Source organism: Caloenas nicobarica, chromosome 26 (genome assembly GCF_036013445.1).
Source record: "Caloenas nicobarica isolate bCalNic1 chromosome 26, bCalNic1.hap1, whole genome shotgun sequence".
Classification (NCBI taxonomy): domain Eukaryota; kingdom Metazoa; phylum Chordata; class Aves; order Columbiformes; family Columbidae; genus Caloenas; species Caloenas nicobarica.
In genome coordinates, this window is record NC_088270.1 from 3,010,685 (window position 1) to 3,154,299 (window position 143,615).

General features: G+C 44.0%; 3 protein-coding genes across 6 annotated transcripts in view; 2 read left to right on the forward strand and 1 right to left on the reverse strand.

Annotated features, from left to right (window-relative positions):
* Nucleotides 1-30,010: 30,010 nt before the first annotated feature.
* On the forward strand, nucleotides 30,011-101,143 carry FLI1 (Fli-1 proto-oncogene, ETS transcription factor). Of its 4 annotated transcripts, none has more exons than XM_065652083.1 (9): nucleotides 30,011-30,420; nucleotides 32,330-32,438; nucleotides 70,288-70,499; nucleotides 77,391-77,545; nucleotides 80,812-81,015; nucleotides 86,246-86,314; nucleotides 96,616-96,678; nucleotides 97,583-97,630; nucleotides 98,576-101,143. In XM_065652083.1, the coding sequence occupies exons 2-9, from the start codon at nucleotides 32,373-32,375 to the stop codon at nucleotides 99,103-99,105; spliced, it is 1,347 nt and encodes a 448-aa protein (XP_065508155.1). In that variant the 5' UTR covers nucleotides 30,011-30,420; nucleotides 32,330-32,372; the 3' UTR covers nucleotides 99,106-101,143. The 4 variants fall into 4 exon arrangements, with proteins under 4 accessions (XP_065508155.1, XP_065508156.1, XP_065508158.1 ...); XM_065652084.1 differs by having other exon boundaries at nucleotides 32,330-32,411; XM_065652086.1 differs by lacking the exons at nucleotides 30,011-30,420; nucleotides 32,330-32,438 and adding an exon at nucleotides 40,241-40,410.
* Nucleotides 101,144-110,384: 9,241 nt separating this feature from the next.
* Nucleotides 110,385-111,500, reverse strand: KCNJ1 (potassium inwardly rectifying channel subfamily J member 1). The gene has a single exon (XM_065652148.1). The coding sequence runs from the start codon at nucleotides 111,498-111,500 to the stop codon at nucleotides 110,385-110,387; it is 1,116 nt and encodes a 371-aa protein (XP_065508220.1).
* A 20,359-nt stretch (nucleotides 111,501-131,859) lies between these two features.
* KCNJ5 (potassium inwardly rectifying channel subfamily J member 5) overlaps nucleotides 131,860-143,615 on the forward strand; it is a 16,472-nt gene continuing 4,716 nt past the window's right edge. The window contains exons 1-2 of the mRNA XM_065651972.1: nucleotides 131,860-132,020; nucleotides 138,600-139,546. Of these exons, the coding sequence (XP_065508044.1) occupies nucleotides 138,607-139,546 (940 nt within the window). The 5' untranslated portion in view covers nucleotides 131,860-132,020; nucleotides 138,600-138,606. The remainder of the gene's footprint in view (nucleotides 132,021-138,599; nucleotides 139,547-143,615) is intronic.

Genomic DNA, 143,615 nt, shown 5'->3' on the forward strand with positions numbered 1-143,615 from the left:
CAGCGGAAACAGCCCCTTTCCCAATAACCTAAGAAATCGTTCTGACCATTTTGCAGTTAGACATACAGATGGAAAATAAGAGCAGCATCATGCTGAAGGTGCAGACTTGGTCCTGCTTGAGGATCAGAAGCCACTAAGCGTGAGAAGCTTCATGTAATAAACTTCCACATCCCTTTATGGATCTCTAAGTATTATAATTTCCACATTAAGCTGGAAAAACAGAGCAGAAACTGCTAAAATGACCCTGAGCAGCTGAGTCTAGCTTTTCTCAGTTGATGTTAGGTGGTGACCCCGGTACAAGGGAACAGAAAAAGGGGATTTTGGAGGGTTACCTTCTGTTTGCCCCGGGAGAAGGTGATCCAGGAGATGATGGAGCTGCCCATGGCAGGTTTGCCCAGGCTGCAGCAGCCTTCCCTCCTGCCTCTCCTCAAAATCAAGGCCATGACACACAGCCTGTGCCCCAGATGCTGCAGCCGTGGTCCACCAAGAGCTGTGCAACATCTGCTTTCCAGCTGTTGAAGCTTCCCATCATTTGCTGGCCTCAAAAGCAACCTAGATGCAGCACTCATCCCTTCTGGGGACAAACACCCCATGAGTTGCCTTCTTGTATGGAGCCCAAGGATGCTCCATCCAAATCAAGGGGAAATATCCGTCCCCAAAAAGTAGAAGAATTGGGTTTTTCCATCCTTGGGTCGGGCAGGAGCTCAGATCCATCACCTCGGATACGATGCAATGGATCCAGCTTATACACTAAAAGAGAAGCAGTTCAGGGTGTACGGCAGCATCCTGAATGCTTAAAACAGGTCCAGACGTGACTTTTGCCAGGCTATATTAGGTTAGAAGCTGCTGCAGCTAAATCTCCTTCATATGGCTTGAGTTAATTGCCATAAACGTGCTCAGACGTGGTTTATCTCTTCTATGAGGGGTACGAGAACTGTGCAGAAATGAGCTTTAAATGATGTTGGCGTCTGAAGATGTTAGAGTGGCTTGGGTGTGAGACAACGTGCAGAAAAATCCCTTCCTTCAACTTCGAGTTCTCCTTTTTAGTCTATAAATGCGCCTGTAAATACATATACCTGCGTATATAAGATAAAACCCAAAATAACACCCAGACCCATCCGTATTTTCATGCTGGAAGAGGAAGAAAGAAATTTCCACTCAGCTCTAACTCTGGTGTTAAGCAACATCTCTAGGGAAGTTGTAGCCATAATATTGCCCATCTGAGCCCTTCAGATGCAAATTTGTGCATTTTGCTTTGTAAGCAAAAAGAATAACCTCTTTTCTAAAAACCAACGTATATATTATCATTATAATCTCCTTTCTGCAGGTGCCTGCTCTGCTCACACCATTAACAATGCCGGGGAAGGATGCGTGGCAACTCCTGTCATAAAAAGGTAAATTAATTATCCTTTATGAAAATGTTAACTGGAAAATCAGTCATCATGTACCAGTTCTCTCATTTTGAGAAAAATTAAACCTGTTGATTGGGAGGGGGATCTTTCATTAGACTATCTGATATACTCAGAAAAAAAAAAAAGAAAAAAAAAATAATTTCATCACACATACCCTCTTCAAGTCTGTAAATTAAAATCCTTATACAAAGTCATTTAATCGAGGACCATAAAGGCAGATTTCAGAAGTGCTCTTTTCCCAGGCAAGTATATAAATAAAGATCAGATTTACAAAAATGCTCTCAACTAACAATTCCTGCTCGAACACATCTGGCCAGATTTCAAAATGAATTCAGCAGCCAGTTAATCACTTGCTCTTTATTACTTAACTTACTATTAGCATGGGGGTAAAAAAAGAGAGATATTTTTATTTTCTTTTATCTGTTAAAATATTCTGCGCATCTTGCTGTAGTGAAATTCAAAACGCTGATAAAAATGTTGACATTCTTAAAAAGTCAACTGCTTCTCAAGCCAATATAAAAATACAGAAAATGAACTGAAATCATTTAACTGCTTCCTTTTGCATCTTTTTAAAAAAATAAGATTAGCACTGCAGGGAAAATGTCATATAAAACCATTCTCAAAATAATAAGCTCTGTCCCTATGGATGCTCAGCAGGGCTGAAGCAGCTGAGAATCATAGAATCATTTTGTTTGGAAAAGACCCTCAAGATCATGAAATCCAACCATCCAACTTCATCTGGAGAAGGTGCTGCAAAGGCAGAGCCCACAATTTCCGTTTTTCTCCACTCCAGATGGTCCTGCAGACCTCAGGAGGTCTGTTTTCCCCCAAAAGAGAGGGTCACCTGGGCAGCACTGCCCAGTAGAGCAGCTCAGCTGCATCCATAAATCAGGTTGTGGTCCCCATGCGTGATCCCAATCTGGAGAAAGGAGCGGTTGGCTTTCCATCACCACTGTTTCGTGGCTCATCACTTGACTCCAACCCAACACAACACGTCCTTTGAAGTCGCTGGGCTTCTCCTTTCGTGGCTCACAGCTTTGCAGTGCCAGAAATGCCACTGCACTGGGGGTGAGGAGGAGAAAAAACTCGGATGATGTACGAATGAAGAGATTTTATTGCGTTTGAGTTATATGACTAACCGATAAACTTGGGAAAGTCATTTTTTCTTCAGGCCTTTTCCCAATATCAAACAGACCTTTTTGTTCTCCATCAGCTGACAGACATGCAACAGAGGACAACAAGGGTTCGGTGGTTTTAATAATGATCTCAGGAGGCCTGAGCTGAAATCTGTGCCCTCCTGGGTACCACCGTCCAGCCAGAAACATGAGTTACATGCTCAGAAAAGAAAATATTATTATTCTCCTGTGTTTCTGTATGAAGAACCATAGAGCAGGGAAATTGTGTGATGTGCCTGGTGGCTGAATGTAGACTGGAGATATTTCAGCATGAAGCTCATCTAAACCAATGCAAAAATATGTGTATCTTGCAAAATACTTTTTGTTATAAGAGCAAGCAGGAGGTGGAAAAAAAATACAGTAGCAGAAATGTGAGGCTTGATTTCGTGGAAATGAGTTATGAACATGTCCTTTACCTCTCTGTTTATTTTCCACACGGTTCCAGGTCAAGGGAAGTTTGTCTGTGACAAAGATTAGGCTTTCAGAACAGCTGTGTCTTTTCATATTTAATTCCTGAGCTCCACTGAGCACATTTGGACAGATTGTCTTTTGTCCCCTCCATTAATTATCAGGGGAGCTCAGGCGCGATTACAGGACACAGGTGACATCCCCCAAGAGGTGTGATGTTCCCCTCTGTGAAAGAGGGGAAAAAAAAGGAGAAAAATAATGTTTGTAGCAGCAGGTTGAACACAGGCTGTCATCAGGCCTGCCCAGCGATGGAGATTTATTTCTGACCAGGCTGGGGCTCACAGTGCTGGGTCCCACATGTGAAGTGAAAGTGGAAGTGTGTGGGTGGGAGGGGAAGCAGCAGCATCTCATTTATCAGGATTCCACCCGGCCCCAGGCTGCGCTAAAGGAGCGTTTCACATCTCCCGTGCAGAAAAACACGTCCCCAAGGGCATCACCACCTCCTCTGCAGACAGTTGAGGCAGGGACACCAACTCAGGAGAGGAGAGACCCTCACCGATGTCCTACAACCTTCTCTAGGTCCTTCATGGACCTGCCCGTCCTTATTGCAGCTCCCCAAAACCAATGTCCCATCCTGCCTTTACCCCTCCCAGCCCTTGCAAAAGTCTGCGGGAGCTGGCATGGGTTTTAAGCAGAGCAAAGAGGGGCTGGAGGGGCGGGGGGTCACGGTGGGGTTAGCTGATGAATGGCAAACAATCCTAATTTATCCAAAAAAGCAGTCTGGAAAAAATGACATTCCTGCTTGTCTGCATATATAATCTAGAAAAACCCTAAATAAAGGAGCCAAAGATACTTCTATGAATTAGACCTTTATCCTTCCAGCATCCCAGAGCTCAGCCCATGAATTTGGGTGAGTTTGCCTTCTTAATTGCTCTGTCTTTCTAATGCAGGCTATTTCAAAACCACGCATATAATGCCCTATTGGAAATCAAACAGATCACTTGGGCTACAGCTTTTATCTGGTTTTTTCCACCATCTTAGACAACAAACAAGCCATTAATGTCTGGAAACGAAACACAGCTTTGATTTTGAGCTTGAAACCACTGCCCAGATCGCTGCCAGTGATGTCCAGTGTCACATTTAAGGCCAGCCCATGTCCCAGCGCTGATTAATTCCTCCCTGCCCTTATACCTGGGTGCCCACATGCAAGTCCCATCTCTGTGGAGATGCTCTGGGTTTGCAGCCCTGGAAATAAAACCACAGCACAGCTTTTCTTTTAATAAAACCTTGCAATAGTAAGCAAGTATGTGTTTATTTTTGTTCGGAAATTCAGCTCTCCATTAGGATCAGGAGGTTTGCAAAGGATTTCTGGTCTAGTTGCTGGAGCAGCTATATCTTCATTAACATCTTCTATGCACTTGAACAACTCCTGGCTTCTTCTGCTGATAATTCTCCATCTTTATTATCTGCAGGGTTTCTGCACAGTCTTGTCCTGCTGCAGATGCTCCTTAGGAGACCCAGCACAAAGTCCTGGTATCGCCACCCTTCGTAAGCTGCAAACACGTGGGTTTCCAGCACAAAATCCAGAAGAAACTGCATCCCAAAGGTACCTCTGAGCCTCTTGGTTTTCCTCCCATCACTGGGTACCCAAATGCGTGAGATGCCATCCTTGCCCAGCCTTTCCCAGACTCACAAATGGCAGCTTTTTAATTTTTATTTCCCACCCCCAATATAATCTCATGGTGCAAAGATGAGGTTTTCTGCTGTTGCTTGTGGCTGAGGGAGGAACACACACGGCCGGCAATGTTAACCCTTGTCCTCCTCCGGAAGATCTCACTCAGCTGGTACCGAGTCCTCAGGTTTTTGAAGTCAGCAGGAGTCTGGCCTGGGGAAGGTTTATGGGATGAGTTTTGGCTGTTCTGATTGAAGCTGTTTCCAAAAACCCGTGAATGCCAATTTCAGCGCATCGCAAGGAACCGAGGCTCACAGCATTGGATCATTCAGTGCCTGTAAATCTCCCTCTGAGACTTTATAAATCTCAGCCGGGAGTTTCATTTTATTTTGGCCACCCTGAGCACAAGCCATGAGCATGGACACAGCCTTACTTCTCCTAATGCAAATAGGATGAGAAATTATTATTTTTTCAATTCCTCCCTGAGCATCTGTGGGCTGAAAGGGACCTTGCTGAAACACAGAGCAAGCTGAATTTACCTCCTCCCTGAATGAGCTTCATTAGCTTGTGCAGTCAGCTCTGGATTTTAATGCATGCAGCAAATGGGAGAAATAAAATAAATACTACAATCAAAGTGCTTAAACCTATGCCTCGTCTATGCCAACACAAACCCTGAATCGGAGGAAGCATTAGGCTAAATATAGATCCTCAAGCAAAATCGGAGAGCTTTTATTTTTTTTTTTCTTTTTTATTTCTAGGTCCATACTGTAAAACATCTGCTGAACAGTTTCCTATAACTGTTTTTGGCTTTTAAATCAAAGAAAGAAGAAACAATGTCCCATTTTTGTAGAGAGAAAAGGAGGGGGGAAGAATAGACCTTCCTCTCAAAGCAAGATGACAATGAGGATAGAAATAGAAAGGGGAGAGCTTTGAAACATCTTGAGGCCAGACAAGAATTGCGTGGATGGCAGGTTCAGGTATCTCAACTCCCATTTTGAGAGAAAACTGGCAAAACTGCTGCCAGCCCGAAGGGAAAACCCACAGGCAGAGCTGGATTGTGCCTGGCAGCCGCACAAAAAGGGGGTGCAATGGTGCTGGTAGTTTGCTGGGAGGAAAAAAAATGATTTTTAGCAGGAGAATGAAGGGGAGGAGCTGTGCTGCAGTTGTAAATGGCTTTTTCCCTAGTCTGGAAGAAAATCCTCTGCTCCTTTCAGTATCTCATAGCCACGTCCGAGCTCCCCTTGGCACAGCTATCACATTGCAGGCAATCCACCGCCGAAGCCACCCGCTCTTCCCCGTCACTGAGGCCACTGAGCCCTTTCCCCAGGAGGGACACACAGGGGGGGACGTGCAGCCCCCGCTGTCACACCTCTTGGGCTTCTTGGCAGCGCGAAAGCTTTTCCTGCCAAGTCACAGGATGCGATGACGGTGCGGCTGGGAAAAACTTCAAAACGGCCCAAACAATCTGGGATTGTCTGTGGAGAGCAGGCTCTAAAATTGGCTCCTTGGATAAGCAGCAGGCTCACCCCTGGGGCTTTGTCAGGAGAGCTGGGCTCAGCAGCGATGACGGAGAAGGACTTAATCTCGCTTCCTATCTGTGGTACGGGTTGAATTTAGCCTGGCTTTGCCGGCTCCTCTCGTCCCTCCGTGACCTGCTGGCATCCAGGCACCCAGACAGAAACAGCCATGGTGACGGGACCGACTTCCTGCTGTCAGAAACACTGTAGCGCCTATAGGATCTATGCGACTCAGGAGTCTGCAACCCTTTTTTATTTATTTCCCTTATTTATTTATTCCTGTATTGCTTAGCAACCCACATCACCTCCACAGCCCAATTCTTGTGCAGCTCTGGAGGGTGGCGGTACAAGAATTATTATTTTTTACATCTGTAGCTTGCATTGGGCTGGTTTTACTCTTTTTAGGTAAATTCTAGTTATGCAGAGGTAGAGACCTTCCTGTTTGTAGGGGTATCTTAGTACTTTCAGTCCTTCCCCAAGGGCCGTGGAGACTCTTTTCTCCCTGCCGCATACAGCAGCATCCCTCCAGCATCCCTCTCCCAGCCCAACCCCTCGGAGGAAACCTCAGACAAAAGAAATTGGGAACAAAATCCAGGAGCAGGGAAGTGGCAGGCGAGGGCCTGTGTCAGATCAGCCAGATCCCCGGGAGGAAATAATTGAAACAAGGCTCCGGCACGTGCCGGGAGATGGGATGTGTCGGGGAGATGGGTCCCTGCCGGCCCTCTCTGGGTGCTATGGGGAAAGGAACCAGCTGCTCGCCAGCCCAACCCTGCGTGTTTGGTGCTGCCGGCTGAGATGGTGATGGAGGGGAGACATCAAAAAATGGCATTTGGGTAGGAAAAAACCTCCCTGAAATTGAATTCATGCAGTTTGCAGGAGAGAGGCTTTGCCTTCCACAGGAGGTTCCCCTCAGTCCTGCCAAAGCCAGAGAGAAAATGATGTTGCAAGCGTTTCTCAAGCACCCAGACCCGCTTCTTATAATCCTGCTCTGGAATGTACCTTCTACCCAGGGCAGAGAGGGTCTCCTGACCTTAAAAACCAACTTTAAGGCAAATTTATCCACCCTGGCTTTGCAGGAGGGGAGCTGTAGAGGATGGGGGACGGGGAGCATCCTCTCCCCTGCCCTGTGCCAAGGGGGCTGTGGGTGAAACCTCAGCACTGTGACAAATGTATAGAACATATTTCAGCTCCAAGGGGCTGTTTGGGATATGAGAGGGCTACAGTGGGGGCAAAATAATTTGTCTTTTTGGGAGAATGAGCTCTCATGTGCACGCAGGTGCTGGGGGCTCGGAGAAGGGGAAGGCAGCAACTCACAGCAACAGGGTCATTAAAAAATACCCTGGAAAATACTGGAGAAACAGGGTCTGGGGGCAAGGTCAGCAGGATACCCACCTTTGCGGATGATGCTATGGCACAGGTGGCATAGGGGGAGTCCCCATGATGTCCCGCGAGGGACACAGCCGCTCCGGAGCGGGTCGTCCTGTCCCCTGGCTCCCAGGAGGTGATGCCAGGAGGGCAACTGGCAAAGCCAAATTCACAGGCTGGGTTTATATTCTAGCAAGCCTGCCCTTGCCAGAGCGTCGATTGCAAGCAAAGGCTCGCAGCTTGGAAACTTGGAAGGGCCGGGCTCTTTTCACTCTCTCTCTCCCAGGCTCTTTCATTCATGCTTCCTCTCTCTTTTCCCCTGTGCATTTCTCACTCACGCTCTCATTCATGCTCGCTCGCTCATTCTCATTTTTCCTGGCTGTATTTTTAGCTCCCTCGCCGTTCAGAGGATGTGAACATTATCCCTGAGTCATGACTTTGTGAGGAAACAGGCAGCCAGGGCTCCCATTACAACTCATGAGGGCTCTTATCAGCTGCAGCCCAGGCTGGCTGGGGAGGGGGTTTTATCTCCCCCATCCTCCCCTCTTCCTTTTGCTCCAGCCGCTGCAGCCCCAGCTCCTCCGCTGAGGCCAGGAGGCTCATCCCTGCCGGCCGTGTCGTGACGCAGAGCCTAACGAGTTAAATGAAGATTGGCAGTCAGGAAATAGGAGCAAAGCGTCAGGGCCAAAGAGCATCCTCGGTGCTGGGGTGGCTGCTGCAAGAATGACATCAAGCCCAGAGGTGTCTGGCAGGGCTTTGACACCAAACGCTGCCGGGGTTATTCCCAGCCCGTGCAAACAAACATGAGGTAATGGCACCTGGGGGCTTAGTCGTAAGCTTGTTCTGAATTTGGAAAACGCAAAGTGTGGTGTCCTTCCCCCGCCCTGGAGTATTTCAGTCTGGCTCAGGATGAGGTTGAAGCAGCAGCAAAGTGTTACACCGGCTCTGTTCCCACACGTGGACGGGCCATTGAAATAAAAACCACCTCGAGTAGAAATTACCTGGGCTTCGTTCCCAAATGCCAATGCCATATCGCACGCTACAAAATAGCCGACTGTCTTCTGTGAGACAAGACAAAAAAAAAAATAACGCCAGAACGGAGGAGGCAGCGCCGCTGCCCTGCACGCTGCCCACGCGTGACAAGACATGACGGATGGTTTCCAAGTGACCCCCTGGCTCGGTGCCGGGGGGAGGAGGATGCAGGGGGTCAGTTTTCGGTGTATCTCGACTCAGCCTTGTGCATCATGACACATCTTTGCTAATCTGGGTGTTGTGTGCCGCGTCGTGAGGCTTGGCTTCACCTTTTGGTGACATTTGGGCTGTTTTCGGCTTGCTTCCTCCTGACTTTCCTCTTTTAACCTTTCTGTTATCTCCTTAATTGTCTCTCCTCCCTTTTCCACCCATCTGCTTATTTTAGCTGCCTCTTCCTGCCTGCACGTGTGGCTCCCTGGCAGAAAAGGGGTCACTCCCCTGCCCTCGGCTTAGTTTTGCCCCATTTTTATGCTTTCCAAACAATGGAGACCCTACAGCCTTTTGCTCTGGCAGGGACTGGTTTGTGGTCATTCCTCACCATTTAAAAAAAACCAAATTCTGCAATGAGCTGCTTGTGCATCCCAGACATCTGTGCTGGTGCTCAGCATCGGGGTGAGCTTTCCACATGATTAAAATTGATACTCGGGGTCTTTTGTCCCTGCAAGTCCCTTCAGGGAGATGGTCCCAGTCCTGCATCTCCTGCATCTGCAGAGATGCTGTGCCAGGAGCCATCCCACGTTTGTCCATCACAGGAGGACACCGAAACAGCTGCTTGTCTCACCCAGTGCCCTTGGGTGTATGTGGTGGGCAGGAGGGGACCAGCAGGATCTTGGGGACGGACGTGTTTGTCCAAGAAACGAGGCCATTTGTGGTTCCAGACTCAAAACACTCCAAGAGTGGAAGCCAGGACTTCCTGGGCTGAGCCCCATTGCTAAAGAAAAGACAAAAGAAAGAGTCATTAGATGCCATTAATTGTTGTGAAAAGGATTTTTGCTGGCGGCCAGCACTCCTCTTGGGAGGACACAGCCCTGGCTGCAATAACACTCATGTGCAGATTGGGTTTATTTTAAGCAGCCCCGTTCCCCCTTTATTCCCAGCCCCAGTGACTGCAAACCCAAAGGGTTAGTACACTAAAAGGATCCTCTGCCCCTGCCATTTACCTACGCTCTGGCTTCTGTGCTTTCCCATTAGAGCTTATTAATTATGATGGCTATTATTTTGCTGTATGATGAACACAGCCCTTTCAGCAGGCCTTGGGACATTGCCTAGAATTACAAGCAATTTAATAACAAGGAGCTGAACGTCGAGGCCCTGCTTTCACTCCTGGTGAAAAACCCCACCGGCTTTTCATCAAGAGGAGAATCTCAACAAGCAACCGCATCCTCCCCGGCTTCATCTGGGTGTTTTTACAGTGATCCTGCTCAGAAACATCACAGTTTTGCAAGCCTTGAGCAGGGAGCAAGCACTGCTGGAGCCAGTTCCCAAGTGGTTGCAAAGATTTCTTCTCCCTGGGGGAAGAAATAAAGGATTTGGAGCCCAGACTTTATTTTTCTCTGAATTATTTTTATTTTTCCTGCTCAGAAACTCCCAATTCCATCTCCCTTGTCTCAGAACACTGTATTTCTTCTCCTCTGGAGGTCATGGCGCAGGTTAGAACAGAGCAGCAACTTCTGAGGCACACAAGAAATGACTCAGAGCTTTGGGAAACCATCCCGCATGGGAAGAGGAGATGACCACAGCCTCAACCCCAATGAGAAAGGAACACTCTTTTTGGGACACCTTCCCATGTAATTGGGGTTTGGAGTATCTCCACGTCTTACAGGCAACAAGCTCCGCTCTTCTTCAATGCAATTATTTGTATAATAACACTGAAGCCCATAGTTTGCACCCATTCCCATCCTAGAAGTTGTTTCTTCTTCTTCAAAACCCCAAACCTTTGTAGTTCACCATTAAAAGCACTATTTATTTATTTTTTTTTAATTCACAGCGGTAGCGGGCAGCACCTTCCCAGAAAGCCACATCTCCTGCAGCAAAGACTCTGTGTTTTCGAGACTTGGTTTGCTACAAACAGGAGGGATCGCATCTCTGCTTCGCTTCTCCCTTCTAAGCCTAAGAAAGCACAAGAACGCCTCCTGAAGGCAATTCTCACCCTGGGGTCCCCCCCCGGACTCCACGAGCTCCCCAAGAGGTAAAACAAGGGAATCCACAGTCCTCTGAGAAAAGAGGGTTATTATGTACAAGCAAATCCTTGCTTTGGCAAAAATCTCTGTGCTGAGATGAGGCAAGCGTAAAGAAAAAAATGACGTTTGCGCTCATGAGGAGCACTCAGGCAGGGGTTTATTCTGCTTTTCTGGGTTATTCCTGCTGCTGGTTGCCCCCAGCACAGCATCTGGAGAAGCTCAAAGTCGTGAGGCTGTTTATCTTTGCTGCACATCTATAGGGCAGGGAAGTGCTGTCCCCCTGCGCCCAGAGGAAAGGAGTGGATTTACTTTTGAAACGCTCGGGAGCTGAACTACAGCGAGAGGTCAAGTGACTTGGCGGAGCAACATCGGAGCATCGCAGGACATCAGGGGATTTACTAACTTGGTAAAGTCCACACATAGCACCCGTAGAACGTATGTCCGTGGGGGCTATGTGGCCTCATTTTTTGCTGCAGTGCTCGTCCTCAGCACATTTCAGTGCTCCTTACAGAGGAGGAAAAATTAATTATCCTCATTGTACAACTGGAAAGTGAAGCACAAGGAAAAGGAGGATTTGCTGAGTCCCCCAGGCTCAACATGCCTCCCCTTGGCTCAGTGCAATGGGCTTCTGGTGCCTCCACTTCAGCAAACACATACCTATTGCTGATACTTCTTATAGTTGCATTAAAAGCACATTTTCCAACTCAAAGCAGGAGCAAAGAAAATCCTCACTGGTGTTACAGCGAAGTCTTTCCATTCCTACAACTAAAAAATTATAATGCAGAAGCTGATAAGTTGCCTGTCTTTCTTTCTGTCCTTCTTTCTCTCTTTCTTTCTGCTTGGGTAATGAAAAAAAAAAAGTTTTTGCCAGTTTCACTTCCCTTTACTCTCAGCAGCAAGACAATGCCACTTGTTAGTTCTCGTCTATTAGCACAAGTGTTTGGGTTGCAACATTATAATGGTTTGGTTTAAATGAAAAACAGGAGGAAACGTAGAGGCATTTCTTCAGTAATGAAGAAACTTGTTTTTAAGGTTAAGGTGGAGCTGAACTCTTTAAGACAGTTTCTAAACTGTCAACTTCACTTAAAAGATTTATGACTACATGAAAAAAGCCTCTGAGCTGCAGCAAAAGTTGAAGGTGCATCTCACCTCTGAAGACTTGCACACATTTCCTGGCACCTCGCATTATTTTTTTTTGAGTTTTATGGCCTGTTTATTTTTTGTTTATTTGCTTGCTTGCTTTTCATTTGGGTTTTGGTTTTGCGGCTTTGGTTTGGGTTTTTCTCAGGACTACATGTATGCATAAACTTTACATTTTGCATTTCTCTGCAGTGATACTCAGCTTCCCTGTGTTTCCGGAATTATTTGAACCTTGCAGCGAGCTGTGGCCTGAAAAGCATAATCTGGAGCCGCCTGCCGCCGTCCAGCCAGCACTGCAAGCCCTGGGCTAGAGCCAAAAACACCCCGAGAAGGGTCAGAGCTGAGCGAGCCCCAGCCAAGTGTTGCACAAACTCGCCTTCCTCTGCACTCAGGTCACAAAATCTGGCAGGTGCAGACAGGCTCTGAGCTGAAGAAAGACTTTTTCTGTCCCCTTTCCTCCTTTGGGGAGGCAAAAGTCAGAGGTAACACGCTCTTTTCTTATTAGATCAGTTGGAAAATGTGCACGAGGGTTATAAACTCATAAACTCGTCTTTGGCCTCTGTATTTTTCTGTTCACCTTTGTGAGATCTGAAGCGCGACATCGCTGTTAACAGTTCTGGATTGTGCTTTTCTTCTGAATTTTGCGCCCAGTGGATTCATTCACTACTGGCTTTTCTGGCTTGATTTCCACATTCATCTCCCGAGTACTGAAAAGAGGAGATGGAGCCAAAAAACTGTTCTCGGAGCTGCTCAGCTCACGGAGCCAGGGAGTTTACACCAGCTGAAAAAATGGTGAGATGAGTTTACTTGGGATGAGAGTGCAAAAAAGGGGCCTCCCCAAATGTTGAAAAATTGGGAGAGGGATGGATGGTGGACAAGATGCATTTGCAATCATGATTTGAGCGCCAGCCGCCAAAAGCCGCGATCGTTTGGAGTTTTTTTTGGCGGGTAGCATGAAAGGAACCACCACAACCACCACCTGGCCTGAAGTGGCAGGTGTGGGGCAACGAAAGCCGCAGGGAGGGGGGCCCTAGGGGTTGAAATGACACCCCACACACATAGTGACCTGACTGCACAGATAGAACCTGAGCGTGACAGAAGTCGATGCTCGGGGTGATGCTCAAATTTTACTCTCCATGGGGTTATCTTGTAGCTGGGTATCCAAACTCAGCAGCCTGGACCAGCATTTCTTCATGCTGGCATCTCTGTGTGGTACATGATAACATGGTCCAGAGGTGATATGGTCCCTCCAGCAGCACTTATCCCCCCAACTAGGGGTGCACCCCAAGTCCCACGGTGTCCTGCTGGCCCCCAGGTCCCCATCTGGCCCTTTGAGCTCTTCTCCCCATCTAAAGCCTTGGGAAGAGATAATTTACTGGGAAATACCATTGCTTCAGGTACCAGCGGAAATAAATCTGTAGGTACTGGTAGCTTTTCAAGTCGTTTAGATGCTTTCCCATACCCCAGGGTTCTTTTATTTTAAAGACACATGAAGAGTCCCACACTTTGGCTGCAGATCTGAACTTTAATAGATCTTAAAGCCAGAAAGGACCATAGATTATCCAGGCTGACTTCCTGTCTAACGCAGGCCAGATGAGTCCATCCCCTGATTCCTACACTGAGCCCAATAATTTCTCTTTGGCAATACATCTCTTCCAAAAAGGCATCCGGTCTTGATTTAAAGACTTCAAGAGATGGAGAATCCATCACTTCCCATGGCAGCTTGTGCCAGTGGTTATTTCTAATAAAGGAGGAAGCTATTTAAAGCTGGGCTTACATGTAAGAAGCCTCTTTGGGTAAAGAAACGCTCACAAGCTGTCTCATCAGTAAAAGAAAAACACAAAGCAGTCACTGAAGAAAGATCTTGCCCCTAAAAGTGTGTCTATTCTTTCCCACTGGGGCAGTTGATCTGGATCTAAATCTAAAGTTGGGTTTTTCTCTAGAAGTGCCATCTTCTGTAGCCGTTGGCCATGGACCAGCTGGCTAAGCCTCAACCCAGCCAGGACGGTCACCATGGGGAAGCAGGAGGAAGGATTTGGGAGAGCAGATGACAAGTAGGACTGTGCCTTGGAGGCAGGACAGATGTTACTGACTTGGACTCATCCTTAAACCCAGATTCCCATCGTAACTGACATGGGTCTTGTTCTTGGGCAGATTGGGATGACCAAAGCACGACACTGCTGACAGCCAAAAGTGTTTTTTTGTGGTCAAAAACTGTGAGTTCTCTCTCAGTTTCTCTCCCAGGGCCATCAGACTCGCTGGGAGTGTGCAAAACCAGATGTTCTTGCAACCCGTTGTTACTGAGTTATTTATATCCATGTAATATTTGACGTTTCCTGTTCTATTAAAGGGCTCCAGGTCCCCAAGACGGTTGCAAAGCAGCAAAGTAGGAGCTCCTGGAGCATCTCGGACGGCATCTCCACAGCAGGAGTGACATGCATGGAAAAGCAGCGTAGGAGCAGGAGAGAGGGATGTGAGTTTCTTTGCAGTATCTTGGCAATTTAATTCACCGAGATAAACATTTGTGCTTCTATAAGAGGGCTGTCCAGGCTCTTCATGAAGAGATGTGGCACCTGCTGAGCACCTAGATGAATCAATCTTCAGCTGCATCTGTGGGAACTCACTTGTTCATATGGTTTAAATAACTCTTCCTTTGCCAGATAAGGGTTGCAGATGAGCTCGGCTGACAGTCCATCTGGCAAAAAAAGAGTTGGACCAGATCTAAGCCAAACCCACAGATATTTTTTACCCCCACAATACATCTAGAGCTGCAGGTCAGTGGGGACAGAACTGCCATCAACTCCCAGGTCTCTTAGATATTCCAAAATCAGATGAGAGAGATCGCCAGGATGAGAGAAAAGGTCTCAGATGTGGTCTCAGTTCCTCAGCTGATTGACACAGACTCCCAGCCCAGATCCCACAGGGAGAGCAAAATGTGTCATGGAGGAAGAATCCGCATCAAAATGCAGCTGGGAAGTTTGTTGTTTGAAAGATCACATCCTAAGAAAGGCTCGTACAGCTGGGGCAGGGCTGGGATAAATAGGAATTCCCCATTCTTTTTTGGCAGCTTCGTCCCTTCTCCCACCAAAAATGTGCCCAGTTTCTCTCTCTGCTGATCAGAATTTCCTCCCCATCCCATCGGATCTGAAATAGATTTGGCAGAACAGGTTTGGCCTCGGTTTAAAGTGTTGTTTTTCCAAACTGCCACAAGGTGCCAGCATTTCAGAGCCTTACTGTGCTGGGAGCCAGGAGATGGGGAGCAGCTCACCTGGGGGAGGACCTGCAGCATGGGTTGAACCCCACCATCTCCCCTTGGGCCCCACTAGCTCCCCCTGAACCCCACCAGCTCCCCCAGAACCCCACCAGCTCCCCTTGAATCCCACCAACTCCCCTCCAGCCCCACCAGCTCCCCTTGAGCCCCACCAGATCCCCTCAAACCCCACCAGCTCCCCTCGAACCCCACCAGCTCCCCTCGAACCCCACCAGCCCCACCAGCTCCCCCCCTACCTCCCCATGGGTTACATTTGGTAGAGGGCAAAGATGGGGAGGATGGAAGAAAGCATCTTCATGGGGAGATGACTTTTGGTTCCCCAGCTTTGGGGCTGCATAGCAGTGATGAACCCATCGCTAACCTGTTACGAGGCACATCGTGATGTTCACTGATGCAAAAAAGAGCGGCCTGTGCCCATGAGGACACTTCCCCAGCTGGGCTGCTGCCTCTTTCCACCCTGGAAGGAAATATCATCCTTCTCCAGGACTGTGCAAATGCTGCTGCTGGACCTTCAGCAGCATCTGCAGGCAAGAGATTTCCCTCTCACTTCCCCAAACTGAGAGAGAGGAAGATGAAGCAGTTCCCCATTTTCTCGTCTCAGTTATCACTGCTGCCGGGGGATGTTCCCCAGGCCAGCCCTGGGGAGCTCACACCCCTCTTTCAGTTCTGTTTGTGCCCCATCTGAGCGACCACCCTCCACCCTGTGCCCTCCACTAGGTCCCAGCACAAGAACATCTTTGTGGACTCCATTCTCCTTCAGAAGTCACTGCCCTGGGGCACAGGGAGCCTCTTTCATGTCCCCTAAATCTTACATTCTCATCTAAGATGAGACGCAGGAACCTGCAATGGCAGCTGAAATCCTTGCTGGGTCCATGTTTCTTCTATAACTCCTTAAAAGCATCATCCACGGTGGCTGATGACCCATAAAACATCCCCTCGGTGTCCCTCAAAAGCTCTCTCTAAAATTAGATCCAGCAGTTCTGATTCACAGTCCCCCATCTCAAATCACTCCTCTGGAAAAAGGAAGATGGGAGAATTAGCGCATTTGTTTCTATAAAAATGTTTTTTTTTTTTCCCTTCTGGCTCATTTCATGGATCTTCTTTCCCACACAGAGGGGAAAGATAATTGTAGTTGATAGATAATATGGTAAAAACACAAATCTCCTTTTGGTTTCAGGTAAGACAGAGCAGGCAGCTGGTTTGGAGCTTTATTATTAAGACCACAAAACGGGAGGACAATTTTGCGTGGGAATATGCCTTTGCAATCATGAAATTCCTCACCTCGCTGCAGCAAATCTGTATTGATGTCAGCAGAGCAGCCTCAATTTTCACAACCCAAAGCCCAGGCCAAGCTCTTTTGTACCTTGAAATAATTTTTACGCTTTCCAGTCTTCCAAGCGTCCTGCTTTCCACAGAGGTGTTGGATAAATTTCCTGTTTCACTTCTGGAGCAGCAAGCCACAGCTTTATCAGTGAATATTTAGCAAGACAGACTCTGCTTCCAGACAATACTGTCTCCATAAAAGAGAGCTGTGAAAATGGCATTAGAGAGTAATTACTTTCCTGCTCACCGCAAGCCGACAGTTCAAAACCACAGCTGGAGAGCTGACAGCGTGTGCTCTCTTGCGACAGGCGAGGGATGCTCAGAAATGGAGCTTGTCCAGAACGCGTGCACGGCTTTTTTTTTTTCCCCACACACATATAAAATGGACTTCTCAGCTCAAAAGTGGAAAAACAAATGTTTTACCTTATGCCCCCAATTTTTTTTTGTTAAAGAACAGATTCTCTCTTTAAATAGAGAAAAAGTATTGATTTGTAGTTTCCCAATAATATTTCCGTTCTGCAGGTGAGGCAAGTCTGTGAAATCTTTTCGCTTAGAAAATAAAACAGTATTCTGTCATTACCTTTCTGCAGGGAGAACTTCCAGCCAGGACTTTGCATGTGACTTACTACCCAGCACTTAAACTTAGATCACAAAGCAGAACCCTACCAAAGCCAAACCTCAGACTTAGCCTCATTGATTATTCTGTACTATGCCGCAAAACCAGGCTTTCTGGCACTGGGAAATACTGGAGGTTGCCCAGTTTAACTGGGCCATGGTGGGAGAGCCAGGGGACAGCGTGTTGCCATTCACCCCCCAGCCACAGGGCAGCAGCAGCAAAGATGCTGAAACAAAATCGATGTGCCAGAGCCATTCCTGCTCCTTCCTCTGCTGCTATGTCACTAACGTAAGGCAGAAGAGCCTAAAAAATAAACATGCTGTCACCAGATGTTTAGAACATCTGGTCAGACCAATAAAGCAAAAAACAATGACAAAAAATAACTGTGAAAAAAGAAAAAAAAAAAAAAAAAGGAAAGAAGATGTACTCATGAAGCCTGCAGGTTGCAGGGATGGGATTTTCCATGAAAGCCTCACGTCATGTCAACAGCGCAGATGTGAGCAACATCCCTGCTCCTGGAGAAAAGCTCTCGCATCCCAGGTCACTGCACCGTGAAAGTCAGGAGGGTTTGGACACTCACCTCCCAAGGACAACCCCGTGGACATCTGCAACCCTCCTGCCATCTAGGTGTCTCTGACGGACATTTATGGCCTGTTTCATCTGCACATGACATAATCTTTAGTGTATTTATAGCGTTCCTGGGTGAGAAGGAAGTGTTCTCATTCTGCAAACTCATCCCAAAGTGCAAACAGGCAGCGCGAAAGGCTGTGGTCAGGTCTCCAGTCCTTGCTCGCATGTTCTTCACTTGATGGTCTGAGCATAATCCGATGTCGTTGGGTGTCCTTACATCTGCAGACATCTGGAAACGCTGCCGCTTTAGGTACCAAAAAAGGACAAACGCCCATTTCAGAGGGTGAGAGGACACATCCTGGCAGAAAGGGAAGCTCGTTGGGTTACACCGGTGCCCCTGGGCTGGTGCAATTCTGCATGGGGACATTCTGAGCTGCTTTTCTGCTCTGCTTAACCTCAGCTGTACTGAAGTGGGACCTGTTCTCAGCTTACACCCCCTTCTGCATTGCTTTAATGTCATTGATTTAAGCTCAAACACTGAGCCCTCTGGGTATAAATCCATGCAAAACCACCCATCTTTTCCCTAGCCTGACTTTGCAAGGCAATGACAAGCCCAAGGACATTAGACCCCAACCTGGCCCACGCCTCCAAGTGCTCACAGCAGCCCTGGCCACCCAACGAGCCTGATTCTGCACCCAATATTCACGTCAGGGTGTGTAGTTTCTTAAAGAAAGCCCAGTAATCAGAGCTGGAAGTTTGGGACGGGGTCTGGGTCACCTCACGTGACATTCGTACCTCGGTCGAGCTTTCGGATCTGCGCCACAGGTTGTCTTGCTTGGTCTGAGCTTTGCTGCAGCGGGGATATGAACTCAGTCCCACAAACCTGCTCAATCAGCTGCCTCCTGTTGTGTCCCACGAGAAGTGTGACCCCATCGCGCTCCTCCTGGTTGGGGACAGGGGACATCATGCCACAAGAGGGCACTTTCACCTCCCAGACACGGCTGCGGTAGGTTTGACATTTGTAAATACATATATACGTGTGTGTATATATATATATATATATATAAAGCCTGAAGGCAGGATGAATGGATCATTTGGCAGAGGTGGAGCTCTGGTTTGGTGAGAGGCGCTGGCTTGCGAGCAGGTCTCCCAGTGAGACCGGGAACCGGCATTGCAAAGAAAAACACCTCGAGGGTGGCCGGCTGGCAGGTGGAGAAGCCGGTGGGTTTGGGTGGCACATCGGGAGCCAGCGAGCACGACGGGCTGTGGCAGTGACCTCAGTAGGCAAGAGAAATGCAATAGCAGGGCTGCTTCCAAGTTAAATAAAGACAAATATTGCACTCGGTGCCTTTCAAGCGGCCTTTCTGGAGCCTGCTTCTGTTCATTCCTCTGCAGTCATTTAAAAAAAGCCGAGGCAGAAATGCAGAGAGATTTCTCTACAGCAGCAAACCTGATTTACTTGCCACTCTGCCCAGGTCGGAGCTCTGCTCTCTGCATCATTTAATTCCCCTGGAGCGTGAGGTTAAGTCAAATAAATAAGGAAAATAAGAGCTCTAAAGCTCAGGGAGCAGGAACTGTCTTTTTGGACATATTTCTTTTTCCACCTCCAGCCTCCAGCCAGCATGGGAAGCTTCAGCATCCTTCTCTTTGTCTGCCAAGGTTCTTCACCTCCATCGGGTCCATCTCATGGTCCCCAGCCCAGAAGAAGCAGGCAGAGCTCTGATGTGACACCCTCTAATCAGCACCAGCCCAGCCCCGGCCCTGTCTTCGCCTGTCAGAGAGGACACAGCAGGAGGAATGTGATGGCTTCAGGGACAAGGAACACCAGCCCACAGGAAACCAGGCTTTATTAGTTTTTCTGTCCTGAGAACATCTTGTAACAGAGAAAGGAGAAAAAAAAATAGCACTTGCCATGCAATGCTGGTTTATCCCTTCTCCAGGACACTTCTTGCACCCTCCACTGAAGAATTTGCTGGGTGCTGGGGTGGATGAGGGCCAGGACAAGGATGCAGCCACAATCTGGACTCCTCGGGTGTCTCTTTGATCCTCTCTCCCCCATCCCAGTCCTCTGCACTCGCTTATGTTTCTGTTTATTTGTCCTCAACGGTGTCATTGTCTCAACCAGCAACTTGGAAAGCTTGCTGGCTTGTGTTGCTTTGCCATCTGGCGGCTAGCTAACAATTACAGTAGCAAACAAAACCCAAACGTTTGAAAATAGGCCTGATGAAAGTTCATTTTTATGAAGAGGATAATGGGAAAAGAAATGGGAAAGAAACGTGTCTGAATCCCTGTCTCCTCCCAAGATGACGAGGAACTGTCACCAGGACTTCTTAAACAGGGAGCTGTCACCAGAGCTTTCAAACAAGTAAAGATGCCCAAAAGTCCCCGATTAACAGGGATTGGGGAAACTGAGGCACAGGGTCATTTAGCATGTCTGTGGCAGAGCTACATGTCCTGATTCCCAGGAAACATCTGCATTGTGCAGAGGGGGAACCAGCCAAAGAAATGTGGCTCTGAGGACAAAGAATCTTCTTCCCGATCATTTAGATCTTGAATCCACTGAAGCCAGCATCATCTCACCTAGAGGGATCATACTTGCGAGAACTGGCCGGTGAAAAATGGATTCTGGCTTAAATGAAGCGACCTTATCTTTGGCCTCTTTTCCTCCCCCTGCGGGAGAAATGAATGACCGTGGCTGCCTGGCTTAACTTCCATTTCCCTGGGTGGTTACGGGTGGTTGGGTCCTATGAATCAAAGTGTCACAGCAGGAGCCAGGAAATGGGTAAGGATGGAGAACAGGAGCTGAAACCACACTAGCATGAAGGGTCCGGGCAAGGGAAAGCCCAAAAGACCACACCTGACTTCAGCCACGGACTGGGAGGTGGTATTTTAGCAGTTCCCCAGGCTTTCAGATTTTTCACTCCATAATTTTGAGGCCATTTTTCGAGGGCACGGCCATAAAAACTGGGGGTTTGCCGCTGCCATCTGCTTTCATCACCCTTCTACTTCAGTGGCAACGCATAAACATGAGCAAGAGGAAGGAATTTGCTGAGGGAGGTCAGAGAAAGTGAGGTGATGTGATGGAGCAGAGAATCCGCATGGATTGAGACTGCTCTTCCTTCCTAAAATAAACCGATCTGATACCTCAGCTGCTTCCTGAGACCTGCTCACGGTTTCTCTGGGAAAGGACCACTGAAGGGAGGCTCTGCTGGTTTGCTCCATCTTTTCCCAGGAAAAGTTCCACACTTGACACAAGCCAGCTCCCTGGCCTTAGCATCCCTTGCTATCTTCAATATTACACAGCCCTTGTTGCCATAGCGTCTGAGCATTGTTATCTCCGCCATGACTTTGTGTAATAGAGCCATGCTATTATCTCTATTTTGCAGATGGGGAACCAAATCACAGAAAAAAAAAATGAAGGACAGGTCTGCAAAGTAGATTCTTAAAACTGAATGAGACAAAGCACATTAGTACTTAATTCCCACTGCCATTTCCTGGGGCCAGAGAGTTTTTAAGTCCCACTAGGACCCATTTACATCTACAGGTACAGATACTATTTGCAGTTAACTTGTCGAGGAGCTGCCTCCGTGGAGCACTTGGTCACCAGCCGTATCAGCAGCTCATCCTCCTCTTTCAGCTCCTGGAGCTTCATCAGAGCCTCTCTGATCCTGGGAAATGAGTTTTCCAAATGAGATGCGCCTGGTTCATTGATAACGAAGGCACCAATGGCCAGTCCAATTATTTCTTTTCTTTCTTATGCCTCGTAATTTCTCCCTGTTTCCAATATGTTTGTTCCCAAAGGTAATTCTTAAGAGGTAGCTGATCTGAAAGCTGTTGTAAAAACGTGGGTGCTTCCTGCACATGCACCTTAAAGCTGCCTGGATCTTCAAGTGTGCAAAGAGAGGGGGACAAGCCCCCCATATTTCCCTGTGTTGGTTGTATCCCTGCCGCATCCCAGCTTCTCAAGGGATCCATACCAAGGATTCCAAATTTATTACAAAACAAGGTCTGAATCCTGCAGCAAGCAGAGTCAGCAGCGGATTTTATTGACTTCAGCACCACCAGGAGATCTATTCATAAATTTACATAGTGCTTTCCGTGCAGAGATCACACACTTTATCATTCCCTTCAGACCTGGGCTGCCTCAGGCCCTTGAGTCATTATCTGATCTGTGGATATCTCGGTACCTCAAAGATCAAAAGGAAATTTCGCATGGTTCAGAAACAACCGTTTTGGGGCTACTGGATGTGTTGACTTTAAGCTGATTTCTCTTCCTGTAGGAATCAGTGACAGCTTTGTCACCATGATAAAAATCTGTGTTTTGCTGCATTAACCAGTGATACAGCAAAACGGAGCATCCCTGTCTTGTACAGAAACAGTCGCATAAAAGCGTTTATAGCCATGGAGCTCCAGAGTTTTCCTTCACCCTGAACATTTTACCAGCACAGGAGCATTCATGTACCCCACGATCGAAGCAGCTCCCGCTACGCATTGTAGCTGTGCAATAAAAATACCACGTGAGCCAAGTCAGCTGCACCTGTAAAAGTACATTTTTTGTCACCATAACCAGTCCAGCACCGCAATGCTGTCAGCACAGCATTGTCAGGCAGGAATCACGCTGGTCCGCAGGCATCAACAGAGCTGCGCTTAGCAAAGCCTGCAGTTAGGCCTGGCCTCCTCTTGATCTGGGAAGAGAAATAAGTTTCTGCTGGTGTGAGCAGTAGCTGAGCTGGACAAGTGACAATATGTCATCCAGCACTGCTGGGACATGAAATATATAACATTCTTCATGCATGCAGGGGAGAGGAGATAGAGATTTCCTACCATTAAGTCCTTCCACTTTGAGCACTGGGTATAAGTGGAATTTTTTACCAATTTAGTGATTAAGCCACATCATTAGTATGATAGAACTTCTCTGGTGTGGACACAGCCTGGAAACCTTCCCTATGGCTTGAGCAAGTTCTTCCTGGGTGTCACAGCAGCAAAGTTTGGCTGATGTTTAGGAACAGGACAGGATAACAGGAGCTGAGGGTTTACAAGTGCCTGTTGCACCAGGACCTTCACTGAACCTCCTCCATCAATCTCCATCAATCCTCCCTTTCGTACAACACGATTTGGTCTCTAAACCAAAACCATCTCTCTTCTTCTTTTTCCCTCCCCTCTCCCGCTGCCCCCCAGCACACACATGCACATTTCCTTTTCCTTCAGCAAACAATTTTCAGATTTGAAAGCGAATTCTTGGCACAGTCTGGGGAAAAAGAAAAAAAAAAAAAAAGACAATGTGGCCTCACTCCTTATCTCCTGCTATCTGCTGCTGCTTGTACTCGCAACAAGCTGCGAGCCCAGATTGGGTTTACAGTAGATTTTGAGTGTTTATGAGCTGCAGGAGGGAGAGAGAGGAGGGGAAATCTGGTCGGTGAGATAAGTCCAGGAAATAGGGCCGGTGGCTGGAGCAGAGTCAACAAGTTGAGGGAGCAACCGGACACCTCTAAAGACTCAGTGTGTGTGACTCAGTGTCACGACTTCAGTCCCCACAGCAAACAGGAGTGTTTAGAGGGGATTTGTGTGTAATTCTTCAAGGAGGGTGTTGTGGCTGGGATGGAAGAAGGAAACATCTTGATCTCTTTACAGACTTGGAATATTTTCCAATTAGGAGCCCGAATTTAAGCTCCTCAATCCATAGGCAGGCTCCTAAAATAAACGGCTCAATTTGCAACGCACACGCAGCAGCTCGCAGGTCAGTCGATCACACGACGGGGTTTTATAGTGTGTTGTGTAAATCTAGAAGCTCTCTGTGGCCCGGAGCATCATCTGGTCTTTGTTCATGTGCCACCTAGAGCAATGTGGCTTCGTACCAACAGGACGACGTAGTAACTGTTCACATGGTCACTAGGATATTTTTATAATCACCTTTTATCCCCATGCGGACGAGGCTTGTGATAGTAACTGGAAAAGTGTGTAGGCTTCATCTGTAATGTATTTCAAAGACAAAAATATCTGGGCTAGTTATATCAGAGAACAGTAATTCACATTGTCCTAGACAGTTAAAAAACCCCTGTCTCTAAGCATGGCTGTGGAATGAAAAAGTGAAGTTGTGTACTTTTTCTCTGAAAGCCCAACTAGAAGTAGTCTTCACACTCTGAGGGTTGTTTCTAAACTGGAAAAAATTTGCAAACCGTGTCCTTCAGGAGACATGGTCTGGTTTTACCTTAAAATCTGTGATTTATGACATACCTTTCATATCTTAGCTACTGAATGGAAAGAGACCCATATGGAGACCATAGTGACATTGATTTCCAACAGCCATCAGCTGCAGAAGACTGGACAACCACAGGTTTTGTATTGGTTTAGCTGAGTTAACAGTAGGCTAATTTATTTATTTGGGGTTTTTTTTCTCGTGTACCGATACGGCCTTTCATTTGGAAGCAGCTATTCTGTAGTTAACTTGCTACAGCATCTTCAGCTGAGCCCTGACATTGAGCCATTTCATGATACAGCAAACGCTCCCAGCAAGCAATTCATAATATTAACCAGAGAGATTTCCCAAATCATCGCTCCTTTCCAGATGGGAATAGTTATTCTCACATAAAGCACCTTTATACTGAAAAGGCTGGGGAGGAGTGGGCACTGAAATGCTTTAATTTGACTGGTATAGTCCAAGCTGTCTGATGATAGTGCGTAGACAAGACCCAAGGTATAAGAGCTCTTCAAGGGAAAGCTTTTTGTGGAAAAGGCTGTAAAACACCATTTTACAGTGTTGTTCTGAATTTCCTTTTTATTTTATGGTTCATCTAATTTGAAGAGAAACCTTCTCTGCAGAGACGTGGAATGTGAAACATGCTTCCACGTCAAAACACTTGGAATCACATCAAGCTCCTGTTTTAGCCATTTATTTTTCTTTAATTCACCTCAGGATTGCTTTTTTCTTGTTTTCCTTTTCATGCCTTCAGCTGTTTATGTCACCTTTTTGTGGAGCCAGCTTCCCTCTTGCTCTCTTCCCTCCTGCTCACCTTCACCATCCCCACCGGCTCAAACACAAGGTGAGATGTTTTCAAGAAATTAACCTCTGGAAAGGACAAATTTGATGTGTTTAGTTGCTTGTTTATTTTTCTACACACACCAGAGCAGCTGGAGCTCCTTTAGAGCCCCAGATGTGTCTTCAGAGCTGTCTGGTCTCTCCCAAAAAGCAGCTACTCCAGGAGCTCAAGATCAAAATGGCTGGGGAGGGTCTAAGGTAGCCGCAGATTCCCATCAGAACAGTGCAAGAATTTAGCTTTTTGCTTAAAGAAAGCAAAGAAAAAAACCCCAGAGCAAGCAGGTGCAAAGCCATGGAGCTGGGCTGTACAAGGAGGGGGAGCTGTGCATCCTGGGGTTTATATTTCCAAAAAAGATTTTGATCTTCTCTTCTCCTAGAAGAGTTGCTTTGTGTAAAATCGATGATGAAAAAGCCAAGTAACAGCGAATCTTGCAGCAAACTTGGGGTCACCGCTACTTCTCTTTTCTTCACAGGCAAAACTCTGCCGGAGGAAGAGGCTTGCTTTTAATTTCTTTTACTTTTTACTTCTATTTTTTCTAGTTAGCGTCAGCTGGGCAGGTGTTTATGCTGATGTGTGAAAGTGGAACGGAGTGGTAGGGGCTCATTTGGGATGACAAATGTTTGGATTATTTACTTAAAGGGAGTGCAGTAGATGTATAGGGCAAAAAAGGGTGTGGAAGAGGGACTCTCTTCTGAAAAAGGGGGAAAAAGACAGGAAGTGGGAGCACAGGTTTTTGGGGAGGAACGTGCTGAGTGCCAAGGCCACCATGGCAGCCAAGGGGGGCAACATGGCGGCCATTTCACTGCCTCTGTGCAGAGGTGTGAGGTTCCCCTCGCTTCCCATTGGCTGCCCATGGCCCTGGACCCGCCCCCTGGGAGAGAACAGCCAATCGCAGGGCTGAGGCTGACAGGGCAGGGTACTCCTCACGACACAACCCGCCATTTTGTCTGTGCTCCCCGCCATGTTCCTTCGCCCTTCTCCCCACCAAGGGCTGCAGGGTCCCCCAGAGCACAGACCCTTGTCCACCCAAGGGCTGTAGCCACCCCAGCAGGTCCCCTGTCCCCTCAGCAACCTCAAAGACCCACCAAGGGCGTGAAGAAAAGAAGGTGCAGGCACCACCCAAGGGTGAGGGATTCACTTTGCAGTGTTTTCTGTCCCACTTGTGCCACCAAGATGCCCTCATGGGATCTAAGGACTCACCAACCTGTCCTTAAACTTGTCCTTTTGCTCCTTAAACTGTATTTGGGTGAGGAAATATCTTTCATTGTAACATTTATATTCTGCCTAATGCAACCTGCAGGTGGGTCTCTCTAAAGTATGGCAAGAAAACTGAAGAAAAACAGAAAACACAAACTGAGAAATATATGAGTCCAGTCACAAACCAAAATTGGTTTAACAGGAGAGTTTACGGACAGCAAATGATTTCCTCTAATGTTTATAAACAACCGGGAGTGGAAACTCCAATGTTTTGTAAATGATCATGTCTTTACAAACAAAAACAAACCCCTACACTTTCTCTAACTTTCTCTAGCAATAAACACTAGTCAAAATAAATAGTCTTAATAGTAATGTCCTCAGATCAAGACAGTTCAGTAAAAGTGCAAGATTCTTGCTCACATTAAGCAAAATTTTTAATTCCTGGGAGATACATGGACATTCGCCTAATGTTCCTTTTTCAATAGTAATATGGAATCTAACAATTATGGCAATTCCTTTTTTCCTATCCTCTCATATTGTCTCTCTAACTAAAGCTTTTCTTTTGTTGCGATGATTTTATGAATAATTTATTATTATTTATTTTAACATGCCAATCACGTTCATCATCAATATTAGACCAGGGTGAAACATATTCTATTTCAAAGGTGTTTTTCATAGTAAAGAGTGATTTAGCAAAGCTGAAATGTTTCATCATAAAAGTATTTGTAGTGGTTTTGCTGATTTTCAGTGAAATTTGTCAAAGTGCTTTTAGTTACATTGACCAGTGAAAATGAAACAGCCTCTCTGCTCTGAAATGGGTCTTTCTGATTTCTCCGAGTGAAACCTTTCTGAGATGATCACTTCAGTTTTCCTTGAAGTAAATATTGCAGCAATTTCTTTTCATGCTAAAATTGTAAATTTGCCCTTCTTGTTGATTGTAAATTTTAACAGGTAGGAATTTCCTATAGAATTAGTATTTTAATTTCAGCAATATGGTACTGTTATGACTAATGATAACTAAATTCAACTGTTCCTTGGAGTTCCAGCCATGCACAAGTACCTATTGTATTAAATGTTGCTTTAAAATAGCAAAGGGAAAGAAAAAATTGCAGCCATGGAGGTTCTAGCCCAAAAACTCCCCAGCAGTCCACTAGATAAAAAAATCAGATGAACATCTCTCCATGGGAGTTCTCTGTTTCACCCTTTCTTTCTTGATGGGGAAATGGTGAGGTTATTTTTATTCAATCTCTTGGATGCAAGATACATTTGTACCAGCTAAAGCCAGTTCAAAGACACGGTCCCTGCTTTGGGAATGGAAAATGGGAAGGTGTGTTGAAGTCCTTCATACCCCACCTCGGTCACAGGTGAGTTTTCAACCTCTGTCCCTCCTGAAAAACACAGATTTGGCTGTTCTGGTGTTGATTTCACTGGGACACTCGGACAGAATCATCACCCCAGGCTTTGGTTGGTGTGCTTGATATTTTGGGCCCAGACTCCAAATTTTGGACCAAGAGCATGAGAGAAGTCGGGGGAGATGGGGGGAAGTTGTCATTATTTTCCCATAGCATATGGAAATGATGATGGCCAGTTAAAAATCATCACATTTTCCTCTTAGGAAAGAGAAATCAAAGCACAGAAGTGTGGCGGGGGGGGAGTGAACTGCTTTTCACTTCACATACTTTCCCCTTATTTCTAATTAACATGTTGAGGAATTTTAAAATGTAATAAACATTATTTCTAAACAACCAGAAAGCAAAGCTTGCTTCTTTCTGGTTTGATGTAAACATTTATAGCGCAGCTCCATCCTTAAACAGTTAATCTTATAGTGACCTATTAAAATAAAATGAATTGTGTTATAATTCATCCTAAAGCAACCTCGGGGTTAGTGTATCAGGTAACTCCTGCTTTTGCAGCCCTCATGACGTTTTTAATCAAATTCAGCTGTAATTGCTGGAGCACACACATGCCTCTTTTAATACTCTGCCTACATTTGGGACTCATATGAGTCTGTTTTCTCTTAACATATCTAATAAATAGAAAACATGAAAAGAGCACATTTTGCAGGACTTGGAGCTTTTCCACCAGTTTCATTTGTTGTAGCAATTGTCCGACAGGCTTATGAGAACCGAGCACTTGTCAGGTTTCCCCCCCCCCCAAGTTAGATAAAATTCTTTGGGGGGTTTTAAGCCCCTGTTTGTGTTGCTGGCACCCTGTTAAAGGGGGACACAAGCAGGAGCGACCTGAGTGCGAGCAGGGGAGATTTCAGAGGCACCTTTAAAAAATCACCACCGCTGATGGATGCTGAAATGTTGCTTACACATAAGTCACCTCTGGTTTGTTGGGGAAAACTTGAAATGTCCTGTCTGCTCAGGAGCTATTTGTGTAAACAAAACTTCTGTAACTTTCTCTGCTCTGGAGTGTGTGTAGAGAGGGTGATTTTTTTTATTTTCTTCTCCTACAGCTGTTTCCAATTTGCCAGCAATTTTCTTTCGGACTAGTAAAGCTCCCAAGATGAGTGCAACTGGCCACATGGGTTTCTCGACTGGACTCTGTGGGGTTTGGTTACAAGGGGTAGCAAACCCAGCTCAGGATCCAGGGTAAGCATTTCCTCTGAATTTTTAAGTGCTCTACATCCTAAGGTTTTTTCGTTAACGCCAACCTTTAAAGTTTATTTCATTAGGTGCGTGTGCTCAGTGGTCCCTGTCAGAGCCAGGCTGAGATTTTGGGGCAGGTTTGCTTAAAAAATAAAGGAAAAACGCACAGGAGGGACAGATGCAAATGCCTGTTAGGTGCGCCTCAAGGAAAATAAGAGGAAGAGGGGTTTGTTAACACAATGGCAAACCCTCGGGGTTCCTCTTCAGCTACGTGTTTTGTGTAATTCACACGTGGAAACGTGAGAAAAGAATGAAAAATGACTTTGAAATGTGATCTGATTGGGTCACTAGCTGGTGAGTGTGTAGAAAGAATAGTTCACATCCCCACAGAATAATGAGATTAAGGCGTTTTTAACCACGATGCACGCGATTTTTTTTTTCAAAAGCCATTTACAAATGACAACGCTGATTATTTTTTTTCGCGGTCCTTTTTTTTTCTCCTACACACTTCGCAAGTCCCTCCTATCGCTTTGATATTTTTTCTTCCTCCCATCGCATCCGAGATCTTCCTCCTAAAATCGCTGTCGCTTTACCTTAGGGAACTCTTAACACAAACAACAACAATAATAACGAAGAATCCCAAGAATTTCTATATTAAAAAGCGGCTCTGGAGAGGTCCCTGGTCGCTGGGTGCAGGTCTGAGTCTGTTTTCCTTGGAAATTGGGAGGAATGCTAAACGCCTCGTCTACCAGCGAGTAAATTGTGTGCGGAGCTCTAGGCACGGCTCCCAAGTTGCCCTTTCACCCCTTCACTTTATATGTTCCTCTTGTTAAGGAGAAAAATGTTTCAATATGTTGGAATTTGGGGCAAAGCCGGGAAGGAGAGAAAGAGAATGGAGAATGGAAGGGCATTTTCCAAATAGTTTCGGTAACCCATCTGGGGGTTACGTTTAAAATTGATGTTGTACTAAAATCCCTGGAAGTTTCTTCCCCAGGTTAGTGCAAAATATCATCTGCCATCACTTCGGAGATGACAAAATGCACCAGAAACGTGACGCCGTGGGGAGGGGGGAAACATTCCTGAACTGAAGATGTTTCTTTTCCCTCCCTAAATGCGTTACGATTTGATGGGGTATCATTCAATACCTAAAAGGATCTGGAGGTTTCGGCTTGCAGAGAGAAAACTGAATTCTTGATCCAATAGAAAGAATAGTTTCGAGACGATTTAATTTCGTTTTTTTCCAGCCGTGTGCATCTGCAGCTTCGTCTGTAATATTTTCAGTTCTGCTTCAGGGGGAAATGGGTTAACTGTTTGCAAGGTAAGAGTCCGGGGAAAAAAAGCTCAAAGTAAGGAACGACGATTTAAAAACGGATATTTGAAACTTCCTTATTTAAAAGGGGGATTGAAAGTAGCACTTGAGCTCCACTCAGCGTCTCTTTTCGGCTTGACTCCTCAGCAATATTTTTTTAAGAGAGTTGTGATTTTTTTTTTTTTTTCCTAGGTTCTTTAAAGTTGCGAGGAGCGCCAGGCGGACTCTTTGGGCGAAGATGCCACACAGCCGCGATTAATCTGAAGGAGCAGCCGAAATATTGATGGGGGAGTGAGGGGGGTGAAACGGAAACCAAATGAAAAGTAGAGGGCACAGAAGAGAGGGAAAGGAAAGCACAGCACGTCCCGGAGCTGCGAGCATTACAGAAGCCCCCTGAGGAAATGCCTGGTTGATGCAGCCTGTCTGGATGGGCTGGGAATTTTAACTTTGGATCTAGCAAGTTTAATCTCTTTGCAAAAGAAAAACCTGCAGCGGCAGGGTAGTGATCCAGAAACTGCTGGGGGAGTTTGACTTTTTTGGGGGTCTCAACCTGGATCTTTACAAACTGCTCTGCCACTGGTTGAGGGGAAAGGGTATAAAAGGTGAGTCAATTAAATAATAGTAATAAGAATAAGGCGAATCGAAAAGTTTTTAAGAGGCCCTTTTATGTTGCAGCTGATGCTGGCAGGGCAATACGATTGATAAAAAATCCACAGCAGACTTCTTAAGACTTGCTCCAAATATGCAGATGTATTTATTTATATGAACGTGCGTAATTATAAAAGGGGGGTAATCGCGGGGGGGGGGGGAAAGCGCTAATGAGGCGTAAAGAGGGGAGCAGGGGAAACTGAGATGGGAATCCTTGACCCTAGAAAATTTACTGGCAAAGCAAAATTACCTTGTCCCTCAACTCTGTCTGCCCCCCACCCCCCAGTACAAGTTCAGAAGCAAAAGAAACTGGAATGTGTTAGGAGGGAGGACGACAGGAAAAAAAATAAAAAAATTTAAAAATATATACTTATCAGAAACACATTGTCGATTTTATAATCGGTTGCCCTTGTGTGCCATCTGGCCGCGTAATAAAAGCTTTAAAATCAATAAAAGGGGGGGGTTACGTGCAGAGGGCGAACTTTTATTTTCCAGAGTTGTTGGGCTGGGGGTTGTTTTTGCTTGCTTTCTCTCTCTCTCTCTCTCTCTCTCTATATATATATATATTTAGGATCAGCAGATGTTTCAAAGCAAGCCAGGTTTGGGGGGCACGGAGAGGGTTCCCCGGCAGATTTAGGGAGCAGGGATTCTCCATTAATCAAACGAGAGAGATTTCGTGATTAACCAGCGCTGGCTGGCTTGTATTAGACCTGGACTAACTGCAAATTTAGGCACCCACAGCTTTTCCTGAAGAGGCTGCAAAAAAATAAAAATATTGAGCGCTTGTGCGCAGCTCTTTATGCATATTTCTGATTCTGTAGTATAATTTTTTCTGTAGTAAATTCTGGGTAAATTTCTGCCTTTTCCCTTCCCATCCCGGGAAAACGGGACTGTCAGAATAGCAGCACTCAGGAGCTGCACGTTAAGGGATGAAGGGTAATGCTTCTTAACGATGCACTAATTACAGCCAGCTAATTGCTTTCTGGCGCTTTCCGAGGGGACTAAAGATCCTGAGAGGAGCGGGTAGAAAAAATAGTTGTCGGATACTTTAATGACTGCAGATTTATTTTCTCACACATCGTGATATTATTTCTCGATCGTTGTTAATCTCTGCATCTCCGTCGTGATGACTTGGAGGGGGGGGAAAGGCAAAAAAACCACCCAAAATTGTTCATCAGGAGATCATCAGGTCTTAAAGTGCAGAAAAACAGATGCAAGCCTGAGACAGAGCACCGCTAAGTCGGGCTTAGTAACAGCACTATCCGAAACAGAAGGGCTGAGACTGACAACCCTGGGGGGGTTTATTGCTATTTGGAATGATACTTCCGTTCGCTATTTTTTTAAATTTATTGTTTAATTATTATTAGTGAGAAAGGTTCTTTAAATCAACAGAGACCGGCAGGCTAATGGCTCGGGATGGTTTCAATGAGTCGGGAAAGGCAACTGCCCTTCATTTAGCCAAGCGAAACCCTTGGATACAAGTCAATAGGGTTAACTAGTCTCGACATGAAAACATGAGTATTTCAGCTGGCTTTTAATTGTTGGCTAAGAAATTCGGTTAATCAAATGTCAAACATTCCCCCTCTGCTCTGGTCAAAAGTGAAGAAGTTTCTTTTCCTAAGGAGTGAAGGAGGAATCCAAAAGCAAAATCAAACTGTTGTTAAAGCATAGAAATAAAACCCGGCTTTACAAAGTCCTGTCTATTATTTGACTTTTAGTTGCAGCGGTGGACGTTTTTCTGTGTCATTTAAAGGGTACAATTAATTGCTTAATCACTTCTTTTTAAATATTATTACTAATCTTACATTTTAAACAATGCTTTGTTTCTTTTCTATATAAATACTTTTTTTGTTGTTTTTTTAGGTCGATTTCGGGACCTTTAAATATATCTATTAAACAAGTAAGGATGTTTCAGACTGTACCAGACACTTCGTCTTACGTCAAGGTAAGACATGACAGCATCTTTAAACAGGTAATGTCAAAAATTACAATCCTCCAAAATTCACAGTCACTTGTATTAGTTGAAAATCTCATTCCTATCGTCATTGAATTTAGCAGGAAAATTCCCTCTAACTTTGGTTTAGAGTCTCAACTATTGCAGTTATCGTTCTGGAAATAAGAAGAGTTGAGTCAAAAGTCATATCATCAGGGACCAACAATATGTTAAAGTGGTCTGGTCTTTTCTAATGCATTGATGCTTGGTTTGGTGGGTTATATTATAACCAGTATTATAGTGAGCATGCTGAATTACATTATAGTAGCGGTTGTTTGCTCTGAAACCAACATGGTAGTGGTGATGTGCTCCTGATCTTATATCATAGTGGTTTCTTAAATTGGCTTCCAATTTTCTGATTTCCTAGATACCGTTTAGTCTTGAACCAGAGCTAAATTTCATTTAATATCCTTCTACTTCTCTGCTGCGTCAGCTGCTGAATTCAATATGCAAGATGATATGTGAAGTTATGTTTTCTGAAAGGTACATTTCAAAAGGGATTTAGAGGGGAAAAAATATTTAATGAGTTAAACCAAAACATCTCTTTCAGTTACTGAAGAAATGGATTGTCACACCAGGCAGCACTATGTAATACTAGGATTTATTTCACAATGTTACTTATGGTTTTCCTTGGGCAATGCTTCCGTGCAATTCAGTAAGCAAACTGGCTTTGTTTGGTTTTATTGACAGTGGCTAATGCCAGATACTACAAGATATTGCACTTTAAATAGTTGTTCGTATATTTTTTTCTTTTTAAGAAAAAGGTTGGATCTTAGAATGTAGTTTGATAGGCCACTTCAGGCTCTCTAACAAGATTAAAACAAATACCAAAGAACGGTTGGCACAGCCTTGTCCCTTTATAACTCAATTGAGTACTATATTATATTTGACATCATATAGTTTTTTTTCCACAACAGTTCCCAAGAATGTAAATAAACCAAGCCTGGGACATCTGGGTTACACGTTTAAGGCAAACCCTGCATGCAACAGCACTTAGTGAAAATCTAAAACACAAGCCTCTTCTCTCCCAGGCTGAAGAAACACAGAAGGGTGTTAACTAGAGCTGAGTAGATAATTTGTAATGAATAATTTATTACAGGAATTTTGTCTTTTTTTTTTTTCTCCCTGTAGTCAATGATCCATGTGCCAATCATTATTTTCATTGACATACATGTTATTGAAAGTGATTCACTGAATGATTTCTGTATATAATCCCCAGACTGTGGCTTGTTTTGTCAGGAGTGTTAGTATTTGAAATGCAGGGTTGGTGGGGTGACTCCCAGGTCATGTAACATCACTTGTATTCCCTGATTGGGTGAACCTGTGCTGCTCTCTGGACCAGGTTTCTAGAGCAAATCTGTCGAGAAATGGTCAAAACTCCATGTTCAGTTGATATACCCAAAATCACATTTGTAGCTTAGTGTTTCATGGAATGCCAGTGATTTAATTTGCTTATTACATTCGTATAGCTTTGGACCAGAGTCTGGAAGAATAGAAATTCTGTGGAAAACAAATTAAATTCAAGTCTCTCTCAAAGATCAAGTAAAGAAGCATTAAGCGGTCTGTGCCCAGTTTTAGCATTAATTTCTCTTTGGAGTTCCTGGATGTGGGAAATGATCTTAGACGTGTTCTGTTTACAATGAAGAGATGAAGGCCCTTTGACATCCTATATTACGGTATCATTGCCTTTTGTTGTGAGGCAGGATTCAACTGCTGCTCCAGTTAGTGGCAAAATTCCTTTTGAATTAAGTAGAACCAAGATCCAGGCCTAAATAATTTAACATTCCAGCAGGATTGAATGAGTCTGTCCATACAATAAGTATAATCCTGCAGGCAAAGTGGTTGGGCAAAGTTCTCTTCACATAAGTATGTGTTTTATCCAGCAGGAAGAACTCCTCAGGCTGGACTTATGTCCAGTGTTCCAGCAGTGGAGGTATAACTGAGCTGTGTGATGCTGATCTCACCACCTTTTATTACAACCCTTCATCCTCAGCTGCTGTTATTTTGGGCAAGGAACCTTGTGTTTGGTATTTTGTCTGTTAAGCTTCACTCATGACAGTGTCATTGGGGAAATGACTTGTTCCTGTACTTAAAAAACCCAACATGATTTCGACATAAGTCTCCAAGGGCTGATCCAAAGACAAAGGAAATATCTCCCATTGACTTTTTTAAGTTGGGCAGCTCAGTACCAAGGGTGCAGAGGTACTTGGGCAGCTCATCCAGATCAGTGGGGCTGTTCTTAAAAGTAGGAATGTGCTTAAATTCAGGAGAATCTGAGCCTTAAACACAGAGGTTGGATCAGACTGTGGCCCCTCTGAGTTTGGTGACAATTTCTACTGACTCAAACGCACCCTTGGCAAACAGGGAGATTCTGACAGTGACTGGTTTATTTGTAGAAGAGGTGGGAAACATGGATATGAATCTAAGTCCTATTGGGGTGGGGTTTGTGCTCCTGAGCAAGACATTTCAACTCTCTGTTCCTCCATTTCTCCATCTCTTAAAGGTGGATGAAAGTGCCATGTAGAACAAGGTGATGTTCACCTGCTTTCTCTTTCCTGCTTCCCCACATTGATCTTTGAGAACTTCTGAAGTTGTGGCAAGTAAGAAGTTTGCAAAGCAAGAGGTTGAGCTTTCATTCCTCTCTCTCTTCCCAGGTCTTTTTCATAATTATAAATCCTAAATATAAAAAATCACTTTGATCCTTCTACATCACTGATAAAATATTTCTATTCCTTATATCATCATGTGACTTACTGATCTGCAAGTACTTAATAATTTACAGTATATCAGAGGGTGCTAATCTCATCTAAACAGGAGTATTTGACTTTAGAGAATGAAGCGTAATATAATTGGGAAATTAAATTTTAAAAGACAGGACTGGAATCTTGACTGTAGGGATATGGAAAGAATTAGGGCTATAAGCAAAGCAACATGACCTCTGAGTACTGAATTTTTAATTACTACCATTGCCACAAGCTACTCCAGGCCACAGAAGTGTTCACTCCCCTTCTGCACTGCTGGTTTGTGTTTTAATATGTGTGTAAAGAAGGTGCAAGGATAATTTGGGAGGTATGTTATCCACCAGCACTTTTCTTATGCCTGTATTTTGGGGAACAACCACAAAGCAGCTTTGCGAGCTGATGCGGAAAATGTTATCCAGCCCAGACCACTGAAGGGCCACAAAGATGGACTTTTCTCCAGGGAGGAGCCACCGTGCAAGAGCGGGACTTCTGGCTTTAAAAATGGATTTCACGCAGTCATAATGTTTGTGGTGCCGCACAAAGAAGCATATTCATGGAGGCAAAATAGTCTGGGTGGCTGGAAACAATATTTGGTCTGTTCTTGCTTGCACTCTCCCTGGAAAGTTTACAGAAGCCCTAAAGAGAGAAGGGTTTTAATTTTTCATTTTTTTAGGGACAAAACAGTGAGATTTTCTTTGGAGTGGGTAACACAAAGGTAAACTCTGACACAGATGTGTTATCTTTCCTGCTGAAGACTAGCAGCCAGAGGCCGCTTGGGGACAGGTTACAAGGCAAGAATATCCCCGTTTGGGGTTTTTGTTTGTTTGGGTGTTTTCCCAACAAAAAATTCTCGCAGCAGAGGTGGTGCATGACGAATGAACTGAGAAAAGGTGCTGCAGAGGGACCTGTGCACGGCTCATCCCGCAGGTGTTCAGGGATGCGTGGATGCTGCCCAAACCTGCACTACTTTCTTAAGAACAGCTAGAGAGCCTTAGCCTGGCAGAAAAGGGAAAATCAAAGCCTGCATGGAGTGTTTTCTCCCCAGTTCAGAAGCTGCCGTCAGCTCTGACGTCATTCTCACACTTGGTGATGATTAATTACGTACATACCGCACCGTTCTCCTTTCTCTGCCCATTTCTCGAGGCAGGAACGCTGCAAAGTTGTTGGATTTTAGCAAGTCGCCGATTGACGCCTTATGACAACTTAGTGCTTAAGGATTTAGTTCTTGTTTGCACCTACCTCTCTATTTTAAATAGAAAAAAATCCCTTTCCATTGCCCAGCAAATCCCGCTTTTTTTTTTTTTTTTTTATTTTATTTTTTCCCATGCTCAACCCCAGCGCTGCGTGGGTTTTTTCCCCTCTTTACGTTCAAGACACGGGGTTCAAATTTAGGTCGAGAAGGTGGGAGAATCGTTGCTTCTCTCCTGGAAATGCAGCATGTGGGAGCTTTCTAGAATAAGCCAGGCTCTGGGGCATAAGGGACAAACTTTTACAGTGACTCCCGCCTTTAGACAGGAGCATGGAAATCACCAACCCCCCTCCCCAACTCTGTGAACTTCTAGTGGCTCCAACTCTTTCACATTTTGCAGAAAAACGCCCCTCACCAATATGATGCATCCAGGGAATTTTGTATTCCAGCTTTTCCTATGCTCTCCCAGCCCTATGTTTAGAAAGAGAGGAGGTGTGGAAGGAGAGGGCAGCAAAAAGGGAAGAAAAAGAAAACGAACGCTAAGGGGAAAAAATGCTTTAAATCTTTCCTGTAAATCTCCAAATATATGAAGTCTGAGGAACAAATTCAAAGCAGGCACGGACGCCTGAAGAGAAGTTAGAGAGAAATATTCTGTTCCATTCAAGCGCATCAAGGGTCTAGCTGAAGTCTTGTTTGGCTAAGGTCAGACGAGACTGGGTTCTCCAATAAAAATAAATCTCAAATTAATTATGGCCTCAAGCGAGGGGCCAGACGTTTGGAGCTAGTGCACTGCAGTCTGTTTTTTTGGCCTTCAGTATTTTTGTGTGGTTTTTGTGCCTTAGCTTTTCAATAATTGCAGAATGGGGGAGGAAGGGCGGGCGGGGCTGTTTTATTGGGACATGAAGCTCAGATAAAACTACCCAGGACACTGCACACACCACTCCTCCCCTAATTGCGATGCAGCTTCAAAGCTGCTGCATCTTCTCCCCACCACTTTTAAGACATTAGGTTTTACTTAGTACCGATTAGCAGTGAATAACTTTCCGGCTTCGAGTTCCCAAATCCCATGGGCTGTTCCTGGAGAGGTAGGAGGGACCCGATCCTTCAGTTGTGCTGCTGGAAAACCACTGATTCATTTTTTTTTTTAATTACTGTAGCCGAAAAGCAGAAATTTGGCCAATTAGTTTAGTTTAGAATTGGGATTCATTCCTGGGGATCAAATCCCAGGGCTGTAGTTTGGGCTTTTTTGCTTGTAAGAATGTGGGTTTAGAAAATAAACAAAACACGTTGCGTTTTTCATTCTGCAACGGAGTCGGTGCCAGAAGGAGCTCAGACCCGGAAATTTTAAACATTCATTGAGGTTGGTGGAGATTTTCCCTCTAGGAAAGATTGGAGGAGAATAGAGCCCGGCCTTTTGAAAATACAACTCCGGGCAAAGAATAATGGTAAATATTGTAAGTACTCTTACAGAGGGTAGAATATATAGGAAGTTATATGTATATAATGCATACACACAATATACCTGGCGCAAGGTATGTGAATATATGTCTAGAGAAAGCTAGGGAAAAAGAAAAAAGAGGACATTTGGTCACAGTTAGTGGGGTTTTAGTGGGAAATTATCCGCTTTCTAGACAAAAAGCCAGGGCGTGGCTGCTGGTTTCTGGGGCTCCCCTCCCCTATTTACGGCGTTAGTGCAAAGTGACAGTCCTAGGCTGGGCTTAACGAGAGCTCAGCTGATGTTGTTCGGGTAAGAGAGGGTGAAATAAGCCAAAGCCCTTTCCCACCATCGGAAAAGAATATTTCTAACCTGCAACCGAGGACCGGGAAGGTTTTGATTATGTTATTCCTATAGAATAACTAGACGGTTTTAATTATGAAGTGATGACCACTAATCCCGCGTGAATTACAAACAGAAAATCCAGATCTCGGAGGTTATGTAGTCTCGCAAAGGGCTGGCATTGAACTAGACCGAGGGGTTAACTCCTTTGATACTGGACGTGAAATAGTCTGGGGCCAAGTTCCCCTCAGCGTGTCCTTATTAATTTCAGTCGGATCCCACCAAACCCGGCGTTTTCACCTTCTCTGTGTGAGGCTGCAGCCGCTATAACCCAATTATAAGAACGAAGAGAGGAGGTGGGGACATGTCAAGCGCTTGAGAGCGATTTTGAACTAATTAAAAACTTGGCTCGAGAATTTCGTTTCATTCATAAGCGGAGTGAAAAATAAAATAATAATTGAGGAGTAACCGATTTCTACCAGCCTGTCCCAATGGAAGCATTTGAAATCTTCCGTGGTTGCCAAGATGAAATGATTTTTCCAGATGTCTGGTGGTAACCACATGAAACAGATCACGATTCCTTTACTGGATATACATATGCATCCAAAAGTCGAGCATCGGATTGAAAATCGAGCACATGGACCAGCACTGTGCCCGGTGATGGCTTTGCCTTCCGCTCCCTTCCAAGATTTAAATACTCAAAGTCACTGAACAATCACCTGGGATGATTCAGAGCTTGGCGCAAGGAGTTTCTGAATATTCCAGCCTTTTCCAAAAAGCTGGAGATAACTTCAAGGGTGGCTTGCGGGTCTTTAGGAGGCGAGAAAGAAAAAGAAAAGACGAAACAAAGATTCTATTGTTACATGATTTGGCAGGTAAATAGATCGTTCTGTTTCTCTGTTATAATGTTTAACGCCTTCGCTCATTACCTTATCTCTTTTCGCAAATCTTATTTTAGAGCAAACGCAAGAGGTAAAGCAGGGAACGTCCCTGAAGGACCCGATCTAACAAGTGACCCGAACACGCTTCATTTCGAGTCGTCCTCAGACATGCAAAATAAGCCCCTGGGGGTCATGGTGCCCGTCTTGCAATAAAATGCAGAGCTGGGTTCCTGAAATATCTCAAGGTGGGATGGAGAGGGGGCTGTTTGACATCTTCCAGCCTTTGGGAGCACTCGGGATGCTCTGCGGGTGCCGGGCTTGTGTGTCGCTCCAGCCGGGAGATGGGGGAAAAGGTGTTTTGCAAATATTGGGCTCCTCTCACAGAAACCAGACGGGTTTTCAGGTGTTTTCTCCCTGTCGGTCACGCAGCCTAAAGCCAAAATGCTCTGTGAGGTCCGTGGATGACAGAGGCTCCTTCCAGGATTTCCCCCCCGCCCCGGTCCCTTTCGCGGTTAACATCCTCAGCCTGTCCTCTCCCCTCACCCCCCACCCCCGTTGTTTTTCGGAGTGTTGTCTAGAGAGGAAACCATTTGGGTTTTGAAAGGATGCGTTTCACTCTTCCCTTTAACCTCTTGGTTTTTCTGGTTGCTGCAGCAGCCTGCCATGTGGTAACGCTGAAGGGGAGTGGAGAAAAGAGTATTTGCGGCACGGGGTGGCGGGGGAGAGGGCAAGGAAAAAGAAAGAGTAATGAAGAAAGCAAAGGGTTAACCGTGATTTCTTTTAATTGAACTCCAGTTCTTGTGGCCCTAGGCAAGGGGGGACCTGACCCCGCTAGCAGCATCCAGATGTGCTGCTCTCCGGGGACCCCAGCGCAGACCCCGGGATTGTAAAGCAGACAAGGGGGAGGACGGGGGTGGGGGGAGAGGGGAGGCGGTCGGGCTGTCCCCTCTGTCCGTCCCCCCCCTTTCTCCCTTCACCTCCTGGCTGCAGACGGCCTCAATCGCTGGCAAGCAGCAAAGCAAAACCTCCAGGTCTGGTCACGTTCAGTCCCGTGTCTGCATCTTAAAAAATTGTAGCTGAATTGATGAGGCTAATTTCGGAGGAGGGAGGGGAGGGAGGGGCGAGGGGGATCTACAGCTCTCTCCTGCCAGCTTCGCTCTTGGAGAAATAAAGTATTAATAAGGCATCTCTGCCGCAGCCGAGTAGAAACACTAGCGGCATTATTGCATTTTTCTTTTGGAAGGGCCGGGTGCAGAATAACTTTGGATATAACTTTGATTTCTGCCCCCCCACTCCCCTGCCCGTGGTTGGACTAAAGACAGGGAGGAAACAAAAAGCCTGGACACAACTGGCACAGGACAAGGTAATCCTCTCCACCGAGAGATCTGACGTGCGGGAGTGTCCTCCTGCCTTGACACTTTTCTTTCTTGGCTTCACCCTCCTTTATTCCACCCTCTGCTTTTTTTCCTCGGGTTGCAGCAGTTTGCAGAAGTGGGGAATAAAGGACGCCCGAAGTGTTGCATGATGTGTTCCGCTCTTAGCTGCTTGTTATTTTTGCAAAAAAGGGGGGAGGAGGTTGGAAGTTGTGCGGGTTTGCTGGGCAGGCGGGTATTGTCTCCTTTCCTCGGGTCCTATGGAGGGTTTCAGCTTTTCCCGGAAAAAGGAAAGCGCTTTTCTGGTGATCGCTCCCGTTTGAATGAAAGGGAGAACTGCACGTCAGGGGCTCGCCCAGGTCTAAAATGAGATTTAAAGGCTGGTGGTTGAGTTTTTGCATTCTGACACGGCATCCGGGAACAGTAAATTCAGCTGATCTGACAATTATTGTAATTTTTGTCATTTTTAGCTTATAAAGTGGAGGTTTTCTCCCTGTCTGAGTGCGGTTTAACTATGAGAGGAGGCTGAGGAAGTTACTCCCAGCCCCTGAAGTGACATGGATGGACTTCCATCCATCTCAGTATCCTTGATTCAGAGCCCGATATCCCAACCGTCGGGATGAAGGGAAGGGGTGAAAGTGGAAAAAGAGCTTCCACTTTCCTGCAGCCCCGTTTCCAGCCTGCCTTTAATTGCTGGACTCATTTGTCTTGCATTATTGCACTTACTGCTCATTTTTGGCAGGGACTTGACCCTCGTCCAGACGTGGAGAGGGGCCGAAATATTTTAAATACGTTTTAATCGCCAGACTTTTTATTTTCTTTCTCTCCGAATCGTATTTACGGTTTTCTCCCCTCAATTTTTGCCTGTGACTGGAAAACGCATTAATAAAAGATCTGTGGGAAGAGACGGAAATTCAGTGAGTCAGGCTAAAGCTGCTCCGGCCAAAAGAAAAAAAAAAATTGCAAAAAAACATCTTAAACTAAACTGTGGGATGACACACGGCGCTCGCTAATACGGTGTGGGGTGCAAGGCAAGGTCTGTGTTGGACTGGCTGTCCCAGCGACAAACAGAGCAGCCAGAGGTACCTATTGTTCTGCCCCTTCTTATCTAAATGGAGCAAATATCCTGTATGTAAAATATATATATATTTTTTCATCAAGAAGGCAGGACCAGCAGAGAGACGAAAGTTTCCTCCTCGAGTGACTTCACTTCCCAAAATTAGCAGAAAAAAACGTTTCATCCGGTTAACTGTCTCTTTTTCGCTCTGCTGCAACAACCAAAGTTAAAAAAAGAGAGAGACGGAGAGAGAGGGAGGGAGAGGCAGAGAGGCGGAGAGGGGGTACAGAGAGAGAAGCAAAACTGCTGGAAGGACAGGAAGAAAAGCTGAAAGAGAGAGAAGGATAAGAAAAAAAAACCCACAACAAAAAAAACCCCAACAAACTTCAGGAGGCTTCGGTTGCAGGCTAAACCGGGTCAATGTGTGGAATATTACTGGTACCGGCTGGAAGTTGTTCTAGATGGACGGCACTATTAAGGTAAGGGGGGCTGGGGGGAACTGGGAAGGGACTCTGGGGGAACTGGGAAGGGGCTCGGGGGCTCCGTCCGGCTCTGTCCCTCCGCCCCGGCGCGGCCGCTCTCTCCTCCTCCGCCCCAGCGTTTCGGGGCTCTCCCCTTCTTCCCCCCGGTACTTGGGGGGTTCGCAGCCCCTCGGACCCCTCTCGGCGGGGCGGTGCGGGACCCGCCACCCGCCTGCTCCCGTGGAAAGACCGCGGGGACAGGCGGAAAAGTAATGACAGCTCCTGCCCCCAGGGCTGTGCCCTGCGGAGAGCTGGACGAGGCGGGGGGGAACGGCTGGGGCTGCCCCCAGATGTGCATGTGTCTGTGTGCCCCCAGATATGTCTGTGTGTCCCCAGATGTGCGTGTGTGTCCCCAGATGTGTGCCCCCGGCATTGCGATGTCAGCCGGCTCCGGTTTCCTCACCCGGCCCTACTTGAAATGCACTGCTGGTTCTGGTGGTCGCCCGTGCTTTTCCTCCAGTAGTTTTGGTTGTGGGGTTTTAGGGGTTTTTTTGGGGGGGGCAGGGGGAAAGAGAGCAATTTGGAGGAGAAATAACACCCCAGCTTGGGGCGAGGCAGGGGGAAGGGGAAGCAAAGAGTGTGGCAAAAAACCACCAACATAACCAACCTCTGGTGGCCTTGAGCAACCGAGGACGCTGCTGGGACTCGGAGAGTGGTTTCCCCTCCTCTCCCCCATCCAACCGGCCGTTCCTTCGGCCTCTGCAAAGATAAACCAAGCTTTTTCCAAGCCCCTCGAGGTGGCTCACGCCATTTCTCAGAGCGTAAACAGCAGAGGGTTGGCTTTCTCGCTTTTGGGGACCCTTGTGCAATTCTTACGGGCTCTTCTTGAGGGAGCGCTATAGCACAGAAGCAGCTTGAACAGAAGAGCCTTGAAGCGAGAGACACTGTGGGTGTGTTTGGGTTGGAGGATTTCGAAAGATGCCTATCGCCTGGGTGGGGTGTTGATCTCTTCTTAAAAGTCTTTTTTTTTTTTTTTTTTTTTTTTTTTTGCTGACCTGGGGAGAAAGAAGCTGCAAACTGGCAGGAACTGAAACTTTCTCCCTTAGATTGCAGCTTGTGACAAGTGCGCTGTTTGGAAGGGTGTCAAAAGAAGGGGGAGAGAGAGATGAGCGGGAAGAGAAAATGGAAAGAGGAAAGAAAGAGGGAGTGAAAGGGTGAATGTGAGAAAGCAGGAGCATTGAAAACACAACATGTGGGAGGTATGGCAGGAATAAGACACATCTCCACCCCGCACCTCCTCAGATCTGTAGCAAAAGTAATCTGGGCCTCATTCAGGATACATTTAGTGCACCACAGCCTTCTTTGCTTTGTGGAGCCCTTAAATATTGTGCAGTGAAAGTGCAGAAATGTCCCATCTACCCATTTGCTGCGGTGCGCACATGGACTTGGTTTTCTAAGCAGGCCACGAGCTCCTTGCACCACCCTCTGCAAGGTGCTAGAGTATTCCCGTGACCCATGGGAGCTCCTCCTCTCCTCAGTCTCCCCGGGTTGAGAAGGATTATTGCTACCCCCCATAAAACTCCTGGTTTGGAGATGAGGAACTGCGACACTTCACTTACAGTCACGTTGGGGAGGCTGCGGCCAAAGGAGGAACTCGGCCGCATCCCAGGTCACTGCCCTGGCTCCTGGATCTGCTCACTGACTCCTCTGCAGCCTCTTCTTGTATTGTCCTGCTCCACTTATAGTCCAGAAATAATTTGGCTGTTCCAGCTAAGAGAGATGGGATCCAGATTCACCAGTCGACTCTTGGGTTCGTTTACTGAGCAATTCCAGGATCATCAGCAACTTGCTGCAGGTCCCCATGCCCTGTTTGCTGCCTCCTATAATTTACCCATTTTCTGTACCGTGCATTAGTTCCCTCAGGATTATCTGAGACTTCTTTCAAGTTTTCTTGGTGTGGAGAAAAAGTGAGTTCCCAAGGAATATCAGATTATTGGATTTGCTGCAGTTCACCACTAAAAGGAAGGGTTAGGCCACCTTGCTGAGCTTGTCTCAGGTGAAGGGCAACAGGAAAGGATGTGGCTTGAGATGCTTAAATGTTTTTAATGCGCTGAGCTTTGTAAATAACCTGTGCTTCAGGGTGGATTTTCTAAATTTGAGGAAATAGTAAAGAAAACCTGTATTGTATCCAGAGGAAAGCAATTTAAAAGCAATCACATCCTCAGGTCTGCTCTCCTGTACGTTGTATGTGTAGATTTCTCTCAAAGCTGCGTGTTTAGGTTGGGAAATAATAAGGCAGAAAGATGCATGTAAGTGACTAGAGAGTAAGAAAAACAGAGAAAAAGGCTCTTTCCTTATCTAGAGCAAGAACACAGTGACTGACCAGATGAAATCTGTGTTCCAGCGCGGTTAAGAAGCGCTTCCCTCCGTAAACTCAGTAATGTATGTCTCTGTGTGGAAGATAAGTGCTGTGCAACACAGAATAGATCAGGGGGGGCTGCTCATTCCAGGTGATTGTCTTCAGTTTAAACAATACAAGTGACTGTTTTTTCAAGTCCATATAAAACTGTCCCACAGACTAATTGTTTTAATTGAGCCAAAGACTTTTTAACTGCACACCTGGCAGATGCAGAAGGAGTTTGAGTCCAACCTACTACAAAAAACTCTCCCTTCACCCGTTGATCCCCGCTATTGTGCCTGTACTTTCCTCTTTCATCTTTTTATGCCATTCAGAAACAGTTTTGCCATCAGACTCTCTGACAGCTAGTTTTGCTGACGGAGCACGATCAGATGTGGTCAGGATGATCCTGGGCGACGTTTGCATCCTCTGGGGATGTGACGTGCATGTGTGAAGTTGTTATCAGAGTTTTTTAACCCAAAGCTCAGGGAATTCCATGGATATAAACACGTATTATGGGATCAGCTCAGGGCTGTAAGTCATCTTTCCCCATCATGCGCTGACTTAGGCCACATGTGATACTGCTGAGCCAATGCACCGGGTCTAGAATGCGCCTTTATTTCTTCATAAAGAATCATTTGAGGGGAATTAGATCACTTACTGAGGTATCGGACGGTAATTTTTACTGCATTCTTCAATTTATGTGTTTAATACCTGACACGGGAGGCTGGTTTTAAAAGTGACTTCTAAAGCAATACTCTAAAGTCTTTTGTGGAGAAAGAAGAGCAGCAAATCTTTATCTTTATTAGTTCATTCCCACACTCAGTTCGCATTCCGTGAACAGTTGCAGAAGATGATTTGGAGCCAGCGAAACTTGTGACAGTTTGTATTTGCATTAATTTTAAATAGTCTATAACGCTTTTACTATATGCCTCCAAATACTTCAAATCACATCTTCTTTGGGTTAACATCCCGCTTTGGCTTAATTTACATTGCATCTGAGGGGCTTTGGTTTTTATTGCCTCAAATTAAAGCAAAAAAGGGTACATCTAATCTCAGCAAGATGCCCATGCATGGACATCCCCACAATAACAAATGGTGTGGTTTTAAGCTGGTTTAATTGTTTCAGTTCCACTTTACATGTGGATTATAATTAAAGTAAATACACTTGCCAAAGCCTGACTGTTAATAAAAAAAAAGCACATTTTGTGTAACTGTTGCTTTCATTCCATGAAAATGTATTTATCTGTATGTTCTGGACGTAAGAGAGAAATTATCTGAAGGACATTCAATGGTAATTTGGCATTACTCAGGTAGAGGACAAAACCATCTGAAATTTCCAGGGCATAAATGATGATATTTCCTGATAGTCCCTATTCAGGTGACATTGATATTGCATAATGGCTTTCTAACAGCAAAAACCTGTTACAGATGTTTTGTAATTGGGATATTTTTATGATGCTACTTCATTTTCCCTCCAAGACGTGTATGCAAACACGTGTTGTTTGCCATGGTATGAATTTACAATCGCCATAGTGCTGGGTACTGCCGACTCGAGGGGTTCAGTACTAACAGGAATTTCCTATGCAAGTGAGAAAAAGGTAAATTATTTCAGAGCTGGTAACTACGCAGCTCTGCCACTCTCTACTAGAATTGTTCCTGCTATGGGAAGGAAGATTAATCCAGAGCAAACCTAATACACAACAAACCAGCACCAACTGCTTCGATTTTAGGCACTTGGGGTTTCACTCTGAGGCTTTAAAGAGGTGCTGAGAGGCTTGTGTAGATTCTCTCTACCCCTGTGGATTTTACCCTAACAGGATGTGGTCACTTTAAGTAGTAGTGTGCATGTCTTGAAGATTTCATGGCTTTATTTTAGTTATTTATTTTAATTTCGCGATATTCCTGCTGTAAGATGGGGTGGAGGCTCAGCTTCTTTCACTCCTTGCAGCATTTCTTCTGAAGAAAGTCTGGATGTGTGTGGAACAATTCATTGGAGTCTTATGAAAAAGGGACAGAAATGGAGAGAAGCAAAGGGAAAGGTTACACCTCCAAGTGAGGTCTTAGATGACATGCTGATAAGGTGAGATATGCTGGGGGAAGGGCATTTATAGCCATTTTTTGCAGGAAGCAGAGTTGATTTTCTTCAGGTCTCTCTTTCCTGGTCTTACAGAAGATTTCTCAGAAGGGTCAGGCTTGTGAACTTCTGAACATACAACCTCATGGCACAGAGCATCTTCCATTTATTTTCTCTCAGTAAAACATCAGCATGTGAAGTTCTTGTACAGCACCCCTTTGAAAAAGGAAAATTTCTCATTCTGCATGAGTTTACTTGACCACTTAAAGAAAGACCCTGTGTCCCATCCAAGTGCAAGCATGCACAAGCAGGAAAATTAAAGGAGCCAAGGGAGCCTTAACTGCAGATTTTCAGATATTTGTGGGTTTGCTAAACACCTCACATTTCACGGTGTTTGTGCATGAATGTGTGCATGGCTTGCCTAGAAAAAAAGGGTCTAATATGTTAAGTTTAGCTCTACGACTTGGTAAAACAAAGCCCTGTTGCACTTCCATGGGTGATGCCTCAGAACGCTTTCTGAGTGAACAAATGTTTTCTTACAAGGCCATGAGTGTATATTTATAGCTGTTTTCGAAAATACAGACTAAAATATCACCACGTAAATGTGTTTTTTCTGCCTCCTTCTGGAAACAATCCGCCTGATGGCAGACCCAAGTCTTTGCTAACATGGGTTAATAACTTATCACCATATGTATAAACAGCAACGTATTGTACAGGACAACGTATCATCTACTCTACTGAGTTCCAAATATCAAAGCCTTCAAAATGTTCATGCACCTACTGCTTATTTTCTTTCTTCCTCTCATTGCCCAGGCCACATAATTACCGATGCGTATCTACACAGCTACTAACCCTGATCTAGAAACCCGTCTCTTGTAGTAAAGCCGCAAACGTTAACTCCCTCCTCCCCCACCTCCGCCACGAAAAGCTTTTCCTTTAGCTGTAAGACAGAGACCTAAACAAAAGGGATGTATGTTACCGTATGTTACTGTTGAAGACACACAAGCATGTCCTGATAAACCTTCTGTTTACCAAATAACACCAAAAGCAAAATTTTGAAATAATGACCTGACAGGGACCATCAGTATTTGATACCAGAGACACTTTGATGCATCTAATTCTGTTTTGCTTCCATGTTTTGAAGCCAGACCCTAAAACCAGGTATGTAAGTGCATTTTATCTAAGCAAGCAGCTTGATTTGTAAAGGTTCTGGCAGCCTGTAACTCTCATTAGATTTGCAGGTAACTGTTCCCTCTGAAACCCAGGCTGTTTTCTTGGTGCTTTACATGGATTCTGTATGTAAACATGGTGATTAATGTTTGCAAAACTGCCTAAGGGGCATTGAACATTCATCTCTTAGTGGAAATAGATGGGAGAAATAGGTCTAAATCTCACAGATGACTTGCAAAACCGCAGTCTTTGCCTGTCTTCAGCACTGTATGATGATGTAAATTCTTTCTTCTCCTGATTTTTTTCTGAAATACAGTCAGAAACACAGCGCATTAGAGGCTCCTGTAGTAAATGTCATGGATATAGCTAAGCTTACTGTTTATTTGCAGTTATTCTGATCTTCCAGCATAGACTAACCCAGAGCTCAACTGACCACAGGGCTGTAAAGGAGTAAGAATCACGTTAAAAAAAAGTATATACCTCCCACACCCCAGCCTGATCAAGCTGCACACCAGGAATTGAACGTTATCATACTGTCAGTCACGCAGAGGGAGCGAAAATAACATAACGGGCAGGAGAGCCTTTAATTAGTCATTTACTGATTTTTCACTCAGCAAAAACCCTGCCCTTCTTAACTAATGCTGGTTTTGATCTGAGGGGAGGCGATAAATCAGCAAGAATACCCTTTTTTTTTTAAGTTGGTCGATGAGTGAATAAAAGAAACCGGTGTCAGGTATAGTGGGGTCAGTGGAAGGTGTGGTGAGTTTGGGAAACCGATTTTTGTATGATGAGAAAATTCTTGTTTGAATATTTTTTAATAGCAGCTTTCTTTTCAAAAAGAAAATAACAAAAATATTAGGAGAGGTTAAAATACCTTTTTTTTTTTTTACAGTAAAAAGCAGAATTTGGCTCTCTGGTTTCTTCTGAATAGCTCTTCTTGTTGTTCCAAGCTTGATTGACTTATAACTGCATCTGAACCAACCTCCCATCAGTTCCTTTTTATCAGCCAAAGTGAGACTTCCTGTGCTCCACAGTCTGGTTTCCTGATGTGTTTCCTTTTTCCTTTTAACAGAACAAAGGAAACTGTAACTCCTCCACTGCTTCTGTTCCAAATCTCCTTGGGACTTCATGTAATGTTAACATTGAATATCTGCCTTTAATTTTTTTTCCTGCCTAGAGTGATAGTGCCCTCTTCGTATCTAATTGAGCTCTGCATTGGAGGGGCAAGAACTATAATACGTTGTTGAAATGAAGCCACCATGCTCTTGTCTACCAAAATAAAGCAGGAAAGGAAAAATCTTGGCCAAACACTCTGCATGTTACTAGAGATACAGGATTTTTAATATTCTGCTGAAAGCGCTTCTGAACACAACTATTAAAAGAAGCAACTACAGAAGTACCGAGTTCTATGTTAGTACAGAGATAAGCGCAAACATAGGCCCGATTCTGAGAAATATACACTGGATATTTGCAAATTCCCACTGAAATCAGTGCAATTTGTTCATACTGAAAGAGTTTTTTCCATTTATCCAAGGAGAGGGGAAACCGCAAGTTCAGCCTCTCCAGAATAGGTACCTTCTATCCAAAGTTAATTGAAGTAGCAGAAGATTATTGCAGCACATCTGCTAACAAGAAGAGTTTCCAGGGATCCAAGCCTAAAGGAGGAGCAGCAACTATGGTTTTTTAAGCAAGGAAGAGAATTAGCATCATTGCCCTCCTACAGAAACCTTTCTGCAGATTTCACTGTACTGATTTGATGTTTTCTCACGCAATAACAGAATCCTATGCCTTTACATTGAAAAATGTAATTTTTAAATCAAATAATTTCACATTACCTAGGGAAAGGCATTAGAATATGGTATCCCTTCTGTAAAATCTGGTAAAAATCAACGAAGTTTCACCTTTTCTGCTGTGTTCTGTTAATGGAACAATTTCTATACAGTATAATTCAATTTCCATAAAAACTCCATTGATTTAATCCCTGTTAAATTCTGAGGATTTGTCCATGAGGGTCATGTTGCAGTTTAGGACAGACTCCTGATTAGAACCAGAAGTCGTGACTCGTATGATTAATTCCTTGTATTATGATAGTTGTCCCCAGAGGCTCCCACCAAGATGAAGCATGGCACGTAGATAGAATAAAAGACAATAACCTGAGCAGACAAATGAAAAGAAAAAAAACTAGGAGGCAAAATACAGGAAGCAACTGATCACTCCACAAGTCACCATCAGAGAAGCAAAGAGTCCTGGTGGGAGTTTGGACCTTAAACATCCTTACATGAGTTTTACAGAAAAATTACTAGAGCCAGAAGTTATTGATACATGTACAAGCTGAAGTCGATCAGATCACCACTTATAAATTGATCCCAAAAGACTGAAAGTTGTTTTGAGTCTTTATCACAGTTGCTGTGGGTGTCTTTGAGGCAAACTGAGATTCTAGACTAAAGTCTGGGTAACTCCTGGTCCTTCAGAGATGGTTTGCTGCAGCAAGAATAATTTTTCTGATGATAACACTTCCAACACAAACTTGCTTGCAAAATTCATGTGACATGCATGGTAACATCCTTCTTTAATTAGATCTAATATGCACATGTATATCTTTCCACAGCACAAATATTTATGTTTTAGTGATATTTCGAAGAGACATAAACTAGTACATCTGGCTTCATTAGAACCAAGCAGGCTTTAAAAGAAGCATGCACTGAAGTGATTTGTTGGGCAAGAACTCTCAGTGTCATCCTGCAAATATTACCAAAATTGTCTGTAACAGCTCCACTGTGACTAGAGAAAGAATGATCATGTGTTAAGTGAGGAACAGATGCACAGAGAAAAACAGTTTGTCTTATCAGGATCTGGGGGGGGGTTATTTACACACATTTCTTCTGAATCCCATTTTCTACCAGACAAGTGCGCGTGCGAATTTTGTGCATCCTACATTTTATTCGAGTATCTGAGAGCAGAGGTTTTCTCATTCTCACAGAATGCAGGGTGGTTATTAATGGATGGAATAAGCTCACCCTTAGTTGCCTGCTCTTCATTTTTGGTATTCTCATATGTCATCTCTGCTTCAGGAAGGATGTAATTATGGTTGATCGTTAGTGTTGTGAATTATTTGTGCTGCAGTAGTGCCTAGAGACCAGAGCGGTCCCTGTTGTACTAAGCATCGTGTGTAACAAGAGATTCTCCTTCTAAATTCCTGAGGAGTGAAGAAAAGTTAAGGCACTTGATTCAAACTCCAGAGTGGAAGCAATTCTTGAGCTGTCAGACATGACCATGCTTTATTGTTCCTTTGCCAAACTCTTCCAGGTTTCTGTAAAGGATGGATGGATTCCCTTTCCACCACCACTGCTCCCCACTGAAAAGGACTTCCATAAGTCTCCCAGCTTAAACAGCACTTTCCCTTCCCCAATATTACGCCCCAGTGTGTTTAAAGACCACTGCCATACCTCTCTAGATACTTGTTCTGCCAGGTTAAACAAAAATCCTCTTATCTCTTTGATAGCCCCCTTCTCCCAGTTTTTCCTTAGCTGCACCTGTTCCCGTCTGAATTTGTCTTTTCCCAGCATGAGTCACTGAGTGGCACACACTGTTCCCAGTGCTTGTCATGAACACACACTGGGAGAAGCCTCCCTGATGCAATTCTGGGATTGCAATGCTTTTGCAACAGTTTTTAAAGTTTTTTTTATTTTTTTTATTACACTTCTGGTGAGTCAGAAAAATCTGCGAGCAGTTAATTCACCCCAGTCTTCATCCTCAGCGATGCCAAACGTGGTTCAGTTGGTTGTTCTGCCACAGGCTTCCTGTATGAGCTCAGGAATTTCACTTCATCTCCTTTTCTCATCTGCAGAAATAAGCAAATCCTTCCTTTCCCTTCTGCCTTGTCTGTTCGATTTGGAGTAGATGCTCCTACATGGTGAGACTGATTTAGTTTCGACCTGTGAGCCGCAGCTGCAATGATCTCAGTGCATGTCCTGCAATGCAATATAATTAAAAGAAACAAACCCAGTTGTTCCTGCCATTATGTTCTTTACAAATAAAAGTTCAACAGCCTTCTGCCATGTTCCTGAGACGCTGGCATAGCCAGCAATATTTTGAGTCATGCACTTATTTGTATCGTGGGTTTGTAGCTCTGATGGGCAGGCTTGTTTTCGCTTAGAGCAAAGACCATTACAAGCAGTCCAGAAGGATGTCTTACCCTTTTGCAGCTCTAGGATTGGTCGTTTCAAAACTAGCAGCTGCAGACTCACAAAAATAATTTTTAAAAGACTTAAATAATTATCATAACCCTAAACCACAGAAACCCTATTTGTGAGCAGCACTTTTCTCACCACGCACAGTTCTGTGCCAGTCTGAAGGAGCTTTAGCTGAGGCGCCACGCAAACGCGTTTGGAAACGTGCGATGTGGAAGGTGTGTGTACACCAGCAGAGAGGTGAATCGTGTTTGTAACAGGTCCATGTAGCGAAGGAGCAGAAAGTGAAAAGAAATCCCTCCGAATCTTGACAGACCATTCTCCCAAATAAGACGCATTTTTCCGAGCTCTCCTTGCATCCACGAATACACAAGTGCTTCTAGATACTTCACCTCTGTGATCTTAAACCTTTAATAGCGAGTACAAATGTGTATATGTGATTTTTTTTAACAGAGATTAGCAGGCCTGCCACAGTTTGAATTCAGGCAGCAAGACAAAAAGCTGTAAGGAATTTAACTGTGTGCAATGGGCTGTACCTGAGTGTCAGGTGTATCTGCAAATGGGCTTTGAAGCAGAATGTGATATGGACAGTGTCAGCACATGTAGTGTTTATCGACAAAAGCTCAGTGAATGGGCAATATAGTCAGTAAATGAAGTGCTTTTGAGTATCATCAGCTACAGTGGATAAAAGGAGCACCGTTCTTCTACTGAGTATAAATTGCAGGTTAAACCGAGGGAATTAAACAGTTGAAAAATGGATCTGTCTCAGGCAATGTTATTTATATATATATATGTAAAAATGCATCTTTTGCACCTTTGCTGTCCATTGACCCCATCAAAGCCGAACTGGATTCAAACAAGGCTCAGAGGGGTGAGCAGGTCTAAGTGATTATCACTGATTTCTGTAGTGTCGCACACATGAAATGCTTCAAAAGTCATTTTGCAGGACAAGTCCCTGGCTCTAGGCTCTCATCTGAGTCTGTCACTGAACCCAGGACTGCAACGATATGGATTTGTGCAGCCACATACCTGCTTGTGTGCAGAATATTTCATCTGGAGCTGATAAGGCATTGGAGCAGGGCAGGATGACCATCCGCAAAGGAGCTCTGAAAGAGAGATTTGCTGTAAGAACAACAAATACGTTAGGGAAATAAATTTTAAAAAGACATTTTGTGCTTAAAACATGGTAACGATCCAGGACACTTGACTTCCACTCCTGGCTCTGGCAGTGACTTTCCATACAACCACAGGAAGCCACTGAACTTCCAGGCAGGACTGGATATTCCCTGCTTTTCTCTCTCGCCTACCCAGATCCTGAGCTGTTTGGACTAGGAACCATCTTCCCGAGGGTATTGTATTTGCCCAACGCTTGCACGGAGGCAACTCGAGGTTTACTCATCCTGAGTCAGGCGCTGGAGTGTTTCTCCAGGAATCGTGTCCAAGACGTGCACTCAGTTATTCACTCTTTGTTATGACTAACTTAATGGCTTGTATAGATAAGGATATTTCTAGAAGAGAAATATGTTCAGAAACCTGAAGTTATCTGTAGCAAAGTTTTCTTAGCATCTAAGCTCACAATCAGTCATCTATTATTTAGCACAAAGACAACGAGAAAAGATCTCTCATCTGGTATCTGCTCAGCAGATAACAATCACGCTCACATGTCCTTTCTTTTGAAAAAGCTAGACTTTTTAAAGAACGCTGTTCAGTAATTACAGCAGAAACCCGCAAATGGAGACTCCTCTTTCTTACCCAGAGACCCTGAGCAAACCATTAGACCTTTCCGTGCCTTGATTTTCATAATTGTAAAATAATAATGGGTAATGTTCTTCTGAGGTAAGGCTGAAAACTGACAAATCCTCACAGAGAGCTTTGTCAGCATTGGATAGAGAATGCTGGAGGTGCCTGAAACATCACTAGAAAATCATCTCTGAAATAAAGTTCAAAGCAGCTGGATGCAAGAGGGAGGAGTTTTTGCAACTAGGAAAGGAACGACACTATTTATAGGACCTAAAAATGTTCTAGTCACTTATGAAACACAGAAAAAACCAGTCTATTCTCTGAAGCCCATATAACCTAAACCAATTGCATTAACAGAAACATGTTGTATTGAGCTTGTACAGTCCCAGGCGCTCAGCGTGTGCAGGAGGGGTGGTGGCTGCACCCCCTATCATCTGCTCAGCACTGCGCACTCTCATGGACAGTTTTTTCTTTCCAGCCCTGATAATCAAAGATGCAAAGGTCACGCTAACTGTGGGTCACTTTTCTCAAGCAGAAAGGTATATAACATGCACGTAAAGCACAAAAAAGTCTTTGCTCTGATGAAAAGAATCTGATGAGCAGCAGAAGAGCAGAGGCAAACCTGCTTGCTCTGCCCTTTCTGCTTGCTCGCTCACCAACTTGCTCTCCGAGCGCTGTTATTGTTTGATTCCAACCTGCCGAGACAGGTGCAAATCTGCCTCCAGATCACACTTGGACATGTGGCGGGCAAATTTTCATGAGGGGCTGCAATAACAAGACACAGCTTTTGTCTCTCAATGCTCTGTAGAACTGGGAACCTCTTCTGCATGCACCTGACAGTGGCTGCGAGCAGGGACGCAGCGCCCGGCTTGCTAAAAACTAGTGCTTTCCAGTGAGGGGAGGGCACACTGGGAGGTTTGCACCATTTTGTCTTGTCAGACAGTCATTTAGCAAGTGCCATTTGTTGCAAGCTGATTATTAAAAAACAAAAGGGAGAGAAAAATGCAGTTAAAATGAGTTTTGCCTTCCAAGCAAGCTCGGAGCCTTCCCCCCCTGCTTCGTAGAGCTCCAGAGCGTGGTCGGGCGTGGGAGCGTTGCAGGAGTGGAAACCCTCATCACAGGTGCCAATATTTCACTCAGAGAGGCTGGTTCTTTACTTGTCCTAATAAAAAAGGTGTACAGGGTCAATAAAGAGATGCACAAGATTAGCCAGACAGGTAACCTGAGTCTTCGTCTCTTGATATTCACTTGCTCTTCTGTGCAGAAGCGTTAGCGTGTTTTAGAGGAGTGCTCCTTATTTTAACCGGCTCAAGGCGCACAGGACCTTACTTAGTGCAGGAGCTGAGAAATGTACCATGAAGACCAAGTTTTCTCTGTCTAGTTGTACCTGAGGCAAGGTGGAAGTAATTTTTAGAAACACTAGGAAATTCACATACCTGCATACAAACAACTGGAGCATCATTATAAATTCATTCTACTGAAGGTAATGAAGAAAGCCTGTTTTTTTACCTCCCGTATTTTTAGATGGACAACTGTATTGCAGATTGGATGAGCAGAGGTCTGATCTAACTAAATGCGGAGAAAGTGGTATGTGGCTTGAGGAACACAAACAAACAAGGGACATGCCCCTGCAGAAAAAATCTAAGAAATGTGAGGACCGATTCCGCCGACAAGAGTTATCAGGCAGGTGAAAACAGCAAACAAGAGTGGTGCGGTTGTGAGCTGCCTGTGCATTAATATTCTCGTGTCACCAAGCTGGGCTCATAATAAACACTCCATATGATACAAGTGCACGTGTCAGGAGGCATCTGGTTCTGGAGACCACATGGCCGGAGAGGCTTTGAAAAATAAGAGAAAGAAGGAACAGGACAGTACGGGGCTGAGTTCTGTAGCTGGATGCCACGGCAAGGCTGTTGCCAGCTCTTTTGGTATTTTCATCTGGAAAGCCTGAATTGCATTCTAATTACATAAGAATATCAGCATTTATTTAATAAAAATGAGTTTATTAGCATCACAGGGAAGAGCTAGAAATTATGTCCTAAAAAGATTAGAAGCCCGGTTATAAATACAATTAGACTTCTAATGAAGATTGTGCTCAATTAAAAGGCTCTTGGTGCATGTCTACATGGGCCCTTCCAGCTGATCTGAGCCAGAAAAGCATGAAGCCTGATGCAGAGACACTTGTGCTTGTACAAAGAAGAAAAATAAAAGAAAAAAAGCTTAAAAAAGGATGGCTTTAGGGGTCTAATTTTTGGCTGCGAGTGACGAATTGACAGGCAAGGAGACAGGCAGATCTGTAGGCGCTGACAGGGTCTAAATGCCGAGGATGCCCAACGGTGACTTTAAGGGTTGCAAGAAGATTCAAGATACCTTAGAGCAGGGCTGTCCAAATCAGAATTAAACCTGGCAAAACCCCAGGAAAAGCCTTTTTGGGAGACAAAGTCAGATAAGTTGTTTTCTGCCCCCGCCAGCCCATTCCGGTTCTATTATTCCCTCTATCACACAAATGATAAAAGGAGGAGTGGGTTGAATCATGTTTATTAATTCAGAATGACAATAGGACACCTGGACTAGCACCTGTCAGAATATGATGCAAATTAGCCTGGGAAATCTGGTCTTGATCAGCGCAACCATAATGAAGCGCTAATAGAACTGATAATGATTTGAACAGTGTTCATAGGAACAAGCTTTGCTCGGATATTGGCTCAATTGCATTAATTAATATGGTACATACAGAAATGTGGCGTTGCTCCCATTCATCGGGACTTCCTGGTGCTTTTCTGTTGCTGTTTGTTTTTTAAACAGACAAACCCGGGACTTATTATATTTGCAAACAATGGCATCATGGAGATGCTCTGTTTTACTGCAAAGATAGAGGGGGACGATGTTTGAAAGCTTAAATTTAAGCAGTATTTCCTTCTCTTTTCTCAAAGGAAAGGTTAACATTTGCTAATAACTGTCACAGGCTGTAAATGGCCTAAGTGTCATAGGATGGATTTTTCTGATTGCTTTTAGTTGAGGTTTTTCGAGACCATGGAGTGTCAACGAAGAAATGAGCTGAACATTCATGAGCCGTTCCTCAGTTGAACAAACCTCAGGAGATGTCACTGAGATAAGAGAAAACTGTTCTGACAATGAAGTAATAACAGGTTCTTTGCTTCCTGAGTCGCACTATTTTTTATCATTATTATTTTAATGTTCCTTACTCTGTATCTCTCACTGAGATAAACTGGTCTGCATAGATGGATATATGCTTGCATAGGTTTTGTGAGTGGGTGGAGAGTTTTTTACCCTACAGAGATATTGAGTTGTTATATTATCTATTTCATCTCCCATATGTGCTTCTTTTTTTTCCCCTCTATCAAACTTCAGGCCAAATTTAGATGATGGGAATGAATTAGAAAAAAGTCTCTTTACAATGTTCAGATTGGCAAAAAGATGGCAAGGCTCAGAATGTGTAAATGATCTTTCCATTAAAATTATTAATTTTTCTGAATGCCTCCCCAGGAGAAAGGGATAAATGGGAAGGCATTTCATGACCCTACCTGAAAATAAAGGACATGGAAATGATTCTCCAAAGAAAGAGAATTCCAGGAGTGGATTAATGTGTCCTGAAGAGTGAGCCCTGGGTTCCGATAAAAGCATTTTGGTGTCATCAGTTTATTTGTTAATAGGATGCAAAATGCACAGAATTTCTGTCTCAGTGTAGGGTAAACTGCATTTTCAGAAATTCAGGACCACTGACATATGTGGGGTTTGGTTTTTTCTCATGACATATTATTGTGCGTTTGTAAATCTGGTGAAGCAAATAGATTTGGGCCAAACACGCTGGTTACCAGGGCTCCTGTTTGTGCTGCAGAGAAATCCCCAAATCCAGCAAACTCTCAAAAAGCAAAGAAAAGCAGAGAGGGAGCTCTGCAAGTTGAGCAGGGAGCACATTGGGTGAAGCGCATGCAAACGTCCAGCTGACACAAGCTGCATCCACTCCCATGAAAAACTTCATAATAATCTGTGCAGAACCTCACTTGAGGATAAACACAATAATTCTATAAATACCCCAGGCCGTTTCCTGTTGTTCTTACTGCAGCTTGCATAGGGTTTGTGTCTGGGTGAGGGTGTGACTATAATCCACATAGTCACACATACATTAACCTCCTCTGCTGCTCCGGCTGGTTGTGTCATGGGCTTGAGTAAAAATGGGTTTTTCTTTCTAAACAAATGCATTATTTGTCAGTTAACCTCTGGTTCATTCTGCTGAACGTAACATTAAGCAGTAATGAATTGAGCAATATTCTTTATGTAAAGAATTAAGGCAGCAAAATGTTAAGCTCTTGTGCTTGTGAATAGAGTTGACCTGAATACAATGAGTCACAGTCACATACACTTTTCATCCCCAATTATTTCAATTTATGCACATTCTTATTTTTGACCATCATACTTAAATTAAACACACCTTAAAACAGAAATTGAGACAAGCAAACTCCTCCTGGAATGTTTTCTGCTTCATACTTATTGCATTGTGCGTTTTGTTTAAGTGGATTTGTTATTTTACTGAAAACAGAAGCAAAAGTTACACTTACAACGCTTGTTAATTCCATAAATACAATGGGCAGAATGCAAACAAATTGCAGAGGGAGGCCCCTAACTTCTAATGCATGAATTAAGTCTTTAGGGGACTAGACTGAAAGTTCCTGTAACTATGTAATTGTTAATTCAGCAATTTCATTCAAACCAATATTTTTTTTTTAAATAGCGTTGGCTACGTGCTCTTTACTCCACAGGACGAACTAAAAACCTGTCTTATGAATACTTGCTGAATGGATTAGACTTTCAACCTAAATTAAGCCAAAAAAGAAGGTGGGCACCTCCAAAGGAGACACTTTACTGCTTAAGTCTTAAAAAACTCCCTCCTAAAGTGAAATACAAACCCAGATTTATGTTACCCAGACTTACTAAGCTTGGATCTGCCTTTTAAATATGTGGTCAGTTTTAATCAGATGGTCAATCCCATCTTCATTCAACAAAAGCAATTTTAAATGGTTCCTTCAGTTAATATGAAAAAATGGTTAAAGAAGAGAATTTGGCCAAGATAGCAGGAGATGGACAAACTGAGGAGAAACTGCCCCATTTGTGAAAGGAACCAGGACCCAATAGCTAACCCTTTTGCTGCTGTCCATAAGAAAAAAAATGTTAATTTTTGAAAAGGATAATTGTAAAACAATTTGTCTGTGAATGCAAACAAACAAGGCAGAGTGGGTGTGTGCAATGGATATGTTTGGTGTGAAAGGCGAGGAAGGAAATGGGAATAGCAGGCAAGTACAGGGAGAAAAGGGCCTGATGAATGAAACAGAATCCTCTGTTCCTACTCGTGTTTATTGAGGATTTTTTATGTTGAGTTAAGGCAGAGAGTGGGTTTTTCATAAGCTTTAAATGAGGGATAAAATGTATTCCACTTCATTGATTCATATTTATTCCTTTGAAGAGATCCCTAAAGAAAATATCTCATGTATCACACTGTAGCTGGGCATCTAAAGTAGTGTCACGAGAATCCAAATCACCATTGCCATTGCATTTTTTCAGCTGCTTCCCCTACACTTTGTTGTTTTTCTAGAGCCAGAGACATGGTCTGATCTGATCTGCAGCCACTGGAAGCTGATTGAGACTCTCCTGCGAAGACAAAACCAGAGGGTGCTCTGTGGTCTCTGCTTCCCCACACCCACATTTATCTGCAGCATTAACACGTTACCACATATAAGCTTTTGCCCCACCAGCTCTTGTTGGGAGATGACTCATATTTCCAGGTAGCCTGATCTATTCTCACACCTGCAGGTGGAGGTTTAGCAACATTAATATTTATTTTTGCCCCTTCATTAGCTGTATTGCTTGGTACATGCCAGACCTCCGATCCTGTAGCCGTTTGTGGTTTGGCAAATGAAATCAGCCAGAGCTAAGAACTACATAGATTTTCTTAAAACATGTCTGAGCACCTAAATACATCTTTAGGTGTCTGTATAACCTCTTGAAAATATCATTAAAAGTCTATAGGCTATTGTAATTTTGCCGAGACAGATAATGCATATTGTGTGCGTTTGAGTTGGAGTCGTTCATGCATTCACATCTCAGTGCATCAATATGCAAAGAGCTACACAGAAGATTTGACCATATATCGCTTCAAGGACGAAGGCAGAACTTCTGCTGGCTTTGCTGGCATGGTAGCAAACCTAAAAAGGCTCAATTGGCCCTTTCTCCAAAAGCTGTACCAGAATTTACTCTGTGTTTATATCAGGGATGTATACAAGAAGCTTCATGCTAGATACAGTCTGACTTTTTTCAACTTGGTGTCTTTTTGTCAGAAAGATGCAAGTTTATCCAAGTCCTACCTCTTCACTGGAAAGCCTGATTTTTCGGCCAGTTTTCTCATTTGCTGAAAGCCCTTCTTTGTGCTTTCTCAAGTTTTCCAAGTTTTGTTTTGAAACTACTCTTTATTTAGAAACATAAGCCAACTGCAATATTTTAAGAAAAATGAAGAGGTTAAAACTGAAATGAAACACAATATCTGAAACAAAATACTTTGGTTAACTTAAGGTGGACTTCTCTGGATAATAATTTTGACTTTTTGTCCAACAACAGGAGTGGAAAATTTCTCACAGACTCCATAATTTTCTCAGGATTTGAAAACAGCATCTCACCACATTGTGGGTTTGTCCATCTTTTACCCTGTGGCCTTGACACCCCCTCATTTTGCACAGAGAACTTTCACTCGAGTTGAACAAACAATTTTGCTGCCTAAATGCTAAATGAGTCCACATCTCCCAAATACAATATCATTTTAGTATTGAAACGACAAGATCATCTTTTCTGTGCCTCCTGTACGCTTCCTGCTCACTTGAAAGCTGAGCAGATGAGGTATACTGAGGTGTGAACATTATTAGTGTATTTGTTTTTATTGTGAAAGCACTAAGAGGGCAGAGATACAGACCAAGACCACATATGGACCAGTGTGCCAAGGTGCTAGGCTCAGAAAAGAGGAAAAAAAACCCTAACAGCCCATTCCCTCAAGGTATTTACAAGCAAAATGTTAAGTGAACAGTAATATATCCCTTGCACTGCCCTATCCGCCTGGATATACGTGCAGATATTGCCTGAAACTTAATGTTGGTATTGGTTTGGGACTATGCCAAGGCATACCTCGATCCGCTTTCTTTTTTTTTAAGCCCTCGATTTCACTAACAAATCAGAAATGGGTCTTTGAAGGCTGGTTGGTTGTTGTTGTTTTGTTTTGTTTTTTCTGCAATGCTCTTATTTTCTTCAGAAAGAACCGAGCAAAGACAAGAGCAGAACCGCACCCGGCTCTGAGCCAGGTAAAGACAGTGGTAAGAGGCTGCCAGAGATGACACCCAAATTCCTTAGGCTGGGTTTAACTCCTTCTCTGAAGTGGCCTGAAAAATCCCAGCCAAGCTGATACCTATTTTTTAAATCCCTGTAAGAGTTTTAATAGCAAGCGAGCGTAGGTTCTCGCTTTTGCACAGAAACCGTCGTTGCCTCTCTATAGGGTGGCTGTCTGGTTAGCACAGTCAGAATTAGGAGGGGGGCTATTTTATTAGCCGGTAAAGCTGATTGATTTATTAGAGCAGAAATCTCTCGCTAGCTCCGATGCAGGTTATTCTCCAAATGCAAACTCTATTTCATTTCACACACACAAAATAGCCAAAGCGCCTGTGTTATGAATAGGCCCCTTTGTTACCCTGCGAATCGACAAGACAGACTGTTTAGTTCATGTCTGTACATTAGCAAAGGAGGACAGGGTCTGTGAGACAGATGTGGCCTTTAATTGCATGGAAATATTAGAAGATCGTTAAGCCATTTTTGACAGGGTTTTCCTCTGACGGAGGGAGTAGAACCGTGTTTCAGGGAAGGCGCAAGGAGCAGCCCTGTCTTGCCAGCCCCACAAATAGAACCTTGTCCTATTCCCTCACCCCAACGCTAAATAAAACCAGAGGAGATTTAGTCAGAAGCCCCATTTCCCTGCCAGAGCTGCAGAGCTACATCTCAGAAAGAACTCTCTTTAAATTGCATCTGATAAAAGGCTTTTCAACACAGCTCAGGGGACTTGCCCTGTTAGAGATAAGGCCAGCCCTATCTGCTCTGCTAAGAACATGGAGATGTGCCGAGACGCCTGCTTCTTATTTATGTTCGCATGATTTGAGCGTAAGAAACGCTTCAGCAAAAGGCAAAACATAGTGCAGTCATCTCAGAAAACATCACAGCGTTGCATGTTAAGGTTGTCCTCTATAGGAACATGAGCTTTTGGGGTGAGCCTGGCGTTTAGTTTTAGTTTAGGTGCACACTTTGAACAGCGTTTGGTTGCTTTGCATTGGTTTTCATGCTGTAAAATTAATATAACAAGCTCATGTCTCTGCACGGCACCCGTGAGATGCTGGCTTTGTCTATTAGAGATGTTGCTATGAAAGCAGGAGCCTGACAGCTCCGTATTCACAGTTATCAAGTCAGAGCTGATGATTTTCACTAAAAAAATCCTAACCAAACTAAAAATATCACATTAATTGCTACAGGTGGGGATTTGCTGGAGATCACTGGGATGCAAAGCTAAGTGACCTACACGAAGCCATAGCACTGAATAGGTCTCCGTGCTGGGATTTAACTCCCGAACACTCTGTGCTCCATGTCTTGCCTGCTTTCCCTGCAGCGAAATATCTGAAACTCCCTGTCATCAACTTGTTCACGGCTCCTGCTTCACCAGGACCGAGGACAACCAGAGAAAAAGCCTTTAGATCTCACAGGTGTGGAAAACCATCCCTGAGCACAGACCTCTGGAGGTGGCAGCAGCAAAGGATCTCATTTATCTGAGCAAGGCTCAGAGCCCTTCTCCATGCCACGCTGATAAAACCAACAGACTCTCTGTTAATGGCTCCTGATAAGAGATTTCAGTGAGTTTTTTGCTCAGTCCCACAGGAGAACAGCTTTTGCTTTTGTCTAGCAGTTCTAGCCCTAGGATAACACTTGCTGCTTCTATGACCCCCTTCTTCCAAGGACATCGGATCACACTATAAATTCTGAGCTCTTTTAGGAGCAGGTATCATACGGATAGGGAAACTGAGGCACGGGGACATTAACAAAGCTGTAAAAAAGCCATTTTAAAATTTGTATTCTCATATTATCTGTTCTTGAGTTAGCCAGAAGGCGGCATTCACTGGCTGATTCTAGTAGACAGGACACAAGAGATGGAATTAGAAGTATATATTTAATCTGTATGTTTGTCTTCAGCAATAGCTTTGCTATAGCATCAGCCATCAGAAGCTATTTTACTATTGCAGTTTCCTGAAACATGAGTGTTTGTAGTGTAGTCTTTCCTCTGTGGTGTTTGATATCACTAAGAGTAGCACCTTGTCAACTCCTTTTTATATTGCAATGTTAACTGTGGGTTCCAACCCAGGTGCCAGTATGGGATTTGGACATTTCATCCAAGAGGTGGGAGCGGTGGCTATCCCTGAATCGAAAATTAAAACACCAGAGTTTCTTCGTAAAGAAATGAAAAGCCCCTGAGAACTTCCAGTGGTGTAACCCGGGTTTTCCTGTTCAAATATCTCGATGGAGATTGACAAAGAAAATATCTTGGTGTAATCCTGCTGAGCTGTTTTCCTTGGAATGCCACGGGCAGGCTCGTTCGCAAAATCTCTGCTTTTCCTATAGGCGTATGCAAGAAACAATCTTGTCGATGGAGCCGCAGGGGCTGGGCTCGGCGCACAAGAAAAACACGGATCTGTGCCATCCCAGCGGGGTGGCAGCTGTCAGCTCTGCTGCCAAGTGGAGGAGACCAGTTTGGAACTGGAGCAGGAGCCGGCACAGGCTGGGTGTTCTGCACAAGGCATCAGTGCTCGGCTGGGCAGTGATGGCACCTCTATTTGCAGCCAGGGTCAGCGGGCAAAGGAATTGGAAAACCTGGTCTGGGTATTGTTGCCAACTCTTTCGGCTGGTCAGTCTCATGAGTTTTAAATCCCAAATTTTAGAGGGATTCAAGGGACTGGGGCTCCCAGCTCCCGCAAAATGTGTGTGTGGTTTGTGTAACTTCAGGCTCTTGTGAAAATCTCAACCTTGGGACTTGTTAATCCCGTTTTTTCTCGTTAAGAGGCAGATAACAGCTTCACAGGGTTCTATCAAGTGTCTGCATATGCTTCTGGGGGCCGAAGTAGGTTCCTATGAGTCCTGAACCACCTCCCGCATTTCCTCTTATCTTTGTGCTTCATGTGATGCACACTTGACAGCGAGCCTAAGCAACCAGCTCTGCGCTGAAAAACCGAATTTCTGCCCTGAACATCACGAGCACTGAGACCCTGAATGCAGATTTAATCCCAGCGTAGCTCAGGAACTGGGACCAAATCCAGAATGCAAACAGACTCGAGCCCAAACGCTTGAAATCTCAAGCCAGATCTGGTTTAGGATTCAGTGTTTGCCCCCTTTGCTATAGTGTCCAGACCTTGCGATGTGCACTGTGGATGTGGGTGACAGATTGTGCCTTTTATTTCCTTGCGGCTGAACCTTTCCATCACTAAGCACTCCCTTGGTAAGAGGCGTTGAGATTTGCTCAGGACTCCTACCCCTGTTTCACACACCACGCTCTCTCCTGGAGACTCCACTTTGATTCTTTCATGCTGTTGTTTTTCCTTAGTCTGGAATAAGTCATCTTGGGCTGAAAGTGCATGTTTTGTTCTCTGCGGATGGAAACATAACAGCACCCGATGAAATGTTTCCTGATGGGCTTCCTGCGATTGTGAAGGGAATGGTGTCAGAGAACAAAACAGGATACGATTGCGGTGTTTGTGAATGTAACTGGGACAATGGTATCAAAGTGAAATAAAAAATAATGAATGGGCAGCAGCGTAGCGGTGAGTCAGAGCTCAGAGGAACCTGAAATACTTGTGTCTCTCCAAACTGCCACCTCCCAGGTCTTGAATTCCTGGGAGAACACTCTTTTTCTAGTTTCCAGTGCTTTGGAGGTAGAAACCTGAACTGAAAAGATAATTTTTTTTTGGTTTGCACCTGTTCCTTTGTGCTTTTAAGGCTCCGTTTTATGTTCTTTCCCAAGGCACACATGGGTGTGACATAGCCCCTCTCATGACAAACCCCCCATACTTTTGGGTTTCTCATTTTATCATTTTCCTTTCTAGGGTGAATCATTTATTTTGCAAATATTAGATTGCTCTTTGCATGTGGAAAACAAAAGAGCAGGATCGTTATATAGTCTCAGTTTCTGGTCTGAGTAAAAATACCACCAAAAAGCTCTCCTTTCAGAGAAACGGTGGCACTATTGCAACAGGCAAATGCAGTTTAAAGTCAGCTCAGGTTTTCTGAAACAAAGCGCTCGCTCAGTCTGCAAACACCTGATGAAATATTTGCCACCCAAAAGCAGCCTTTGGCACCACATCAAGGAGAGGAGCGGGACAAAGCCGAGGTCAGCCCAGGATTTCTGAGCAAACTGCATTTATTCTTCAGGATAGTTTGGGTTTGTCAGGCAGCCAGGCTCTGAAACCATCTTGCAGTTTCTCGTCCCTGTGTCTTCAGCAGAAAAGACCATAAAAATGCTGCAATAATATTTACCAAAGTGTGTATGTTCACAGTTATATCCACGTGCCTCTGTTTACCAACACATCTGCTCAGTGTAAGTCAATTATTTTACAAGGATGAGGGGAAAAAAAAAATGAAAAGGAAGGTGAACTAAAACTAGGTGGATTTGACTGCCCTGCTCTGGAAAGGAATCAGCCACGTAGTGTCAAGTTATTCTTAGTGAGAAAAGCTGTGGACAGAGATCAGCAGTGATATAAGCTCATTAAACTGGCCAAGGAGAGTGTTAATCTATGGCAAAGGCTGATTGATTTTCTGGAAACATTGCATAGCTTGGAAAAGATCTTGAGAGATCATCTAGTCCTCCCACCGCAGCAGAGTTATGCTGATTAATTCGTGGAGGCGAATCCTTTTGTAGTTAAATTAGCTGCCAAAAAATGAAACCTGGCTCAAGCCAGGCCAGTGGCAAAGCTCCCAGCGCTTTTAAGAGGCTTAAGGTTTTACCCCCAAGGTTCAGGGCTCATCCCAAATCATCTCACGGGTGTGAAGTACTTGAAATGGGATCTATGGACCCAGAGGTGCGGGTAAATCAGAACAGCAGTCTCTCCAGGATTTCAGAACCTGTATGATCACGATGTGACCCATCTGACGTGTCCAGCCTCAGATTTTACCATATTACTTTTAAGAGGTCAAGAGGCCACAGCAGTAATTTGGGCAGGTTATTTTATTATATTTTCCCCACTTTCTCTCCTACTTCTGTGCTGAGACCGCACAGAATCAGCTCCTGGAGATTCCCCGTGTTTGGGGCTGGTGCCCCTTAAGCCTCCTTATCACCAGCCCTAACACAGCAACTTGCCGTGTGTGTCCTGGTTAGTCCCATTTGGTATTTAGCCTGTTGGAAACAAACCAAAATAGGCTCTGAGCTGATTTATGTGAAGTCTAGACTGAGGGAAAAAAAAGTCGTCGGTCCAGAGCCTATAAATGTGTGTATGAAGTCAAGTGCCTTCCTGAAAACTGAAGTACAGAAGCATGATTTTCTTTTTTCCTTTTTGAGTCAGGTTTTGGGGATCTTGAGACAAAAATAATAAAGCAGTCATTTTCACAGCCTTCTTTTACCCACTTGGCATGAAATTTCATGCAAGCCGTGAATGTAAAAATGAGAAAGAACAATATATTTCCTTATTAGAAATTTTGCAAAATCATTTTGCCCCATTTTTTAGCTGCCTAATTTCAGTGTGTTTTTGCTCATTGTGCCTAACTTATTCCTGCTTTGTTTCCTCCCTGGAGTGAGTTACTAAGCTGTGGTTTCCCATTTATTTGAATTGTGAAGAGCGGAGCAACACAGGACTGAAGGGAGCAGAAAGGCACAGGCTGGGGAACGCATCCCTACAGGTTTCGCCAAGGTCAAGGGCACGGATGAGAACAATCCATTGCCTTCAATTCAGTGCCCAGTCCATCCTAATCTGCTGCCCCAAGACCAACAAGGACTCTACTCCTTTTTAAATTTTACGTTTGACTCATTTTCTTGTAAGGCTGATGTTATCTCGTCTCTGCTTGTTGGCAGCAGAAGCGCTGACTTGTAAAACTGCCATGCCAAAGTGATCTCTATTCGAGGAACGGATCCTCTGCGCTAACCTCAGGCCGTGTGTGAGGCTGGTTGCTGCTGGTACCTTGTATTTGAGTGCTTTGCATTGTACATCTGGGCTCTTAAGACAGTGAACTGTGCTGGTAGCATTCTCTTTAGAAAAACATTTCAAGAGCGATTTTCCTGCAGGACTAAGAGTGGCAGAGAGATGTTATTGGGAAAAAATAAAGTCACCCTTCTAGAGGCAGAAGAAATCTTTCCATGCATGGCATGGTGATTCAAGTACTCAGCATTTTCTTCTCTTATAAGTCAGACTTTGTGGAGGAGGATGAACCTTTGATCTTTAGCGATGCCTTTTAAATGTGGTTATGGCCAGAAAAGTGAACGCGAAGAGCTCAAAGTCAATATTCACTGTAAAAGAATTGCATGCACCTGGAAAGAGCCGTTGTTGTAGATACTGGGTTATACCTGGGATGAAGTTTTCCTTGCCAGTGAACTTTGGATAAGGTTTAAAACCTGAACTTTGAGGTGCCTTGTCCAAAGCAAACCTCGCGAGGACCTGAGGATATCCTGGAGCAAGCTCTATTATTAGTGCAGTCGTCAACGCAGCAAAGACTGTGGATGGAAGAACATCGAGGTAAATTACGATGTTTCCCATCATACGTTTACATTGCACAGTTGCCCCTGGTTTTTACCTCGAGATTGTTTCTCAGACCCATTCTATTCATATATTGGCTCAAATGTCCTGCTCAATTCATTAACTAAGCGAAAACTTTTACTAAAGCCTGCATGCCAGCTCCGCTTCGCAGTAAGTAATCGGAATAACCCACTTGAAGCATTAGTGGGCTGTTATTAATAATAGCCATATCACGTATTCATGTCTAAGGTGTGTGCCAGCTCAAAGGAAAGTTGTTTCGGCACCCGTAGCAATGGGTGTCTTTAATATGAGCCCTGCAAAGGCTGGGGCTGCGCTCTGCAGAGAGCCGAACCCGCCTGCCGCTCCGCCGTGAGCTGCCCTAGACGGGACTTGCCACATTTATGCCAGGAATGTGATTAAAAACTGGAAAAACTGAAGCCAGCCTATTCCCGGAGGCAATATAATGTAACATATACGCCAGAATAACACACACAAGACCCCTGTCTCGGACTCAGCCTGGCCAGCTCAAAGACACAACAGCGTGGGGGGAACCCTGGCGAGCTGTGGCTGCCCAGTGAGGTTATTTTAGCACCTTTCGTGCCTCCATGTGTTTTCCCAGTTGCCCGTTGCCAAACACGAAGTAACTCTTGATTCCAGTGGGACAGAAGCTCTCCCTCCAGTATTCAACTGTTGATCTCTTCCTCGGCCAGAACTGAAGCCAAATGTTTCCTGAACAGATTAGTCCTTCAAAATTGAATCTAGCCAAGCAGACCCTCTGATAGTGAGTAGAAGGAAGGAAGGTCGTACATGTGGTTCATGGCCTGACACTCGGGCAGGACCTCTTCCAAGAGAGTTAAACTCAGTCTCAGCTAGTCCTCACTGCTTAGGGTGGCATCTGAGTGGTCCCTGTACCCTGACCCTGCCAGCTGAAGGTGACCTACTGCTTGCCACCCCTTTGTTTTTCTCTGAAGCTGCCGATATGATTCTGTGATTCTATGATGTACCCACCACGGTGAAGCCGGTGACAGGAGGCGTCGGTGACGTGCCACCCACCTTCCCCTGCATGCCACCAGCGATGCTTGGTTGCTATTTGCATGCACAACCCGTGTCCTAAGCAGGTGTTACAAGCCACTATCTCTGCCTGATCTGCTCTGATCTTCGGTTCCCCTAGAGCCTTGAGTTTGTAGCTTTTGTGGCTGTAACTAACTCAGGGTTTTAGCTCAAATGATTCCTCGTTCAGCAACTGCTTGCTCCTGCCATGGCATTTGAATTTCTTTTCCTGTGTGCGACATTTTTAAAGATGGTGGAGTTTGTAGTCCATATCCGTTCGAGCAGCAAAATGCAGAGTTTCTCGTGCAACTGCTGCCTGCCTGTGAGATTATAATTTATTAGTTAATGACAGTTGCTGCTGCAGGCAGGGTCCAGCAGCCACTTTGTCTTTCAAGGCAGATCCTTATCTGAGGAGGAAGGTTCCTCCATCAGATATTCCATATTTCAGAGGAAAGTGTATGTAAAGGTAGCTGTACTTGGATGCAGCATCAATCATTGATCCCAGTCCAGGGATGTTCTTTGGGCTGGGTTTTTTGGAGGGGCGGGATGGTATCCGGAAAGATCCCTGCTTTCCAATTTTTTTTTCCCATCAGAACCTTTCTTCAGAAGAAAAATGGCTTTAGGCAGAGCAGTCATTTTCCCAGATATTTTTTCCCTAAAAATCCCCAACTTTGTGTATGTTTTTAGACTGGACATCTCCAAAACCAAACATTTTAACACTTTCTTTCATGATTCTGCAATGGTACTCATGGGTTCCCTGCCTCTGACCAGTAAGATTGATGCACAGATTAGTCTAGACTGGGTCTAAACAGTTGTAAGTCAGCCCAGCACCCCAGGTATTTGGGGTTCACCTATCACCTCATGCCATAAAGCAAGGAACCCCACATTTTAGACTTTGGGCTGCTCAGGCTTATTTGGGTTCGCTATGTGATCTGAGATTTGAGATAGAAAAGTGCTGATATTTGTAAATGTAGAGCACCGACCTGATTCTTTCTAAGTGGGCTAATTTCAAGCTGAGAGGGATTTTCACGTTTACCCAGTAAATTCTGACTATTGACATTTTTGTGATGATATCATGAGCCTGGTAATATCTGATTTGCACGTAGATTCTCGTGTAGTCGGAGGATTCCAGCAGCTGCATGTTTCTAAGCTCTCAGAATTTCTGTTTCCCTTCCTGACTGTGGAAAAACTTCGCAAAACTAACCTCAGAAATGCAAGAAAATTGATAGTCAAAAGGTTTTGTCAACATTTGGAGTTTCAGCAGGAAAAAACCTAAAGGTTGACAACTTCCTGGTTTTAAGCATTTCTAGAAATGCTCAGTTTGGTAACTCACCGGTCCTACATTTCCCACAAAATAAACAAAAAGTGTCAAGTAATGCATTTTTTATCCCACCATCAACACCCATAACTCTGACCTGTACTGACTGCTCCTCCTTTGCTCGTAACCTCAAAATATAAACGCCACACAAGACCCTTTGAAAGAAGACGTATAGACCTTCAAATGCCACTCCAGAACTGTTACATGCTGCGTGTCTCTTGGGTTGGTTTTGGACCAGCAAGTGCAGGCAGGCGGGCAGGTAACTGGATGGAATTGCAGATGAAGCTGCTCATAGCGAGTGATGAGAATGATGAAGCACCCAGCGGCCACTTCACTTTTTGCAGAAGTTAAGCTAAGCTTAACGCTTTCCCCACCCAGAGCAACACAGCAGCAGGACAAAGCAACCCGCTGGTTTTGCATACGGGCTGATGGACCCCGAAGGATCTGATTCAACCCGCAATCCTGGCAGATGGCAATTTCAGACAGCGCTGGGCAGCTGTGGGGCCCTCACAGGTGCTCACCAGCTCAAAGAGAGACTAAGAGTGGAGTTACTAGTTTAGTCATGACTCTGAGCACTTGTTTTTTCTTCTTTTTTTCTCCTCAGGAGGCTCTGTCGGTGGTGAGCGACGACCAGTCCCTCTTTGACTCCACGTACGGCGCTGCCGCTCACCTCCCCAAGGCAGATATGACAGCGTCAGGGAACCCTGACTACGGCCAGCCGCACAAAATCAACCCTTTGCCTCCCCAGCAGGAGTGGATCAATCAGCCCGTCCGGGTCAGCGTCAAAAGGGAATATGACCACATGAACGGATCAAGGTAAGGAAAGGCCCTCTCCACATCCACAGAATCTTAAATAAAAGCAAAGCACATGTCGTCCCCCCAGACTTCACTCATTTTTTAATGGCCAGAGGATCTTGCTCGTGCAGTTCCACAGCAGGAATCTCCAGCAGTCCCTGCGAACGCTGGACAGACTGGGACACCAGGCTGCTGGGACAGAGTTCACACCGCAAACACTGCTGTGAATTACACATTGCATCACTGAGTTCAGCATCCCACAAACGTGCCATGGTTCAAAGGGCTCCTGAAGATGGAGTCGGTCATGCAGGAATAGTCTGTGTTTATATCAGCTCCAGAATGAAGCTGCACTAATTGACTTTATGGGCTTCACTGGAGGGCACTTATTTTTGCATCTCTAACTAGATTCGTGCTCTGGCAAGGCAGAAGCAACCATATGAAACTGGGGAGCTATTTGATAGAGAAGAGAAAAATAGGAGACTGAGGTCCTTTCAAGCAGTCTGTGAGGTGTAACAAAACAAAAGTCATATATGCCCATGAATTCTGCATGAGTATATGTGACCACCAGTGAAAAAGAGAGTTCAGGAGTAGATTTGAGTGGTGACGTTAACCATGAAAGGCCCACTAGTTATGTATCTTCAACAGCTTTTAGCCAAAGAGCTAGGAAACCTGTCCCCCACTATTCATAGGCAGAGCTGGGGGAGCTGGATCATTTCCTTGTTCAATAAGAGATTCAAAAACTTGAAACTGTTTTATTATCACAGGTCAGATTGCCTCTCTTCAAAAACATTTCTACAAGTCAAAAGCCTGGGAAAAAATTGTACCCTCTTAGGCAAAAACTGTAGGTGTAAAAATTTTAAATTATTTCCATTTAAAATATATGCAATAAAGAAAAACTTTTTTAGCATTAGGTTTTAGAGTGCATATTAATGTTTAATTTTAATTTCAAAGTCACAAACATCTCTAACATTTGTACAATGTTAATACAGGACAGTTAAACAATCGAGGGGGTTTCTTCTTTAGGGTTAGTTTAGGGCTTCTGTAACAGCGTATTTTCCTGGTTTCTGAGAACCGAGCAAAGTGCAGTTTGAAACAGAAAGCAGCCTTGCACTTTCAGGCTTCTATAGTGAGATGATGGTGTTAAAGACTTCAAACGGCAGCGTGTTTTTTTTTCCTTGTAAGTATACAGTAGATGCTGATTTTACTACAAGATAAAGGTCTCTGCGTCAGTTGGTCTCTGACAGCAATTTGTACACTGAATTTGATCTTGCCCCAGCTGAACCTTAATATAATTTCTGGACTTCAGGAGAACTACATGGATTTTTGCACTAGTGTTTCCAATCTCAAAATTGAGGTTGGAACATAGGAAAATGAGTTATTTCCTGAAAAACACCATCCCTAGGTCACACGGCTAAAGGGTTGGATCTTGAAAGTAACAGCAGGTTGGGGTTTTTTTGTAGTCATGAGGACTACATGCTCTGTATGAATTCTGTATGTGTGGGTGCTTATATGTCCAAAAGTCTGTGTAACATTCTCATTGTGTGTGCAGTGCATGTCTTGGGAATCAAATGTTTTGGGCTGCCCTTCTGTTGTGATCTGTGTGCTACAATTTCTTCATCTGTTCAGAAAAAAAAGGGGAAATAATACTGCTTTGACCAAATGATTCATTAACAACTCCAAGTGCTGTGATACCCATAGAGAAAGGACTTTGAGAAGTGTGTTTATTCTGGGCAAAAAGGAAATCCTTCTCTATGGGTTTGCTCAAGACTGCAAGTTTCTTAGGCAGAAACTAGGCGTCCTCGATCTCTTTGAAAAAGGGTAACAACTTCCCAAACCCTCAGAAAAAAAACCAAGACTGTTTCGAATGTCAGAACCAAGCGCTGAAGTTGCTTCCAGCCTTGCCTTTTATAACTTGTTAGCACAAGAGCTCAAATCCACCCAAGAAATGAGAACATTCATCTGATTTATCCATCTTCTCTTCCTAAAAATGTGCCTTTTCCCCCCATATTCATTATTCCAGGCTGGGCCAGTCCAGTTGCTTGTTCCTCTGCCCATCAGCTGCCCAGCAAAACCAACACACCATCCAAGCGACAAACGCCAGGCTCAATATAAATGAACTTGAACTGCGGGCTGAATAACAAAACCTGTTCCCCCTCCCTCTCTGTCCTTTTCTCTCTTGTTTTTCAAGCATGCTCTCTTATCGGGTTCCAGCTGCCTCATTAGAGGGAGCAGCTTTTATTCCTTGTTCCACCTGTACTTGAAGTGCCAGTGTTTTCTGCTCATCGAGAGAATGGTTTGTGTACTCTAGGGAGTGATAAAGCTGTAGGAAATCTGGCAGTGGAGGGAGCTGGGGGACAGTAAGGGACAGTGTCCAGCTTTTCTTGTATTTTCGTAGCAACCAGAAGCAGGTCTGACTGGGTGATGAGTTGATTTGGTCCGCAGCAGGATAGGAAAACAGGTCTTTGAAGAACCTCTCCAAGCCTGGTTTGCAGAGACATCCCCCCAAGTGCTAAACAACATGGAAACGCTGACCAGCTTTCCACCTCGTGTCAGGTTTTCCTGGTTTACTCTCAAGTTGGAAAGAATTCCCCAGATAACTGTGTATAGGGGATGTTCAATCAGTGGCAGTGGTCTGTGTTTTAGGGGAGAAAATAGAACTTCTATATTATTGCAAGATTCAGAAGGAGGAATTGCATGAAAGTTTTGAATTCAGGGACTGGGAATGTAACTCGAAATCTTTGTTCTTTGCTGGGTTTTTGTCTTTATTTCATTTATTCAGGGAAAGATCTGTCTCCCACAATGTTCTTGTACAGTTCCTAACATACTAGGCCTGGATTTCTGTTGGGACCTTTCATGATGTAAATACAATCATTTATATTAAAAAAAAATCTTTTGCATTTTAAATTCCAATGAATAAGGAGGAGGATTATTTAGAAAAACACTGGGTACAGTTTAACCAAATTTACTGTCCAATAGATTTTTTCCTTGCCTTTTACATAAATTCCAAGTGCAAAGGGTGAGCTGATCAACAGCCATTCCAACTTTTGACTGTACTTACTGAGACACTGCAGATCTGCATTTGTAGCTACATTTAGAGAGTGGTTTTTAAAAAGGCATTACAAAATTTGTATGATCTCCAAATGTGAATGAATAACGGTGCTGGATGTGCACATGGATGAGGTTCGGGCATCTCAGAACATCTTTATGCCACAATAATTGTCTCAAAACAAAACAAAAACCCATGTAGGATATCTGGAAGAATTTAAATCCCCTTTAAGCAGCATGTGAGCCCTCTAGTGGGATTCCCTGTGTTGCTCTAGTCCCAGCCAGAGCAGCAGCCTCTGCAATTACCTCCTGTCCACATTTACCTGTATGTGATAAAAAAGATTCTTTTAAAGAATCATTCCTGAGAGCAGGATGAGGGTCAGGGTTAAAGTGCAGTTAGATGCAAGTTTCAAGGAGCTGTAACTCTGTCCTGGTAGCTCTGTTCCCTGCCCGTAAGAGGAATCACAAGCAGAGTCACAGTGTGGCTGTTCTTCACTGAGCAACAACAACAACAACAACAACAATCTAATTTCAAGTGTAAGGATTAAAGCTGAGATGACCAAATGGGGACTTGCACCAAAAAGTGGCAAATTTAAAAACAAACAAACAAACAAAGATGGGAAGAGAGGAGGAATGGAAGGATAGGAAGGAAGGAATAGAAAGAAGGAGGAAATAACCCACTGACCACAGCTGAGTCAGGTTCAAAAAACACTGAAATCCCTTATTTTGCTCTTTCAAATGAAAGGCAGAGGTGATTCCTAGACAGAGGCCCTGGGACAGTATTTTCTTTATTTCCAGGTATCTGGAACACAGGCTGAGGCTGTACAGAGCCTTTCTTAGTCAATGCCAGGCTTGCTGCTTGTCCGTTTTGGCCAGTCTAGCGTAAACTTTCCCCAAACAGCAGGCTCTTGGCATCCCCAGAGGCTGCTACTGGAGCTGCTGGAGTCTTTGGGCGGACAGTGGGAACGAGTTCGGCTTCATATTCCTTGGCCTCTGTCACCGCCACGGTGAATATACTGAAGGGATTTTGTGAAAGCAGCCTATATCCATTTACCTCCGCAGATCTGCGATGTTTTCTGCCCAGAACCTGAGCATGTGTAGCCACCTGAAAGCCTGAATTCTCTGTGAAAAGTCAAGGATTAACCCAGCATCTGAAATCCCCTTGCAGAAGCCATTTCAAATAATGAGGAAATCTTTCTATAAATCTACATCTGCCTGTGGGTAATGCATGAGCTAAGAAAGGAGCTGTATCCAATGAATACGCTATTCACAGCTCGCAGCTCCCTGTTCTGATTTGATACTGTAGTTGTTCCCCACACTGAATTCTTCTTTGTGTTGCTCACAGCTACACCTACATTCTGCTGGGATAGTTAAATCCCTCATCTCAGGCGGGGACAGTGTGGTAAGAGGCATCCAGGAGCTGTAAAGATGATTCAGTCTCATTTCCCAGTAAAAAAAAAAAAAGGCTCCATTTGGATCTAGTAGGAAATGTTGGGTTACAGAGGACACAAAAGTAAGGATCTTCCCATTGCTATCACTAAAGATTTCACAGTATTTTTCTTAAGGGCAGTTCGGTCTCTTGCCCAGTTAAGTTTTTAAGAGCAAGGCTAAAGATAGGCAGGGTCCCAACTGCCAAGCCCACAGCCTGCAAAATCATCACAAAACCACCGAGGAGATGACTTAGAGTGTTGGTGTTACTTTTATTACTTTGCGGTGTCAGTCATGTGAATGTGCATGATGCTTAGAGACAGCCGAGGACCTCGTGGGCTTTTCATATGTGTCATTTCATGCCAGTAGAAAGCATGTACAGATACTCTTTTTAGATGATGTTATTATTGGAGAGTCTGGATATATCCTATAGTTCTGTATGAGTATTATGTATGAAATAATTTTATCATAAACAGTGCGTATCTCAGCTGCAGGGGTATTATCCAAGGAAATTTAACTACACAGCAGGAGGTGAGAGTGAGCCCTTAGAACAGTCTGACACCTCGAAGCACAGATGCTCTCGCCGTTTCACCAAGTCTTCCCAGGACAGCCCGTTCCTCGGGAAAGAATAAGACCCTTTGTGCTGCTTCAGGGCTTTTTCTCTGCCAGCACAGGCAGCATTTAACACCTGACACAGAGTGTTTCGACAGAACGTTAGAAATGATCACACTCCCTGTGCAAACCCTGGTGTCCCTGCAGTTGTTCAGACTCTCCTCTGGCTGCCACGGGGACATTAAACCTTCAGCAGTTTGCCTCTCTGAAGGCGGATTTTGGTTCCCTGCCTGGAAAAACAGTAGGCGAAATAGTAAAACCTTAAATTCGAACATGTGTAAGTTATACATCTTATTTCCATTTTCAAGCAACATTCCCTCAGTAAGACATGAGGAAAAAATTACCATCTGCCTTAGAGTATCTCGGTGGAGCATTTATCTCCCAGCTATGATAACTGAATTTTGGTAATTTTTCTTCCCCCCCGCACCCCGATTCAGATTAAGAAACAAATTTGTTGAGTGTCCACACTTGGAAGTCTTGCCAGCTGAACTCAGAGGGTGGGATCTGGTGCACTGTCACAGTTCTTACCCTTCGGCAAGTGGTTTCCTCCCCAGACACTTTGCTTTTGGCAGAGAAGAAGGACGGTCGTGTGATTCAAGGAGTGGAGCAAATTGTGCTCGATATGGGCTCTGCGCTCACTTTGCACAGAGGTTACACATTAATTAACCCTTGTAAAGGTGAGGGTAATAATGCTGCTATTCCCTGGCACCTTCTTCAGAGCTGTGTGCGTGTGGGCAGGCTGCGAACTGGTGTTTTAAATAACCTCTAGAGCTAAAAGCTTGAGTTACTACTGCAGCTGGAGGAAAACAAAATCTGTGCTCTCTATCTGTGCTTCATAGGCTCATAATTCTCCCGGAGCAGGACAGAGAAAGGCCGTTGCTTGCCAAGGGTCTGCGTGTCGGCCAGGTCTTAGCACAGAGCCACCTGAGCTGCGAAACGTTCCCTCCTCATCGCTCAGAAGTAAAACCGGGGCCAAAGCCTTTTTCGCACGCACTTTCTCTGGTCTGAAGTTCTTGACTCACGCCTGAGGCACCGAAGATTTCTAGATTTCCTATCCAAGTAGTAGACAAGCCTGGGACTGTTTAACTGTTAAGAACCGACAAGATCAGTTGCATTCAGCTCTGTGCAAATATGACTTCCCAGGCACCATGTTAATATTGTAGTATTCTGTGAGTGTCCTGTCATTTTGGCATGGGTATTTTGTGTTCTTTGTTAGTGGAACGAAGGGGAATGTGTCTGTATTTCTGATTTACTCTTAGGTCACGAGGTGAGAAGTACAACCTTTCTGTCAACTGATAGACTCCACTATCACAGAGAAATGATGTGCAGGGAAGTTTTTAACACAATGCAAGAGCAAATCAGTCCAACAGGGCTCCTAGGAGCATCACGCTGCATCTGAAACACTGCCAAAATGTAGCTGAGCAATAAAGGATGGGGGGGGGGGAAAGGCGCGGGCAGGAGGTGTAACCGATAGTCCAATGCAATTAGCTCTCGCTTTTTATCTGATTGGTGAATTTTGGTATTTCAGAGGTACTGAGTGCAATCTTACAGCTACTATTGCCTTTGAAAGTTACTCTTCTTTGCGCTTACAATTCTCTTTCCTCTGACTGGTTTTCTTATCAGAGATCCCCTCCATTGTGGTTCATAGATCACCTTATGACATCCATGTGACAGGCCAGGAATGGCCTCTCCCATGAGTAAAGAAACTCCTTTTAACTTCTCACCTTCCGGATACTTGCCATTTCTGTAACCCAAACCTCCTTCTGCTCCAGTGGGGATGAAAAATGCATCATAATGACAAGTCATCTGTTTCCTTTGACGTTTCAGGGAGTCCCCCGTAGACTGTAGCGTGAACAAATGCAGCAAACTCGTCGGAGCAGGGACAGAGTCCAACCCCATGAGTTACGGCACCTACATGGATGAGAAGAACGGGCCTCCTCCCAACATGACCACCAACGAGAGGAGAGTCATTGTCCCAGCAGGTACCACCACCATCAATCTCTTTGTGTCATACATCCAGCTGAACAGATAAGGCTTGTTTATCCACTTTCTGAGGAATTCTCTTTCTTACAAACCATGTAAAAAGTAAGGAAAACACCAGAGTTTCGGGCTAGCGAGAACTTCCAGTGTCCAGTATATGTCCTACTTCGAATAAGAAGTGGATTATTAGTGCTAGAATGAAGTGCTGTTTTGGTGTGTTGAACCAATTCCATCTCCTGTAACGTGTTAGAGGAGAATCTGCAGTTCTTCCTGGGACATGCATGGTGTGATTAAAGAGTGCAGTTCATAGGCAAGAATAAAGCATGAAGTGGACCCAAATTACAACTCTCACGATGCTCTGCAGGGCCCAGATGCACTTTCATGTCATATTGATTCAAAATGAGCTATTTTGTTTTCATTTTTTTTGTTAGAAGCAGAAAACCAGAAAAATGATAGTTTGCAGGAACTACGTTATCCTTCCAAAAATTCTTGCAAAGAAATATTCCCGTCCGGTTCTCTGTGTTTGATATCCACATCTGGAGTTGGTGGGATGCGTTAGATGCATTTGGATAGTCAAGCATGAGAGCTGCTGTGGCAGGCGACCGGTGAAGTCTGAATCTGGAAGGAGAGCGAGTTTTTCCCTGCAAAGTTTATAAAACATACATATATATATACACACATATATATATATAAATAGGCTGGCCCAGGAACTTTCCAGCAAGGGAAATATTATGAGCAAGTCCTGGCCCAATTTACATCCCCAAACTTCCCCCAATTTCGTGGGGCGCAGCTTTTCACCCGGTGTTCTGAGGATTTCACTGAGGGTTGTAGCTGATTCGAGCAGATGAACTGTTGGCAGAAAGAAATGTACTTGTGGAATTTAGCTCCATTTTCAGATCATGGCTTGACCACGAACAGATGACAATACCCAAGCATTTGTTTGCCATTTAGGATGAAAAGGAAAAGCTTGAACTGAATGTAGTGAAAGGAAGCCAATAAAAGATTGACAGCAACTCTCCAAGTACCGTTTAAGCCTGTGTTAGGATCTGCTTAGAGAGACTGACTAACCCAACAGATGACAGGATCAGATGTGTTTTCTGCCTTAAAATTGCCTAGAAAGGTGTTAGCTGATACCAACTAGTCATTATAAGGGCTGTCCAAGATAGTTAAGAGGGAAAATTAATCCCACTCTTCACCATGTTATTTATGCATATTTTAAAAGACCAAGGGTGGGCTGAAGTTTAACGTTGTTTAAACAGGGGAAATGACTTTCAGTGCCCTCAGTGGAAAAGAAGTTTTAAAATCTCCTTTTTGAAGGCCAGTGAAAAAAAAAAAAAGGATGTTTTTCCCCCTCATGAGCATCCACAAATCAAAACCTTGAGATACTTGTGAAATAGCTGTGATTTACCAGACTTTGGAAGACGATAATGAACATCATCCCAGCTCTCTGGCTGCAGGATATGAGGCCAAATTCATCCAAGAAAGGCATTAGGAAATTTTAATATAATCCAGAGTAAAGATTTATAGCACATTAGGGTGAAGATAGGCAAGAATAATGTCACATTAGGCTTGCAATAGTAATAATAATGAACTCTAAGCAATGTTTCAAGAAGGCAGCTTTTCAGAGACCATTCAATGTCTTTCGCAGTGATAAATAGGCTGAACAAATATCTGAAATTCAAAAGTGTTTGTTTAAAAGGAGACCACAAATTCACTATGCCCTGTAAAAGTTGAGTATTTTTCCAAACTCAAGACAAATAACTCTTTCAATTAAAAAAAAAAGAAAGAAAATCCTCTCTTGAATACTTGCATTGTAAAATTTGCAGTCTTTTGCCAGTGCTTAGAAAGCAGAATTTAAATTAGTTATTGCCAGGACATAAAGGAAAAACATCTTTCTTTCCCAAAGCAGACTTGCAAAGGTCTGGGGTTGTGAGTTCCATGTTTAGAATTCAGCTTTAAACAACCTATGTTTACTAGAAATGCAGTGAGGAAATGTCACGGTTATAATTTCAGCATTCCTTGGTCTTGCTTCTCCATTTCACGCTGTTATTCTGGAACTCAGGAATGCACCAGGTATAGTCACAACCTGACTTTGTGTCCAGGGATCCCTGCAGCCCAAGCACACACAATCTGCAGTCCTGGGCCAAAGAATTATTTTATTATATACACTATAAAATGTGTGCCAGAGGTATTTCTTGTCCCTCCGCAAAGCACAACCTGATGGCTACAGGTTTCTGATCCATTTTCTTAACTGCCTCAGGACTTGAGGTGTTTGAGGTTTATCCTAGAGGAATGTACCAACTGTGATGGATGGATCAAACATCTCCAAAACTTAAGCTTGACTTTGCAACCCTCTCCAGCTGCAAATGGAACACAAATTTGCAGCTTAAATTTGGAAATGGGATACGTGGGGAGAAGCAGTACAGGAAACATCTGAAAATGCAGATACGCTCTGAAAATGACTCTGTAAAAATGGTATCGTGGCACAAATTCTTGCTGGGACTGTCTGATCTAATGCTCTTTCCGAAGCTCAAAGGATGATTTCTTTTTTTAACTACTGATGCAGCAAACCATCACCATGGGGTCTGAAACTCCAGCCGGGTTCAATCTCTCTCTTACGTCACCGTCAGTAATAAAGATTCCACAGCTGGAGCTTTGCTGACAGTTGATAATGATGCATGAGACGGTATAAAATCCACATTGCCCTCCAATAGCCATGCTGGTTTTACAGGGCTAGTGGAGGTAGAATTGTGTTCTTGTCAGCGGGGTGAACAAATGTGACTCAGAGATACATGGCAAGCTGCTCTGCTTAAGCAATAATATTTGTTTCAGAGTCCCTTTGCCGACCATAAATACTGCCATCCTCAGACTTTAAAATGCCATCTGTTGGGACTTGGTAATGCGCTTGCGAGGGATGGTGTGACTTATGGAGCACTGATGTAATTATATAGCATTGCAGAACAAGCATACGCTTTCAAAGGGATGAGTTTGCTTTTGGAAGCTTTTTTTCCAGAGGCAGAAAGAAAAGTCACAGTCAAATGTCACTAATATTGTTCCCAAGCATAGCTACAAGATTCAGGAAGATGGGAGACAATTGCAAGACCCTGCCAGAGGGTCAGGGTGATCGATTTGTGTGTGTCGAGTCCTGTTATAGCACAGTACCTGTTGTTCTCGGCAAAAGGCATTGACACCAGTAAATTAAATTTGTTTGTGGAAACAATGGCTGGCCTTGTGTCTAGTGTTCCCATCTTTTGTGTTTTCCTGCCAGATCCCACCCTGTGGACCCAGGACCACGTGCGCCAGTGGCTGGAATGGGCTATAAAGGAGTACGGATTAATGGAGATCGACACCACCATCTTCCAGAACATGGATGGCAAGGAGCTCTGCAAGATGAACAAGGACGATTTCCTCCGAACCACCTCCCTCTACAACACAGAAGTTCTGCTGTCTCACCTCAGTTACCTCAGGGAAAGTAAGTATTGCCTTGAAGAGAGGAATCATAAGTGGGCTGGAAAGTTAATTTTAACTTAGGTGGAGTTGGCGGTGCTATCAGGGAGGTGAAGAACTGAGCAGGACTCTTAAGAAGATTAGATAGTCTTACAGATCATAAACCCAGCTGTGGCTATGTGATAAAAATACATAAATTTGTTGTGGAGATTAAACCAAACATTAACTGATGGGTCACAGGCAAAATATTCCATAACTTTGCAGTCAGAGGGCTGTGCCCTTTCCCCCAAGGCTTCTGGTAAAGACTGCTTCAGAATAGGACCCACAACTGGCCAGGGTTGGAGATTTTCTGTGTTTCTGGGGGACCAGATTGGTTGGAATGAGAAAAAAATACACTTAGGGTGTTTCTTTGAAACTGTTCAGTGCTGGTCTCTCCCAACCTCTGCTAAAATCAGTGGGAGTTTTACAGGAGTTAGATCACAGATGGGTGCCTCTGTCAGCCCCACCTTGACTTTGTTTGTGAAGCTGAGCCATAGAAACGATTCCCAACAAATAAGCAAACTGTTGCATTTGAATGGTTTTTGTCACTTGCGACTTCACAAGAAAATAATTCCCCACCCAAAAGAACTTGCAAATTTCATCCTGTTTCATTAGCAAAGAGTTGATGGTGCATGGAACATTTTGAGCTTACTGCAGACACAGAATAGCTTTAAAACTAAGGTCTGCGTACAGAACTACACACTTTTACGGGAAATCGCAAGGCAATTTTGTGAAGCCAGTGTTGATTTGGCCAAACCTGCTGACTTTGGTTGGGCAAATCAGACGCTTTGTAACCGGAAATGTTTTTAAATTCCCACAAGATAAATACTGAAGTGATACACTTGAATTGTCTCATTGATAAGACTTGAGAATTGACAGAAAGCGTTGCATGTTTTATGAATCAAAAAACTAGGCTGAATATGAAAAGCCCCTAAACTAGCTGGTCATGCTGATCTCCCTTTATAGAGAAGAAGTTAACAGGGCACGTTGAGATTCAGGATAGTAATTCCCTAGTTCACACATTGCCTTTAAATGCCCGGAATTAGGAGGAATAAACCTTTGCCTCAATTTCTCTTTACTTTCTGTAAAATGGAGCTGTTAATCCCACCGTCCTGTTGGTCTCATCTGCTGGGATGGCAAATCTGTGTCTTACGGCTCTCAAGACCCAGCACAATGGAGTCCTAATGCAGTTGCAACATTTAAGTACTGCTGCAAAGCACTATGAATAATAATCATAAATATATAATGTTCTGCCAGGGGAATGTCTGTGATTATTTCTCTGCTATTAAGCCAGTGCAAAACCCGAGCAACTTTGCCGGATTCAGACAAATTATTCCAGTTTTACATGGATGCGTACGAAAGGAGAATTCAACCCCTCTCCACCTCCAGCTCTTAGGATTACAAATTTCTCTCCGTTCAGCGCTGTGGGCTGTTCTAAGACGCCACATGAGCGCTGTCCTTACTAAAGCGAGCTCCTGTATGCGCGGGGGCCGTGCAGGCTCTGCGGAGCGTTCCTGTCCCTGCAGCTGCCTAATGACAGTCTGGTTTCTGGATTACTGCTCAACTCCCTCGCGGAGTAACGCCTTCGAAAGGAGCTTATTGTTTTTCCAGACTGATTTCCAGCGGATGTTTAGTGCCTCTGAGCTCAGTGCCGTGGGGAGATGGCTTTTTTTTTTTTTTTTCATGAATTTTCCCCGTTTTGTAAGGTTGTTTGTTTCAGAGACATCCAGCTCTGTTCCTGCGCAGCGTGGAGAATGGCAACAAAACACAGGAGAACTTTAAGGAATGGCAAATTTAGAGGCTCGATTACATCTGCCCCATCTGGCTCTCGAAACGTGTTTGTCCTCTCAGGATAAGTTGGATAAGTGATGACTAGTGAATCCTAAACTTTGGTGTTTGCAAAGCTGACCTAAACTTTCTGAGCCTGTTTGTTAGCCAGGCCAGGAGATCCCCTGAAAATTCGCTTCCTTAGAAGGTTTTCAACATTTTACACTCCTGATCAGGGTGAAAGCGTTCTTAAAACTCCCTCTGAAATACATTATTTTGGCATGTCTGAGTCCAGATTGCAAAAATAAGCAGGTAACATCTGCAGGACCTGAACAAAAGCTCAATCTTAGCTTTGGAGACCGAAGGTTCAGGTGAGTTACTTCATATAGACAAGACTAAACCAAACTCATATCGCAACACCTTTAGTCTTCAGGCAAAACTTAGGTCTGGATCAAAATCACGCATTTGTTTCCTGTTTCCATAACCTATTGAAGCAGCCAGGAATTTGGATGTCTCTGATCTTTAGGATATTTCAGACTTGCAGAACCCAGTTCTGCAGCACGATCCATCCTTCGGATTCTCTCAAAACACCCCGCAGCAATTTGTCCAGGGAACTTACTGTCCCCTCCCCTCAAAAATTATCTTTCTTTTAGTGTTTCTTCTTGTTTTCTCTCCAAAATTGCAAAGCAGGGAGATTTTAATCTTTTTGTGCTACGTTTGGGATGAAGATTAAAAGAAGCCTGAACTGTCACCTCCCGTCCTTTTCCCCTCTAGTTATGAGGGTTTGGTTGTGTGTGGCGTGTACAAACGAAAAGAGTCTGAAGGGGAAAAAATGAGACTGTGGTGAGGAGCAGAAGCAGAAAACTGCTTTGTGGTTTCCAGCCATATATTAATGCCAAACAAAACTATACTGCTAAATGCAGCAGAACCCTGATTCTACCAGGAGATACAGAGGAAAGGCCACATCATCTTCAGAAAGTCAGGATAAAAAAGGAATTCCAGGTTAAAGGGACTTCCAAGATATTCCTGCATCTCAGAAGGATGAGCTGCCTTGTGAAAAGGAAGGCTTTTTGGGGAAAAAACCCTCTCCTGGTCTGTTTTTCAGTCTTTTTTCCATCTTGCTTTTTAATTCATACAAGGGAAATAAAAGAAGAAAGAAAAAGGTGGGGGGACCGTAAGATAACATGTTTAATATTCGTTATAAGGGAATAGCCCTGCACTTTATTAATAATACCAGTGTTTCCAGAAAGCACTGATTTAATCTGAGCTGTCACTGACCCAGCGAGGGGCAGGGGGAATAAGAACAAAATGAAAATTCATCACAGCCAAAGTTTTGCCCAAGTACGAGTAAGGGAGGGAGCAGCCTGGCCTCTGTCTGTCTGTCTGCTGCTCTCTGTCCCAATCTGTGTCTCTAGCTTTCTCTCTTTTCCTCCTTCATTGAAAACCCTTAATCAGAAACACATTTCCTTTTCTGTGGTGTTCCCACCAGAAACCTCAGACTGTCGGGCAAAGGTGAGAACTTCTAGCAATTAAACTGGGGGAGGCGCCGGCCCTCTCCAGCAGCTTGGGCTGCGTTTTTTTTAGTGTAAAGTAGCTATAGGTTGATCATACAGGCTTGTTCGGTGCAATTCATCACCCACCCCCACCTCCGCAGCCAGTCAGGCTTTTACAGCCTATTTAGTCGCAGAAAACTGTGTTTCTGAATTCCCCAGCACTTGCCTGTCTGTCTGGGGCTGGGCATTGCACTCCGGATCCACTTCAAATAACCTAAAAAGGAGAGAGCAGCGGACAGGATTTTCCCCACAGATATTCAAGAAAGAAATACTAAAGCTAGAGACTGTGTGATGAAAATATGAGTTAGGTGGACAAAGCTCTTGCAACTCCTCCAGCAGGAGGAAAAGACGAGCCAATCTCTCTAAATATTTAAGCCAATATCTGCAGCTTTCACAGCCAGGGTACCCTTGGGATCCCTTTGAACCCTTCCCCTCCTAGTTTACCACGTTATCCATCCTGATCTTTTGAAACATGCCCTGTCTTGGAGCAGCTGGTAGCATCCATCCTTCACTCCCTATGTGTGAACTTTGCTTTCCAACACCTTCCACCTCTGTGCACATGCTGGCTTGTGCACATCTTTGGCTTTGTTTGGGTTTGGGGAAAAAAAGAAACCCGTAGGAACACAAGACTAATAGCATCCAGCACCTGCAGTGATTATTCCTTCTGGCAATGAACTTTCTAATCCTCAGCACTCCCAGGAAAGTGAGACGTACTGTGAATATTACTGAGAGGCAAGTGAGGTCGCTGTTGTTTGGGATCAGGTGGAGACCGCATGGCTTAGTCACAACATCCTCATCAGTTCGTATTATAGTACCTGCAAAAGAAGAATCTGGGGATGCTCAGATCAGCATAGCATGTGCAGAAATCTATACTGATTGCTTAGTACCTTAAATGGGACAGAATCTCATGGAATTGAGGGATGTGTAGATACGAATAGCAGAAAGTGGGTGTAAAAGCATTTCTTACCCACACCAACCCACGGCGAGATTGCTGCCCCGCTCCAGTTCACATCACCCATCCCTGCCAAGAAGGGCCCTGGGCCTTGTTATCAATGTAGAAAATGCAGTAGAAACGTTTTCAAAGAGCTGTAGGAAAGGTGAGCCTAGCAAATTACATAGGGTAAACACATATAACTAGACAACCATGAAATGTGTATTACATGCTGGCTTCCAAGAGCTCAGTTTGCAGGAGAATCAAATTAAAATGCTTAGAAAGGAACATTTCCACCACAGAGTGCTAAACAAAGACCTTTCCAATGGGTTCTTTCTTTGTGCTCCTCTGGAATTTAATTTTTTTTTTTCAAGTGGGGCTGGATGGAAAGGCCACTCTGAACCCAGAAAGCTGCTTTCCAACTCCACAAAGCATGGGGGATGCTGGAATACGAGTGAGGTTTTTGCAGCTGTTGGCTCCAAACCAAGCATGTGACACTCTAAAAATGTTCAGATCCTGACAGTGCAATTCATGTCACTTCTATTGTATGTTCCTCAAACAGGAAATTTCTCTATCACAGCTACAGGGAGAAAAGATCCTTCCTTATCTTGTAATAAAATCTGTGCCATAGTAATTTCTGTGCTGTGATAGAAATTGTCCCTGTATAAATGTGCTATACAACCTCGCCCTTTTATATCACTTTTCAACAGAGGACATCAAGGTCCTCAGTGAAGGAGGCAAATGTCTTTATTTCGATTTGCAAGAGGAGAAACAGCAGCCCACACGTGACGTACAGCTACCAAGCTTTTAAAAGCACTTCACATCCATCACAGAAAACATGTGCCTAATGGTCTGAAAAATTTGGTCTTTAGATCCTAGTGATAGCATTTGGTACCTGCTTGCATGGTTCCCCACCAGCAGAGCATGTTCAAACTGCAATAAATCCTTTTTTTTCTTCATTATAGGTAGCTCACTGCTGGTCTACAATACTCCATCCCACACAGAAGCTTCCTCGCGTCTTGCCACCAAAGAAGGTCAGTCTTTTGCATACACATGTCCTGGCTCTCATGGTGGTTTTGACTGGGTTAAAACCAGGCCTTTTAGAGAATATCCTTGGCATGACAATGCTCCGATCTGCTATGCATGCGCAGCGTGGTTAACACAGAATAATTCACAACTTGCAGCCCTATCCGTGCCGAAAATCACATCTCTGCTTGTCCAGCCAACGGTGTGGCATAAAATGTGTGTCTGTCATTTTCACACTTATGTATTACTGAGCTGACGAACTGATGGTATATTTTCTGTCCTTGATGTGAAACAGTTTGAAATCTCAGATATATAGCAAGGACTGAGACACTATTTCTTTCTGAGTTCCTAGTTGAAAGTATAAAATTTTCTCAGAATAAATTCTATTAGAGAAAAAAGGCCACTCAGGTCTTCCAAAACCATTCACAAATCTGTCAGCTAGTTTCAACCAGCAAGGAAGACCAAGTGTATCTTTTTGACACGTTCATTTTGGAACATTTTGATTTGTTTTTTCAAATAACCCCAAATTTTTAACGTGTCTGGCTGCTTCATCGACTAGCGCTACTTCTTTCTCATTATGCCACACTGCGTTTCATCTCCAACATCTGTCTTGCACCCTGGACACAATATTGATGCTGGTTTTTTTACAGCAGCTTCTTTTGCCCAGCATATAACTATCCACTTGAGCTGTCTGCTCCCCGGCACGCTGTTCTCTCTATATGAGACAGGCACTCGTTGATAAAACATACTACATTAGAGACAAAGCCATCCAGGCTTTTCTGTGACTATTTTGTTGCTAAGTCATCTATTTAAAATCAATAAAAGCTACGCTTGCTCCTAGTTGAATAAAGCAGACACACGCGCACGTGTCCCTCCACAATTTCCCCCACAAACACACAAGCACAGCCAGGATTGCTCTTTCTGTCTCCAGCCAGGTGGATGCTAAAAATAAAGGGAAGAAAGCTGCGATTTTTTTTATTAGAGAGAAACGTAGCCCTCTGAATTTTTTATACCCTTTATCCTTGGGCCTAGAGTTGCTCAGGCTGAAAGAAATTTGCAAAAAATATTCTTCCCCCTCCAATTTTACTGCCCTCCAGTGTGTTTCTTTAGTGCAGCTGACAGAAGTTTGCATTTGATTTCTGTCAGCTGGGCATTTTTAACTTTCCATGGTACTTTCATCACGTGTCCATAAAGGACTAAACACACCCATGGGATAGTCAAATAAAAATTAAGAACTAGCATAGAAATGTTGAAAACCGATCTATTCCTCTTCCATTTATTCCTCCGATACATAAATTTCCTCTGCATTTATTTGATGGCTGAATATTGCTTTAGAATAAACCCACCCACTTCAACCCACTGTAACCGATTCAAATATTATTTGTGAGATAAGGTGACGGGATAAGAGGCACGTGAACATGACAGGCTGACAGATAAGGAATTGGGGCAGCAGAGTGAAGTGTCTTGTCCAATATCACAGAAGAAACTCATAATGAACGTAAAACTCGACTTGGAATTCCTTTTAGTCCTGTGAATAAAAACAGAGAAACAATTTTTTCTAACCGCCTTCCCTTGAGGATTCCAAAGCAGGAGGAGGTGATGAAATAGTACAATACATGTCAGAGGCAGGAAAAAAAAATCCTGTTTTCTTCAGTCCTCCTGGAATTTTTCTTGTACATTCTCTAAGATCACATAACTAATGCAAATAACCTGCTTGTGCAAATTCCAGGGAGAAATGCTTGCTTTTTGCATACGCTTACACTATGCTTTATACAAGGTATTCCATCCACATACTATAAAAAGGAACTTAGGTTGCAAAAAAAAGAAAAGCATATAGAGGAACGTATAATGCTGCTTAGGAGAGTTAAATGAGAGTTAAATGGCTTTCAGAGCAGATGCAGATACTGTACATTTACACACCTGGTGCCCAAAGCTTTTGGGTTTTGTTCTCAGATATAAAGGTAGAAACCTTGTTGTGTTCAAAGGACCCTTGTTGCCTCAGCTTCTTTGCTTCTCATCCTCATAAACACTCCAAAGTATGATATTTAGCGTCATTGGTACAAATTGTCTTCAGCTGCCTTTGAGAAACAAATTGCTCTAATGAAAATCACCAGTATTTTCTGACTGGAAAGCAATTTTCTGGAAAACTAAACGAGGTTGCTCTTATTGCTGAATGGAAAGATTTGTGTCCCGCTCCCAGACAATCTGTTCGTTTTCCGTGGCTGTTCAGAGCAACAACTGACCCGATGTAGACATGGGAGAAGAATCTGAGACCACGTTACCTGCCCGAGTCCACGGAGATTTTAAATTGCTCGCCTTCATTTAAATAGGTTTCCATGGGGAAATGGAAAGTATACTCACATACAACAACGTTTCAGAGGCCAAAGGGCTGTCTCTCGGATGGTTGTGAGCATTCTGGCCTCAGTCCAGCACATTTTTGAAGTCCGTGCTTAGTTTTAAGCATGTTGGGGTCTGCATAACACGTGTATTTAATATATAAGCCTAAATGCTGTGCAGGATTTGAACCCAAGCAGGGTATGTATGATCTTGTTTAAATTCGGCACAGCTCTTTATCTCCAGCACTGTCCTCTGCATATATTAGGCCCAGCTTAAGGCAATAGAATTAGCTTAGGATAGTGGTAAACCAGCACTAGCCCGAAGTCTTGTAAATCCAACCTAAATTCAAGAAGAACACAGGAAAAACTGATGTGCTATCCACATTTTCAAAGAAGGAAGAAATTTCTATGTGAATACATTAATATGAATGTAGGAGATAAATGTTACGGATTTGCCCTGTGGCTATTACGTGTTTACATTTGCATTATAAAAGCGTTTGGTGAACAATAAGGAAGTCTGTGAATTAGGTGGTTTTGCTTGTATGTTTTGCTCGGTTGTTGGCAAATTTAAGAAGATTACCAAATCCACGAGCTCTGCAACTCCCACAGAGTGGTTTCCCGTGGTTTTGTACCCATGTTCATTGTAAGCCCTTAGGGAAGATTTTCCTGATGTTGGAGCATTAATAAGATCTCGCTTTCCCCGGTACCTAACAAAATATGAGTCTGCACAGTCGAGGTTGCAATCCCTCTCCTTTTTCCCCAGCGATTTCCTTTCGATTGGTAGAAACTCTTTAAAACTCATCTCTCCCGCTTGTTGAATTCAGTGACAATTCGGGGTGAGAGGTTGAAAAGTTTTTTGGGGACTGTGGAGGGGCAAAGAGCCCACAGGCAGCACGATTACCACAGGAAAAAGTCTCAAATTCCTGCACGAAATTCTTCCCTTGAAAAGGTCTAAAAGGTTGTCATGTGAAAAATATTGACTGGTTTCGGCAAACCCTTCTTTCGAGTGAGTCAGTAAGGCCCCTTGTTCATAGCAAAGGTTATAAACCCCCCCAGTCTCCGGCAGGTCAGAGAAAAAGCAGTCGCAGCTTTATGCCCTCTTAAGCGTCTGGACACGCTAAAACATTTGCCGATGATATTTGTGTGCCTGGTGATGAAATATCCCATTTTTAGCTCCATGGCGGAAAAAAAGGGAAGGCTTTTTGGTGCTTCTCTTATTGCGACTGTGTGGCCAAACCAGGAATTTATGATTTCAGGAGAGACAGTAGCAAGCGCTCTTGGATCTTTTTCCTCCTTTTTTTTTTTTTTTTAATTGTTTTCCTTTGAAATTCCAGAGTTAGTGTTTTGTCTGCTTTCTCCCTGACCCTCTTCGGAGGCAGGCGTGTGTTTTTTCACCAGAAAAAACTGGAAACAAAGAATCGTTGTCTTGAAGCTGTAGCAGGCAGGAAACCCAACTCACAAGGGATCACCCCGAGCCAGCGCTGTCCCAGAGCAGACTCCAGTTCTCTGAATTCAACCTGACAGCTTGTCTGGAGCACTTTCTAAGTAACCATTATCCTTCCTTTTCTCCCAGCAAAAAGAGCTATTATTTTTTTGCCTAGGGTGCACTGCGAGCAATGTTATTGCACATGTGTGGGGGTTACACGTTTGCCGGGGCGCAGTCCCTCCTGCGAAAAACTCTTGGAAGTGCTTTGGCTGTTTCCTGAGACGAGAGCAAATTTCTGTTTCTGATAACGAGTTAAATGGGCAAATGCTGTAAAAATGCTGGCTGCAATGTCTGCGCATGTGTGTCTTCCCTTCCCTTTTCTCTCCTGTGTGTATTGCTGCGTCTAGCTTTTTTTTTCTCCATGAATATGCGTTTCTTCTTCTTCTGCTTCTGCATTTGTGTGTTCTCCAACGAATGCAAACTGCAAGTTTGGTTTTACTTCCCTGTGTGCTGGGGGGTAAAATATGCACAGTGCTGTTTGCATATTTGTGCGCAGTCGTATGTGTGTTTTGGACGAACGTGTAGGAAGGGTGCTTACAAATGCACTTTTCAGAATGTGCAATTGTGCGTCTGTGTTTTCGCTGTTCACGTCCCCAGCCCCGCGTAGCTCAGGAACGCGTAGGTCGGCTAGAAAGCGGCTGCTTTTCCAAGCCAGCCCTGGGAAGGGATTCTCAGGCTACATACTTGTGTCTTCACGCGCTGTGCATTGGGGCTTCTGCCGCTGCTATTAAAAAAACAAAAAGCAACAACAGCAACAAAAAAATTCTCATTGCTTCCTCCTTTTCTTCATAATGTGTCTTTGTAAGTGTTGCGCAGGGTAACTCAGACGTGCATCAGGAAGTTCCACCGCTTGCACGGCTCGGGGATGTTTTTCCAGCCAGACTCGCTCGACTGGGGGCTGCCGCCGATAGCTCAAAGCAAACAGGGAGTTTAATCCCAGTTTTGAATGCCAGAGGCCTCCTCTGCTCCACGCTCTGGAGCTTCTTCATGTCACCCTGCAACAAGCAGGTTCAGCCACGGTACTTTAATCCAACACTGGGTCTAGAAAAGGAGTTATATTGGAAAAGTTTGATCGCTTTGATCTGTATTTTCGTAAGGATAGTGATACATAATCGGGCTCTCAGCTGCTTTCAGAGATTCCCCAGGTTAAACCCGTTCTTCACGTCCGTGCTCTGCAACAGATTCCTTATGTAAACCCAGCAGTCAGCTCCTTCTCGCTGGCTTTGTGTTCAATTCAGGTCAAAACTCAATGCTGTTCCAAGCCTGGATTTTCCTCTCTGTGTCATTTCCCCATCTGTAATAGCAATGCAGAGATGTTTGATAATATTTTTTTTATAATTGTGAAATAATCAAATATTCTGATAATGTAGAATACAAGTTATTTTGAAATTATTCTCCGCTCAGCTAGTTGCCTCCTATTAGTGGAAAGACTTAGAATTACTAAATTCCACATATGCTGCCTGTGCTGGTGATTCTTTAGCATAAGGACCAAGACATCATGGTCTTGAAGGAGAAACAAATTAGTTTGGTGCTTGAAGGCGCTGGAAAGTCTCATGTAATCATGAGAACAGTCACAGCAACACTGGTTGTGAATGACATACAGCACGACATGGCATACATGCTAAACAATTGTTTTAATTAGCAGAAATAGTAAATTGAAAAGTATTTAATTTCAAAACAGAAGATGCTGTGGGTGAGATTTCGAGGCCTCGGTGTACATTTATGATATCTAGAGCCTTCACGGCTTTGTGCAGAGAAATGCTGTGTCTAAGCAAATCTCCTGCTGCTGAGGTTGGGAGGCTTTGCGCCGTATGTATTGAGCATTTAGTTTGTACACTTGGAGCCAGCGTGGGCCTGGGAAGGACCATGCAGACTCCACAACCTTTATGTTTGCTGCCATCGCTTAAAACAATGTGTCTAATGTTTCTAGGAGGAGCTGAAGGTGTTTTTGGCTTCCTTGCCCCTCCAGAAACCCACAGTCTGGGTTTCTTCTCTCCAACTGGCTTTGAACACAACCCCACCTCTTCAACGCGATCTCCCGGAGGTTGAACTACAGGAGCGCGAGGGCTGGGAGCAGCTTGGCAGGCCCTGCTCACATGTTTGGTTTGCAGCGGCGGTGTTTTTTGTTCCCATGCGCCTCCGTTGGGGCTTTTCCAAGACACCAGAGCGGTGCCAGCGCTCGCCACCACACGCAACCTCATTTCGGGAGGAAAAGCGGTGAGGTCCTGTGCCCGCCTTTCTATAAAGTAGTTGCCGCAAAATAGACCCCAAGTGACCACTTAGATTAATCACGAGTCTGGATCCCCTAGGACACCCGGTTCTGCTTTCCCCATTTAGTGAAACTAATTTAAATTCCAGCCACCAAGCCAGGATCTGTTCTTCCTACTGAAGCAGGAGGACGGGTTGCAAAAGCCAGACTGTGTTCTGCATGGAGAACCCCGCGGATCCCATAGCCCGCTTCAAAATTGCAGCCTTCTCCTTCCCCCGATGTGCTTCATTTAAGTCCGTAAGGCCAAGTGCTGTCTGGAAGGATAGTTCCTGTGCTGCCTAAGCAAATAAGACAGGGTATTCTGGAGCAATTCCTTCTGTATTTTAGGTCTGGGGGGTTTTCTGTCATGTGAACTGGCATCATTCAATGTTTTTTTGTAAAGCACCACAAGATGCTGTAGTAAGGGATCCAATAGACGATGGCAAAATGACTGAATGACTGCAGCCCATTGTTCACTTGAACCCACCCCCGTCCTTCTCCTTGCCCTCCCAAGCTTTCAGATTTATAAAACAGGATTTAAAAAAAAAAAAAAAACAACAACTTTTAAAAGCTTATCAGAGAGGGTTTGCTCTCTAATACATCATATCTTAAACACAGGCTCCCTAATGGCTTGTTCGTTGGGCTGCATTCGAGCTGAAAGGACTGTGAGGCAGCTGGGACGCTCTTCGGCGGGGATTTTAAGCTCGGTTTCCTAGGGAAATGGGTCTGTGTGTGTCTGTCCATCTGCCCCCAGCCATATTTGAGCCTATCGGTCTGTTTAGACTAAATATGATCCGGAGGTATGGGGAACAGGAGTGAAGTAACACCCAAGCTGTGAGATGAGGAGGGGGTGTTTGTAAAGGGGAGGTGGTTTTAAGCCTTTTTTCAGCCTTCCGCAGGCTGGTTCACCACTGTATTATTTCTGATTTACACCTAATTCCAGAGGAATTAATAGATTTCGAAAGGGGACTTGCACAGCAGAGGATGAGAACTTCCAAATGGCACAGAGGGTGGTGAGGTAGGAGCCAAGGGAGATTTGGGGTGAGAAAGTATAGACCAAGGTTAGAGAGGGTCCAGAGACCAATTCTACACGGTCTTTTCCACCCAGGCTGATTTCTGGGAAAGCCACTTCATCTGGAAAAGGCAGCTAAAGCCTGAGGAAAGTGCGTTTATGCAGATAAATAAATAAAATTATATTTAACCTTCCTCTAGGCGCGCCGTGAGTGCAAATGTTTGCAAAGCTGTGAGATCCTTAGTTGAAAGGTGCTATGAAAGTGCAAAGCATTATTAATATCCTTTACCTTCCTCATAATAGAGTACGCATTCATTCTGGGGAATTTCTGGACATAAACCAGACAGCTGCAGAATGACATTTCTTGAAAGCATCTATGATTTATTTTCTGCTCTTTAATTCCATTTTGTATTGAACACACATTTGTCATAGGACTGTTGCTCCTTTTAAGTCTAAACCAGACTTGGGGACCTGCTCCTTAGCTGGTATAAATTTGCCCCTCAATTTGCTGCAGCTATTTGCTGATTTACACCAGGAGGGGACCTCTGTCCAAGTCTTTTAATTGAATTTCCATCGCGCGGTGAGTTTTGGTGTAAAATCCAAGCGGTTTAAATGGCAGATAAGACTCTCCCTGTAACCAACCGTCTGTCTGGGGTTCTGCGGGATGTCTCCGAGCCGCTGGGCGTCAGGTCCTGGGAACGATATTGTTTTTGCAGAAACTCGAGTCTCTGGATAGGTTCCCTGGCTCTGCCTTTTCCATTTGGTTTTAAACACGTTCAGCTTTAGAGTCTGGGCCTGGAAGGCAGGAGCGCTGCTGTGGTTCTTTCACGTTGCATGGATTTTCGTGAAAACTAAACAAAAATAGCTTAGTGGATTTGGATTTTCTTTTTTTTTTTTTTTTTTTTTTTTTGAGAAGGAGAGCCAGAGCTGGAAACTTGCACTAGCTGAGTGAATATGTTATTTCAATAGCAATGCCTGTATAGCTAATTATGATATATAAACCTTCTTACCATTGCAAAATTATACTCAAAGTCTCATCCTAACAACACAAGTGTGGCTGTCCATATACGTGGCCACACTTCATAATCCAGACTATATAGGGGAAACTGAGGCAAAGGGACTCATCTGAGGTTGCTAAACCTGCGTTAAACCTGGGCTCTGAGTCACAAGCTGAACTTTTATATCCTAAAACGTACACTACAAGAAAACCCATTCAGAGAGGTTTTGAACGATAATTTTGACCAGGTTTAGCCCAACTTAGCTGGAGAACCAGGCCTTGATCCTGGAAAACCCAAGCAGCCGTAGCAATACACATCTGATTGTAGTAGCATCACTTTTTGGTTAAAAACCCCTCAGTATATGCATTTTACACTCTTTCTGGGACACTGCGAGCCAAGCAGGCTCTTCCTCTGTGACCAAGTTCCCCCATCTGGAGGAGGAGGAGGAGGACCGTCCATCCAGATGGTGGCCCACTTGTTTACTCAAAACATGCAGATGTATCTGAAACAACCAACCCATCTGTACTGGTTTATTCACAGTTATCTGACCCAAAAGAATCAGAGAAAACTGCAAATTTTCAATGAGTCCTGCTACTTTTTGGAAAGGATTTTTTTCTCCTATTTGAAAATAATTTTTCTTTTGGTCAATTAATTGCTACCTTGCTTTTTAACAGGATCACCATGGAAGTGACATTTCCATTAAAATTACCTAATGGCAAAACTGTTTCCGATTGAGCTCACCAAAACGTCCATTAGCATCTTGATCAGTGGAAATTTCTGAAGTTTTGCTTCTCTCAATGCAGAACTCTTTTTTTTTTCTTTTCCCCAAATATTTCCCCAAACATTGCTCTAATAGCTCTAGCTGTGATACTTCTGAAGGAGATCCCAGGGGAGAAATGAAAGTCGGTGACTGGCTGCAGAGAGGACATGGGAAAAGCCAGCGGGTATTTCAGATCTTGTCTCTGCTCAGATGAAGTTTGGATTTGCGCGATGCATTTCCAGCAAGGAAAATGCCGCCGATGCAAAGAGCAGATTATTTAAAATGATGAAAACTGCTGAGGGCTGAGCTTGGGGATAAAGTTTCCCTGTGAGACGGTTTCCAGCCCAGCCATGGGAAGGGGGACAGGGCTCTATTTTGGGGACGGTGTGGCCAGGGATGCCACCTCCTGTTTTCAGAGATGCCCCATCGCACTCTTCGTGCCCCATCGCACTCTTCGTACCCGCCTGAAACCGTAGCGACTGGTTTTTCAGTCTGATCTATTTGCAGTTGGGTTTGCGGTCTCTAGTAGAAAAGGAGAAAGAACACGAATAACTAAAATAAAAGCAAGCGGATTACATGAGCTCCATTTTCCCCCGTTCCCCTCTCTTCCCTCCTCCTCTCCCTCTCTTCCCCTCCCCTTTCCTCTCCCATCCCTTCTCTGTTTTCCTTTTCATGCCAATAACTCCAAGGCTGTAATTTCAAAGCTGCAGCGGCTTTCCCAGCGCCGGGAGGAATGTGCAAGTGCCCGGGATGTTTCCACAGGAGAGGAATTTTGAATTTCACTGGAGAGGATGCTTTTTCCCCTTCTTCTCCCCTGTTTAAAATCACCTCTTTATTGTGCGTGTCAAGTCACTGGCCTCTCTGGGTTTAAAAGTTGCCATTTATTTTCCATGAAATAACAAAACAATTATTTCATCCTCCTTTTCTGCTCGTGGTCTTCTGTCATGTTTGGGGATCTCTTTTTGGATGGGATAAGTTGAACTCAAAGCACCATTGAGTGCCACTTAATGATCAGAAGGCATCAGGCTCAAGTGCTGCCCAAAAAGCGGGTCCCAACACTGTATTTATAGCGTTTGTGAGAGGCCCAAGGGAGTGTAGGACATATGGGAGAGGAAAAATAGACATATACATAATATCGTGCTAGTCAGGATCAAGATACAAAGCCAGATTCTGTTCAAAACATGGATGTAACTAGAATGGAAGTTACCACAAAAGACAGAAAATTGATAAAATACCTGCATAAGATTTTTTCTTACGTCCTCTGCATATTTTCATTTTACAGTGAAATTTTTAATTTCTAGCGAAATCTCTTAATTTTATAGTGCCGTTGCAAAACCATCAGCTCTTAGGATTAGAAAACTTTTCCCATCCCTGTTATTCAGGTTCAGTGTATCTTGTACTTGTCTTGTTTTCTGTTCATTGTTCCTCTTCTGTTCTAGTACATTAAAGACCTTTTCCTGTTATTACAGGCCCTCCTGTTGCAGGGACGCAAAATGTGAATAAGACAACTGAACAGCAACGGCCCCAGCCAGGTAACTCTTGCTTTTGTCCCTGCTGCATTAGCTAAATAATGAGATTTGCACTAGATTGGGTGACTTGAACGTGTCGACTGTGGGCACAGGACAAACAGGCAGTGGTGTTTCCTGCTGCTTTCCCAGGGGGCCTTTGAAAAGCTAAATGCCACCTTCTCTGCTTTGCACAGCTGCTTTCTAGCCCTTTTTTAAAAAAAAATTTAAGGGGTTAGTTCTTTTGGCATTGATTCAATCCACGAGCAAATGCTAGAGATCCAAATCACCAAAACCAGCGAGAGGCAAAGGAGAAGTGTAGAGATTAGGGCTGAGGAGGCCCCACAAAAAGGGAAGGAATTCATTCCTAATAAATGCATTGCGGGGTTTTCAAGAAATGCTCAGCCTCATTGGAGCCAGGGACAAAACTCCTGTTACTCCCATTTTTCTAACGCTTCGGGAATCGAGAGCTGGGCGAACATTCGCTTTACCTCAGAGGGACACAAGCTGGACTAACAAGTGAATTTGAAAATCTCATCTGCTGTCCAGCTCCTTTTTATTAGGAGAAATAAATGTGCTTCTGATTTGTTACTGCTCTACTATCCCACGCTTCTTTTTTTTCTTCACGTTTCATGTTTTCTAGTTGACACATAAGTGTAGGGTATGTCCAAAAAGATTACGATCTTTGAAAGCAGGCGAATCTGAAACCAATGGCCGAACCACTGTGCCAGTTTGGATTCCATAAATAATTGGTGGTTGTTTGCTAAAAAAGAAAGAAGGAACACATCGAGTCTGTTCCAGGCCCTGGGAGAAGCAGCAGTATGAGTAAAGAAAGAAAGTGAAAATTTGAACTGGTTTCTAGAAATAATGAACTGTTGTTTCTTTTTGATGAAACATTTTGAAATAGCTTTTGTTGGGTGTTTTTTTGTAGATCCCTATCAAATCCTGGGGCCCACTAGTAGCCGTCTTGCCAATCCAGGTGAGTTCATCTTTAAATTTCACATATCAAAAGGGTTCGCTTTCCTTCTGATCTACTTTTCCTTCTGATCCACCACTCCAGTCTGTGCTGGATGAGTAGCTGTTGGAGCTGTGCTCTCAAAATCCTTACAGAAAAGTGAGGAAAATGGTGCAACATCATCTTTGTCAGGACAAAATCACCATCCTGAATGTTCTTACCCCAAACCAGTGCTCCCTAAGAAGAGTTTTATAGGCGACTTAAACACTGGTCTCTCAGATTTGCAGTGGAGGTCAGTTTTTCACTGTCTGCTGTGGACTAGCACAATGGAAGGCACAAAACATCTCCGAAAGTCACAGTGCAGTGACTGTCCCTAGCAGGTCATCTGCAGAAAACAATCCCTGACTTTGGGAAATAACACCAGGAGCAAATCTTGCTTGAGCTAAACCAACTTGTATATCAATACATTGAATTCTTAGAAGGAAACGTTCTCGTAAGGATCTTTATTATTAATATAAGCATACTGAATAGGAGTCATCTAGGCTGGGGAAGAAATAATCTCCTGTAACTCAGATCACCAGCTGGAAAGAAAACTGTAGGTATCCAAAGCAATATTCATGGTAAACAGTAAATAACTGAGAGCTGAAATATACCGTATTAACTAGTCAGTGAAAAATTCTGGAGAACAGTATGCTCAGGAAAAAGCCTGTTTATGAATAGCCTGAAGATTTTAAGGCCAAAGGCAACCATTATGAAACCTAATCTGACCTCCAGCTCATGAACAGAACAAAGGGCTGACTAACTTGTTTGCTGGGAACAGTTTATCCATCCCTACGCAAGAATTTTTAAGGCTCAAAGGAGCAGTTCCCAGTAAAGATCGAGATAGTCCTTCTGTTTCCTGCCTTTGTCTTTGCTTTCTAGCAGGAAACACAAAGTCATTTCCTTTCCTCTCTGGCTTGCTCCTGGCAGGGAGCGGGCAGATCCAACTGTGGCAATTCCTCCTCGAGCTGCTCTCGGACAGTTCCAACGCCAGCTGCATCACGTGGGAAGGGACCAACGGCGAGTTCAAGATGACGGACCCCGACGAAGTGGCGCGGCGCTGGGGAGAACGCAAGAGCAAGCCCAACATGAATTACGACAAGCTGAGCCGAGCCCTCCGATACTACTACGACAAGAACATTATGACCAAGGTGCACGGCAAAAGGTATGCCTACAAATTTGACTTTCACGGCATCGCCCAGGCCCTCCAGCCTCATCCCACTGAGTCGTCGATGTACAAGTACCCGTCAGACCTCTCCTACATGCCGTCTTATCATGCCCACCAGCAGAAGGTGAACTTTGTGCCCCCCCACCCTTCTTCCATGCCGGTCACATCATCCAGTTTCTTTGGAGCCGCCTCCCCTTATTGGACCTCCCCTGCAGGAAGCATTTATCCCAACCCCAACGTCCCCCGCCACCCCAACGCCCACGTATCGCCACACTTGGGCAGCTATTACTAGATGCTTTTCTCTTCAAGTGGCCTTGATCAGTCTGGTTGGACTTTTGCTTTACTTCTGGGATCTTCATGGGGTTTTTTGGGGTACCCTTAATGGATAATTGTGGCCTTTTTGGGGAAGAATTAAAACTGGATATTGGTTATTCCTGGATCAAACCTTTTACTTTTGTAACTTTGCCTCTTGTGTCTTGAACTGAGAGATGGATGCTTCTTTGGGCCAGTACTCTGCGTTTTCTTTGGTTTTTAAGGCTTATGTCCTCTGTAGGGATTGACTATGAAGATCGTTCACCATTACTTGATGAGAGAAATTTTTAAGGCTTCAAAGGCAAGACATAGATCCAACTGTGGGTCGTAGGAAAAGATGAAAACATGGTTCTTTTTCTCGCTGTGGAGGGGGTAGGCAATTTGACCAGTAAGTGGAGGACTGCAGGGGACCGCAACTGGAATCTTAGCTTTAAGGCAGATGAGGATTTTCACCCAACTGGATATTAAATATATATATATATTCATATATATATATACATGTATATTTTAAGAAGTAAAGGGCATTGAAGGAACTTTTCTAGAGTGTACAGCTTCATTAGACTGTGTATTAACTCCAGAAATATCAGAAGCCAGAACAAAAAGTAACCTTATGTCAAGCACAGACATTCCTTGAGAGCAAAAGTGAAGTAAAATAAATGACAGCAGGTCCCTGAGCTCTGCCAGAGTCTGAGGGATCGCTAAATGCTACCGATTCGCGAACGCTGTGCGTTTGTCAGACCGTCATCCAAAGGGTCAACAAATCAGAAGGCAATTTACTGTATAAATTATGCAGAGTTATTTTTCCCTATATCTCACAGTTTTAGAATAAAGATTAAATGAAACGAGTTGACCTCGGTCACAAATGCAGGTTTGTTTTTTTACTATCAGCTCAGTTGTTTGTGGGTTGTTTTTGTTTGTTTTTCTGTTTTTTTTTTTTTAATGTAATTTGTACATCTTTTCAATCTGTACATTTGGGCTGCAGCTTTGTACTTTTTGCTAAAAAAAAAGAAAAAAAAAAGACATGAGTAATGTATCTGTTGGAGAAAGCCTCGGTCCTGCAATTGGATCCATAATTGACCCTCGAATTAGCCAGAAACCTTCCAGATTTCCCTGCGTTTGTCTAGAGAAGATTTTTTTCTTGTATTAGCCTGTCATAGTTGTCTACAAGTTCACTCCACTTCGCTAACATGTTTGCATTGAAGCTGATTGAAAACACGCACCAGCATTTTAAAGCAACTCTTACAATATTTTGTGATGGTTTTTCACCAAAATCTTGAACTTTGGAAAGATCTTAACCACTTCATAGAGAAAATTATCAAACGCTTCTCATAATGTCTTTTTGAAAACATCTGCTGGGGGTTTTCATTTATATGTTAAACATGCAAAAATTCTCAGCCATCTCTAATTTTGCACATGTTAATGTGATGATCCACAAATGGCGGTTTGGTGCCGTAAACAGAAGGGTAAAACCACAAACATTTGTGTTTTAGAGCAGATGTCTGGGGAAGGGGGGGGAGATTTACATGTATAACCTATTAGCTAACTTGTATTAAGTGGCAAACAATTAACAGGATCACAAATATCTTGTCTAGACATAACCTCTGGGACTCCGTGTGGGTGCAAGATTCGGTCCATGTGCATCCGATTGCAGGATGGGAGCCCGAAACCAGAACATTATTAGTCTGCTCGTAACTTTAAACAGAAGCACTGATGCCATTATTTAACAAAATGGAAAAAAATAAGATCGAGCTAATCAGTTTAGGTCTTAGTGCTTTTGGGGTGTTTCTAAGTAACATTACTGCAATAATCGCAAGATTTAAATATCCAGAAATTACCCATGGAAATGGGGCTTTTGCTACTATATATATGCAATGTACTTGTTTGGATATTAAAATATATATAATTTTGCAAGTAATCTTGGTGTTTTTTAAAAAAATGTATTAAGTGTTACAATGAAACTGTTGTATGAAGAGAATGATGTAAAAAAATGTGACAAAATAAATGGTGGTTTTCTTCTTGAAGGCATCACATCGTCCCAGTCTCTCCCTCCCCTGCGGATAAAGCATGAACTTCACCTCTAAATTAAATTCAGCTAAAAAAGGAAAACAGAGCAGCAAAGTGGCGACTTATTATAAAATAATATTGACCTCACATTGCAGAAAATGTGTCTATGGAGCACGCAGCCTCCCTGCGAGAGTTGTAAGTGACTTAATCGCCATCTCTTTGCTCTTTAGGGTGCCCGAGGAGTCATTGCCAGGATGCAGATGTGCAATGCAGGATGTGTGACCAGCCTGCCCACCTTGTTAATGTTTCTCACCTCTCCCCAGAGCCCAGGGAAAGCTCCGAAGCATTCCTGAGACGGAGCGAGAGGCTGAAAAAACAAGCCCTGCCAAGGAATCTTCTGATTGTGCCTAAAGGTCAGGCCGAGGCGCTTCCTGGCTTTCTGCAGCCGCACGGTGGGCCTGGGAGATAGCTTGATGTGTGATAAACCCTTAGAAACACAGAGCTGCACAAGTACGAGTTTCCTTCCTCTTCACGCAACCTTTCGTTGCTAAGCTGCTAGCACAATAGCTTCCACCGGCTTGATTAGCAAGCCTGGGCTCCAAAAAAGAGCAATGTTAGTGTATTCAAGCCCTCCCTTTGTGTATTCAACCATAGTTGCTCAATTTAGTCATAGAAGTGTGTGTTTTGTTGCTTATCTCTATTGTTTTTTGCTTTAGTGCTCTCCAGATTCATTCTGGCTACGCACCATGAGGTATTTTATTTAAATACAGCATGCCAGCCCAGTTGCCAGTAAGGAAAATCTGAAGACTGAGGTTGCACAAAAACATCTAAAGGCAGAATCTGAAGGTTATCATCGTGCAAAGACGGCTTTGATAGCAAACTTTTGCCAGCAGGTGAAAAACCAGCTTAAGCAGCATCTGTTTCTGGCTGTCCAGCTTGCAACACCTTGGAGGAGCCCAGCCGGAGATGGAAGGTGATCAGCAGCATCCACAACTCAGGTCCTTTCAGCATCTTTTCATCCTTTTCTTCAGGGTACGTGCTGAGATTAATCTTTGCCAGCATCTCCCCTCCCAACCCAGGTTTCTGGGACACACTGAGAGAGAATAAACCAGGAATTTGACAGCGCTAATGCTGCTTTTTGCTTTTCCCAGGAGGACAAGGCAGATGGAATTCAAGTGTTTCAGGCTCAAATTAGAACGTTTCCCAAACAGCTGGTTGGGATCACATGGTTGTGAGCTCTGAGTCAACAGGGACAGCAGAAAGTCTTCTCTGCAGAGAAGTTCAGAATTCAAACCTCACCAGGAAACGCAGATCCCGTTGAAATCTGTGGTAATTTAGCTATTAATTTATAGTGATCTAGCATTCACCCAGGATTTCTGTTCTGCTCCCCAAGTTCAAACATTGAATGGGGTCTAGCTTAAATATGCAAAACTAGAATTAGCTTTACATTTCATCTCCTACAAATAGAAATTGCAGTTTGCATATTAAGTAGAATCAGTGATGTGTCTGCAGTCTCTGAGCTCCAGCTCCTTCAGCTGGGACCTTTGTGACAATTCGTTTCTATTTCAGATGTACCTGCCTCAGTTTCTGCGTATCAGAGGAACCTGGGAAGGGAGAACAAGATGGGGTGCTTAGTGCTTAATTACAGACATCTCATTCTAAATCTGGTCTCAATTCTATTTTGAATAAACCTTTTTTAGCCATCTAGAGGATGGAGCTCCAGGCTTAAGCACTTGTTAGATGCTCCACATTATGAGATGCCAAATCCCTTTAGTATCAAGCATCTGAGATTATTCCTATCTATAATCCTCATATGACAGATCCCATCCTCTATATACACGAGTGGCTTATTGCTTTTATATACCTACCAACTGTATTTCAACCCTGAGGGTGATTTTTTCCAAACAACTGTGAATTTCTAACATTCAACTAACGCTATTGCAAGGAAGAGGGATTTCCCCATGCTAAGACCTTCCCGTTAGCAAAGAGAAGGAAATATTTCCCATACTACAGCCCAACAAACATACTACGGTCCTAATGAGACATTAACTACGTGGGAAATTTGCTGTAACTCCTGTTGGTGCAAATATTTGATGCGAAGCTGGACTTATTCAGTAATATTTCATACACATTCTTACTGTAAACGACTACGCCTGAAGCTTTGTAATAAAAGCATCGATGAACCCAGCTGCTGTTTCCCACCCCTACTGTCAGAAGAAAAGAGCCATCGGTCTGTAAATTCTGGGTTAAAGGAGCCAGCTTCACTTTCTTATACTATTACAACAATATATATATTTTTTTACAGGCTGCTTTGCTGTGCTGATGCAGTATTTTTAATGACCCCTGTGAAATTTCACTTCGCTCACGAAGTGGGTTCTCCCATATCGGACTGAGTGTTGCTGCATTTGGTGTTAATTAGAGCTGTGACCTAGAGAGACATGAGGCTCTGTGGTTGATAAATTCACTTCAAAGACACTATTCATATATTTTTGCACAATACATTTTGCACATTACATATATATATTATGATTCTAATCTGTAAAAGCAAAACGTGTTGCAAATAAAGCTCTGACTTTTCTATTGTATTAGGAAAGAATTGAGACCCGTGACTAAGGTCATATAATGAATGACACATAAATATAATGTAGCTTGTGTACTATGATTTTTTCATCTACACAGGCAGAAATCCCTGTGCATAAAACTCAGATTCTTTTATTATATGAGAGGAGAATTAGAGATCCTTGGCAAAATTCAGCTTTTCAGGCTCTGAGAGTAGCAAACTAAACCCACAAAATGAAAGATGAGAAAGAAAAGCAGGTTTTAGGCCACCACAATTATAACCCTCATCAACTCTGCCCCATCAGGCCATAGTGCGGGCAGGTGTGTCAGTGATGAGCAGAAGCGTTTGCAGCTGAGCAGCCACTTCAACCAGTACAAAGAGCTGCAACAAAGAAGCAGGAAAGTTTTTTTGGGTAGGGGAAGTTTTCTTAGAGGAGGCGGCATAGCTGCTCCTTATCTAGGAGCAGGCAGAAAAGGATGAATATCTGTATTTTTTATTTTAAACTGTAGGTGCTAAAGGAAGAAAAACATGGGGACTCTGGCATTTCGTTGCTCCTTCCTTTCCACGAACTGCTGCAGACTTTTGCTTTTTTTGTTAACTTTCTGTCTCCTGGAGCTGCAAAGTTTGATGCTGGATCTCCTTGACCTCCCCTGCTGCTGTAAAGACCTGTGCACCAGCACTGGGAGCCTCCTGTGCTGCAGGCCTGTGCTGGCATGTCATGCGTGGGGACAAACGGCGGTGGCGAGCGCAAGGTCTGTGTCCCGTGTGGCTGCTGGAGCAGATTGTGCTGTGAGCGTGGGCAGATTGTACCTGTAATAATCTGAACCCCACCTTGAGGTTTTCTGTTGCCCTCGAGACCTTTAGGGCTAATATAACATAGTGTTAAAACAAGTTGCGGGGGGGGGTATGTTTAGGATAGATGTTGTTGAGAAAGGCTAGCAACTTTCCTTAAACTTTCGAAGTCTTGCAATTTTGCAGCTTCCCTTAAAGCTCCAACTCTTGCAGCTCAGGGCTAACACGGAGCTGAGCAGCAGCTGCAGCCCAAACCTCCCAGCCCGCACGGCTGTAGGCTCTGTAATGACAGGGGTACCGGCACCCCCACCTTGCTGGGGGGTGTGTGTGTGTGTGCAAATTTGGGGAGCAGCGCGGGCTCCGTGTGGCTGCAGCGGGAAGCGGCGGTCGCGTTCACGGTCGCGTTCCCCCCGCTGAGTTGAGTAGGGACCGAACACCCCCCCCCACTAGCAAGGTTTGCACCCCCTTTTGTCTCCACGAACCGGGGGGGTGGCCCAGCCGAGCCTCTCCTGGTGGCCCCGGGCTGTGGGGTGCGCTGGGTTCGCCGGGTCCCGGGTGCGGGGGTGGAGGGGCCGGGTGTGCCCGGGGGAGTGGGGACACCTCTGGGCCGCCCTCTTGGGGTTCTTGGGAGAATATCCCTGCAGGGATTAAGACTAAAGGTCGCTTGGGGGTGTTTGCAAAGCGCAGGAGCACTAAGAGATGTAATTAAAGCTTCTAGATATTATCAAGGTCTATAATGTTTTACAAACATCCTTTGTGCCGGTGTCTATAATGTCCCAGGAACTCTTCCAAATGGCGGGGGGAGCTTGAGCTGGACAGGCGCTTTCGGGCGCTGTTGCTAAACATAGAACTCAAAGCTTTCGCAAGGTGGCCTGTGGTGTTGCTTCTTTTTTGAACAGCTGGGGAAACTAGGGCTTGAAGTTAGAGATGGAACCTAAGTCTCCCCAGCCTCCTGCAGACTCCGCTAAAGGTGCTTTAGATGCCGCTGCAGACTTAACTTGTACAGCCCCCGACCTTCAGCTTCCACATCACCTCTGGATCCATCACAAGAGAATTAAAGTCTCCCAACACTTCTGTGAAGTGGCTAAATATATCCAGCTAGCAGAACTCGTGCCAAAAAAATAAGTCGCTGAACGCGTTAAACTCGGCCTAATAAAATAAGGAACGGTCCCAATAAATGTTTGCTTTGCGCTTTCAGGGTCGCCGTAGTTTGCTGAGCTGCCAAGGCGAAGTTCAGGGCTGGTGCCTGCGCGGAATGGGAGCTGGTTGTGCGGCCCGTGTGGAGGTAAGGGCTGCCATCCAGCGGCAGCACCTCAGAAGACACTTGGAGATCCCCCTGACAGCATGCCAGCCTGCTTCTGTTGGGCTGTCGTAACAGAAAAATGCTGGCAATTTGTCCATGCGGGGCTCGCTTGGGATGCGGTCACCCAGGAGAGCAAGGGCTTCGATACCTTCTGCACTTAAATTTGGCTAGCAGCAAGCAAATCGAGATGCGAAGTGAGATTGTCTCATTTTCAGCCTCGCCTGGCTTGTCCACCTCCCCGGAGCAGGGAGGATTTATGTCTCTCTTGTGCAGCAAGTGAGTTTCTTCAGGTTGTAAGAAGCTTCCCCAAACAGATGCTTCCACCACAGGAATGTCAACTTGGCCTCAGGAAACACGTTGTGTATTGGGCAGCCGTGGAGAGAGGGCTTTAACCTTCCTCTTGTTTCAGTGACATCGTCACAGGCTTATATGTGATTTAGGGCCCGTGACGGTGTTGTCACGGAGGTTCCCCAGGCTGCAGCAAGAAGCCATAAGTGCAGGTTCACCAGAAGATTCAGGAACTTGCTCAGCTTCCCCCATCCCTGCCGTGGCGCGGGCTCTGCTCACGTTCCTTGCCTTGTGCTGTGGTTTCTCCCCGCTTGTGCAAACAACAGGAATTGGGCCAGCACCATGGCAGTTGAAGGGGGGCAAAATAAAAGGGGAGGGGGAAATAAAGGCTCTTCCCAGCTGAATTTGCAGGAGTCTAACCACATCAGTTGGCTGCCTGGGGAAAGAGGATGTGACACCTCGGCTGCTCCCGCTCGTGTCGGGGCTCTGCATGCTGCTGACTTGTTTATGGGTGAGCAGTTGAGTTTACAAGGAAGCAGAAATGATGTGGGCAGTGCTCTGCCACATCCCAAAAATGCAAGTCACTAGGACTATGAGAACAGTTTGCTGGGGTTTGTTTTCTTTATTACTATTATTTGGGGGTGTCTTTTCACCAGTTACTACCAAAGAGTGCATGGAGACAGCTAACTAGCACATATAAAAGCAGTTATTTTAATTCATGGCCCTTTCTCCAGCAGTCAGCAGGATGCCGTATTCATTTACCAGCAGGAGGGTAAATCTATTTCAAAATGATTGAAATATTATGCACAGCTTGAATGAATGTTTAAAATAAATACAGTAGAAGAAACATGTTGTTTGTGAAATGAAAAGATAAATTAAGTTTAGTGCAGACATATTATTCCCAAGCCTAGCTGCTTGGCTTAATGCTTTCACAGATAAATCCTTTAGGCCTTAATCCAGCAATAAGCACATGGTCTGATTTCTTCTTCTGAAGAGAAGAGACTTTCTCTCCAGTCCTTCATATTGACTGGGCTGTTGGCCTCGGTGGCATGTGCCACTTTGTAGAAAGGACTAATGGTTGTTGGCAGCCTGCAGACTGGACAGTGAAGGAGGGAGAAGAGAACCATAAGCCTTGAGAAAAGTGCTGTGGAGACATAGAAATGAAGAGAGTGTCACGGGTAAAGAAACCAGCCTTTGTTTTCCAGTATCGGGTCTGTGGTTCCCTCCAGCCACTTCTGCTCAGCAAGATTAAATTTATTTTCATCCTCTTAACTGAACTTTCTTTTAATGGCAGTAGGGGTGACAGCCCCCAAAATAGACTTCCTATGGAGTCTGGCCTGAGTGGCACTGTGTGCGCTGTGTCTCCCGATAACCCTTTTTCCCTGCTCTGGGCTTTTATCTGGCTGGTGACAAACAGCCCCCTCTGGACAGCAAGAGGAAATTCCACTCATTGTTCTCCTGCTGCTGGGCTCTGACTACGGTTCTCTATCTCCTGCTCGGGGCAGGCGCTTCCTGAAGTGACAGTCAGCAGGAGGGTTTCGTTCCCAGATTCCCAGTTAGGTCCCAGTATGTTCCCCCTCTAAGCTTGATAGCTCAGCCACGGCCATGTCAACTTTGGGTATGTCCCACTTTATTCTCTGCTCGTGCAGTAGCCAGTCTCAACTCTGTAACATCAAAACATGCAAAATAATGCGATGACCCTTGTTGCAATCAGCATAACTAGCTGTTGAGCTGGGTCTGGCTGTTAGAACAGACTGAACCTCAGGTGATCATCCTTGCGGTGCGATCAACTATCTTCTGAGTTGTGCCAGTGCTTAATGCTTCTGGATGTGGAATAACACCTCACACTTGTGCGGTAGAGCCATAGGGGAAGAGGTTGGAAAACCTGTCATGAATGCACAGGCTTAAGATTTTAAGATGGTTTTGCAAGGGCAGTGCCTGGAAGTGCATTGTTTGGGGACCCTTTAAACTGTGGGGGATGTACACCACCTCCTGGACAGGCACTGCAGTAGCATTTAATTATATTTTTCTCCCTAGCACTATCATCCCAAACCAGCTTTACATAAAGAAAATGGGAATCTTTCCTGTCACCTCACTGCATAGCTGGGTTTGACACGTTTCCTTTTGTTAATACGGTGGAGAATATCCTCCTACTTAAGGGCATCTTGGTGCATCTCTCCTCCCGGGGTAAGGGATATAACTTGTAAGCCTCGAACACTGACAGTCCGGCTTTCTAGGAAGTTATACGCAGGGCAACTGTACAGGAAGCCTAGAAAGGAAATGGAGCAGCAACTAGGGAAGGGCTGAGCAGCACAGCAGCCTTTCAGTTCAGACAAGCCTGGGACTCCCCAGGCTTCATTTCACTTCTCTGCTCCCTCCTCAATTTCTGTGGATGGTCACTAATCACTCACGGTTTGTTTGGGTTTTTTTTGTGTGTGTGCCATTCAAAGTGGAGGAGAATAAAACTGCCCTTCCAAGCTCCGATGCTGTGATGATTGAGACTGTAAAAATGTTTTTACACTTGACAATGTTATTTTGCAAGGCTGCAAAACCAGTACACTTAAGGTATTGGGCAATATCTGTGAATTGCCCTGAAGGTTTCAGCTGGCGGTTCTAGCATTGCGTAGTTCTAGCCATAGTGCAGCTGTTTTTAGTAATTCCGATGTGTGACGAGAATAGAACTTTCTGTGCTGACCTTCCCATCTAGGATTGCACAATGGCGTAACAGTGGTGCATTGAAGACAGGAAAGATGGAGACAGTTGAGAACTGGCTTTTAAAGTGCTTTAGTGACATAATTGCTCATATCATTGTTCTTTTTACAACACAAGTACATTATGTCCCATGTTACAAATGGCAAATCTGAGATACATACTGAAGTGATTTGTTCTGGACCAACAGAGTCTGTACTATACTGGGACCAAGACCTGAACACTCTTGGTTCCCAGAGTTTGTTTTCCGTACTCACGTTATGTTCATTTGCAAAATAACTGTGTCTTGTCATCATTTGACCGGCTTAATTCTCTCCTCCTTTTAAAACTGGTCAGTCCGGCAGCTTTTAAAAAGGTGCTTCCAGTTTACCACAGTGTTAAAAATAGATGAGCTGAGTTACACCACTAGAAAACTTCTTGTTCTGCTTGAAACTTAAACGTCAAAAATCATACCTGGAAAAAGTTCATCACTACTGAGCTACCAGTGAGCAGAAATGGTTTCCTGTAGGGATGCGCATTTTGCTGTGGTGAGATGAACGGTTTGGGACAAAATCTGAAGCCCACTGTTGCTGGGAGGCTCCTGTGCTGTGGTTTTGTTTTAACAAGACCTTCATGCTTCAAAGGAAAAGATAATCTGTGTTTGCATTGTGGATTTTGTTTGCAGGGTACATCTAGAGCTGGGGATTTCCTCTCTTCTCCCAGTGGATTGCTCTTCTGCCGGGTGCGAAGCAATCGATGTGTTAATCTTCCCACTGTGGCTCACCTTTCTGGATAGTTATCTTAGATGTTTCCTAATTTCAGTTAGCCAGCTCTTGGGGAAGTGGAGAGAAGAGTATCTGAAGAGTGAGACAGGAATAAGCTGCAAAATTCCTCTTCCCCCATAGCAGGTCTCTGCTTTGCCTTGTTTTTTCACTTTTCATTTGACTATTTTTCCCTGAAAGGAATCAAAAGCTTTCAGAGGAGAGAAGTTGTATTTTACAGAGTTCTAGATGCAGCACAATGGCACAAGCTTTGTCTTTTCTAGCTTCCTAAGCATGCACCATCCCTTAATGTTCCGTTTCTTCAGAGGCATCGGCTCCAAAGAAAGAAGGAATTGTTTCAAAATGTGTGCTCAGGTGTTCCAGAGCCAAAGAGTCTGCTTTCATAGAGGACTTTGGCAACCAGAAACATGGATTTTTTTTGAGGTTTGGGCTCCTAAGTCCCTTAGGTTTCTTTAGCTTTGCCTTCTGTCTCCCCTTTTCATGTTCTCATTCCAACAGCTCTGTGTCTTTAATGTGTCTTAAAGTTTCTCTCCATATTTTCAGGCTTTTTAACAGACTTGTGTACCTCTGGGAACTTAAGGGAGTTGGACATTCCAACATAGCAGCTTCATAAAATGTCCAATAGGTATAAAAATATAAATTCTAGGAAATATGTATATACAGTAGTCAAATAGTGTTCTGGAGATCACTGGTATTCTGTACCTCTTTGATTTGAGGCTTTTGAGAAGATGAACGATGTTTTAGAGTAAAACCAAACCTGTTTCTTTTTTGTTTTAAGTTGTTAATTCTCTCAAGATTGAATTCATTATGAAAAAAAGATGCAGTCCATTGAATAGCTGGAACTACATTTTTGTGTCACTGGTTTCAGCAGCTTCTGCCAAGACAAACCCGGGATTGTCATAACCTTTCCTCTCTTTGGCTTTAGCTGCTTTCTCATTGTAGAGACAGAAGGCGCAGTGGGGAGTCTCCACGGCCACTGTCTTGCTGAAGTTCTGGAAGTCCACTCGGTATTTCCCTTCTTTGGTCTTGGACACAATGGGAGCAAAGCGATAACCCCAGAGCACCTCCTCTGGGATGTAGGATGTCCTCACTTGACAGGTCGCGCTCGTGGCTTCAACGGTGCCATCTAAAAACACCACCAGTTCAAAATCTTGCTGCAGAATGGTTTCTGCGGCCATGTGGAAGAATGGGCTGTTCTTATCGATGATATGATAAATAGTTAATGGGGAAATGAAGAAGAGATTCTCATTGCCAGCGTCAACTATAAATTCGATGTTGACCTGGTCCAAAATGATTGTTTCTCCTTCTGGGGTGATGGTGGTCTTCAGAAGCTTTCCGTAGATGTGGCTCCCAATCAACAGGCTCTTCCTGAGGTTGGCCACCCGGATGAGGAGGCACAGCTTCCCACCACGTTTGCTGATGACAGCATTCTTGCTGAAGGTGATGGTCTTAGCCCGGTTTTTGGACCTTGAGATCTTGGCCAAGATGGCACCGCACATGAAAGAATTGATGATGACCCCCAAGATAGACTGGAAGATGAGCAGGAAAATGGCGGTGGCGCATTGTTCGGTGACGCACCTGAAGCCGTAGCCGATGGTCACCTGGGTCTCCAAGGAGAACAGGAAGGCTGAAGTCAGGCCGTTGATGTTGTCCACACAGGGGGTGTGATTTATGGAAGGACTGAATTCTGGAAGATCTTGGTGTATGTACGCCACAACGTACCAGAGGAGCCCAAACAGAAACCAGCTGCCTAAGAATGCTGAAATGAAGATAGTCATTTTGTATCTCCACCTGAGATCCAGGATAGTTGTCCATATATCAATCAAAAAGACAAACCTTGACTGTCCTACATTGCCAAACTCTATGTTACATCTTCCATCTTTAGAGACGAGCCTCGCTCTTCGCCGGCTGCGTTCTCTGATGTGGCTGGTAAAGCGTTTCCGGAGGTAGTTGAACATTCCCTCTGCTGATCGTGTTCTGCAGAGTAAGAAATAATAAACATTATGGGTAATGCAGGTTTCATTTATGCCTGCAAGCGAGAAGTAAATTCTGAGGCAGTCTCAAGACACTTGTTTAGGAAAAAGTTATATAATTTGCATATTTTCCCTTCAACTGGTGGAGAAAAGCTCCAGTAAGTACATGAGAAAACTAACAGGTTCTTGCCTAAGGAGCATTCCAGCAAAAAATAATCATTTTGGCTTGCTCGGTAAACTTTAAATCAGTCAACTGTTAATATTGTCCTCTGCTCAGCTGAATAAGTGGAGGTGTAGAAAAGCAGGTAACTTTGTGGACATACATTGGGAAAACTAGTGGGGAGTGGCTACATTTTGAGGAGGTTTTCTGCCTTTTAGAAGACAAAGTAGGGCCTGTCCGTGCAAATGTGCGTGTATGTCAGCATTAGGAGATCCTGGATGTGATGTGCACAGTGAATTTAAGAAATAAGAATAGAAGCAAGAGGCATAATTAAGCCAGAAATAGGACTTTTAGGTGAGAATAAAAGAAAATATGAAATTTCAGCAGCAGGATAATTGGATGTTTACTCACCACAAAGGTAATGCTAAGACTAAAGAATCAGATTCTGCAATCTTCTATTTAAGCAAAGTATAGCTCTGCATCCCTGTTAATTTTGTCCTTTATAATTAGTCATGTTAATGCTAGTGTCATTGATGGATAAAATACTACAGGTGTGTTCAGAGTGGAATTTGGATCAACCTACATTTGGAAAATACCCAGTCTTGGATTTATTCAGCCATAGAGGCATAGGGAGAGGGTGATCCACTGCAGTTAGAGGTTGTCTACTATGTTCTTAGATTTAGGGCCCGATTTTGACCCAAAACTTAGGAATGTTCTTAGAAGAAATAAGTGATTTCACAGTTGATCACCCTGCAAGCACAAAATGTGTTTCCTTGCCGGAGAGGACGTGTTTGATTAGTGCACAGTGCTAACCCACCCTGAAAGTGTCCCCTGTGTGCCTATTTATTTAGCCTTTGTTAAAGAAAATTATTCTCACGTAGCCGAATTGAGCTGTGTACCGTAATCAGATTCTTGGGGGCGAAATGCTTCAGCTTAAAAAGAACTGAAATAAATTAAGAACTTGAGGGGAAAATAATTCTCGCTGGTGACTCTCACAAAGTATATTCTGAGTTTCCTGGGTCTCGAAGGACATAGTGTCCCCAGCCACACAGAGACCTGAATATTTTAGGGACCTGCAGCTGCCATGGATGATGTTCTCTTTAGAAGGACCTGGACTTGAAGAGTGCTGGGTCTGATTCAGCCTTCACTGGAAACTTCTGGAAATTTGATTTGCTTCAGCTGGAGAAAAATTCCCTCCTGTGTAAAGCACACTGAGTATATTGCAAACTGTCTAGAGGAGATTAAATAAAGCGACTTATATAATACAGCACTTAAAGTCCTTTCAGTTTAAATCAGCAGAGGTAACCCAGCTACGTCTTGGCTAATATTTACCTGAATATGTTTCCTGTTGGCCCCAGATTAACACGGAATTGCTGTCTGTCTGGCATGTGAAATGGCATTTTGCAGGGGTAGTGAAGTTGCTGCTGTCCCCAGGCATAATATGTTTATAGAAGGTGCACAGCACTGCTTGTATTCTTAAACAATGAGGCATTTACCAATAAAACTACTTAATGAATAAAGATGACACGTCAAGGTTACCTATGAAAACGTGGATTTTCCATTTCCCTGTTCCAGTCTCATATTTCACAGCGACCACTAGAGTAAGCAGAAACTTTAAGATTTCCATTCTCAAATTCCTAATATTAACTAATTTATCAGTCCCTCCACCCAGAATATTTTTAAAAAGTTAGTAGTTAATATATGCATTTCTAGCTTTTCCTTTTTCTGCATTCCTGCGAGTAGGTAACAATTATTACGGTTCCTGATTGCTACACACCATCTGGAGTTCCTCTGCTCATTCAGAAATGCAACTGAATGGTTCTCTTTGCTCTTATTTGCTTTCAGTTGCTTTGTTTTGAAAAATTTTGAATGCAGGGGGATAATGACCAGGCGCTTTAATTGTTCTTTGCGTGTTTGTGCAACGCACATTAATCCAGGGAAATGGCTTTAATCTCAGCCACGCGTGGCACTTGAGGAGATCAGTGAGAGAAGGAAGGGGAAGGTGTTTAATGTCTGAGAGGGGTCTGACAAGAACAAAGTTCCATCACCTGCTGTTTCACTGAAGTTCTGATAGCCGTGGATCACACGGATTTCTTCCCTCGCAGCGGTGGGTGTATGAGCAAAGTTGGCAGAAACGAATCATTAGTGGGAGACGGCACAAATGAAAAGCAGCTCACTGAACCCGCCGCTTTTGTTAGAAATACATCTTTGTTAGGGATTCAGATGAAGTTCTAAGAAGCTTAGGTAGAAGAAAGGGGGATACAGTGTTAAAAGATTATTTTTTTCAGTCCTGTTCTGGTCTTTTCAAAACTCAGATCTTCTTTCAGTCCTTTCTGTGTTGAACTTTCTCTGAACAAAATACGTGAAATATCCAATTCCTAATACCTTATAAAATCCTTTTTTATTAGAAAAGCAAACTATGTCACTTAGTCTCATGGTGCATTATCTGCTGGCTGCTTTACTACTGAGACCTTTGGAGCGTAGAGCTCATTTGCCCTTCACCGCCTGCCCTGGGTAGAGCAGGGATGTGCCTGTTGTGATGGGACGACAGTTGCCGCATCCTATCTCCCTGTCCTGCTGCTGATATAAAAATTATATCAGAATTAAGAAACCGAAGAGACCTAGCCCTCTATTGAATCAATTGTAATTATAGCAATCTGACTTATACCATCTGTCATGCTGGGTATCCTGCCTCTGCTCCGCAGAGAACTGGGAGCTAAGCACTCTTTATGATACAGCAGACTTTCCCAACAGCACTATTTCTGTTTTCAGACAATTAGGTTTCCGCTGAAAATACTAAATTTTCAATAGAAAGTGGCTCTTTGGGAGAAAATTCTTTCTCTAGCAAATTGTATCTTGTGGAACTTTTTCTTTGGTCAAAAAAAAAAAAAATCTCCTTGAAGTGGACTTGTGTGGGATGTGTTGTTGTGGTTGCAAGAGAAAAAAACCATGGATTTAGCTCACCAACAGTGTTACGCTAGTTTTGTATTCAACTTTAAGAGAATCTTGACAATAAAATGTTTTGCTTTTTGCTGAAACTTTCCAAAGGAGGAAGGCAGGTTTTGTCTAGTCACCTTTTCCTGTCTGTCTCCAGAAAAAGGCGTTAGAAAAGCAGATTGTAATAAGCTCTCAGCTGTATGACTGGGAGCAGAATCCATCTGTAACCAAAGAACTGTATTGCAGTGTGATGTAGGCTTTGGGGGGCAATTCTGCATAAACTCTGACTGTAAAAGTCACGGGGAAAACGGACAAGAGTCATGTGAACCAATTCTGCACCTTCTCTTGTCTTGTTGTTCTTTGCTGAAGTATTTAAGGGGTTGAATCATTAACTCGCTATATTTTTTTTTTTTTTACAGATTGGCAATGTCAAGTCGTGGTGCAGCGAAAGGGTTTCTGCAGGAGCCCCGAAGGCGCAGAGGCAGCTGACTCTGCATCAGCCAGAAAACAACCGTTCCCTGAGGCAAAACCACCTCTGACCAACACTCTGACCCTGCTTCGGCGTCTAATCTCAAGGTATCTCAGTGCTCAGCATTACCTTGTTGTATAAAACTTCTGTTCACGTACACCCTTTCTTTCCAAAGTGTCAGGAAATTTAGACTGATAGTGGCTTTGTACCACCCTGAAAAGGACCCAGCTGTGGGCGTGGGGGAGGTTGCTGACAGAAAACACTTGGTGCTGTTGCAACACCTTTCGGTGTGGTCAGAAAAAGGTTCTTTCTTACTCAATGCACAAGAAAAACATGAAGTTGCTCACTCTACGCTGGACGATATTGCAGTAGGAAGAATTCTTTGGAATTCCGCCGCTGTGTTTTTATGATGTAGACTGTCCGTAGCTTGGTGCTCTGACCGGGTGTTTGTAATTCACGGCAGGAGTTGCACGCTGCAGCAGTGGCCTGTGGCTTCCCCTGGAACGGTTAAGGATGGGCGGAGGAGAAATCTGGATTCCCCGGTCTAGGAACAGGCAGTTGTTGAGCTGTAGTCCTGACTCTGTGGTCTCAGACCGTTCCCATTGCTTTCTAACTCATGTTCCCTGTCTGCGAAGGAAATAAGAATAATTCCACTACTTTACGTGCGACTGTGAGGCTATGTTAACATTGATAATGGTTTTCATGATGTAGAGTGTTATTTTATACAAAACTTTTGGACTGCCCTGCCCTGAAATAATCACTGAACACGGCTGTCGCTTATAAAGTATTTTGAGGTCTTTCAGGAGCGGTGGTGTTCTATAAATACAATTTTTTTCCATATAGAAGGCAGTTCTTTCATACTTTATTCTACTGCTTTCTTAAGAAAAAGAACAAAGTGAAGTAGCTCTCTCCTTGGATAGTTTATATCTCTGAACTTTGTGTAAAGTAGTTTTGTCTTTGCGTGTCTCGGTTGCCAGGGATTAAAGGGATGCTACATCACAGCCTAAGTTCTGCGCTGCTTATTACTTAGCACTTCTCATCCCCTTCCTTCAATAACTAGTACTCCCATAGGTGAATCCCACATATTTATAGAGGTCTTTTCTACTATTAGCTCTTTTGCTACTTTTCTGTCTGTTCACTGGTTCTCTGCTAGCTGCAGAGAAACCAATGATGAAACCCTAGAATTGTTAAAAATTGAAAAAATGAATTGCACTCCTGACCAGATGCACATTTCCTTGTACCCTTTGGGATGACATAGACTCTCTTCTGCAGGAGATCCTTTATGTATCCATCCATCTGACATGCTGAGCTTATATTGAAGCACATCACCTGCTACCTGTTGCTCTTCCATCTCCCTTTCCGCTCACCGGGCCCGCAGGGCTGTCACGCAGCAGCTGCAGGGTAGATTGGCGCTTGCTGCCTGATGCTGCGTGTTTAATCATTTGAGGTTCAGCAAGATGAGTATCAGTCACCAGGAGTGATGTTCAACCAAGCTGTCAAGATACGTCTTGTCCCATTACAGCCTCATCTCAATAGTTTCCTTCCCTCAGCTTTTCTCGGCTGCTGCATCATGGCTGATTTCCAGCTGAAGTCGGAGGTGTTAAATGCATTCGGTGCTCTTTCACACGAGGTCTGATGAAGCAAATTTTGTCTGTCTGAATTAGGCTGCTTGTGCCTAGTGGGTCGGTTAAAATATTCCTGTGATTTATTACAACCGAATGCCATGAAAGCTAAACAAATGTTGGGAGCAAATCTCGAGGATGAAATCTCAGTAGGCAGCTATTTGACTAATGTCCTACTTTTTTTTTTTTCACGTCTCCTGCAGGAAGCAAATAGCTTTTAGTTACATGAGTACCTGATTATTCCCTGAAATCCTAAAACTCGAAATTGCCACTTTTTAAGGCTAATTTCTGCTTTCAGGGGCATGCACAGTGCCCTTTGAAGGTATTGAGGAATGCCAGCTGCAAATCTAAAGGCAGGGACAGAGTCTGCCATCTCTGCAGTATTTCACCAGCAGAGCTTTCTCTATTTCAGTCCTTCAGTTACTCTTTTAATTATTTCTGTAAGTGTAATTGACTTGCAAGACATTCTTGGCTTTCAGAATGCATTGAGTGAATTACTGACCCATCACATGGGTCACTGATGTGAAGAAACGTATGAACAAACTGGGTGCAAAATAGCTACTTTGCATTCTTAATAGCGAGTGCATGCCATTAATAACTTTCCTGCTTGCTGCACTCCGAGCCTGCACAGTTTTAGTTTGACATGCATATGGCTGAGTTCATCCTCAGTGTAATTTGAAATTCATTGGCCATGGACTTCATCTCCTTATGCTACTTTAAAAATCTCTCCCGTGTTGCGATGTGATATGCTAATTCCAGCGTTTATGGCTGACTTGAGATGTTACATTTGAAAAATCAAATCCAATTAAATCAACTTATTACCAAGGTCAGAGACCAGTATTCAGCACATCTTCTTCCTTGCTGTTTTGCAGAAAAGAGTAAACTTCATGAGCATATTGTGTCTCAGCCCATAAACAAAATTTTTTGCCCTAAGAAGACTGCAGGACCTAGGAAACATAGTCAAGTTATAAAGTATTCCCTGGAGAGTCTAAATATCTGAGCTCAGTTCCTGCCTTTTCACATTTTTTTTACGTACTATGGGACAAGTGTTCTCCCCTTCGCGTCTTGTTTCTCCACCTACTCGTAAGATGGAAGCAAAACTAGGGTGTCGTGTGGATAAATTCACTTATTTCAAAAAGATCTGAGGCTTCTTGAATGTGTTGCTGGGGACCGGCAACACAGCATCAGCGTGCTGTAGGTAGAATTTTAATGGAGCTCAGATTTTAGGAGACTATAAATAAGAGATGCCCAATGGCTATTTTGTCAGAAACATTATCTAAGACAAAAAGCTTTTGTGTGCATAGTATCTTAACATTCTCAGCAAGGAATGAAACAGAAAGAAATATATTCTGGATTTTCAAAATGGACAAATATTAAGCCAATTTGCAGGTATTTTTGCAAATGAAAGTCTTAAGTTTAGATTTATTATGAGTTCCCACACTGAGCAAGTCTTTGTTTTTAAATCACACTATCACCAAGTGCCCAGCGGCTCTTTCTGCCTCTTCTTGATCAGCCTCTAATGCATTTTTTGCAGGAGGTTCTTATGTTCCAGAGCAAACCAGGTGACAAGATTAGACATAACCTCCAAATTTCAGATGAATAAAGTGAATTTAACTTCCTTGTTTTGCCTCTCGATATTAGCAAACATTCACACACAGGGTGTCTGTTACAGTAGCTGTAACTGTGATGCAAGTGTCACTTGTATAACTGCTTGTTTTTCTCTTTGGGACAGAAATTCCTAGGGCTTCAAGCAATATCTCGCTGTTTATTACCTGTTCTGTGATTAGTCGGTACACATTTTCTCCCTACAGCACAGAATGCAACTTGGTTAGGAAGGTAAATCTACATTTTGGTGTCAAACTCCCCTCGTTCCCACTGTAGTCCGGAGACTTAACGACGCGGCTTGGCTATGGAGTGTTAAGGTGAGCTGCTGATTGCAGCCGAAAGGCAGGAGTAGCTTTCTGGTGTGGGATGCTCTGAACTCCAAAGTGCTTTCACCATGACCACCCCTTCAGGAACCACCCAGTAACCCCAGAATATCGCTGCTTACCAGCTATAGGGGTGAGTCCGCAGAACTTCTGCCGAGAAACGTGAGCTCCCAGAGCTGCTCCCTGTTACATTTCGTTTAAAAAAAACAGCCCAGGACAAACAGCAGATCTGGATGGAGCTGAAAACCAGCAAGGATCTCAGTGGAAGGAAACGAGGCACGAGCGCCTCTTTCCACCACCTATCTCAGTACCTCCCAGCCCCCCGGCCCCTTCGCACCCAAATACAAATCTCTGATTAAGATTTAGTGCCCTTTGCCCTCCTTCCAAGTCCTCGTGTACCCCCTGCCAGCACGGTCTGACTAGCTGGAGGTTTGTGCAATGCCTGTACCGCCACTCAGAATCCCCTGGACCGATTTGAGGTATTAGCCGAAAGGATCAGGCCCTGGGCATTGCTGTATCTGCATTCAAACTGAGCTGCTCCATCACTGTGCTGTGCATCTGTAACACGTGTTATCAGCTGATGACCAAAACTTTTCTACGCGACACCTTCTTTTCTAACAGAATTTAAGAAAATAGTGGCAGTTATTAGATAAGCACCTATGGAAAAAAGGCTGTGGTATGGGAAAAAGGGGTCATCAGTACAGAAGGGGCACCTCTTCTTTCCTAATCATTCAAACCATTATTTTATTTTCCTAATTTAATTCTATAATGGAGATTTTTCCCTTTCTTGTTCAGTGAGGTTGCATCATGCAGAAAATTGGTTTAAGTAAGAACTCTTATGGTGTCTTTCATCAAATGTTCTCAGAGAACATTACTAATAATTCATTAAAGGGGCACTGTCAGCTGGAACACTTTTAATTACCATATTCTGACAAGTCAACCCTTAAGTGGTATGTCCTGATTTTTAAATTTATTACTAACACATATGCAGATTTTTGGTTTTTTGGTTTGAGAAAAGAAACTGACTGTGTAATTAAGGAAGTGAACCATGCTCTACATGTTGTCAGGCTCCCAATGGAAAATAATTTAAGGCTGGTTACCTTTTTTTTTAACAGTAATTTTGAGAAACTCATTATGTAGCCTCTGAACGTCTCAGTGCATCTGGATGTAGGGAACTTCTATGTGCCCGTTACTGCTGCGGAACTGAAACATGTTGAATTAAGGTATAACTGTGAAAATGGTTAACTGTCAGGGTTAGCAGAAACTGCAGCAGAGAACTATGGAGAGGGTTGCCCAAGGAAAAGCCAGTGAATAAGCAGACTAGAACCCAAACCTCCTGTTCCACAAAAAACGGACCCTCTGGTTCCCTTGCTGCAGTCATCAGGTGACAGTTCTGTGCAAGGAAACCAAAAGGACAGTCTGTGTGGAAATATTGTGGATTTTCTCCAGAAAACGATATAGCACTGAGCCTCTTACCTTGTGTCTAAAGCAGTAAAGGTGCCTGCAGGAGGGAGGTGGGCTGGAGAGCTGCCCGGTGTCACCTGGACCATGCAAATTCCACAGGACTTGGGTCCAAGAGCTTCTGTCTCCCAGGAGAGCCCAGGGCCCTCTTTGGCTTTTATGTGTGGCTGTGTCAGCTCGGACTGGCTGCCAGCTCATCTATATGCAATGGCTCATTAGCATCGTGGCTCGGTTTATATGTTGGACGTGAAAGGCAGAGGAATGGCTGCTGGATGGAGAAAAAACACAGCAGAAATGTTGAGCTGCCCAAGATTTTTTGCTCTGTGCTTTATTAGACCTGTGTGCCCTTGCCCAAACTCCTGCTTAAACTTTCCTTGCTAGATTTGAGCTGAAATGCAGAGGCTGTGCATCAGCAGGATGCCAGAGCAGTTTATATCGCTATTTTTTGGTGGCCTACTGTCAAAAAATGAGTTCTACCCTCAACATTGTCATCCTCAGACTGGAAGCTGATCTTCCCTTGTTATACAGCAATAAGACCCCCCCCAAAAGACACTAATTTATGGAATTAAGCTCTGTTATTAGCCGTCCTATTGTTTTAATAGCTCTGTCATTAATAATACATTTGATAAGCAGCACTACTCATCTCCAAAGCATGTTAATCCATCTGTTACACCTCTGAACATTCCTGTGTGGCAGGTGTGCTGTGATGATACCAACACATATATAGAATTTACATCACCAGGAACCTACGATGGAATCACTCCAGATACTTTTCCCAGGAGCTAAGTAATTGATGTAGTATACTCTGGTCATTTTTATACTGGATCTAGTATCTGCAGGCATCCTGTCGTTTTTACCTATTGGCAGTTCATGATGGCACATATTAATTTTCTTGCATCACACAGCATACCGCAGATTGTTTAACATAATTTTTGAAAGCAGCCAAGCTAGTTCTCCTGCAATGAAACTCATTGGGATTTTTTTCCCCACTATCTTGAAAGAACATAGTTGAGCCCTTAAAGGGATTTACTTCTGTTAAATATTATCCTCAAAACTGAGAAATTAAAAGCAAATGGGCTTTCTTCCTTTTTCTCTGAGACATGTCAAAAGAATATTATAAAAAAAGAATAGCTTTCCACAGCTTTCAGAAACTCCCCAAGTGAATTCAGTTGCAGGTTTTTAGGAAACGGTGTAATTAACAACTTGATTCAGTCTGAAGCCAGAAGATTCTTTCTATATTTTTTGCATGAAAAAGAGCAGAGCGGGAGGAGGGGAGTAAATGACCCAGATTTTCACAAGTGACAAATTACTCATAGGTGCTCTGTCTGAGACCCCTTAAATGGCAGAGACTCCCACAAAATACAAAGTGACTTCTCTTTATTGTCTCTGGTGCTGCACATCCAAAATCACCCAAGAGACTCTTGGAAATCTAGGCTGTTGTGTTTGATAAACTGATTATTTTATTCACCTGGGGTAACATTTCTGAAAATGCATCCATAACCAAGCAATTAAATCACATTTTTAGAAGTGACCTCGGTAAACCAGAAGCTCTTCCTAATTCACAACAATCTTCCTTTTTCTGAGCTTGCTTCCTTGTTTTCCTGGAAATGTCTCCCACAAAGAAGTGGGGAAAACAAGGTGTGAATGAGCTAACATTTTCAGAATGTCCCTTGCTATATTTGCTATTTTTTCTTGTTTTTCCAGTGGTTTCCACAATAAAGTCATTTTCTATAAAAAGCAAGTCCTCTATGAAAAGCCTATTTGCCTAAGAGCAGTTTTTCCTCTATAAGTGTTGATAATCTCTGTTTTGTCAAAGGAAAAAGATGTGATGCCTTTATCTCTTGGAGTGGTTATTTATAGAAGAGGTCTCCCTGAGATGCGATCACAGATACATATTTTAAGTACAGTAGGCAAGTCAGCACTGCAGGCAGTTGTTTGTTCGTTAACCTCGGTGTAGCTGGGCTGGCAGCCTCGCACTGCTTATTTACTTTGTGCTCACCGTGGGGAGGGATTTGAAATCCATTGCAGTTCTATTCGGGGTCTCAGGGGAGATGATTCTGTCCTTCCAGTTGTGTCTCATTTTCTATGAGTAAAATGCCGAGCGTATTCTAGACAGTGGTGCAGCAGTAACAGGAGACTGAATATTCGATCTGATGTATGTGTAGTTGTGATCAATTCCCCAAACTTTCTTTTTGGTGAACAAGGGCTGTCATAGCTGAGAGAGGAATATGAGAACTGGCTTTTTGCTGCTTTTAGCAGGGATTGTCACCAACACCCTTCTTTAAATAAATTGTCATGCATGCCAGCATGCCGATAAGCTCAAAGAAAGTGTAAATCTCTGGGACAGCGAGCGTCTGAGATGGAAGAACTGTCTAACAGATGAAGTTGATTCTATTCCTTATCCCTCCCAGCACCTTCAAGCATTGCTACTAATGAAAATAAAAGATTCCTAATCACTTCAGCCTTCCTTATTCATAGACAGCAGGTAGCTGAAGCCCTTGGCCTCCTCTGCTAACTGTAATGATAAAATTTAAATGCATAGGCTATTTAAATTCAAGAACAAAGCTGATTTGACAATGCATGTGGAAATCCAGAAGGCAGAGACCTGTGTTATTTAACTCATAGTTGAACAGCAGAGACCTCATTGGCAGCAAGGTATTATCTACCTTCTTTCCAGAGCGATGCAGGTGGGCTTGGGAGAGGGGAAACCAGTTATTTGCAATTCATTGCACGAGCTATAAACGTGGCTGCCCGCTGATGAGTTGTTTTGGATCTTTTTAGGCACATTCGCATGCTTAATTTTTCAGAATTGGTGACCAGGATTTAGCACTGTCTTTAAGCTGTTATACTCACACGGCATAGCTGCAATAAAGATTTCCTGGAACAGGGTGACCTAGAATTCCCTTGAGTCCCCTGGCAAGCCCGCAGGGTGGAACACCTCTGCTGATAACACCACGTGGGGAAAGGGGGGTTTATGCAATTCTGCTCATGGAGGAAATGATGCCAGATTCTCATTGGAAGGAGTAAAGCTCATTACTTGCATTTACATGTAATTCAGCTGCTTGGCAGAGGAGGTTAGTGCCAGAGAAGTCCTTATTTCCCCTGAAAATGTAGGGCATGGGTGCACTGCAACAAAGGCACTTCTTGCCTTCCTAGGTGTAGTAAACTGTGGCTTTTGCACAAAAAGTGGTAATTAGCTGCGACTCAGCAACAACGTTTATTAATTTGGTAGAAGAATGAGCACAGATACACACTGTGCTCTAACAAGGGAGGGTTTGAGCTGCAATTGATCAAATGGTATGAAGCCTTAAAATGGGATCACTTCCTTTAGGTCTGTTGTCTGTGCTTCAGTTTTTCCACCCCTTCATACTCTGCAGATGAAAGGAAGAGTTCTGTATAGATACAACACTGCGTTATTCTTTGCACAACCATAACCATCCCTTGTACTGCTGTTCTTTAAGGTCACTTGACAATCCAACGAGTTGATGTTGCTGCTCCTCAAAAGCTCCCAAATACCGCCATGCCCCGGTGTCCCCTGAGGCAGGACCTGCTGGATATGATGGTCGGGTCCCCCTTGGGATAGATCTCTAAGGTTACTGTTTGGTTCAACTGACCATTTTAACCTTCTCCTTCTTCCAGCTTTAGGGATTCGTTCAATCTGTTGTCTGTTTATCTGACAGCTCTCAGCTGCATTTTATAGATCATTAGACTCAGGTTTCGTTTGTTTGATTGGACAATGTCCCAGTTGCCTAGCAATGTCAGTAGGTGCTTTGAAAAGAAATGGTAAAGCATAGGCTTTCTGCTAGGTAGAACAGTATATTCTGCTTCACGTTGAGTCTTTTTATCTGCAAGTCTCCATGGACTCTATCGGCATTAATAAATGAAATTCATCTTCTCTTTTGGAATGCGGGGGGGAGAGAAAGCTACAGGAAGCAGTCATCATCCTATTTTTCACAGATGATAACCAAGGCAGAGAAAGGTGAAGCAAGGTAGAAAGCCTGGTTTGATATCCTGACCCACTGAAGTCAGGCACTGATCTCTCATGGGAGTCATGAAGAAAGCTGAGATGTGTCGCTCGAAAGAATTAGAGCTCTGCTGAATTCCCTTTGCAGCTAAAGGGTTGGGTGGAGGTAGAGTAAGGAATTGTGCAAGTGATGTGGAGTGATTATTCATTCAGTTATTTCCCAGGAGCAGGAATATGGTCTCGGAGGCAGCACAGGCATAGAACAGGGTAGCAAAGAACTCAGCACATCCTCTTGACATGTATTATACTCTTTGTTCTGTCCTTTCACTGGGAAAAGGGTTAGTAGTGTGGTTTTACCCCTGAGAATGGTCAGGAGAGTAAAAAACCAGACGGTTGCCCACCACCCTCTGCTGGCCTGTGCAGGGAGTGCTGGAGGTGATGTTGGCCCCGCTGGTGATGGGGAAAAACTCTTAAAAAGTCCGAAGAATGTGGAGGAAAGGTGATGCTTTTGTCGGACAGCACGTCTCTTAGCATTTTCGCACCACCCCTGGCTGCATACCACAGAGCTCCATCTTCTTTTTTTGAATTAGGGCCAGTGCCATCAATTAAAAAAAAAAATTAAAATGAGCCTTTTCTTACACGCCAAAATCATTTTGCACAGCGAAGAGGCAAAATCAGACAGGCTGAACTTTTTGTCCAGCTGTGATTGTTTTGCTGCTTTTTTGGGGGATAGGGTGGACACAGGAGTGTGGTTCTCAGTTGAAACAAGAGTGATAGTAACACTACACGTCTGTTGGCTTTAGTAGTTTTAGCTCAGGTTTAACATAGTTCGGATGAGAACAACATCTGGTCTAGGTACATGAGGGAATTTTCTTGGCACTGGCTCAGAGCACTGAATAAGTCCTGGATAAATCACCCAAAGCAATGATCGTAGCCTTTCTGGCACTTCAGTTGCAATAACTTTATTGTATGACAAGGTGTATGCAAGCTGTCAGCAGCAATGACTCAGTTCTCCATGAATGGGACAGTACTGAATTTTCAAATTCTAGTGGTATTGTTAGTGTGGAAATACCACCGCCCAAGGCAATTTAAGTGCTGAAGCGACATAACCCAGTCATCTTGCTAGAAAACATGACATAGAAAAGCCTGGGGAACTGAAAGAAGCCTCACCAGAACAAGGACCATGTCCATATGGCATCATATTTCCTGAGAAAAGTTATTTTTATGCTTTTTGACATGTTTACAATTCTGGTGTTATGCTTCATTTACACTGGTACATTCTGGGAAATCTAGTCAATAATTCCTTATGTCTGCTCTTGCAACAGAGAGCAGTGTGATTTGTAGAGTTGGGCTCTGTCTGGCTTTGTACGGCCCTGCAGGGCTCCGTTGTGCTTTGTCGGGCTCTGAGAAGCCCTGTTGGGCTTTGTCGGGCTCTTTCAGACTCTGTTGGGCTTTGTCGAGCCCCACAGAGCCCTAAAGAGCTATTTCCGAGTTATTTCTATCCTTGTATCGCATGCTGAGAAAGTTTTATAACAGCCTGAGATTACACTGATCTCCTTAATCTCGGGCTCAGCTATATCAAACAGTGGACAAATTTCATGACTAGCAGAAAAGTGAATTAAATTTCTGCCATTTGGGTGAAGCATCTCTTCTTGTACAATTTTAGCACTAGGCAGGTCTGAAATTTGGAGTTGCTGCATCGAGTGGCAAAGGAATAAGCCCCAGGCAAATCCAACCAGAAAGGAAAGCTGCAATGAATGACTGCAGGGCAAATCCGACAGTTTGGCTGTAACTTCTGGGATCTATTGCTGCAGGAATTACAGCACGTGAATATGTGGCAAAAAGGAGTGATGGGGAACCCACCACATCTTGCAGAGCAGGGAATACAGGGGAGGCAGGACGGAGGGACCCCAGGCAAAGATTTAGCACATTTTGTCCTTAGTGCTTCAGCCAGTCACTGCCTGCAGTTTTATATTTATGAACCTGTGTCGGGGGATTGCTTGGTAGGTCTTTAATTTCCTTTGGCTTTGCTCTGAACAGTCCTTTCTAGGGACAGTAGGAACATTTTCAGTGTTATTGGATGTCATCTCTGTGCAAACCGAACAGAGGAAAAATATTCTGATAATAAGGATGAAATACATGGGGGGTGCTAGGCTTGCTGGCTGCTGATTTTATTATTATTTTTCCCCCCTCTCTGATGAGAGTTTCAAGGTCAGCTGGCTCCATAGATGCAAATATGCCAAGAACAAACTGTACAGATGGGGCAGGAGTGAGGGACAGACATGCTGGCACTGTAAACAGGGCTGGACCGTGTCCAGTATTGTCAGGAGTGTTCATAAAAGGCACTTTATTACAGTGATAGCAAGATTTATCTTTTTTCTCCATCGCATCATTAAACACGAGTTATTTGCATGTCTGTGGGAAAGCCTGGATTCAGCACGATCTCAAAATTTTATTTGGAAGATGGGGAAAGGTTTTATTCATGTACTATAGAATCCTATAGCGATATCTGAGTGCACAATAGTGTGGTTCCCTGGATTAGTGGCTGGACTAGAAACCACAAGGCTGGTTCTTTTCCCGATTCTGCTGCCGATTTATGGTATGAACACAGAAAAATCTTTTACTGTAGCTGCTGCAAATTCCCTTACACTCTCTGCTTTCCCTCCTAGATGTGTTGCCTTTTGTCAGTTATTTGCTTGAACTAAATATCAACCAGTCAGGCAAAAGCTGGAAATATCTTCATCTAGCAGTTTTTGGCAGACTTAAAATATTAATGCATTTTATAGTGTACTTATTTTTTGTAACTGTCAGTTGTTGCTACCAAGGCAGGGAATTCCTTATAAATATTGAATGCTGCTGCAAGGTCTGGAAAAAAAATTCTAGAAATGGTTCTCTTAAGCTCCCAAATGACTGAAACACTGCTGAAAATCTTCCTAATGTTAGCAAATTATGTGGAAATGCAAGAGCTCAGTAGTTACCTAACTGTTACTGGGATTTTTCTAATACACAGTCATAGTTCTTTAATTTAACCAGTCCATGAGATTGCTTACTGGACATGGACACGTTGGAGAAGAATGGAAGAACTGGGTTTTATTCTTAAAGTTGTAGTAAGATGTGTTTCAGAAATAGGCTTGAAAATCTGCAAGTGAGAGAAGCAAACTGAATTGCAGAGGAGATCCACTGCCCCGCTGTGGGCAGGTGTGCTCAGCAAGCACTATGCTACTTCATTATGGCAGCAGGAATTCACATTTTACTGCTTTTGTGGACCCTTCCACTGTTCTTCTCAGTTCAAATCTAGCCCGGGTTAACCATGACTGAAGCTTTAAATCCCCAGTGACATCCCTCAGATCCTAAGGGACAAGGCTCTGAGCTGCCACTACCTGAAATAGAGAATCCAAGGGTTAATTGCCCAGTGATTACCAGATAATTTGTCTATCATGCGCCATGCTGCTTCACCTCTCTGTGATCCTTCTGGCTCCAGAGCTGCCCCGTCCAGTCACCTGAATTCATTTTGGGGTATGATGAAAGGGCAGTGCTGGGAAAGCCTGTCCGCACAGTCCCCGTTTGTGGCTAAATAGAAGCCTTTTGTCCCCAGGGCCGCCAGCCGGCTGCCAGGCACACACACGAGATTAAACAGGAATAAAAAGCCTTCACTAGATCAGTGGGGGTCACTTTTTTCTGCAGCCAGAGTAGAGCTGAAAAGAATCCTGAACTGAACTCGGAGCAATGACGTGCAAGACCTGCTATAGCAAATGCTGAGTTGCTTTGAATTCCTCAGAGTGGATTGCGAATAGTTTTTAAATATGCCAGTTAAGTAAACTAGACATGTTGATGTGCATTGCCTAAAATCTATCTTCGGGTATTTTTGCCCCGTAGGTTGTGCTTTCTGCTAAATAACCACAGAATATGCTGGAAGTGACTGTTTTATGTCACACTGATCCATGATGTCAGTGGATCATTGTTTCACAGAGGGTGGCAATCCAGAACTGGGCTTTGCTTGAGCTCCTTCTAGTGCCCAAAAGCAAAATTTAGTCTATTATACTCCAATGCAAAGACATTTGTGGTATCCCATTGAATCAACTAAATACCCTGTTAGATCAAGTCATAATTAAATGAAGGAGTTTCTGGCTCTGCCTCTTGTCTATCTCTTCCTATAGCTGGGAAAAAGACAAGCTAGAGGTAAGATTATTTGTCAGGGAAGAGGCTCCTCACTGGCTGAGTTTGAGTAGCAGACTGTACCTTTCTGGTTACATCCGTGCACCCATCCCTCATTTTTAGGAGGAAGTTAATACAATAACATTCTCACCTGAAAGAAGCAAGGCATTTGTTTTTGTCAGAAATCTTTTTGAATTCTGACAGCCTAGCAAGGAAATAGTTTTTGTGCATTTGCCGTTATTAGCAGCGTGCGGACTTCAGTGCGAAGTTCAGTCTCTGGGTGCTCTTCAGCCTTAGGTTCTGCTCCTGCACCTGCAAAACGAGAGCTTAATTAGTGTTAATTATAAAAAGAGCTCACTAAGAACGGGACTAACACACTTGCGGGCAATCCAGAAGTTAAAAGATAGCGATGACTTGGGATGTGTGGTGGCTGGTGCAAATCAGCGTTAGGCAATAGTCCCCCAGAGGTGGGAGAAGAGAGGAGAGCTGTCTCCTTCCCCAGGTTAGCATTAACACCTCATTATCATATCAAAAGGAACAGCAAGCAAACTCCTCCACGCACGCTTCACCCAGGCGGAGGAGTTTGGGTTGATGACAGAGAATTTTCCTTCCCCTTGTCTGCCTCCGTTCCTCCTTCCCAAGTTTCATTTGGAGTTTGGGGTTTGAACAAGCCCCAAAACACAAAGGGAAGTCGAGACGGAGTGGGTGACTGTCACACCTAGAGTCTCAGAAAGCTCAGCTCCCATTTATTTAAGCGCTCAAGGGAAAGGTGGAGGTGGATGAGACGATCTCAGAAGCCGTTTCCAAGACTGGCTCTTACAACTCTGTTTTCTTCGAGTGGGATGGGAGGTTAATGGTTGACAAACGGGAAGAGACATCTCTGGTTCCAGAGATCAAGTTGCACAACAAATTAAAATATGTCCCGAAGGCACTGGTGCTCCCACTCCTCTCAATACACTGAAGCCAAAAACAGCCTCCACTGATTTTGGAGTGAGTTACGGGTTCTGTCACTGGTGCTCAGATTGAAGACTGTCCCTTTGGGTGACAAGTGTCACAGGCCAGCCCGTGCTCATCGGTGGCTCATTTATGCACGGTGAACCTCAGGGAAACGGAGGTTACTGCCCCTTTGGTTCACGAAAGCTCAAAAATTGGACTGCTCTGCTGCATTCTATAGGAACCAGCAAAAATCCAAACTGCTTGCTTTATGAAAGCTTTTTCTATACGTAAAGTCCTCAGAGAACTATTTAGCAATATCAAAATGAGATTAACGTTTGTTCTTCTGCATCTTGTTCTGTTTGTAAATCCAGGAACTAAGCATTCCACAGTTGCCATAATTTCACCCCATAAATAGCCCTGTGCGTCCTCTGAACAGTGAAACCCAGCTGTCAGAGCTTGTGAGCACCCCAGGAAAATCATGATGTTGCACTGAAGTGAAATTTGTATGCAGCAAACTGATACCTGGAGTTCTTTAATATATTTCACACTCGTGAGGCCATTGACAACTTTTTAACCACCTTAGCAAGGGCCCATTGATGTCACTGACTCACTGAAGTGTAGGTGCCAGCTGAAAAACTGTTTTCAGGTCTGGCTTGTCTTTAATCAGCACAAACCGGAAAACGTCTAGTGAAATAATATTGAAACAATGCACTAGTAGGAATAAGGAAGCACAAGCCTACTGAGATGCGCGCGCTCGTATGGATGGATTAGTGGGTGCTGTGCAAATCCACGCTCGGCTTTAAAGCCGCACTGTGCCCCAACTTTGCCAGGGGTTGTGGGGAAATCGGTCACCAGAGGTGGTGCCAGCAGGTGGCAGTGCCTGGCAGCAGAGCTCCGTGTCACAAGAAAGGGACTTACTTGCTCGGAACGCCAACGCTGGGACTTGAGGGGCGACTGACTCTCGTGCTGTGTAAATTGCTGTTTAGTACTTTTACAGTTTGCGTGCTTATTTAAAAAGCAAAATAAAAAACCCCAAACAAACAAAAAAAACCCCACGCAGCAAAAAACCCCTGTTAATGTACTCCCTAAATAATACTTTTATAAGGATACTTAAGATTTATGACAGACATGCTCCAAAAAGGTAAAATAAATATTGCTGAAAAGAGCATTCCTAAGTTATGAGCAGGCTGAAGATATAATTTCCTAGGATTTAATTAACAGTTTACTGCCATGCCTTTTTGTTTCACTGAAAATAGTTTCGCTGCTGATTTGAATTTAGTCCTGTGTGCTGTTTGCAACCTAGATGGGGTAATACTGTCGCAAGGCACGTGGAACAGGAGCCAAACTGCCCGTACTATGGTGTAGTGGGAAATACAAACTAAAGAGTGGAAAAGCAAAATTACATCTGCAAAACTAATTCTTAGTTGCCTAAGTCCTTGGTCTGGCTCCCGATTCCTATTCTATCTGGCCAGAACAACCTCCAGGTACAGCTCAGAGAACAAGAACACTGGTAAATGTGATGTGTTTATAGCGATGTGCTTTCTTAACCTGCCCCCCTGTGCAATATGACTATTAATCATATTCAATGATGTGGTTATTTCCCTTTCTTTAGCGTGTCTGTCTTTGAATTTTCTAGGTTATCTTCTGTAATAAGGTGATGTGATTCCTAGATTTAAGATGGTTAGGAATCAGATTTCCTGAGCCACAGGGAAGTTCCAATAGTTCATTTTTTTTCCTGTTCCAAAACAACAATGCAAATAATAAGGATTAGGGGAACAGGGCAACAAAGCCTGAAGGTAACCTGTAGTCGCCAGGCAGATCCGTCCTGTATGTGTGGCTGGCCTAACATTTGCTTTTCAGAAGAGGAAATATTTTACTAAGCTAGAGACAGTGTGGTATTATCAATCAAAAAAAAAAAAGACAAAAAATAGAGCAAACCACTGAAGCACTTTGAGAGCATTCCCTGGGACTTGCTGGATCGCAGGCAAACAACACAACTCAGTCAGCAAACAGCATTTGAGCAGCGTGAGGGTTGGCAGCAAGGGAAAAGCCCGGAGGAATCACGTTCTCCCTCCTCCTCCCCACTTTTCCAGGCTCCAGCCTGGAAGAAAGAGTTTGCACAATGCTGATATGTACATACATGCTCCCTGTTACATGTGCAGCTTTTGCATTCTCCTTTTTTTTTTAGGAACTGTGTGATTTTAAAGCAAGAATGCAACGCCCATCCCCTTAAAAAAAAACCAATTAAAAACCATGCAAGCCCACCCAGTAATCCGGGCAAGGAGAACCGAGGCAGAGGGAGGAGAAGTGAGCACAGGGTGCTTGGGGAGGTGACAGGGGAGCAGGGTCCCAGCCCTTTCTGCCTTTTCCCAAGCACGAACACGCCTCTCCCCCCCAGCCAACCCTTTCTGTGCAAAGCGGCCGCTCAAACCCCTCCCCTCCTGGCTTTCCCTTGGCTGCTCATTCAGAACAGATGATGCTCCCCATTGCATGCAGTGCTTTCCTCTCCCTCCCCTCCGCCCCAGCCCTTTAAAAAGCTTCCGACCACCAAGAATTCCTTTGGATGGGAGAGAGCAGGGGCGAGGCAAGGCAGGGGGTGAGGGTCTGGAGCCCCCCCGGAGCAAGGGAATTCGGGGATCCCCAGGGACAGGGGCGTGTGCGTTTCCATCTTCAGTGCCACATCGATGTTTTCTAACAGGCAGAGGGAAGAAGGAAGGAGCCAGCCCGAGAATAAGCAGGCGACCCCAGCTCCCTGGTGATGGCATGGACCGGACATTTGGCCAGCAGCTGGGTCACCTACCCCTCGCTCCTGTCACCCGCCAGCGTCCCCCCAGCGCCAAGGCACGAGACTGATGCACAGCCACTCTTAGCAAGTAAGTTACCTGATTTTGTTTGTTTTTCCAGTTCCCTTCTTTTCTTCTCTGGTTGCAAAGGAGCCCAGAAGGCAGGAGGACAAGCAGCTGAACACCAGGTTTCTGTGCCCAAGCCTGCTGGGGTGCAAGCTGGAGATGTGCTGTTGTCTAACTCAGCAGCTGCTAGGGAACTCTTCGGGAGGGTGGGGATTACGTGTTGATCTTGGGCAAAAGCATTGTCAGATCTAGTAAAGGAAAAAACATTAAAAATGATGAACTGCTCAGATACCAGATTAGCAGGGATCACTGGAATACAATAGGTAGGGGGAGACTGATCAGTAAGCAGCCCTGAAACGCATGGAGTGACTCCATAACCCTCATCTAGAATCAAAGATTAAATTCTTTTATAATTAGAATACTTACTAGTCAGTTTAGGGTTTAAAAAGCCCTTGGAATGAAGTCTCCAGAGGATGAAGTGGCATGTTCAGCCCTTGGACGGGACAGGCAGTTTAATGCATTGGGAATCCCTATGTGTGTTTGTGGCTCTGGGACGTAAAAGTGCAACTAATTTTTTTTTTTTTTTACCTGCTAAATTGGTCAAAAAGGCACTGGGAATCCTCCTTTTTGTATTAGTACATGCTGGCTGGCAGTAGCACACTAACTTTTATACAGAACATCTCTCATTTGGTTTTGACCTCAGAGTTTCAGGAACCAATCAAGAATGGCAGAAACTGTCCCCAAAACTTCACCATCTGACTTTTGGGGGTTCTGTCACCAAGCAGGTGTCTTCTGTGCTTTGTGGGAAGTGTGTCTGGCAGTGTTTGTGTTGGGGGAGTTATTTCACTTCTGGGGTTCAGTTCTTTCCCCCAGTGTTTCCTACTCAGTTGGAGATAAAGTATCAGGATCATTTCTGGTTCCCATGAGAAAAAAATTCTCCATCTCTGGAAGGTTCCAGCCCAATTATTTACAGACTCTGAAAAAGGAAAGGAGAGTTTTAGAATCATATTCTGAGACAAATCTCTGGACTCTTTGCTATAAGTCACCTGCTTCCTATTCAGTTTGAGGTCAGGAGAGCCACTCGGACATTTGGGGTGAGTTTTGGTACTTAACCATTAACCAGCATTTTGGTATTGGGTAGGTCAGTTTGCGTCTCTATGACTCCTCTTGTCTGCACAGTGTTGAACATCATCAGTTCATCTTTGAACTATTTGGTTGCAAGTTACTGCAGAAATGCGAAGTAGTATTAACATCCTTCAATTGTAGTTTATTTTCTTAACCCAGCTGTGGATTATATAGTGGTTCTCAGTTGCTATAACGGTGAAATATCTAAATAATGGAGAAGAGGGTGCTTTTGGGGTAGGATTTTCTCTTAGTACTGAGGTTCTACTTTCAAAATTCAGTGTGACACATCTGCAAGCAGCCAGTATCAGGAGAACAGGAGTGTCTTATCAGGACAAAAGTGTCTCTTTTTCTTTGTTCAGTTGTGTTGGTTGAAAGAGAACAGTCAAATATTCAATGACACCATAAGGTCCCCCTAAAAATAGAGTCTGGGGTAAAAGGACAGAGACAGACAGACTGCAGAGTGCCTCGGGCAGACTCACTTCCTTGGAGGCTGAAGGATCAAATTGGTTTATTTTCAGTGTCTATTTATTGCTAAAAAAATATCATTTCGCTGTTCAAAATTGTATGCATTGGTCTGAAGTCAATATATTTAATGCATCTGCAACCTTGTGTTATGCATGGGATTTTTTAATGCTTTACTTCATGGTTGGGGGGAAAAAAGTCTATTTGAATCCTGTAGCTACTGGAGAGAACAGAAATGTGATTTCTTGGCATTAGAAGTCATCTGGCTAGGTTATTCATGCTGATAGATCGGGCAGTGTAGGCTTTTCAGAGTCATCTTTAGACATACCTGAAGCAGACGGGCTGTATGTGGTGCTGCCGGAAGGGAAGAAGAGCGGTGCAGTGACTACAGGATTTTGGAAACGCCCGGTTTGATTCCCTGCCGTAGACCCCCAGCGTGAGCATGGAAGGAGCAAGTGTCTTTGTGATTCACTTCCCCACCTTGAAATATGGGAAATAAAGCACTTCTTTGGTCCACAGATCTTAGTAAATAAATAAATAACGTTAGAGTACATGACACCTGTGTTAAACACTGTGCATCTTCCCACTTCAGTGCTGACTGAGATGAGGGTTTGAAAAGCCATTATTTGGATGAGGGAACTTTGCCACAGCTCTCCCTTCTTGTGCAGTTTCCTTAGATGCTTTGCCCCATTTTTGAAGAGCAAAACTCTGTTGTGTCACTCCCTCCACCCGGGGATCTCCAAGCACTTTCCAAAGAGGCAGCCAGCACAATCTCTATTTATAAGTCAGAAAACTGAACGATGACGTGATTTGCATTAAACCTACTTGCCTTTCTTTTTCTCGCATGCATATGTGTGCCTCAGAAGGTCACCTCGTGTTGGCATCGTTGGCTTTTCAGCCTCAGTTGTACACTGGCAGTAAATGAGAGTGGGAAATCGAAGCCCCACCTGTCAGCCAGCACCTATCTAATAGCCATTTATCTTCAGATTGTCCAAGGCCATCTTTTCCTAATATTTTTTCTTCCTCCATCTATCCACTCGCTCTTAGTGTTCAGCAAACAATGCCTTTAACCTCTTTGGGTGCTACTACTTTAACTTGCTCTATTCCTCTACCAACTAACCCAAAGTAGACTCTGTGCCCCAGAGGGATCTGGGGACAGTGACTTGGGCTCTGTCTTAGGTGGTGCAGTTACAAGCAGCAAAAGAACCAGATCAAGTTTTTTGGTAAAGATCTGTTTAGTATTTACTGCTGTATCCATTTCTCTTTGGGAAAAGAAATTACAATTAAGTAGAATCCTGATTTGAGGAGGGGGGTGGGTTTACTACAGGACAGTTGCTCATTTATTCTCATAATGCAAGAACAAACAGGCGCCAGGTTTAAAACTAAAAGAAGTATTTTTTACACAAACTCGATGACAAATTCATGTCTCCAAACTCCTCCTGCCTGCCAGTTTACACCTCTCCAGAAGCAAATCCTATCCCCACTGACACTTAAGCGAGATCAGGGTTATTTAAATTGAAAAAGTCACCACGGTCAGCAGGGGGGAAAAGTCTCTTGCAGACTTTTCTTGTTTTACCTTCTGTGGTGTATTCAGCAAATTTCGATCTCGAAGCCTTGGAGCTATCAGGAGGTACATCAGCTCTGTCAGGCAGGGCTTGTAGACAGCTCTGCAAAACAAAACCTCCGGAAGATGCTGAGCTGACCCCAGCTTGACTCCCCTTCAGCAAATCTAAGAGCCCTAAATGTCGCCGCCTGCCCCTGAGTCTGTTGTCTGGACAAAGCTGAGCAACAGCAAGACCAATAAAAAGCCTCTCTGCAAGGTTGATAATACACTGACTCACATCTCTTTTTGCAGTAGTCTGTTAAAAAGGAAAAGCAGCTTTGTACAAAAGTGACATTTTTATTATCCTGGTCTCTTTTACCCAAAGATGGTGAACACCAATGAAACAGGATGGAGCGTGTGACTATAAGAGGCAATTTCATCTCGCAGATCTCTTTGCTGGAGGGACCAGTGATTTACAAACTAAAGTCTGAATCTCTGTGAGATGCTTGCACGTAATTACCATTATCTGCAAAAGATGTGTATGCTTGATAGCAGTGGCAGTACATTATCCGACAGAGGAGTTAACCCAATCCTTACATAGGTACAGTGCTCCTTTTATAGTATCTCATCAATTGTGCTAAAGTTGCCCAGAGCAGTTAAACTGCTCGGAATTAGATAAAAAACACTGAAATTATTTGGAACAGAAAGCTGGCTAGTCTTCAAACATCCAAACCTGTGCTCAAACTGCTAACCAATATTATTGCATTTAAAGAATCTAATGCAAAGATTCACCTGCTTAATTATTTTCAATAACCACGTACTGAGGTTATGCTTATGCTACCATGGGAGAGTTTAAGATTAAATGTTAGGAGAAACTGTAATGCCACTGAAGCTGTCAGTAAAGTTCATATACAGCAGGAATTTTTCTGTTTTAATGGACTATTTGTAAGGTGTTCCTGAAGGTTTCCGGGAAGATTTCACTTGACCTATTGTTAAAGATCAGTAGCATTAGAGAAGTGATGTTGCCGGTCCCTTGAGTTTTACTTAAAGCAGGTTTCCCTGCACTTTCATTAACGGGTAGTCCCTCTAGTCTGCTTCACCAGAGTGATTTTTCTAGGGATTTAGGCTTTTTGATTGTTTTTATTCTACTCGGTTCTTTCTAATATGTTGCGGGATCCTTTGGGTCTCTTTGGTATGAATCTAAAATATGAAACCTCACCCTATAGATGAATATCTTGCAATTGATTTTTCTCTTACATAGTGTCATTGTAAGTGAAACTCAGCTCCAAATAGAACTTTTATAACAAAATTAACACCGTGCTTTCTAAATTGAAAACATGCAACACTTGCCTATTTTTACATTTCTACACATGGCTTGATCAAAAGCTTTTTAGTTCAAATGGAGTAATTTTAGATTAATCAAACAATGCAATCAAAGATCAAAAGTAATAGTCATGAGAAGAAAGCAAAGAGATTCTTCCCTGTGCCCAGTTCTCTTTCGGTCAGTGGATGGGATGCCTCCTTCCCTATTAAAAAGGAAAAAAAAAACCAAAGCCAAACAAGAAGTGCGTGATTGTTCTGACTTGCACTTGGCATATGCTTTCACATGTTGTGAAGTGCGAGTCAATATGTACCCTTATAATTTGACAGCATCTGGCAGCCACTTTGCATGCGTGTCAATAGACACACAGCATAAGGCAGCGGCGAGGCAGACCGATGGGCCGGGAGATTTGCATTTGCAACAAGTAGGAGACAAGGGCTGAGGATGAATCTAAATATACCGTGAGCCGGCTCGCAGGAGTCCTGCCTGCAGAAGAGAAAGAAATAGAGGTTAATATTCTGCCCAAATCCTTGATATTGCTGTTTGGGGAACGGACCAGCGCAGTGCTGGGGTTATCTAACCCACGTCCAGGATGATGTGCAAACCTGATCTCCCCTAATTTACCATCCCAGCGTCATTAATCCCTATTATTTACCCCTTCCTGTGGCTGCGCTGGCTCAGCCCTGGCCCAAACCCTTAAACCAGGCGAATTTGCCAGCACGAAGCAGCTTTGGGACTGCGCTGGGGACAGATGGTTGGGCTCCCTGGAGACGGGAGCCAGCGGGGATGGTTCCAGCAACAGGCGCTGGCTGCTTCATTGGAGCAGTGATTGATGGTGACTTATCCGAGGGCTAAGAGCAATTCTTTGCTGTTAACCAGACTTGGCTACAGCGGAATGGAAGTGGAAATTTGTTGCTTCATTTATTCATCCTGCCTCTGCTTCCTTCCCACCCACCCTTTGTTCTTTTTAATAGCAAAAAGATGAAGCTACTTTGCTCAATCTTAAAATTGTCTCTCCCAAGATACTCTTAATTGTATCTCTACACCTTTTCTCATTCACAGACACATAAGAAGATTAAAGATAGAGGGAGCAGTAATAGATTTAGCTAGGTTTTAATAGGATTTGCAGAGGACAATGCAGAGAATGAACACCATAGAGAATATTGCTCCTCTTTGATATCCCTAAGGCTTCTTAGGTAGGCTTTCACAGAGATTTTGTCTGCGCCCTGCATTCAGAGTCAAGATTCATTTTTCAATAGAGCATGTGTGGGTTTTTTATTTAAAGGAGTATCTAGTCATCTCAGTAAACAGGATGTTGCATTATAACCTACAGAAATCATCGCAGCCATCATTTTGTATTATTTATTTGTATCTTGTTAAGCATTGTTTTGCATGTAGACAGTGGTCTTTTTAATAGCGGTCACATTTCTAAGAGCATCCAGTCGTTTTGTCTAATGTCAGATGGAGTAAAGGGTTCTGATATCTGATTAACAGTAGCCCTGGATCCATCATACCTTCAGACACATAATTCAAGACGCTGATTTAAAAGCCTTTTTCACGTTCATAGCCCTGGCTTCCTTTAGGCAGAGGTTGGTTATTTCCAGAAGGTGATTCAGCGCACCTAAAATCCATATTATCCCTGGAGGTGCCATTCTCTGCTGACTGTAAAAGAAACCTTCATGCATAATTTAGACTTACGTGAGATTTATGTAGACAGTGGTGCTCAGCATTTCTATTAATTTTTAAGGTTTCTCTTCCTATGCACCTAAAACGCGAGGCACCAAAAAACTCTTTTGAAAATATATGTTGATGTTTCTTTATTTTGCTCCTAGTTCTGATCTAAAGCAAATTTTGGGTGTCAAAAAAATCTGAGTAACATTAAACAAAAAAAAAAGCCATAACAAGGTTTACCTATTTCATGACTCCCAGACGATGCTCATCGCCATATTTTCTGAGGTTCCAGTAGTGCATTAAGCAAAGTGACTGGCAGCTGGTTCATGGTTGAAGAGACTGTGTATTAAATCAGTATTTAACATCCAGTTCAATGTTTGTTGTCCTGGTCTGTCACAATGGTTCAGACAGTAAAATGAAATGGCTTTTGTCTCAGCTCTTTTCCTCTTATCTTAAACTTTATTTCTTTATACTCCTGCAGCCCAGCCATGGCCGGAGATTCTAGGATCTTCATGAACCAGGACATGGACATTGGAGTGACATCCAGGGAGCCTAAGAAGATCCCCAAGCAGGCTCGGGATGATGTCCCCATTGCCACCGACCGAACCCGCCTCATATCAGCAGAAGGTAAGAAGCCACGTCAGCGTTACATGGAGAAAAGCGGCAAGTGCAACGTGCACCACGGAAATGTCCAAGAAACCTATCGGTACCTCAGTGACCTCTTCACGACGCTGGTGGACCTCAAGTGGCGGTTCAATCTTCTTGTCTTCACTATGGTCTACACCATCACCTGGTTGTTTTTTGGGTTCATATGGTGGCTCATTGCCTATATCCGGGGAGACCTGGACCATCTCGAAGATGAGAACTGGATCCCCTGTGTTGAAAATCTCAGTGGATTTGTTTCTGCGTTTCTGTTTTCTATTGAGACTGAGACAACAATTGGCTATGGCTATAGGGTCATCACGGAGAAATGCCCAGAGGGTATTGTGCTGCTCCTGATCCAGGCTATTCTGGGCTCCATCGTCAACGCGTTCATGGTGGGATGCATGTTCGTCAAGATCAGCCAACCAAAGAAGAGGGCTGAAACCCTCATGTTTTCTAACAACGCAGTGATTTCCATGAGGGATGAGAAGCTCTGTCTCATGTTCCGGGTTGGAGACCTCCGCAACTCCCACATTGTCGAGGCTTCCATTAGAGCCAAACTGATAAAGTCCAAACAGACCAAAGAAGGAGAGTTCATCCCCTTGAACCAAACAGACATCAACGTGGGATTTGACACTGGAGACGACAGATTGTTCTTGGTGTCACCTCTTATCATCTCTCACGAAATCAATGAGAAAAGCCCCTTCTGGGAGATGTCCCGCACCCAGCTGGAGAAGGAGGAGTTTGAAATTGTTGTCATCCTGGAGGGAATGGTGGAGGCAACAGGTAAGGACTTGTCAAAAGTCAGTCACAAATTCGAGGTGGGGAGGAGAACAAAGGAGTGGAGTTTGGCATTAAGATTTTACCATTAATGTCACCCGGGCTGAGAATATATTGGGATTTGTCCTTCTCTACTGACTGATCCGGGTGGGATATTGTGGTCTGAGATAACTAGCAGTTAAGAGGTGGGTCCTTTAGCTCGTGTTGCAGTATTTCATACTCTTTTTAAAAAAAAGTCTGGGATTCAGCTGAAGGGGTTAATCAAGAAGCTGTCTGTAATCAGTTAAAACTGCTCCACGGGTAAAAAGGAACAGAGTAAAGGAATTGATGAGGTCTCTTGTTTTCTGTGATCAAAATCCCTGGTGCAACCCTTTTCCCGTTTCTCCTCTGTATCAACAATTGGCTGTAACTGTGCTATTTTAGGTATTGCTGTGATGTTGCTTTTTAATGGAGGCTACGAAGGAAGTGCCCAAATATTACTATACCCTGTAAAACAGCATGTGCTGAAATGGAATGACTTGCACGTGATGCAGGACGTATGTTTTCAAAGGGGAAAAATACAGAAACTGCTTTTGTGACTCTTGGAACCCAGCAGCTGTTTAACAGCATAAAACAATGCTGTGTAATGGGTAGATTAGGACATATATTCGGCTGATTCCATTTCCTCCTCTGGGTGTGTTTGTGGCAGGCGATGAAAGAAGCATACTGTCTCACGGGTTCTGGCCCTTGCTTACTATTAATATTGTCTCTTTCTTGAGATTTGCCCTCGTTAGTCTCCTAATAGCCAGATGTAAGGGGAAATAGCCTCTCAAATTCCTGCATCCCAGACCCTCACTCTTACAGGCAGCTCTCCAGAGAGCTAATTCAGTTTGCCAGTATCGCCCTTTAGTCATTAGGTGAATAGCAATAGCTGATTTTTCCAAACAGCGCTAGTGGGAGGTTATGTATACACTGCACTGTACCTGGGTTGTACAAGTGGAATTCCTTTGGCGTTACTAGGCAAATATTCTTTCCCAGCAGGATACTGTAGAGATGTGGCAAAAGAAGGGGTGGGTGGAAAAGACTATCAAAGGCAAAGATTTGTAATGCAAGCTTATTTTGTATTTACTAGATACTAGAACCCCCTAACGTGAACACGGAATGCAGTTCTTTGTTTGTCCAAAGCCTCTTTGCTCATCACACAGTGACACTATCGAATTCTGTTTGAACAGCTACTGCGCTGCCTTCCTCTTGTGAAAGCTCAGCCTGGGCTTGATATGTGTGCGAGGAAGTCATTACCAATAACAACCTCAGAATTAAAAGCATGGCACAGGAATAATATTGCTTTACAAATGGGCTCCTCTCCCAGAGGGATTGCACAGGCCAGTGTGTAATGATATTAAGGAGCATACATCTGTGGAAATGGATTAGTCTGGTCTCAGAAGACAGGCTGTGAAATTCCAAAATTGGAGCTAGAAGAGCTGCTTTGCATTGAACTTGGGGCAGAGTGAACCTCAGATGCTGCTGCTATCTGATTCAGAGGCTGAGGTGCTTTTCAGAATGACATATGCTAACCGGGGCAGGGGGGTGATGTTTTGCCACGATAGCAGCTTGCAGAAGCCCAGTGTTTGCGCTTTCCTTTGTCCTCACACTTTGTCATATTGATAAAGCAGTCTGGGGATATTAATCCCAACCTCCATACCTTAAAATTTGCTCCAAGCAAATTGTTTAGGTGCTTTTCTTCCTATCATGTATTCAAGCCCCATCTGCTTTTGGGAATGGTATCATTTACTTGCAGTGTGACTTCTAGGAGATGACACTGTCACAACCTGGAGAGGTTCAGGGTGGTATAAAAATGCAAGAGGCCGTTTTTTCCCTTAGTAACCCCTATGAAAAATTAGGAGCCACCATCACAGAGGCAGGACTGGTCAGCAAATAAAGTTCTGTGCGTGGCGCACAAGGGCCAGCTGAGCCCTGCGTGGTGGTTCAGCTCTGCAGATGTTGGCAGGTGGAAAAATTAATGGAAATTATTCCGTCTTTACAGACAACAGCAAATCATACAGTGAATGCACCCTGCCCTAGTGAGGAAGAGATAACTAGATTTTTTTCATAAGGTATTTTGAAAGCAGGTCAAAATGGTGATTGTCAATGTACAAATGTCTAAGGAAATGTAAGTGTAATGTCTTGGCTGAAAGCGTGAATATTTTTCACTGAAACATTTGGGACAGCAGTTTTATAACTATTTCCAATAGCTTTAACAACCATACACATATTACAAATGTAATGTATTGTCTCCTCTCAAACAAGTGACTCTTCTCACTGACGTTTAAGTTTAATTCTGACCCAGGGGAAGGCAAAGGAGGTAAATAGTTTGAAACGAAAACTATAGAACACTTCAAGTCACCGTTTTATTTACCAAGTGAAACATTGTGTTTTAAAACCATGTTTTTGTTTTCAAGTTGACTTGAAGTTTTGAAAGGATAAGTAACAACCCGCTGAAGAATAGCAACGAGCAAGAAACTTAACAGCCAGCCTAAAATGTGATGTTTTAATTTTGCTAAGAAAGAAAATAAACTTTGTCTTATTCCAGTGAACGGGACTGTTCTTCAGGGACCCACAGCTGTTGTACCGACCACCCCATGATTGGGGTCTTCCCAATCGACATTTTAGTGTGGTTGAAGTACCGCAGCCCCACGAGACCTTAAAAAATATGCTAAAGGGAGACTAATTTTCCGGGCAGATCTGTTGTGATCGTTGCCGAGTGAGATGACCGCTGTAAAGACAAAATCAATGTAGACGACAAGTGTCCTGACTTCCAGCGCTGCTTCGCGGGCACCCTGGAAGCAGCAGCATCACTCACGGCGCCTGCTTAATGAATTGGTCACGGAGATTACTTGAGGGAATTAACTCTCTTTTGCCTTATCTGAAAGGGACACTTGTCAAGATCAGCTGGCCCACGTTTGACCTGCAAGAAGAGGGAAAAATGTGACGGTGGAAAATCCGTTTGCAAAGTGAATACGTTTTTGCTTTCACTGCTTTTCTCCTTCCCACGGTGGCAAAAAAAAATAAAATCAGAGCTCTGTTGACAGACGAGGCCTAGGTCTAGTAAAGTCCTAGGAAAGGATAGGCATGGTTACCTCTGGCTTAGAGTCTGTGATAAAAAGTGGTTTAATGATTCAAAGTAATTCACCTCATCCTATCCCTGCGTAGGGGTGTAGACAAACAGCAGCTCTTTTTGTACCTCAATTTATCCACCTTTACAGAAGACATAGTTAAAATTTCCTGGCAGTAAATATAGGACGAAAAGTAGTAGTCACAACATAAGATATCCTGAAATTAATCATTATTTTAATGAGAGAACAAAGGAAGGGTGAAATGACTAAATGGAGTTTTTGTGCATTCATCATCTGGTTTGGGTTGTCTTGGTTTGTTTTGCATTTTGCATATAAATAAGTTTTCTTTTCTGCAAGAAGGACCTTGCAGAACTGTTACAGAAACTGCTTATGTAATTACAAGGAAGAGAGAGACGTCTCAAGTAATTCTTCTCATGAGCTGAGTTCTCCTGCAGAGGTGGGCTGGTCATCTAAGGTGCATTTGCAGTCAGCATAAATACCTTTGTGAGGGGCTTAAATGTATCTGGTGTGAGCCTGGAGCTCAGGTTCTGCCTGGCAGAGATGTGGCAATTGAATCCAAGGTCTTTAAATCACAAGATCCCTTTTTTTTTTTTTTTTTCCTTCCCCATTTACAGTGCCTACGAGCTCTTGCACGCCTGGAGAGCATTCAGATAAATTAAAATCCTATTACTCTCCTCTGGCACAAAAATCAAAGTGAATCAAGCCCAGACATGTCCTCCTGTAAAGGAGACAGCACAAGTAATTGGAGGACCATGCTCCTACGGTCTAATATTCCTTTTCAAGTTGGAGGAATATTGACTTTTTGGAGGTAACAGTGTTCTTGGGGCTAATTAACATAAAGGGGCTAATAAATTTTATAACTATCCCAATGCTGATGCTAATCTGAAGACATGTATTGCTTAATTAGAGTGATAGAACTTGAAATTTTTATAACTACTCCTTGCCATCCTAACTTACATCAG

Bases quoted from the DNA above. Each gene is read 5' to 3' on its own strand.
- FLI1 (XM_065652083.1), top strand. From the start codon at position 32,373: ATGTTTCAGACTGTACCAGACACTTCGTCTTACGTCAAGGTAAGACAT. The intron at 70,500-77,390 runs GTAAGGAAAGGC...TTGACGTTTCAG, and splicing joins GACCACATGAACGGATCAAG to GGAGTCCCCCGTAGACTGTA. The intron at 77,546-80,811 runs GTACCACCACCA...TTTTCCTGCCAG, and splicing joins GAGAGTCATTGTCCCAGCAG to ATCCCACCCTGTGGACCCAG.
- KCNJ1 (XM_065652148.1), bottom strand. From the start codon at position 111,500: ATGTTCAACTACCTCCGGAAACGCTTTACCAGCCACATCAGAGAACGC.